Genomic DNA, 127,399 nt, shown 5'->3' with positions numbered 1-127,399 from the left:
CTCAACCACCTGCTCCCACCCTCCCTCTCGCACCACTCATCCGCCTGCTCGCACCCTCGCTCTCCGTCCACTCATCCGCCTGCTCCCACCCTCCCTCTCCCTGCACTCATCCGCCTCCTCCCACCCTCCCTCCCCTCATCTGCCTGCCCCTTGCCTCTCCCCTCCCGCATCTGCCTGCTCCCACACTCTCTCCTCCCTCATCTGCCTCCTCCTGCCCTCTGCTTTCCCTCATCTGCCTGCTCCCTCCCTCTCCCCTCCCGCATCTGCCTGCGCCTGCCCTCTCCCTCCCCTCATCTGCCTGCTCCTGCCCTCTCCCTCCCCTCATCTGCTTGCTCCCTCCCCTCATTTGCCTGCTCCCTCCCCTCATCTGTCTGCTCCAGCCCTCTCCCTCCCCTCATCTGCTTACTCCCTCCCCTCATTTGCCTGCTTCCTCCCCTCATCTGCCTGCTCCCACCCTCTCCCTCCCCTCTTCTGCCTGCTCCCTGTCTTCTTCTGCCTGCTCCAGCTCTCTCCCTCCCCTCATCTGCCTGCTCCCACTCTCCCCTCCCTCATCTGCCTGCTCCTGCCTTCTCCCTCCCCTCATCTGCTTGCTCCCTCCCTTCATCTGCCTTCTTCCTCCCCTCATCTGCCTGCTCTCGCTCTCTCCCTCCCCTCATCTGCCTGCTCCCTCGCTCTCTCCCTCCCCTCATCTGCCTGCTCCCTCCCCTCATCTGCCTTCTTCCTCCCCTCATCTGCCCGCTTCCTCCCCTCATCTGCCTGCTCCCGCTCACTCCCTCCTCTCATCTGCCCGCTCCCTCCCCTCATCTGCCTGCTTCCTCCCCTCATCTGTCTGCTCCCAGCCTCCCTCTCCCTCCCCTCATCCGCCTGCTCCCACCCTCCCTCTCCCTCCACTCATCCACCTGCTCCCACACTCCCTATCCCTCCACTCATCCGCCTGCTCCCACCCTCCACCTCCTTCCACTCATCCGCCTGCCACCACCCTCCCTCTCCCTCCACTCATCCACCTGCTCCCACCCTCCCTCTCCCTCCACTCATCCGCCTGCTCCCACCCTCCCTCTCCCTCCCCTCATCCGCCTGCTCCCACCCACCCTCTCCCACCCCTCATCCGCCTGCTCCCACACTTCCTCTCCCTCCAGTCAACTGCCTCCTCCCACCCTCCCTCTCCCTCCACTCATCCGCCTGCCCCCACCCTCTCTCTCCCTCCACTCATCCACCTGCTCCCACACTCCCTCTGCCTCCACTCATCTGCTTGCTCCCTCCCATCATTTGCCTGCTCCCTCCCCTCATCTGTCTGCTCCAGCCCTCTCCCTCCCCTCATCTGCTTACTCCCTCCCCTCATTTGCCTGCTTCCTCCCCTCATCTGCCTGCTCCCACCCTCTCCCTCCCCTCTTCTGCCTGCTCCCTCCTTCTTCTGCCTGCTCCAGCTCTCTCCCTCCCCTCATCTGCCTGCTCCCACCCTCCCCTCCCTCATCTGCCTGCTCCCGCCCTCTCCCTCCCCTCATCTGCCTGCTCCCGCTCTCTCCCTCCTCTCATCTGCCTGCTCCCTCCCCTCATCTGCCTGCTCCCTCCCCTCATCTGCCTGCTCCCGCTCTCTCCCTCCTCTCATCTGCCCACTCCCTCCCCTCATCTGCCTGCTCCCACCCCTCATCTGCCTGCTCCCGCTCTCTCCCTCCTCTCATCTGCCCGCTCCCTCCCCTCATCTGCCTGCTCCCGCTCTCTCCCTCCTCTCATCTGCCGGCTCCCTCCCCTCATCTGCCCGCTCCCTCCCCTCATCTGTCTTCTCCCACCCTCTCCCTCCCCTCATGTGCCTGCTCCCGCCCTCCCCTCTCTCATCTGCCTGCTCCCTCCCCTCATCTGTCTGCTCCCACCCCTCATCTGTCTGCTCCCACCCTCTCCCTCCCTTCATGTGCCTGCTCCTGCCCTCCCCTTTCTCATCTGCCTGCTCCCTCCCCTCATCCGCCTGCTCCCACCCTCTCCCTCCCCTCATCCGCCTGCTCCCACCCTCCCTCTCCCTCCCCTCATCTGCCTGCTCCTACCCTCCCCCTCTCCCTCCCCTGATCCGCCTGCTCCCACCCTCCCCCTCTCCCTCCCCTCATCTGCCTGCTCCCACCCTTGTCCCTGTCACATTTTGTCTCCCCATGTGTTACTCCCCCCTCCCACCCCGCAGCCTCTCCATTGTGCCTGGGTGGTATGGTTATTGGACTCTCCATTTTGGGGTCCGTGAGTCCTGGTGCTGTTGCCTGTGTTCCGTAGTTGCCATATAATAGACCAGCAGCTGCCAAGGGTAACCAGGGTCAGGGATGACAAGACATTCAGAAGAAATTGCCTTCTCGTAATAAAAGATTGTCTATTTTACCAGCTTTCTGTCAGCTATGACTGAGTATTGAATGCTTCCTGGAAATTAGAGCATATTCTCTCCTGGAAGTTGATTGGCATGCCCTGTCCTTTGCATTGTCTGATGTCAACTGGCCCATTATCAGGGATTTGGGTGCACAGTTGTCATGTAGGGCTTGAAGATTACATGTAGGTTGGTAACATACGTTAATGAGGGATCTGTATGCCAGCCCTTTAAATGGGATAGTGAGCTGGATATATAAAAATGTAAAAGGGAGGCTTCAACTGAAAACACTCAAAACATTCTTTCACCATGTCAAATATTGAAAATCAATGGAACTAACTGTCAATTAAAGGCTGAGGAGAAATTATTTTCTCTGCAAATCATTGAAGATTGTAAAAACAGGACAAAGAGGAAATATGTTGCCCATTCCCTTGTTAATTTGAGATCTAATCCCTGGTGCTCCCTTCCCAACAGCCCTGTGAAAGCATCTTCACCAGAAAGACTGTGGTGGTTCAAGGGGTTGACTCACCCCTACCTCCAGGGACATTATGGATGGGAAATAAATGCTGGCCTTGCTGGTATTGCCCAAGTTCCTAAATGAATAATTTTTTAAAAAAAAATGTCTTGATCTTTGCTCCACATTCCTTCCTGTTCCCCAGAATATTTGCTATTAGCTGTGCCAGGTTATCGACGGGCTTGTTTCATGGATATCCATAAATTGATTTTGTTGAAGCTGACTTCTTTACTTGAGAAAGGATGTCTGTATGACAGAGGGAGCAAAGCAAAAGTTTGCCAGGCTGTTTCCTGGGGTCTCGGTCTGAAACGTCGACTGCACCTCTTCCTACAGATGCTGCCTGGCCTGCTGCGTTCACCAGCAACTTTGATGTGTGTTGTTTCCTGGAAGGCAAGTTTGTCCCATGAGGAGGGGTTAAGCAGACTGAGGCTGTATTCTCTTGAGATGACATTGAAATGTGCAAAATTTTTCCAGAGTTTGACAGAATTTAGGATTTATTTATTTAAATCTTACATCCGTCTCACAACATGAGGGAGTAAAAATGTTTGTGTTATGACTCCGCTGCAATGTACAGACATGTGAATTTATAAGTCTAATAGCTTGTAGAAAGAAGCTGTCCCTTAACCTGTCAGTCTTGGCTTTAATACTACAGTAGTGTTTGCCAGATGAAAACAGCTGAAACAGTTTATGGTTGGGGTGACTGGTGTCCCTGATGATCTTCCAGGCCTTCTTCCTGCACCTGGCTTGGGAGTCTGGATCTAGGCTCAGTAACTCAAAATAAGGATTTCGCTATCAGGACCAAAATGAGGCATTTCTCCCTCCGCACCCCGGAGACAGTGATGCATCTTTGAAATTCTGCACAAAGACTCGGTGGCTGAGTGTACTCAGAATGAGAATGGATAGATTTCTGTAATCAAGGGGTTTGGGTTGTGGTCAAAGGAAGTGGGGCTGGGGTAAGTGATGCAGCCCTGATGTTAGTGAATGATGGAGCAGGTTCGAACTTTGTCATGGTCTTTTACTACCACTTTAATTTGTTTGGAAGTCCAATACCATACATCCGCGGCTTCCATTACATGCCAATAAATTAGTCAAACATGATATCTCATGTCAACTCTGCTTCATTAGTTCACCATTGATGGTGCCTTATGGAACTTTGTTTCCTCACTGGAAACTACCTTTGTTGGACCAGCATCTGTGTGGTAAAGGAAATGTTGATCTCTCAGGTCGAAACCCTACATCAGCACTCACCTATTGCACCAGATTCCAGTATCTGTGGTCTCTTGGATTTCTTCTAACTTTGCTGGGGTTTATATTTCTTTAATTGTCTGTCAGTTGGCCTTCTATTTTACTCTCAAGTACATTTTGCCAGGGCACTTCACCCACTCCTGCCCTCATATCAAGTTATGGTGCTGATTTGTATGACTAGTGTTTCTCTCTAGCATGATTACTCTAATCCTGTCTGTTTACATGAGACTGGAACTCCTGCATCCCATTCCATCTTTATGTAAAAAGCCATCCAGTTAAATTCCAAGAACATGTCCTCAAGGCTACTTCTGCCAATTTAATTTGCTCCATTGTTCAATGGCCACTCCTGGGGGAAGGTTCTTTGGGCTTCTCTCCCTTGCTATTTCATACCTCCTACAACCCCACCCCCCACCACACCCAAATTGACCCTACATCTTGGTCCTCTAAGCCCAGACCATTTCTCCCCTCTGTACAGTCAGTTAGCCCAGCACCTTTCACCTCTGCCTTATACTTGTGATTGTCAGGTATCCCACAATGTGTACTTCCCTGCCACAGCTCAGTAATGACTGTTAGACTGTACCCATCCTTTCCTGTAACAGGCTCTTCCGACCCCATGAGCCCACCTGCCCAATTACACCCATGTGCTCACATAATCTACAACACCCAAGTCTTTGAGATATGGGAGGAAACTGGAGCCCCTAGAGGAAATCCATGTGGTCACTGGGAGAATGTACAAAGCCATTACAGTGGCAGAATTTAACCCAGGTCACTAGCACTGTTAATAGTGTTGTGCTAATCACTGCACCACTGTGCTGCCCAAATACACCTCAAATTCACCAGCCTTGTTAGAAATCCTGGATACTTGATGATAAAAGGTTTTCATTATCATCTTCCCAATCGACCCACACAAGATGCTGGAGGAACTCAGCAGGTCAGACAGCATCTATGGAAGTGAACAAACAGACGATGTTTTGGGCCAAGAACCACCTTTGGGACTCATTATCTTCCCAATACTTCCTCTGCTCTGTCCCTAACTGGAAGAATCCTCTTAAAGTTATACGCACCACCCCTTTCTGATCTAATACACACTAGTTATTAGGCACTTGGCTCATATGCATCAACATTTTGTCCTTTAACTTACTAAGGTACATCCTGCCGGAACCCTTGGCCTATCTATTCAACTTGAAACCTATCTGCAGCTCTACTAATTGGACTTACAAGCCCCAGAGTGATTTCAGTGAAGTTCATTCCCAGTTCTGGTGTATTGCCCTCTTGCTTTAGACCCACCTCCCCTGGGAAAATAAGATAGATAACATTTTTGAAAGGTCAGGGGGAGTGAGGAATGTGGGGAAGTGACGGGAGGAGGAGTTGAGTGCAGGACAGAGCAGACACAGAATGGCCTTCTTCTGCACCTGCTTTTTTGTATTTATCAGCCAAGGTAAAGAATGTAAAGTTAGAAAGATTTCACTGCAACTGTATACAGCACTAGTTCAGCCACAGCCTGAGTACTAAATGCTTCACTGGTCACCATGTTCTAGGGAAGAGTATTCCACTGGAGGAGGTGTGGAGATTAACGAGGATGTTGCCAGAACTGAATAAATAAAGCTACAGTCCTTAGGAAGGGTGTAGAGGGATATGGGCAAATGGGACTAGCTCAAATAACAGCATGGACAAGTTGGGCCAAAGGGCCTGTTTCCAAGCTGTGTAATTCCATCATCTCCATTGAATTATTGGGAATGAGCAAACTAACAAAGATTTGAGAAGGGAGAATGACACCCTGCCATCCCTGTGTAAAGAACATTTCCCACACAGATGCAGTGTTTTCAGAACATTCTTAGGAGGGAAAAAAACTGAGCAATAGAGAAGTAATGACGGTATCAAACTGAAACAAAAGATCTTCAATGTAACCACATGGAAAGGAGGTGGTAGAAACGTTTATTTCTTGTGTTGTGATGCACAGACTCCTAACTGGAGCACACAACAATGAAAGAGGAAGATCACCTGTTATGATACAATGTTCATTCTGAAGCCAATCCACATTTCAGTCAGTACAGTACTACAGCAAGAACACCTTCCCTCTCCCCACACACACCCCAGGATAAAACATGATCTCAGTGATCAGAAGAGGCAATGCTCGCCAAGTGCAACCTTTCCATTGAAGCAAATATTAAGGTGGTTTATGCAAAACATGTTCTGAGCCGTGCGGCTGGACTAAACTACAAGTGAGATGAACCAATTCAAAGGTGTGGAGGCGAGCTGGACTCTGGGCCAAGGCTCGATCTGCTCTCGATTATTCTTCAGCCTTTGCTAGTGGTCAGGGTCAGTACTACCACCTCGCTCCACCCTACAACCAAGAACACACACAGCATCAGTGGTCAGACTTCATGGACAGAATTACCGCTGGGTTTATTTTCCCTCCCATTCTCTACCACCTTGACCATCTAGCCTCCTTGAATTGTTACTTATAATCTAACTGGCTGCTTCATCTGTTTATTTTATTTTAGAGATAGTTGTAGACTACTACAGCACAGAAACAGGCCTATCAGCCAAACCGGCCCATGCTGACCAAGATTTCCATCTAAGCTCATTCCATTTCCCCATCTTTGGCCCTATCCTTTTCAACCTTTTCTAGGCACGTACTTAAACAGAGGTGGTGCAAATGCCTATCTGTTCATCCCTCCTTCCCCCCCACCCCCAATCCATCCACTGAATCTTACCTCTGACAACACACCACTGGGACTCCTATGGCACTGTGGGAAAGAGAACAGGGCTCTGGTTAATGGTTGGGGTTCAGATTGTTAAGACAAGAGGAAGAAGAGGATAGGGATCCTAGTGAAGGCTCCATCTACTAGTTTGGTTCTATTGCTGTTTCTTCCTCAGTGAAGACATAGTCCTTGTTTAATCGATGTCCTTTTACCTTATTCCCTTTTGTAATTTTTTTTGTACAGCACCCACATCTGATCTTTTCCATTTGACATACTCACAATGCCAGTTTGCTCTCATTCTCTCTTCCCTTCCTTTCCTGACATATGACCAAGCCTACTACAACTGCCGATTTTATAAGCCTCTTCCTTAGGGATAAATATTGCCTTTTAGCTTCTCCTGTTAGGTATGGATAGACCATATCTAGGATTTTGTACTTTATTTTTGCAATGAATTTAATTTATATACAATTCCTTTAAATCTCGCCATTGCCTGTGGTTTCCCAATCAACAAACACCCCTACCGAGATGCAGCACAGAGCGTCATAGGAAGTCATTCCCGCCTGTGGCCATCAAACTTTACAACTCGTCCCTTGGAGGGTCAGACACCCTGAGCCAATAGACTAGTCCTGGACTTATTTCCTAGCATAATTTACATATTACTATTGAACTATTTATGGTTTTATTACTATTTATTATTTATGGTGCAACTGTAACGAAAACCAATTTCCCCCGGGATCAATAAAGTATGACTATGATTACCAACATTAGAGTCAAAGGGTTACAGCATTGACTCACTTTGACCAACTTTCTGTCAACCACAATCCACACATTTATTCAAACATATTATTGTCTCCACGTTCCCACCAACTTCCCCCTTTATTCTGACTGTTTGCCTCCAGCTGGTCAGTCAATCTTCTACCTCTGCTGGTATCTTTCCTGTGATACCATGGGCTCTTGGTAAGCAGCCTTATGTGTGATTCCTTGTCAAAGGCCTTCTGAAAATCCAAGTAAGCAACTAATTCTCCTGTGATGGCACTGATTGTTATAGAAAAATAGGGGGCTATGGCTAACCAGAGGTAATTTCTAAACTAAGTACATGTTCGGCACAGCATCGTGGGCCATAGGGCCTGTATTGTGCTGTAGGTTTTCTATGTTTCTATGTTATTTTCTCAAAGAACTCCAACAGATTTGTCACACAAGATTTCCCCTTAAGGAAACCAAGCTGACTTTGACCCACTTTATTATGTGCCTCCAAGTACCCCAAAACTTTATTCTTCGTAATTGACTCCAACATCTTCCGAACCACTGAAGTCAGGTTAACTGACCTATAATTTCTTTCCTTCTGCCTCCCGTCCTTCAACAGTGGAGTGACATTTGCAATTTTCCAGAGCTTTGCTTCCTCACTGAAATCTAATCATTGTCCACATCGGAACAAATAACTTGGGTATGGACAGGGTGTCAGTTATGCAAGACAAATTTAAAGAGCTGGGTGGGAAGCTTAGGGACAGAACTGACAAGGTGGTTTTCTTGGTAGTTTTGTCCATGCCACACACCAGTCCAGATGAGATGGGGAGATTAGAAGATTTAACGTGTGGCTCAAATCATGCTGTAGTTTAGGGGGGCATAGGCTTATGGGACATTGTGTTACTTTTGGGGCAGACGGAACATGTATTGCCGGGACATCTTGCACTTGAAACGGAGGGGCACTAATGTACTGGGCAGGCGTATGCTTCAGTTAGTTGAGATCTGTTTAAACTAGGGAATGAGGGGACAGGGAACTTAGAATAGGGCAGCTCAACTGTTTAAACACCATAGTGGAGAATAACATATGAGGATATAAACCTATAATTGGCTTCAAAAATATAAAAATTGGTTGGAGTAGGATGCAAAACATCAGTAATAGATGAAGGATGGTCTGTAAAAATGCAAGAAGTACTAACAATAAAATAAACAAGCTGGAATTATATGCAGGTGCTTATAGTATTATATAATAGCAATAACTGAAACTTGGCTGATCTCAAAGGATGATGCTGAATATAATGTTAAAGGATATACTTTACTTGGGAAAGATGGCCAAGATCGTAAAGCTGGAGGTGTACCCATATACATAGGAAAAAACTTAAACACAAGGCTGCTTATGATAGGAGACGAGTGGAGACTTGGTAAAGATATCTGGGTAAGAATTGAAAGGAATAACATTGGGTGTATGATTGTTTTGTTTTGACCCAGTATGTAAATACACCAAGAGGGGAGGCCTTTCTAGGTTTGATATTCTGTAACAATCGGGATAGAATTTTGAGTACAGAAATTGTCGAGCCTTTAGGAACAAATGATCATTGCATTATTAGACTCAAAGTTTTTTTGGGAGAATATATCAGTAAAAAGCACAGCAAAGTGAATTTCAAAAAGGCAAACTTTGAGCAGATATGGCAAAGACTTCAGAAGGTAAACTGGAAAGAACTGCTTGATATTGAGTCAGTTGAGGAACAATGGGGTTGATTTAAAGAGGTAATACATGCAGTGCAGGAAATGTTTATACCCAAGGTCAGGAGAAGCAATAAAAACAATAGCTCAACTACATGGATGAATAAAAATATATATATTTTTAAAAAACTAAAGACAGCAATGTAAGGCATATAGGAAAAATACTAATGATGTTAACCATGGGGGATGTGAAAATATGAGAGCTACAGTCAAGAGAGAAATTCAGATTGCCAAAAGGTAGGTAGAGAAGGATATTGCTGATAATGCTAAGAATGACACCGAGATTTTTTTTCGATACTTTAGAAGTAAAAGCAAAGTCAAGTAGGAAGTTAAGAGTATTAAGAATAATAATGGGGCGTTAAGTTATGCAGAGAAGGATGTAGCGTTGTCGAGCATCACTAGATGTTCAAAATGGTTGGACACCTCTTATCCCACACTTCCTTTCCATGGTACCCACCTGTCTCTTTCTTTCTTACCCTTGGGTTCTTTTTCATCTCCTTCAACATTGTTCATTGTGCACTCGGTGTGATCTTTGCAGGACACCCATTCCTAGGGAGAGTAGTAATAGTACTGAATTTCCTCCATTTGAAGACAATTTCTCTTACTGTGGACTGATGAGCACTCAGCTCTTTAGAAATGCTTTGTAGCACTTTCCAGCTTCATACATCTCCACAGTTCTTCTTCCAAGGTCCTCTGAAAGTTCTTTCAATTGAGGCAGGGTGCACATAAACAGGTCTTTCTTAAGAAGAGCAAGCTCTGTCAGTAACCTGATTTTGGGTCTTTTTTATAGGGCAAGGCACCTCGACAACCCATACCTCTAAACTTATCTTATTAATTGGAACACCTTACTCCAAATAGCTTTTGTAGAAGGCAAAATCCCAGAGGTTCACATTCCTTTTTGAACCTAGACTGTGTTTAAATTGTGTACTCAGTAATACGAGAAGTATAATTGCTGTGTATTATTAGTTTAGACAGATTCTGTCTGTCTATTATTGTGTCAAACCAGATTTTATGAGTATTTAATGCAGAAAACTAGGTTATTGCAAAGGGTTCACAAACTTTTTCTTGAAACTGTATCTATCCTGTGCCTTCCAAATTACTCCAGGAAACTCCAGCTATTGCTGCTCTGCCATCATCCTTGATAGTATCCCCTTCCAGGCAACTTTGACCAGCTCCTCTCTTATGTCTCTGTAGTTCCCTTTACTGCACTGTAATACTGATACATCTGGTTTTCCCTTCCCACTCTCAAATTGCAGGGTGAATTATATAATGATCATTGGCTCCTAAAAGTTCCTCTACCTTAAGCTCCCTAATCAAATCTGGTTCATTACACAATACCCAATCCAGAATTGCTTTTCCCCTAGTGGGCTCAACCACAAGCTGCTCTAAAAAGCCATGTCTTAGGCACTCTACTAGTTCCCTCTCTTGGGATCTAGCACCTTCCTGATTTTCCCAAACTACCTCCATATTGAAATCCCTATGACTATCGTGTCATTGCCCTTTTTACATTTCCCATTGTAATTTATATCCCACATCCTGGCTACTGTTCAAAGACCTATATGTCAAGTCAAGTAACTCCCATCAGTTTCTGAACTCTACCCATGAGGATTCTACATCTTCTGATCCTATGTCACCTCTTTCTAAGGATATGTTTTAATTGTTTTTACCAACAGAGCCACTCCACTCCACCCCTTCTGCCCACCTGCCTGTCCTTTTGATACAAGGGGTATCCTTGGATGTTAAGTTCCCAACCATGATAATTTTTCATCCATGATTCAGTAATGCCTGCAGTATCATACCTGCCATTCTCTGTGCTACAAGCTATCCTGTATATGCGTGCATTCAAATGTAGCACCTTCCATCCTGCGTGTATCACCCTTTTTGATTTTTCACCCATGTTACACTTCAACTCATCCCACTGACTGCAATTTTACCCTACCATCTACTTGTCCTTCCTCATGGTCTCACTACACACTGCACTGACTTGTATACTAACTGCCCTATCCTCAAACCTATCACTTTGGTTCCCACGCCCCTGTCAAATTAGTTTAATCTCCTCCAAACAGCTCTGGCAAACCTCTCCTCAAGGATATTGGCTCCCTTCAGTTTTGTACAGGTTGTACCTTCCCCAGAAGAGATCCAGAAATCTGAAAACTGCCCCCTGCCACAGTTCCTCAGCTACATTGTATGTAATAGAATCTAAATGATCTTTTCCCTACTTGGTTCCTCAGCATTTTGGTGTGGGAAGCCATTTTGTACACATTTGTCACCTTCATTTTTACTGCTAAGATGGTATGTCCAGCCTACGTGTAGATGGAAGCTCTGAATGATTCCTGTTTAACACCCGTATCTTAAATTTCCTGATTTATGCTGTGTGCAATATTATGCTGGTCATTTGGAATAACATTAAGTATCCTTGTTGTCTGCCCTTTCTAACTGTTGAATATTTTTCCATATTTAGGTCTCAGTTCCAGTCACCCTTCAGCCATACATTTCTGTAATTACACTTAGTAGCCACTTTATTAGTGTATGTTCCTGGTCTTCTGCTGCTGTGTCCCATCCACTTCAAGGTCCAACATGTATGTCCAGAGATGCCGTACTGCACACCACTGTTGTATTGCTTGGTTATTTGAGGTACTGCTGCTTTCCTGTCTGCTCACAGAACTGCCACTCACTGGATGGTTTTTGTTTTTGTTTTTGTTTTTACACCATTCTCTTTAAACTCCAGATATTTGTGCATGAGAGTCCCAGGAGTCCAGTAGTTTCTTAGATACTCAAACCACCCCATCTGATGCCAACAATCATCCCATAGTCAAAGTCACTTGCACCACATTTCTTCCCCATTCTGATGTTTGGTCAGAACAACAACCAAACCTTTTGACCATGTATGCATGCTTTTATGCATAGAGATGCCGATTGGCTGATTAGATATTTGCATTAAGAAGCAATAAAGTGGCCACTGATTGTAGATCATGTTTCCATACTTTGACGTCGCTTAGATCTTTGCCTTTATTTCTGCAGTACATATATCTCACCTACTAATTTTCCAACTTCCTGCCATTTTGTTTTTCTCATTGAATCTTCCAAGGTTCAGAGAGAAAGCCCCACCTACCAAATTAGATTATACTCCCCAAAAACCATAAGACCATAAGATATAGGAGCAGAAGTAGGCCATTCAGCCCATCGAGTCTGCTCCGCCTTTCAATCATGGGCTGATTCAATTCTTCCAGTTATCCCCACTCCCCTGCTTTCATCCCATACCCTAAAAGACCATAAGATATCGGAGCAAAAAACAAAACAAAAGAATCCCACAGCTGTGTGAAATGTGATTGAAAAAAATAGGTGTGGCTTTCTTAGAAGCATAGAAAACCTACAACAAAATACAGGCCCTTCAACCCACAATGCTATGCCGAACATGTATTTACTTTAGAAATTACCTCCGGTTACCCATAGCCCCCTATTTTTCTAAGTCCCATGTACCTATCCAGGAATCTCTTACAAGACCCTATTGTATCCGCTTCCACCACTGTTGCCAGCAGCCCATTCCACACATTCACCACTCTCTGCGTAAAAAAAAAACTGACCCGACATCTCCTCTGTACCTACTTCCAAGCAGCTTAAAACTCCGGCTTCTCATGTTAGCCATTTCAGCCCTGGGAAAAAGCCTCTGACTATCCACACAATCAATGCCTCTCATCATCTCATCATCTTCAACTGAGAAGGTGGAAGGCTCAAATAAAGGAAAGAAAATAGAGGATAAAGCTTTTGTGATACAGCAGAGACAAATGTCAGTATGAAGTGGTTGAATTTAGTTAGTAAATGTTAATATTATTTATAGAATGTAAGTGTTGCACACCTACTGGGGTTCCATGGCAGTCCTATGGGCAGTCAACTGAGTGAGAGGGGGATAATGATCCTAAGATAAATATCTTTGGGTCAAGAGGAGGGAGATGTTGGCCAGCAGAAATTACAGTATGCAATGAGTGGATTTGATAAATCTGACAAATCAAGGACTGAAGGATCAGACAAACCACCCCCCCCACCCCCCACCACCATTTTGTGGACTCTGAACTGATACTTGCTCCGAGACAATCTAATCAGAGCAATTGAATGTGGACACAAAGAGCTTCAGGTAATCCTGAGAACATTCCCAAATGAGTAGCTAGTTATTATGTCAAATGCTGGACCTACCAAAGAAACAATCTGTAATCTCGTTGGACTCTGTCTGGGTCACGTCATAAATGGTTTGGACCAGTCAGAGTTGAAAGACACAGATACACAAGGCTGGGGTGGGCAGAACCATAATGCAATGTTGGTTGTACCCTGGACAAGAACTAGTAAGGTGGTGACCCAGGTAGGTCAGGTGACCTTGAGCCAATGGGATGGAGATCCACCAGTTTAATTGATAAGGAACATGGAAAGAGTAGGGCCAATAAGTCTCCAGAAACTGGAGACCAACTATCGTGGATAAGGAGGACCCCACGGACGTGTGGAGATCAGGATCACAAGGAACGCCTGGCTAGCACAGGCTCCTTTCCCGGGTAATAGCTTGTCTCTTTATAGACAGTTCATAGAGAGTCAGGGATTCTAGTAGGGTGCACACAGGGAGATAGCTTGTGAAGTCACGTGAGTGGTAGAATGGGTACAAGTAGAACACACAAGGAATATCCTGGAAATTTTGGGAACCAAGGGTCCAAATGAGAATGAGAAACATTGTTATTGCTATTATAAAGGATTGGAGAAAATAATGGTGTTACAAGTGCCAGATCTGTTAGACCAAATACCCTGTATTTCAGGGAACTTAAGAACCACTGAAATTGTGGATGCATTAGGGGTGATCTTCCAGAATTCCCAAATTTCTAGAAACATCCCACTGGACTTGACACTGACGAATATAATCCAGCTGTTCAGTAGGAGAGAAAGAACTTGAACATCTGTGAATCAGCCGTGGGAGATGCTCTGAACTGTTATTAAAGATATGGTAAGTGAACATTGAAAATGTGCTGAGATTCAGCAAATCACTATAGTTGAGTGAGGGGTAATCGTGTTTTAGAAGGTTGGTGTGATGGATGCAATGTAACAGTATTTTCAGAAACATTTGATAAAGTGCTTTGAAAGAGATAGTTACACAAACAAAGTTTCTGAAGCTGGGGTAAGGCAGCAGCCTTGAAGGCATTCAGTGAAGTTTCATTCAATTGAGCCTTAGCAGCAGGAGTTATTCAAAGGGGGCGGGGTGCAATGGAAGGGGCCTGTTTTCAGAGGGTTTCAGAAAATGAGAAATGATTTGGCCAAGTCTGACTTTCTGAAAATGATAGAGGGGAGATCTGAGCGTTGTATTTATCCAGTTGGAGCTTGGTCAATCTATGTCAAGTTGAGAATGCTCAACTTGAATGTGAAGAAGATGCTGACTGGGGAAGTACAGGGTCACATATCATTATCATCGTCATGAAAGGCCATGCAGGTTCCAGAGAACACATGCAGACATGCATGGGACTTTACATAAAGAGGGTAATGGTGGGGGGGGTGGTACTGAGGGAGGGTCACACGATGGGGGGGGTGGCACACTTTGAAGGGGTAGTACTGAGGGAGAGTCACACTGTGGGAGGGGTGGCACACTGGAGGGAGTTTAGTATCATGCTGTAGGAAGGGTGGTACTGAGGGAGCGTCGCACTGTGGAAGGGGTGGTATAAAGGAGAGTCACACTGGGAGGGAGCAGTACTGAGTATGTACTGTCAGTGGGGTTCGTGCAGAGAAAGTAATGCTCATTAAATGTACATTTGACAGATGAGTACTACACCAGCAAAGTGATCAACCCGTTCTTATTTCTGAGTTCTACTAGTGGCCTCATTTGAAGAATCTTCCAGGGCACCCTCCCTGCGTATTGCAGTGATGTTCCTCCCTGATCAATCCTGCAATGTCCCATGCTCTTCCCTTTTATCACCCTTGAAACTTCAACACAATGGCACGTTGGGCTGCCACCCCTTCCTCTCAACAACAACTGTAACTGCAATATTGTATTTCCCACGTGCTGATCAACGCTCTGAGCACCAGTCCTGGTTGCCAGCTGCTTTGCGGTAAAATGGATTTTGTTCAGCCAACAGACTCCCTCCCACTGTCTCCCCTGGGTTCAGGGGGTCTCCCAGCCCATCTATACCCTGACCTCTCAGTCGCCAGCCGGGGGGAGGCGGTGGGCAGCCAATCGTCCTGCAGAGCTTGCTTTGCACAGATTAACTGCATTACCATGAACTGCGCTGGCTGCTGGAGAGCTGGGACGTCTGGAGTCCGTGAGAGGCCCGCATATACACGAGTGCTTTTCTGCCATGAGTCCACTGACAGACCTGTGCCTGGCTCTGCTGGTGAGTGTATTCCTACCTCGGACCTCCAGTCTGCATTCACTCTCTGCCTCCCCAAGGTTGTTGACGGCTTTGCAGCAGTAGGTCCCGGCATCGAAGGGACACGGCTTCCGGATCTCCAGAGTCAGCACCCCGTGGTTACAGAACGTCCTGTAGCGGGCATCAGTCGACAGGTCCAGATGGTTCTTGTACCATGTCACCTTGGGCTTGAAGTTATAGGAGGGAGAAGAAGAATACGAAAATGTGAAGGAACTGAGGAAGAGGGAGAAAGATGAAAAAACAGCGAGAGAGTGATTGAGGGGGAGAGTTGGAGTGAGAGAGGGGTAAGACATAGGGAGGGGAGAGAGGGAGTGAGGGGCAGGGACGGGGAGTGAAAGGGGGGAGAGAAACGGAATGAGAGGGGAGAGGATTGAGAGGGGTAGGAGAGAAATGGTGAGGGAATGAGGGGGAGAAGGACATGGAGAGGGGAGAGACGGAGTGGGAGAGAAATGGAGAGAGGGGCAGAGAGAGATGGAGAAGGAGTGAGGGGCAGGGACAGGGAGTGAAAGAGGGGTAGGAGAGAAATGGTGAGGGAATGAGGGGGAAAAAGACATGGAGAGGGGAGAGATGAAATGAGAGACGGAGTGGGAGAGAAATGGAGTGATGGGCAGAGAGGGATGGAGAGGGAGAGAGACATAGTGAGGGAGGGGCAGAAGGAAGTAAGAGGGGGAGTGAGAGAGGGTTTAAATCATTGGCCACAGTGAGACTCCAGGCACTCTGTGTCCGGGTAGTCCAATACCTTGGGGGTGCCACGAAGGGCACAGCTGAGGGTGGCATTGTATCCACAGATGACAGAGCGATCAACAAGTGGGCGAGTGAACTTGGGCGGCTCTGTGAAGTCGTGCTGCTTGTAGCTGGGTGGCTTGTAGTCTGTCCCTGCCAGAGTAGCGGGAAGAAACCTGGTTAGAGTCCGGCAGAGCTGGTGTCTCCCTCAGCTGGGTAACCTCCACAATCCAAATCCTGACCTGGGGTGGAGGGGAGCAGGATCATCCTCTGAGGCAAGCCTCACCCCTCCAACCTGTGGGACACTTTATAAGGCAATTCCCATTATACTTGTGTAAGAGGAACATCTTCACAGAGGGAGGTGTGAGGCTGGAATGAACAGTGATAAATGCTGATTCAACTGTAATATGGAGGAAAGATTTGGAAAGGTATGTGGATGAGAGGTATGGAGGGATATGATCCAGGTGAAGTAGATGGGACTAGGCAGAAGACTGGACCAGTATTGACTAAATGGGCTGAAGAACCTGTTTCTATAATTATGACATGGGAATTTACATTCATGGTAAAGACTGGGGTGGAATGCATCATGTCTGATTGTTGGGTTCAGTCCAGTCCCTTGCCCAGTCCCACCTCTAACCTTGTTTAACACAGACCTCTGGGCCCCAGCCCTTACAATGTTTGCACAATCTGATGAAAGGCGATTAAATCGGCTTTTCTCTCCACAGATGCTGCCTGACTAACTGATTGTTCCCAGCACATTCTGTACATGTTTCAGATTTCCAGCATGGTGCGATACCTTTGGTTGGGATGGAAGGAGGACTGTCACAAAACAGAAACGATTGAAATGCAGGGCAGCCAACAGCTAAGACTGATGACCTTTGAGTATTGATCAGCATGGGGAACACAGTATTATTGTGATCACAGTCATCAGTGAAAGAAGGGCAAGGCCGGCAGCTCGGCGTCCCAGGATGTAAAGTTTTAGATGTGATAAAGGGAAGGTAAAAGAGCAGATGGCATCGCAAAATTGACTGGGGAGAACATCAATTCAGTACTCGGGGACTGCTCTTGAAATAAGTCAAATTTAGGAAGAAAGTGATTTTACTACAGGTACCAAATAACCAGTGGGAGATAAAGGAGCAGCTACGCAGACTAAACTAGAGGTTCTGAGGTTGGCCTTGCTGGATTGTTATTGTTGGAATACAGGAGAATGAGGGGTAACCCCATAGAAGATTAAAAAATCATGAGCAGTATGAATATGATGGACAGTTATAGTTTTTTCCCTAGGGTCAGAGAGTGCAAAATGAGTGGGCACAGATACAAGATAAAAAGGGATTTAAAAGAGACCCAGGAGATAACTTTGTTACAAAGAAGGATAGTGCACACCTTAAATGAGAGGCCGGGGAAGGGTCGATATGATTACAACACTTAACCTGTAAAGATCTGCAGGGGAAGTGGTCATTACGATTACAACATTAAACCTGCAATGAGGGGCCGGGGAAGGGTTGAGGTGGGTTCCATTACAACGTTAAATCTGCAAAGAGGGGCCGGGGAAGGGTCAAGGTGGGATCTGTTACAACGTTTAAATTTCAATGAGGGTCTGCGGAAGGGTCGAGGTGGGTTCCGTTACAACGTTTAAACTCAAATGAGGGGCCGGAGAAGAGTCGAGGTGGGTTCGGTTACATAGAACATAGAATAGTACAGCACAGTACAGGCCCTTCGGCCCACAATGTTGTGCCGCCCCTCAAACCCTGCCTCCCATATAAGCCCCCACCTTAAATTCCTCCATATACCTGTCTAGTAGTCTCTTAAACTTCACGAGTGTATCTGCCTCCACCACTGACTCAGGCAGTGCATTCCACGCACCAACCACTCTCTGAGTGAAAAACCTTCCTCTAATATCCCCCTTGAACTTCCCACCCCTTACCTTAAAGCCATGTCCTCTTGTATTGAGCAGTGGTGCCCTGGGGAAGAGGCGCTAGCTATCCACTCTATCTATTCCTCTTATTATCTTGTACACCTCTATCATGTCTCCTCTCATCCTCCTCCTCTCCAAAGAGTAAAGCCCTAGCTCCCTTAATCTCTGATCATAATGCATACTTTCTAAACCAGGCAGCATCCTGGTAAATCTCCTTTGTACCCTTTCCAATGCTTCCACACCCTTCCTATAGTGAGGCGACGAGAACTGGACACAGTACTCCAAGTGTTGCCTAACCAGAGTTTTATAGAGCTGCATCATTACATTGCGACTCTTAAACTCTATCCCTCGACTTATGAAAGCTAACACCCTATAAGCTTTCTTAACTACCCTATCTACCTGTGAGGCAACTTTCAGGGATCTGTGGACATGTGCCCTGAGATCCCTCTGCTCCTCCACACTACCAATTATCCTACCATTTACGTTGTACTCTGCCTTGGAGTTTGTCCTTCCAAAGTGTACCACCTCACACTTCTCTGGGTTGAACTCCATCTGCCACTTTTCAGCCCACTTCTGCATCCTATCAATGTCTCTCTGCAATCCTTGACAATCCTCTACACTATCTACAACACCACCAACCTTTGTGTTGTCTGCAAACTTGCCAACCCACCCTTCTACCCCCACATCCAGGTTGTTAATAAAAATCACAAAAAGTAGAGGTCCCAGAACAGATCCTTGTGGGACACCACTAGTCACAATCCTCCAATCTGAATGTACTCCCTCCACCACCACCCTCTGCCTTCTGCAGGCAAGCCAATTCTGAATCCACCTGGCCAAAGTTCCCTGGATCCTATGCCTTCTAACTTTCTGAATAACCCTACCGTGTGGAACCTTGTCAATTGCCTTACTAAAATCCATATAGATCACATCCACTGCACTACCCTCATCTATATGCCTGGTCACCTCCTCAAAGAACTCTATCAGGCTTGTTAGACACGATCTGCCCTTCACAAAGCCATGCTGACTGTCCCTGATCAGACCATGATTCTCTAAATGCCTATAGATCCTATCTCTAAGAATCTTTTCCAACTGCTTTCCCACCACAGACGTAAGGCTCACTGGTCTATAATTACCCCGACTATCCTTACTACCTTTTATGAACAAGGGGACAACATTCACCTCCCTCCAATCCTTCGGTACCATTCCTGTGGACAACGAGGACATAAAGATCCTAGCCAGAGGCTCAGCAATCTCTTCTCTCGCCTCGTGGAGCAGCCTGGGGAATACTCCGTCAGGCCCCAGGGACTTATCTGTCCTAATGTATTTTAACAACTCCAACACCTCCTCTCCCTTAATATCAACATGCTCCAGAACATCAACCTCACTCATATTGTCCTCACCATCATCAAGTTCCCTCTCATTGGTGAATACCAAAGAGAAGTATTCATTGAGGACCTCGCTCACTTCCACAGCCTCCAGGCACATCTTCCCACCTTTATCTCTAATCGGTCCTACCTTCGCTCCTGTCATCCTTTTTTTCTTCACATAACTGAAGAATGCCTTGGGGTTTTCCTTTACCCTACTCGCCAAGGCCTTCTCATGCCCCCTTCTTGCTCTTCTCAGCCCCTTCTTACGCTCCTTTCTTGCTTCCCTATATTCCTCAATAGACCCATCTGATCCTTGCTTCCTAAACCTCATGTATGTTGCCTTCTTCCACCTGACTAGATTTTCCACCTCACTTGACACCCATGGTTCCTTCACCCTTCCATTCTTTATCTTCCTCACCGGGACAAATTTATCCCTAACATCCCACAAGAGATCTCTAAACATCGACCACATGTCCATAGTACATTTCCCTGCAAAAACATCATCCCAATTCACACCCACAAGTTCTAGCCTTATAGCCTCATAATTTGCCTTTCCCCAATTTAAAATTTTCCTGTCCTCTCTGATTCTATCCTTTTCCATGATAATGCTAAAGGCCAGGGAGCGGTGGTCACTGTCCCCCAGATGCTCACCCTCTGAGAGATCTGTGACCTGTCCCGGTTCATCACCTAGTACTGGATCTAGTATGGCAATCCCCCAGTCGGCCTGTCCACATACTGTGACAGGAATCCGTCCTGGACACACTTAACAAACTCTGCCCCATCTAAACCCTTGGAACTAATCAGATGCCAATCAATATTAGGGAAGTTAAAGTCACCCATGATAACAACCCTGTTATTTTTGCACCTTTCCAAAATCTGCCTCCCAATCTGCTCCTCTGTATCTCTGCTGCTACCAGGGGGCCTATAGAATACCCCCAATAGAGTAACTGCTCCCTTCCTGTTCCTGACTTCCACCCATATTGACTCAAATGAGGATCCTGCTACATTACCCACCCTTTCTGTAGCTGTAATAGTATCCCTGGCCAGTAATGCCACCCCTCCTCCCCTTTTTCGGCCCTCTCTATCCCTTTTAAAACACTGAAATCCAGGAATATTGAGAATCCATTCCTGCCCTGGTGCCAGGCAAGTCTCTGTAATGGCCACTACATCATAATAGAATGTATGTATCCAAGCTCTCAGTTCATCACCTTTGTTCCTGATGCTTCTTGCATTGAGGTACACACATTTCAGCCCTTCTACCTTACTGTCTTTACGCCGTTTATTCTGCTTCTCTTTCCTCAAAGCCTCTCTGTATGTTAGATCTGACTTTACTCCATGCACTTCTTTCACTGCTCTATCGCTCTGGGTCCCATCCCCCTTGCAAATTAGTTTAAACCCTCCCGAACCATGCTAGCAAACCTACCTGCAAGGATATTGCTCCCCCTCGAGTTCAGGTGCAACCCATCCAATCTGTACATGTCCCACCTTCCCCAGGAAGAGATCCCAATGATCTAAAAATCGAAAACCCTGCTCCCTACACTAACTCCTCAGCCACACATTCAACTGCCATCTCCTCCAATTCTTACCATCACTGTCACGTAGCACTGGCAGCAATCCTGAGAACGCCACCCTTGAGGTCCTGTCCTTCAGCCTTCTGCCTCGTTCCCGAAACTCACATTTCAGGACCTCATCCATCTTCCTGCCTATGTCGTTGGTCCCAACATGTATCACGACTTCTGGTTGCTTTCCCTCTCATACCAGGATGTCGTGCACCCAGTCATGGACATCCCGGACCCTGGCACCCGGGAGGCAACAAACCATGTGGGTGTCCTTCTCACGTCCACAAAATCTCCTGTCTGCTCCCCTGACTATAGAGTCTCCAATGACGACAGCTCTCCTCTTCTCCGTCCCACCCTTCTGCACCACAGGGTCAGACTCGGTGCCTGCCACCGTGGCTCGCACCTGGTCGGTCATCCCTGCCAACAGTATCCAGGACGGTAAACTTATTATTCAGGGGAATGGCTACAGGGGTGCTCTCCACTACCTGTCTGCTCACCTTTGCTTTCCCCCCTCTGACTGTCACCCAACGACCTGCTTCCGACAGCCTAGGTGTGACTACCTCCCTGTAGCTCTCATCTATGACTGCCTCATTCTCCCTTATGAGTCGAAGGTCACCCAGCTGCTGCTCCAGATTCCTTACACAGTCTTCCAGATCCTCCAGCCGTATGCACTTCTGGCATATGTGACTCTGTGGGAGAGGGGAGTTCCCCCAAGACTGCCACATCTCACATGAGAGGCACATCACCGTCTCAGGAGGCATTGTAAAAACTAACTGTGAGCTAGCTTGTCCTCCGCCTCTTCTCGTCGAAATCTCTCGAGTCAAATCCTCAAAGCTCCACTCCTTCACTGGCCCACTCAAGCACTGGCCGCTTCGCTTGAGCTATCCCTCTATTTACAATGTTTAAACTGAAATGAGGGGCCGGGGAAGGGTCGAGGTGGGTTCAGATACAACATTAAACCTGCAATGAGGGGCCGAGGAAGGGTCGAGGTGGGTTTCGTTATATTCAGCTGCAATGAGGGGCTGGGGAAGGGTCAAGGTGGGTTCCATTACAACATTAAACTGCAATGAGGGGCCGGGGAAGGGTCGAAGTGGGTTCCATTACAATATTAAACCTGCAATGAGGGGCCGGGGAAGGATCGAGGTGGGTTCCATTACAACATTTAAACTTCAATGAGGGGCCAGGGAAGGATCGAGGTGGGTTCAGATACAACATTAACCTTCAATGAGGGACCGGAGAAGGGTCGAGGTGGGTTCGGTTACAACGTTTAACCTGCAATGAGGGGCCGGGGAAGGGTTGAGGTGGGTTCGGTTACAATGTTTAAACTGCAATGAGGGGCCGGGGAAGGGTCGAGGTGGGTTCAGTTACAACATTAAACTGCAATGAGGGGCCGGGGAAGGGTCGAGGCGGGTTCAGTTACAACATTAAATTGCAATGAGGGGCCGGGAAAGGGTCAATATGGGTTCCATTACACCATTTAAACTGCAATGAAGGGCTGGGGAAGGGTCGACAATAGACAATAGGTGCAGGAGTAGGCCATTCAGCCCTTCGAGCCAGCACCACCATTCACTGTGATCATGGCTGATCATCCACAATCAGTACCCCGTTCCTGCCTTCTCTCCATATCCCTTGACTCTGCTATCATTAAGAGCTCTACCTACCTCTTTCTTGAAAGCATCCAGAGAATTGGCCTCCACTGCCTTCTGAGGCAGAGCAGTCCACAGATCCACAACTCTCTGGGTGAAAAAGTTTTTCGTCAACTCCGTTCTAAATGGCTTACCCCTTATTCTCAAATTATGGCCTCTGGTTCTGGACTCCCCCAACATCGGGAACATGTTTCCTGCCTCTAGCATGGTCCAATCCCTTAATAATCTTATATGTTTCAATGAGATCCCCTCTCTTCCTTCTAAATTCCAGTGTATACAAGCTCAGTCACTCCAATCTTTCAACGTATGACAGTCCCGCCATCCCGGGAATTAACTGTGTGAACCTCTGCTGCAATACCTCAATAGCAAGAATGTCCTTCCTCAAATTTGGAGACCAAAAGTGTACACAATACTCCAGGTGTGGTCTCACCAGGACCCTATATAACTGCAGAAGGACCTCTTTGCTCCTATGCTCAACTCCCCTTGTTATGAAGGCCAACATGCCATTAGCTTTCTTTACTGCCTGCTGTACCTGCATGCTTTCCTTCAGTGACTGATGAACAAGGACACCAAGATCTCATTGTACTTCCCCTTTTCCTAAATTGACACCATTCAAATAGTAATCTGCCTTCCTGTTCTTGCCACCAAAGTGGATAATCTCACATTTATTCACATTAAACTGCATTTGCCATGCATCTGCCCACTCACCCAACCTGTCCAAGTCATCCTGCATTCTCATAACATCCTCCTCACATTTCACACTGCCACCAAGCTTTGTGTCATCTGCAAATTTGCTAATGTTACTTTTAACCCCTTCATCTAAATCATTAATGTACATTGTAATTAGCTGCGGTCCCTGCACCAAGCTTTGCGGTACCCCACTAGTCACCGCCTGCCATTCTGAAAGGGACCCGTTAATCCCTACTCTTTGTTTCGAGGTGGGTTCCATTACAACATTAAACTGCAATGAGGGGCCGGGGAAGGGTCGAGGTGGGTTCCATTACACCGTTTAAACTTCAATGAGGGGCCGGGGAAGGGTCGAGCTGGGTTCCATTACAACATTAAACCTGCAATGAGGGGCCGGGGAAGGGTCGAGGTGGGTTCCATTACAACATTAAACTGCAATGAGGGGCCGGGGAAGGGTCAAGGTGGGTTCCATTACACCGTTTAAACTTCAATGAGGGGCCGGGGAAGGGTCGAGCTGGGTTCCATTACAACATTAAACCTGCAATGAGGGGCCGGGGAAGGGTCAAGGTGGGTTCCATTACACCGTTTAAACTACAATGAGGGGCCGGGGAAGGGTCGAGGTGGGTTCCATTACAACATTAAACCTGCAATGAGGGGCCGGGGAAGGGTTGAGGTGGGTTCCATTACACCGTTTAAACTGCAATGAGGGGCCGGGGAAGGGTCGAGCTGGGTTCCATTACAACATTAAACCTGCAATGAGGGGCCGGGGAAGGGTCAAGGTGGGTTCCATTACACTGTTTAAACTACAATGAGGGGCCGGGGAAGGGTCGAGGTGGGTTCCATTACAACATTAAACCTGCAATGAGGGGCCGGGGAAGAGTTGAGGTGGGTTCCATTACACCGTTTAAACTGCAATGAGGGGCTGGGGAAGGGTCAAGGTGGGTTCCATTACACCGTTTAAACTACAATGAGGGGCCGGGGAAGGGTTGAGGTGGGTTCCATTACAACATTAAACTACAATGAGGGGCCAGGGAAGGGTCGAGGTGGGTTCCATTACAACATTAAACTGCAATGAGGGGCCGGGGAAGGGTCAAGGTGGGTTCCATTACACCGTTTAAACTACAATGAGGGGCCGGGGAAGGGTTGAGGTGGGTTCCATTACAACATTAAACTGCAATGAGGGGCCGGGGAAGGGTCAAGGTGGGTTCCATTACACCGTTTAAACTACAATGAGGGGCCGGGGAAGGGTCAAGGTGGGTTCCATTACACCGTTTAAACTACAATGAGGGGCCGGGGAAGGGTCAAGGTGGGTTCCATTACACCGTTTAAACTACAATGAGGGGCCGGGGAAGGGTCAAGGTGGGTTCCATTACACTGTTTAAACTACAATGAGGGGCCAGGGAAGGGTCGAGGTGGGTTCCATTACAACATTAAACTGCAATGAGGGGCCGGGGAAGGGTCAAGGTGGGTTCCATTACACCGTTTAAACTACAATGAGGGGCCGGGGAAGGGTCAAGGTGGGTTCCATTACACCGTTTAAACTACAATGAGGGGCCGGGGAAGGGTCGAGGTGGGTTCCATTACAACATTAAACTGCAATGAGGGGCCGGGGAAGGGTCAAGGTGGTTTCCATTATAACATTAAACTGCAATGAGGGGCGGGGGAAGGGTCAAGGTGGGTTCCATTACACCGTTTAAACTGCAATGAGGGGCCAGGGAAGGGTCGAGGTGGGTTCCATTTACACCGTTTAAACTGCAATGAGGGGCCAGGGAAGGGTCAAGGTGGGTTCCATTACACCGTTTAAACTACAATGAGGGGCCGGGGAAGGGTCAAGGTGGGTTCCATTACACCGTTTAAACTACAATGAGGGGCCAGGGAAGGGTCGAGGTGGGTTCCATTACAACATTAAACTGCAATGAGGGGCCGGGGAAGGGTCAAGGTGGGTTCCATTACACCGTTTAAACTACAATGAGGGGCCGGGGAAGGGTCAAGGTGGGTTCCATTACACCGTTTAAACTACAATGAGGGGCCGGGGAAGGGTCGAGGTGGGTTCCATTACAACATTAAACTGCAATGAGGGGCCGGGGAAGGGTCAAGGTGGTTTCCATTATAACATTAAACTGCAATGAGGGGCGGGGGAAGGGTCAAGGTGGGTTCCATTACACCGTTTAAACTGCAATGAGGGGCCAGGGAAGGGTCGAGGTGGGTTCCATTTACACCGTTTAAACTGCAATGAGGGGCCAGGGAAGGGTCAAGGTGGGTTCCATTACACCGTTTAAACTACAATGAGGGGCCGGGGAAGGGTCAAGGTGGGTTCCATTACACCGTTTAAACTACAATGAGGGGCCAGGGAAGGGTCGAGGTGGGTTCCATTACAAGGTTTAAGAGGTATTTGCTTAGATACATTCCGGGAGTGCTTGAGGAGTTATGGGCCAAATACAGGCAATTGGGACTAGTAGGGAGAAAACTGTGGCTGGTGCAGAGCAATTGGGCCGAAATGCCTATTTCTCCATCAATGACACAGTTGTAGAATAACAGGGTTAGAGAAGTGGGAGCTTTTACCTTCCCCAGTACTGACCATCTAGTCGTTGTGAAACTATTGGAAAGAGAAAACTAAGGGGCAGGTTGGGGATTGATTTGGGATGTTAAGCATGGCTTTGTTTGTGAAACACCCTGTCACCGATATGACGTAATTTTCAAAGATTAACAAAGTACGTGCATCGGTTCATCTCAAAGAAGACACTGCATTCTAAAGGGAGGTTCAACTGTGGCTGCCAAGGGATATCAAACACCGCATAAAAGCACGAGGGGATGTGAAATATAGCATAAATTCGTGAGAGGTTAGAGGATTAGGAAAATTTTAAAAACCAACAGAAGGCCACTAAAAATAATAACCAGTGGAAAAAATTAAATATGAAAGAAAGCTAGCCAATAATATAAAATAAGATGCCAAAAGTTATTTTCAGATATATAAAGAGTAAAAGAGAGCTGGAAGTGGACATTGGACCACTTGTACTTCACCCTAATGCTGGAGAGGTAGTAATGAGAACAAGAAATAGTGGACAAACAGAACAAGTATTTTGTGTCGGTCTTCACTGTGGAAGACACCATCAACCTTCCAGAACTTTGAGAGTGTCGAGGGGCAGAAGTGAGTGTACTCACTTTTACCAAGGAAAGAGAGCTTGGGAAGCTGAACGACCAAAGGAAGCCATCTGGACCAGATTGACTACTCCCCAAGACTCTGCAAGAGATAGCTGAAGAGTTTGTGGAGGCATTAGTGATGATCTTTCAATAATCACTAGAACTGGAATGGTTCCGGAGGACTGGAAAATCCTAAATGTTACTTCACTCTTAAAGAAGGGAGGGAGGCAAAATACAGGAAATTATTGGTCTGACTGCAGTGATTGGTAAAATTGTAGAATCTACTATTAACAATAAGGTTCCATGTGGTAGGCTGATCCAAAAGGTTGCAGGCCTTGAGATCTAAGGTAAGCTGGCAAATTGGATCCAAAATTGACTTGGTGATGGGAGGCAGAGTTTGCCAGAACTCTTTTCTGCTGGAAATCTGTGATCAGTGTTGTACCCTAGAGATCGGTGCTGGGACCCTTGTTTCTAGTATGTTAATGACTTGGATGTGAATGTGGGAAGTCTACAGGTGACCCAGAATTGGTGGTGGTGTGGATTGTGAAAAAAGCTGTCTAAGGTTACATCAAGATATAGATTGGATGGGAAGTTGGGCATAAGAAATTTAACCCTAAAATACAAGAGATTGTGCAGATTCTGACTGTTTATCCCTTGCCACAGATAAAGCCTGGCTTCTTGTTTTCCTCCAGCATTTTGTGTGCGTTGCTCAGGAATTTAATCCTGTCAAGTTCAAAGTTATGTATTTTGTAAGGTAAAATAAAGGTAGATGTGTGGAGAGGAATAAACAGTTATCTCCTCCCTCACCTCATTCAGGGCCGCAGGCAGTCCACCGCCTGTGAATCTGCTGGGGTCATCTAATGTGTCTGATGCTCCTAATGCAGCCTTCTCCACGTAGGTGAGACCTCTTGTAAATTTTGGGACCACTTCATCAATCACCTCCACTCCACCCAGCAAAAGCAGGATTTCACAGTGGCCAAACATTTTAATTCCGATTCCCAATCCCATTCCAACATGTCAGTCCATGGCCGCCTCGTGTGAGAAGATGAGGCCATCCTCAGGGTGAAGGAGCAACACCTTGTATTCTGTTTGGATACACTCCAATCTGATGGCATGAATGTTGATTTCTTACGGTGAACAAATCTCTCCACTTCCCCACCCACCCCCTTCCTCTATTCCCCACTCTGACCTTTTACTTCCTCTCATCTGCCTTTTATCCTTCCCACTGGGTCCCTCCTCCTTCCCTTTCTCCTATGGTGCCCCTCTCCTCTCTTACCAGATTCCTTTTTCTCCAGCCCTTGACCTTTCCTACCAACCTGCCTTCATCTATCACTTTCACTCAAATACAGAAAAGCCCAATAGCTTGCTCAACCTTCCCTCACAATACATGTTCTCTTATCCAGGCTGCATCCTAGTAAACCTCCTCTACACCCTCTTTATATCCACATCTTTCCTGTAATGAGACGACCAGAACTGAACACAATATTCAAGTGTGGTGTGAAAGGCCCATTTCTTTACTCTCTAACTCTGAAGTCCAGATAAGGGAGGACTAGGTCTGTGGGTTACCTGGTTTCTGGATGTAGACACTGTCCTTGCTCTCACCAGCTTCCTCACTCAGACCACACAGATTCTCAGTGAAGACCCTGAAGAAATACTCGTTCCCCACAACCAGGTCTGACACTGAGCACTGGGAGCGCCGATAGTGCTCACAGACAGTGAACCACTCCTGGAGAGTCCAAATACGAGTAGGGAGGTGTAGGGGAGTGGGATGAGGGGTGAGGAAGTAGGGAGATGGGAGTTAAAGGGACAGGCATTGTGAGCAGAGGGAGAGGGGGACACAGACAGGTAGAGGGATGAGAAAGGGAGAGAAAGAGAACAAGACAATTTATCTCCCAGCCCCTACACTAGCTCTATACCTGGTCACCACAGGTTATTATCAAACAACAGTATCGCACGGTGATGAACGGAACCCAGAGCCCCTCCCCCCACCGCTGAGCTGAGTCCTGCAACCTTGACATACAGAATTATAGTGGCTGCTAAACTGCTCTCTCTCACTCTCTCTCCTCCCTTTATCCCTGGCTCTCCTTCCTTCCCTCTATGCCTTCTTCTCTTTAAATCCCCTCACTCTCCCTGTCCTTTTTCTCTTGCCTTTCCACTCTTCCCCACCTTTCCTTATCCCCTCCCCTCCCTTTCACCACAACTCTCCATATCCCCATTCTCCCCTTCCCTTCCCCCACCCCACAACCTCTCTCCCCTATCATTTTCATTATCCCCTTCTCTCCCATCACTTTTTGCTCCTCTCCACCCCCTCTCTCACCCTCCCTTCTGTCCCCAACCCCCTCCCCCTTCCCCTTCCTCTCTTTCACCTTCTATCTATTTCTCTCTTTCTTCTGGTCCCTCTATCCATCACCTGCCCCCAAGTGAAGAGTATGGGACAGCGGGATTGTTCTGACTATGATCAGGACCTAACCTGTGCCCAGCTTCCCAGAATGGTGGGTGGACCCTGCTCTGAGAGCTCCTGCACCCAGCTGAAACTGTTCCACACGCCCAGGTTGCCTCCCTTCCTCACCATGGTCCTTCTGTCCGCCTTCTGAATGGTGTAGCCAGAGATTTCACAGTTGCCACTGTCCGTGGGTGGTTGCCAGGTTAGTGCCACGTTCATCCCCCACACCTCCACCACCTTCACGTTCACCGGAGGTCCTGGCTTGTCTGCGGAGATGACGTAGGTCAATATAAGTTGTAGAGTGAGGAATGCTGGCAAGACTTCAGGAACTGAGTCAAAGTGGCAGAAACTCAAACTCTGTCCGTCTTGGGAGTGTGCGAAGTGGAGGGAGATTCACTCTGTATCTGTCCTATTTAAAAAAGCAACACACATCAAAGTTGCTGGTGAACGCAGCAGGCCAGGCAGCATCCCTAGGAAGAGGTGCAGTCGACGTTTCAAGCCGTGACCCTTCGTCAGGACTAACTGAAGGAAGAATGAGTAAGGGATTTGAAAGTTGGAGGGGGAGGGGGAGATGCAAAATGATAGGAGAAGACAGGAGGGGGAGGGATAGAGCCGAGAGCTGGACAGGTGATAGGCAGAAGGGGATACGAGAGGATCATGGGACAGGAGGTCCGGGAAGAAAGACGGGGGGGGGGGACCCAGAGGATGGGCAAGAGGTATATTCAGAGGGACAAAGGGAGAAAAAGGAGAGTGAGAGAAAGAATGTGTGCATAAAAATAAGTAACAGATGGGGTACGAGGGGGAGGTGGGGCCTAGCGGAAGTTAGAGAAGTCGATGTTCATGCCATCAGGTTGGAGGCTACCCAGAAGGAATATAAGGTGTTGTTCCTCCAACCTGAGTGTGGCTTTATCTTTACAGTAGAGGAGGCCGTGGATAGACATGTCAGAATGGGAATGGGATGTGGTATTAAAATGTGTGGCCACTGGGAGATCCTGCTTTCTCTGGCGGACAGAGCGTAGATGTTCAGCAAAGCGGTCTCCCAGTCTGCGTCGGGTCTCACCAATATATAAAAGGCCACATCGGGAGCACCGGACGCAGTATATCACCCCAGTCGACTCACAAGTGAAGTGTTGCCTCACCTGGAAGGACTGTTTGGGGCCCTGAATGGTGGTAAGGGAGGAAGTGTAAGGGCATGTGTAGCACTTGTTCCGCTTACACGGATAAGTGCCAGGAGGGAGATCAGTGGGGAGGGATGGGGGGGACGAATGGACAAGGGAGTTGTGTAGGGAGCGATCCCTGCGGAATGCAGAGGGGGGGGAGGGAAAGATGTGCTAAGTGGTGGGATCCCGTTGGAGGTGGCGGAAGTTACGGAGAATAATATGTTGGACCCAGAGGCTGGTGGGGTGGTAGGTGAGGACCAGGGGAACCCTATTCCTAGTGGGGTGGCGGGAGGATGGAGTGAGAGCAGATGTACGTGAAATGGGGGAGATGCGTTTAAGAGCAGAGTTGATAGTGGAGGAAGGGAAGCCCCTTTCTTTAAAAAATGAAGACATCTCCCTCATCCTCGAAGGAAAAGCCTCATCCTGACAGCAGATGCGGCGGAGACGGAGGAATTGCGAGAAGGAGATGGCGTTTTTGCAAGAGACAGGGTGAGAAGAAGAATAGTCCAGATAGCTGTGAGAGTCAGTAGGCTTATAGTAGACATCAGTAGATAAGCTGTCTCCAGAGACAGAGACAGAAAGATCTAAAAAGGGGAGGGAGGTGTCAGAAATGGACCAGGTAAACTTGAGGGCAGGGTGAAAGTTGGAGGCAAAGTTAATAAAGTCAACGAGTTCTGCATGCGTGCAGGAAGCAGCGCCAATGCAGTCGTCGATGTAGCGAAGGAAAAGTGGGGGACAGGTACCAGAATAGGCACGGAACATAGATTGTTCCACAAACCCAACAAAAAGGCAGGCATAGCTAGGACCCATACGGGTGCCCATAGCTACACCTTTAGTTTGGAGGAAGTGGGAGGAGCCAAAGGAGAAATTATTAAGAGTAAGGACTAATTCCGCTAGACGGAGCAGAGTGGTGGTAGAGGGGAACTGATTAGGTCTGGAATCCAAAAAGAAGCGTAGAGCTTTGAGACCTTCCTGATGGGGGATGGAAGTATATAAGGACTGGACATCCATGGTGAAAATAAAGCGGTGAGGGCCAGGGAACTTAAAATCATCGAAAAGTTTAAAAGCGTGAGAAGTGTCACGAACATAGGTCGGAAGGGATTGAACAAGGGGTGATAAAACAGTGTCGAGGTATGCAGAAATGAGTTCGGTGGGCAGGAGCAAGCTGAGACAATAGGTCGGCCAGGACAGGCAGGTTTGTGGATCTTGGGTAGGAGGTAGAAACGGGAAGTGCGGGGTGTGGGAACTATAAGGTTGGTAGCAGTGGATGGGAGATCCCCTGAGCGGATAAAGTTGGTGATGGTGTGGGAGACAATGGCCTGGTGCTCCTTAGTGGGGTCACGATCGAGGGGTAAATAAGAGGAGGTATCCGCGAGTTGTCGCTGTGCCTCGGCAAGGTAGAGGTCAGTACACCAGACTACAACAGCACCCCCCTTATCGGCGGGTTTAATAATAAGGTTAGGATTAGTGCGGAGGGAGTGGAGAGCAGAGCGTTCGGAAGGAGTGAGGTTGGAATGGGGACAAGGTGCGGTGAAGTCGAGACGGTTGATGTCCCGTCGGCAATTAGCGATAAAGAGATCCAGAGCAGGCAGAAGACCAGAGCGGGGTGTCCATGAAGAAGAGGAGGGTTGAAGACGGGAGAAGGGGTCATCGGTGGGGGTGGAAGAGTCCTTGCCGAAGAAGTAGGCTCGGAGACGGAGACGGCGGAAGAAGAGTTCCGCATCGTGGCGAACACGGAACTCGCTGAGGTGTGGGCGAAGGGAGACAAAGGTGAGGCCCTTACTGAGGACAGAGCGTTCTGCCTCTGACAGTTGAAGGTCGGAGGGGATGGTAAAGACCCGGCACGGATGAGAGCTGGGATCAGAGGGGGGAGGGGGGAGGCTGGGGGTGTCAATGAAGAGGGGAGGGTTGGAGTGAGAGGAAGATGGAGCCTCCGAGGGCCCAGGAATTGACGGTGGGATCTGAGGAAGACGGGGCTGCGGAGTGGTGGTGGGGGAAGGGGAACGGGAGGGGGGAGGGAGGAACAACACCTTATATTCCTTCTGGGTAGCCTCCAACCTGATGGCATGAACATTGACTTCTCTAACTTCCGCTAGGCCCCACCTCCCCCTCGTACCCCATCTGTTACTTATTTTTATGCACACATTCTTTCTCTCACTCTCCTTTTTCTCCCTCTGTCCCTCTGAATATACCCCTTGCCCATCCTCTGGGTCCCTCCCCCCTTGTCTTTCTTCCCGGACCTCCTGTCCCATGATCCTCTCATATCCCTTTTGCCAATCAATTGTCCAGCTCTTGGCTCCATCCCTCCCCCTCTTGTCTTCTCCTATCATTTCGGATCTCCCCCTCCCCCTCTCACTTTCAAATCCCTTACTCACTCTTCCTTCAGTTAGTCCTGACGAAGGGTCTCGGCCTGAAATGTCGACTGTACCTCTTCCTAGAGATGCTGCCTGGCCTGCTGCGTTCACTAGCAACTTTGATGTATGTTGCTTGAATTTCCAGCATCTGCAGAATTCCTGTTGTTTTTTTTTCTATTTAAAAAAGATTTACTTACATATTTACAATATTTACTTCATATTATTTAAAATGGTTACAAAATTCACATTTTCAGATTAAACAGTTCTGTCCTTGTGCAGCATATACTCTGACCCCTGCAGTGCCCACTAATCCCAGAGATCCTCACTCAGCACTGATATATCCTCAGAAGGTGGTCAGGCAATCAGCTCGGACGGAGCACTCAACTGCACGCCTACCTGTATCTGTGACCTCCACCTTGGCCAGGGCCCTGAGCTAACCAATAATCGCCTGATTGGCTTCACCACCACCCCAACTCCGCACCAGTTGCCCAAAGATCAGGAGTGCGGGATCTGTTCAGGCCAGGCAGGTGGGGGTTTAACCTGGTCAGAATCAACCCCGTCCCCCCCCCCACAACACCCACAAGCAGCTCAATCCCTGTTGTACCAGGGCGGCCTGGAGCTTTGCCATGGGATCCAGCAGCACAGGCAGGTCACTAGCCAGCTAGTCCGTCCTCCATCTGAGATCAGAGGTCCCTGGGTTGGAAACAGGGACTGTACTCTCACATCCAGTGCAGTAGGAGAAAACGATGGAAAACAGTAGCCCTGCTTGGACCATGGCAGAGGCACTCATCCTGGCCCCCAGGATGGAGAGGTGGGCCTCAACGGATCAGATTACAAAAAGAGGTGATGAGAAGCCAGGAATGGTTTGGGGTGTGGGCTAATGGGTGGGGAATGATAGAGTTGGGAAGCCTAGGGTTAGGGACATACACACATACGGGCGCAGTTGATGTTGAAGCCGGATGTCCAGCCTTCAAAATATAAAAGTGATGAGGGACATGGATAGAGCGGAGAGTCGCAGTCTGTTTCCCAGAGCAGGGGGCTCTAAAAGTTAAGGCTTAGGAGGGGAAAAGGACAGCTCTTTCCACACAGAGAGTGATGCGTAGATGGATTGAGCTACTAGTAGAAGTGCCAAATGTGGGTACAATTACTACGTTTAAAAGACACCTGGGTAAAAAAGATTGAGGGATTCTGGCCAATAGAAGGCAAGCTCAGGTAGGTTTGGCAAGGATGAAATGGGGTGAAAAGCCTTTCCCTCCACTGTCTGACTCTACAAACCTTGTGTTGAATGATAACTTTGTGATGGTGACATGGCTGGCAAGTGTTGAAATGAGGACAGGGAGAATGTAGAACGTGGTAGAGCTTTTAAAAGGCATATGTGGCAAACCTGGGTACAATTACAATGTTTAAAAGGTGTTTGTACAGGTTCATGGATATGAAAGGTTCAAAGGGATGTGAGCCACAGGAAAGCAAATGGGACCATCTCAGGTGAGCAGATTGGCCAGCATGTACCAGTTGGACCAAAATCCTAAAGAAAATGGACTTTTACCTTTACATAGAACATAGAAATCTACAATACATTACAGGCCTTTCAGCCCACGTGACCTACTCCAGAAACTGCCTAGAATTTCCCTACCACATGTATTCTAAGCTCCATGTATCTATTTAGAGTCTCCTGAAAGACCCTATTGTATCCACTTCCACCACCATCACTGGCCGTGCATTCCATGCACCCATAACTCTGTGTGTGAAAAACTTACCCCTGACATCCCCTCAATACCTATTTCCAAGCACCTTAAAACTATGCCCCCTCGTGTTAGCCATTTCAGCCCTAGGAAAAAGTCTCTGGCTATCTATCAGATCAGTGCCTCTCATCATCTTATACACCTCTATCAGATCACCTCTCATTGTACGTCACTCCAAGGAGAAACGCCAAGTTCACTCAACCTATTCTCATAAGGGACGATCTCCAATCCAGGCAACATCCAAGCAAATCTCCTCTGCACTCTCTCTATAGTATCCACATCCTTCTTGTACTGAAGTGACCAGAACTGAACACAGTACTCTAAGTAGGGTCTGACCAAGGTCTTATATAGCTGTAACATTACCTCACGGCTCTTGAATTCAGTCCCACAGTTGATGCATGCCATCACACCAGACCCCTTCTTAACCACAGAGTCAACCTGCGCAGCAGCTTTGGATGTCCTATGGACACGGACCCCAATATCTCTTTGATCCTCCACACTGCCAAGAGTCTTACCATTAATACCATATTCTGTCTTCAAAGCTGACCTACCAGAATGAACCACTTCACACTTAACTGGGTTGAACTCCATCTGCCACTTCTCAGCCCAGTTCTGCATCCTATCAATGTCCCTCTGTAGCTTCTGATAACCTTTCAGACTACCCACAATTCCCCCAACTTTTGTGTCATTAGCAAACTTACTAACCCACCCTTCTACTTTCTCATGCGGGTCATTTATGAAAATCACAAAGAGGAGGGGTCCCAGAACAGATCCCTGCGGAACACCACTGGTCACTGTCCTCTTTGCAGAATACAAACCATCTACAAACACCCTTTGCCTTCTGTGTGCAAGCCAGTTCTGGATCTACAAAGCAAGGTCTCCTTGGATCCCATGCCTCCTTACTTTCCAAATGAGCCTTGCGTGGGGAACCTTATCAAATACCTTACTGAAATCCATATACACTCTTCAGCTTCATGAATGTGTTTTGTTAACTTATGCTTCTGTGATGCTGTTTTATATTGCACCTGGGAACACATTTACTCATGCTTATGACAATAAACTCAGCTTGATTGGTTTTGACTCTATAACTGTGTGACTTGATGAGCCAGACCTACATGTTAAGGGAGGTGGAAAATGCTGATACTCTGGGTGAGGAGAACGATGGCCAGTGCTGTCTTGGGCCTTGGTTCTGTGAGGCCCCACTAGTGACTGAGGGACAGGATGCAGCAGAGATGGCAGTTGGTCCCCATACCTATAACCTGAATGTGGATGCTGGCTGTGTCCTGGATGTTTTCAATCTGCACCTCCAGCTGGTAGATCCCTGAATGCTGACGCTCGGCCCTGCGGATGAACAGGATTGTGTCGGTGTCACTGTTGCGGACGGTGATGGTCTGGACATCCAGGGGCTTTTCATCCTTCACCCACCTGACCTTTGGCCTGGGTTTGCCCTGCAAGAGGAGGAGGTACTTTTAGACACAAAATACTCTGCAGATACTGGAGTCAAAGCAACACTCACAACACGCTGGAGGAACTCAGCAGGTCGGGCAGCATCCGTGGAAACGATCAGTTAACATTTCAGGCCAGAACCGTTCAGTCCTGACGAAGAGTTCTGGCCCAAAACATTGACAGATCATTTCCATGGATGCTGCCCTACCTGCTGAGTTCCTCCAGCATGTTGTGAGAGGTACCTGCAACCTCCAGGGGACCCACATGCAGACCTAGAGACACAGCAGCTCGCGTGCATAAAGTCCTGATCCAAAACCTTTGCATAAATTCTTCCTGCATCCTCAGAAAATAAACAGGTTTGGGGGTGAACCATCTAACCTGAGCCTGCCCCAGCATTCTTCACGGTCTTGGCTGATATTCTATCTTCCAGCACTATCCCACGATTTCCTCACATTCAGAAACCTATCTAACTCTGTTCTCAGTAAGTTCAACAACAGGGCTCAGCTCAGAGACTTCCCAATGTTCATCACCTTCTTTGTGAAAAAAATAATGAAACAGCTTGCTGCGTTTTCTCCTGTGTACCTCTCTATTCCTCTTTTCTCGTTTATTCATTGAAATTTTTATGTCTTGCACTGTATTGCTGCCACTTAACAACAAATTTAATTCGCACAACATTCTGCAGAACATTCCAGAACACCAACAAAATACTGGAAGAACTCAGTGGTACGAGGGGCATTAGCGGAAGTTAGAGAATGCAATGTTCATGCCATCAGGTTGGAGGCTACCCAGACGGAATATAAGGTGTTGTTCCTCCAACCTGAGTGTGGCTTCATCTTTACAGTAGAGGAGGCCATGGATAGACAAATCAGAATGGGAATGGGATGTGGAATTAAAATGTGTGGCCACTGGGAGATCCTGCTTTCTCTGGTGGACAGAGCATAGGTGTTCAGCAAAACGATCTCCCAGTCTGCGTCGGGTCTCACCAATATATAGAAGGCCACATCGGGAGCACCGGACACAGTATATCACCCCAGCCGACTCACAGGTGAAGTGTCGCCTCACCTGGAAGGACTGTCTGGGGCCCTGAATGGCGGTAAGGGAGGAAGTGTAAGGGCATGTGTAGCACTTGTTCCGCTTACAAGCATAAGTGCCAGGAGGGAGATCAGTGGGGAGGGATGGGGGGGGGGGGAATGAATGGACAAGGGAGTCGCGTAGGGAGAGATCCCTGTGGAAAGCAGAGAGAGGGATGAAGGGAAAGATGTGCTTAGTGGTGGGATCCCGTTGGAGGTGGCGGAAGTTACGGAGAATAATACATTGGACCCAGAGGCTGGTGGGGTGGTAGGTGAGGACCAGGGGAACCCTATTCCTACTGGGGTGACGGGAGGATGGAGTGAGAGTAGATGTGCGTGAAATGGGGGAGATGCATTTGAGAGCAGAGTTGATGGTGGAGGAAAGGAAGCCCCTTTCTTTAAAAAAAGGAAGACATCCTCGTCCTGGAATGAAAAGCCTCATCCTGAGAGCAGATGCGGTGGAGACGGAGGAATTGCGAGAAGGGGATGGCATTTTTGCAAGAGACAGGGTGAGAAGAGGAATAGTCCAGATAGTTGTAAGAGTCAGTAGGCTTATAGTAGACACAGTAGATAAGCTGTCTCCAGAGATAGAGACAGAAAGATCTAGAAAGGGGAGGGAGGTGTCGGAAATGGACCAGGTAAACTTGAGGGCAGGTTGAAAGTTGGAGGCAAAGTTAATGAAGTCAACGAGCTCAGCATGCGTGCAGGATGCAGCGCCAATGCAGTCGTCAATGTAGCGAAGGAAAGGTGGGGGACAGATACCAGAATAGGTTTGGAACATACATCGTTCCACAAAGCCAACAAAGACAGGCCAACAAAAAGACCCATACGGGTGCCCATAGCTACACCTTTAGTTTGGAGGAAGTGGGAGGAGCCAAAGGAGAAATTATTAAGAGTAAGGACTAATTCCGCTAGACAGAGCAGAGGGACTAATTAGGTCTGGAATCCAAAAAGAAGCGGAGAGCTTTGAGACCTCCCTGATGGGGGATAACTTTTTAACTTTTTCAGGTTGGCATCCATTTTTCTCTCCCTCCAAAAAGAAGATGCTAAATGCTGCTTCATAAAGTTATTTCAATTTTGTCTCTGTGTCAATCTATTCAAACTCCTAGATTTAAAGTAATTGTCACTTGATAACTTTGACCTGCATCCAATTACGTACATACCCTTTGTTTTCTTCATCACCTTAAGCAATATAAAAGGCATTAGTTTTCTCAGAATTCCAGTTCTGATGGTGGGTATTTAACCTGGAACATCACCTGTTTTCCTCCTCTCTGATGCTATTTAACCTTCCATCACTCTCTATTTCTTTATTAGAACCTCCTGGTACCTGACCAGTTTTAAAAGAGATGGCAGTGGAGGTAATGGATGCTCACATTATCTCCCAAAACTGGAGAAAATTACCACAGATTTAAGGGTGAGAGAGAAAATAGAGAACCTACTTTCCTGCCAGTAATAGTTGTGCCGATGATACAACTTCAGATGGTGACAAGGTGGCATGCAGGAGCCAGACAGATCAGCTGGTTGAGTGGTGTTGCAGCAACAATCTTGCACTCAATGATTGTAAGACCAAAAAACTGATTGTGGACTTCAGAAAGGGTAAGATGTGGGAACACACACCAGTCCTCAAAGGGTTTACAGTTTTTATTATGCATTATGTACTGCTCCCACATGACGCAAATTTCACGACATATTCCAGTGATATTGAACCTGTTTGTGATTCTATAACCGGAAAAATGGAGGAATCCATAACAAAATGGACATTTAGAAAAGTAACAAATCAGAATGAGAAGAGTCAACAAGAGATAGGAAAGTCGTGGCTAAACCCAGCAGAGAAGAAGAGGGCACCAGTGGATATGGTGTTTTGGATTTTCCGAAGTACAGTAATTTGATAATGTCTCCATGGAAATGTGGGTAATACACTACTATAGACAACGAAATGGTTATCAAAGAGGAATAAACTAGTCTTTCTCCGGCTGGGTGTCTATGACTAATGATTAGTGCTTGGGCCCCAAGTCCTCACAGTTTATATCAACAATATGGCTCAGGGGACTAAGTTCGCTGATCACACAAAATTAAGTGAGACTGTGGGAAGTGGTGAGGATTAAATAAGCTTTTAGGGGATATACTGAATGAATGGACACCAGCCCTTGAGCCACATATCTATCTTTTGATCTTATTGACCATGTGCCTAACTACACATGGCTCTGGTGATATTACCTTTGCAGTTCTGCCTTTTAGTTTGGCCAGTAGCAGCTCACATTCCTCAGCAGAATCTCTTTGGTCCTATCTATATCCAATTCCCAAGGACAAAGACAAAGGAATCTTTCTTCTTGTGTTGCTCATTCAGCAGTATCTTCAGCCCTGATACTGTTTTCAGGATTCTCGTGCTCAGCTACAGAAAACTATATTTGTCTCCCAAACTGTGCAGAACCGCATTACTACATCTTACTTCCCCAATCTGAATGGCCCCTGTACCACAACCCATACCCCTGCAGACTCTGTCCACACAGGATGCACCACCTTCAGAATTCCCCACACCTGAGTGATTGACTGTTATGTACTTACGGAAGAGAGAGAGAGAGAGAGAGAGAGAGAGAGGAGAGAGAGAGAGGAGAGAGAGAGAGACCGACCGAGAGGGAGACCGAGTGAGAGTGCGAGTAGTTCAACACAAGCACCTTGTTATTAAGAGAGACAGAGGGGCAAAGTCTGCTTTGAGATGGTGTTATGGTTTCTCTGCAGCATTTTTACACTTTTGCAAGGACACTGCCAGCTTCTGTGTTCCTGCAGAGAGAGAAGGGAGGAGCTGCTTGATGGACAGCTGGTGTTCAGCATGGTGAGATAAATAGAAGGTCAGTTGATAGACTCACAGACACATGGTTTTAGACACTGGATGAGCTTTGTGTGCCCACAGAAAGTTGGGTGTTTGGAGGATCGGTCAGGTGAATCGATCAGTGGCTCTCGCAGTGTGAAAGAGGGGTGACCAGTGGGGAGTTATTTGTGTGTCCAACCCTCGCCTGGGTAGATAATTCCAACACAGAAGAACGGCCTCCTTTTTTGTGGTCACATTCGGTGACTTTAAAGGAAGAGAAGAGGGGAGAGGAAGGTTTGAAACAGAAGAAACCTAGTGACAAAGAGGTCACTGTTAGGACTCTCTTCTCTGGTGAGGCGAGTTCCTATGCGAATACCACTTGTGTGTTACCCTTGTTTGGGTGTGGTAGTCCACTGAAGAAAGGCACCCCTGTGGCAAATCACTGTTGGAGTTATTTCATATGTCATGGAACTGGATAGGTGGCTATCACAGTTGTGTGTTTGGGGTAACCTTGTGTGGAAACTACCTGTGTGTGATAATCTTTGCCTGGGTTGGTAGTTTTACCACTTGAAGACGGTACCTCAGAGACAGATAATCCATACGTGGATTCTGTTGGAGTATCCTGTGGCTACCACTTTGGGATGACCCGTAGCTGAACTCGGGTGTGGTACCACTTGTGTTGGAAGAATATTCGTTGAAGATCACTGTCGATGATATTTCGTGTGTGGAGTGAGACAACTTTGGAGATAAAACCTACTACTATTGTTATTTTGTATTGCTGTCGTGGAATCTGTGGAATATCGACATAATTGCCTTCTCTTGACATTTACCCTGGATTACAAATATCTCTCTTTCTCTATCACTACTGAACTAAATACCACGAACTGAACTGAACTGAACTTTACTCATCACCGTAAGACTGTATCCATTTACCCCTCGGCTTGAAGAAGCTTGGTTTCTCTATTTCCACACTTATATACATATAATCTTTGCTAACCTGTTAAATATATCTGACTTTATATTACTGTATTGCATAGTTACTAATAAATAGTATTAGTTAATAGCAATACCAGATTCCAAAGTGTTTTCTATCTCTGCTGGTTCTTTAACCCGGCACCGGGGTACGTGACATTGACAAACATAATTGAATTTTTTGGTAAGGTAACAAAGACAAATGAAGTTGGCACAGCAAGGCAGGGGCGAGGGGAATGTGTGGGGCTGGTAAAGGGAAGCAAGGTAAGTAAAGGAAAGGAGTGGAGACATTGAGATTAAGTACCTAAGAGGATGCATAATGTCGACTATGTCTGCAACTAGCCAAGTTCACTCAAACCCCAGCCAGATCACCTCTTTGTGAAAAAAATAATAAAACAGCTTGCTGCGTTTTCTCCTGTGTACCTCTCTATTCCTCTTTTCTTGTTTATTCATTGAAATTTTTAATTCTTGCACTGTATTGCTGCCACTTAACAACAAATTTAATTCGCACAACATTCTGCAGAACATTCCAGAACACCAACAAAATACTGGAAGAACTCAGCTGGTCAGGCAGCATCTTTAGAAATGAATAAACAGTCAATGTTTCAGGCTGAGACCCTTCATGAGGACTGGAAAGGAAGAGGGAAGATGCCAGAATAAGAAGGAGGGGGAGGGGAAGGAGGACCATGTGGAAGGTTGAAAAGATAAAAGGTTGGAGAAAAAGGAATCTGATATGAGAGGAGAGTTGACCGTGGGAGAAAGGGAGATGAGGAGATGAAGAGGTCAGAGTGGGGAATGGGAGAAGAAGGTAAGGAGGAGCGGAAATTACCAGAAGTTGGAGAAATCAACGTTTATGCCATCGGTTTGGAGGCTACCTTGACGGAATATGAGGCGTTGGTCCTCCAGTCTGAGAGTGACCTCACTGTGGCAGAAGGAAACACCATGGGCTGGCATGTCGGAATGGGAATGGGGATAAGAATTAAAATAGTTGGCCATCAGGAAATTCTGCCTTTTGGGGATGGGATGGTGGTGCTTGACAAGGTAGTTCCGCAATCTACGTTGGGTCTCACCAGTGTAGAGGGGGCCACACTGGGAGCATTGGATACAATAGATTCACAGCAGAAGTGTTGCCTCACCTGGAAGGATGTTTAGGGCTTTGAGTGGAGGCGAGGGAGGAGGTGAATGGGCAGCTGTAGCACTCCTGCCATGTTTAGAGATAGGTGCCAGGAGAGAGATTAATGTGGAGAGACAAATAAACAAAGGAATCACAGAGGGAGCAATCCCTGCAGCAAGTGGAGAGTGGAAGAAGGTAAAGATGTGTTTGGTGGTAGGGTCCTGTTGAAGATGGTGGAAGTTGCAGAGAATGGTGTGTTGGATGTGTGTTGGATGAGGACAAGAGGAACTCTATCACTGTTAGGGTGAGGGAAAATGGGATCAGCTCAGGCACCTGGGAAATGAAGGAGATGCAGATGAGGGCAGTATCAATGTTAGAGGAAGGGAAATCACGTTCTTTGAAGAAGGAGAACATCTTTGATATCCTAGAAAGCCCCATCCTGGGAACAGATGTGATGGATGTAAAGGAATTGGGAAAAAAAGGAATGTCATTCTTACAGGAGACAGGGTTAGAAGAGACATGGTCAAGACACCCATGGGAATCAGTAGGGTTATAAATGATATCCATAGACAGTTTTGTTTCCGGAGATGGAGACAGAAGGTCGTTAAAAATGGACCAAGTGAATTTAAGGGCAGGGTGGCAGATGGAGGCAAAGTTGATGAAATTAACGAGCACAGCATGGGTGCATGAAGCAGCACCAATGCAGTTATCAATGTAGTGCAGAAAGTTGTGCAGCATTACCGGGGAAGGCTTGAAGCATGAAGTGTTCCATGTAGCCAACAATAAAATGGGCAAGCTGGGGCCCATAGGGATGCTTATGAGTTCAGAGAAAATGTGAGGAGCCAAAAGAGAAACAGTTGAGGATAAAGACCAGTTCTGCTAGACGGAGGAAGGGAACTGGTCAGGTTGGTTGTCGAGAAAGAAAGGGAGAGCTTTAAGACCTTCTTGATGGAGAATGAAAGAGTATAGGTTCTGAACTGGCTGCCCAGTCCCTATACACTTAATTTTTTAAAATATTCATTTATGTGGTTAGTTAGAGATACAGCGAGGAAGAGGCCCTCCTGGCTTAATGAGCCTCACTGCCCAGCCACCCACCTATTTAACCCTAGCCTAATCACACGACAATTACAAAGACTTACTATAACCAGGTTGTCTCTGGAATGTGGGAGGAAATCGCAACACCCGGAGGAAACACGTGCTCCTGTGAAGGATGCACAAACTTCCTGCAGACGGCATTGGAATTGAACTTCAAGCTCTGAAGCCCCAAGCTGTAATGACACTGTGCTAACTGTTACACTAATGTGGCACCCCACGTGGCAATGTATGTCAATGATAATAAAAAAACCTGATTCTGATTCTAAATACTCCACACTCTCAGTGGCCACTTTATTAGGTACACCCATACACCTGCTTGTTGATGCAAATATCTAAACAGCCAATCATGTGACAGCAACTTAATGCACAAAAGCTTGCAGACACGGTCAAAAGGTTCAGTCATTGTTCAGACCAAATATCAGAATGGGGAAAAAAATGTGATCTAAGTGACATCGACCATGGAATGATTGTTGGTGCCAGATGGGGTGATTTAAGTATCTCAGAAACTGCTGATCTGGGATTTTCACACACAATGTCCAGAATTTACCAAGAATGGTACAATAAACAAAAAACATCCAGTGAGCAGTAGTTCTGTGGCTAAAAATACCTTGTTGACGAGAGAGGTCAGATAATGCAAACACGAGGAAATCTGCAGATGCTGGAATTTCAAGCAACACACATAAAAATTGCTGGTGAACGCAGCAGGCCAGGCAGCATCTATAAGAAGAGGTACAGTCGACGTTTCGGGCCAAGACCCTTCGTCAGGACTAACTGAAGGAAGAGTTAGTAAGAGATTTGAAAGTCGGGGGGAGGGGTAGATCCAAAATGATAGGAGAAGACAGGAGGGGGAGGGATGGAGCCAAGAGCTGGACAGGTGATTGGCAAAAGGGATATGAGAGGATCATGGGACAGGAGGTCCAGGGAGAAGGAAAAAGGGGAGGGGGAAGCCCAGAGGATGGGGAAGGGGTATAGTCAGAGGGACAGAGGGAGAAAAAGGAGAGAGAGAGAGAGAGAGAGAGAGAGAGAGAGAAAGAAAGAATAAATAAATAAATAAATAAATAAAGGATGGGGTTCGAAGGGGAGGTGGGGCATTAACGGAAGTTAGATAAGTCAATATTCATGCCATCAGGTTGGAGGCTACCCATACAGAATATAAGGTGTTGTTCCTCCAACCTGAGTGTGGCTTCATCTTGACAGTAGAGGAAGCCATGGATAGACATATCAGAATGGGAATGGGACGTGGAATTAAAATGTATAGCCACTGGGAGATCCTGCTTTCTCTGGCGGACAGAGCGTAGGTGTTCAGCGAAATGGTCTCCCAGCCTGCGTCGGGTCTCGCCAATATATAGAAGGCCACATCGGGAGCACCGGACACACTGCTCCCTCACCAGCAGTCAGGGCTACACATGCCCTTACACTTCCTCCCTCACCACCACTCAGGACCCCAGACAGTCCTTCCAGGTGAGGCGACACTTCACCTGGGGTGATATACTGCGTCCGGTGCTCTCTATTGGCTATTGGCAATGAGTGATAACAAATGTGATTCTGTTGGGGCCTCCTGGCTTGAGATTCATTAGCCAGAGGGAAGGTCCTGCCAAGCCTTTTAATAGTTTTATAGTTCTGAAAGAGACTTCCCTTTGTGCTTCTATACTCTGGAGAATACAATTCCAGTCTATTCAGTTTTTCACACAGTAGATCATCAGTTGAACCAGTTTGGTGAACTCTTGTGTCCTTCTATGAACCAAATGTATCTTTACTTAGCTGAGAAACTATAAATTGTGAACAATACTCCAGGTGTTGGACTCAGTACAACTGTTCCCTATTACCTTTCACCAGTCATCAACCCTCTTGTTGTAAATATTAACATTTGCCTTCCTAATCACATTACATCTTCATGTTGGCCCTCAGTACCTCGTGCACGAACACACCAAGAACCGTATGAACATCAACACTACCAAATCACCTATTTAACAAATACTCTGCTGTTCTGTTTTACTCACACCCCACCCCTCCCCACAGTGTGACACTCCCTCAGTACCACCCCTCCCACAGTGTGACCCTCCCTCAGTACCACCCCCTCCCACAGTGTGACCCTCCCTCAGTACCACCCTCCCACAGTGTGACGCTCTCTCAGTACCACCCTCCCAGTGTGACCCTCCCTCAGTACCACCCCTCCCACAGTGTGACCCTCCTTAAGTACCACCCTCCCACAGTGTGACACTCCCTCAGTACCACCCGTCCCACAGTGTGACCCTCCTTAAGTACCACCCTCCCACAGTGTGACACTCCCTCAGTACCACCCTCCCACAGTGTGACCCTCCCTCAGTACCACCCTCCCACATTGTGACCCTCCCTCAGTACCATCCTCAGGACACCAGCTCTGTTCATTGTTCTCCCAGTGGGAGTTCTCTCCAGACCTGCCCTGGGACTGTTCCACTGCAGGTTCCTGCCAATCTCATTATGATCTCCCTACATTGCTCTTTTCCTGTTCCCTGGTATTGTTTTGCCTTGTTCTACTTCAATGCACTGTACAATGATTTGACCTGTACGAAAGGTGTAAAAAACAGATGTTTCATTGTATCTTGGAATATAGAAACATAGAAAATAGGTGCAGGAGTAGGCCATTCGGCCCTTCGAGCCTGAACCGCCATTTATTATGATCATGGCTGATCATCCAACTCAGAACCCTGTACCTGCCTTCCCTTCATACCCTCTGATCCCTTTAGCCACAAGGGCCATATCTAACTCCCTCTTAAATATAGCCAATGAACTGGCCTCAACCGTTTCCTGTGGAAGAGAATTCCACAGATTCACCACTCTCTGTGTGAAGAAGTTTTTCCTCATCTCGGTCCTAAAAGGCTTCCCCTTTATCCTTAAACTGTGACCTCTCGTTCTGGACTTCACCAATATCAGGAAGAATCTTCCTGCATCTAGCCTGTCCAATCCCTTTAGAATTTTATACGTTTCAATAAGATCCCCCCTCAATCTTCTAAATTCCAGCGAATATAAGCCTAGTCGATCCAGTCTTTCATCATATGAAAGTCCTGCCATCCCAGGAATCAATCTGGTGAACCTTCTTTGTACTCCCTCTATGGCAAGGATGTCTTTCCTCAGATTAGGGGACCTAAACTGCACACAATACTCCAGGTGTAGACTCACCAAGGCCTTGTACAACTGCATTAGTACCTCCCTGCTCCTGTACTCGAATCCTCTTACTATAAATGCCAGCATACCATTTGCCTTTTTCACCGCCTGCTGTACCTGCATGCCCACGTTCAATGACTGGTGTACAACGACACCCAGATCTCGCTGCACCTCCCCTTTTCCTAATTGGCCACCATTCAGATAATAATCTGTTTTCCTGTTTTTGCCACCAAAGTGGATAACCTCACATTTATCCATATTAACTTGCATCTGCCATGAATTTGCCCACTCACCTAACCTATCCAAGTCACCCTGCATCCTCCTCACAGCTAACGCTGCCGCCCAGCTTCGTGTCATCCGCAAACTTGGAGATGCTGCATTTATTTCCCTTGTCTAAATCATTAATATATATTGTAAACAACTGGGGTCCCAGCACTGAGCCTTGCGGTACCCCACTAGTCACCGCCTGCCATTCTGAAAAGGTCCCGTTTATTCCCACTCTTTGCTTCCTGTCTACCAACCAATTCTCTATCCACATCAATACCTTACCCCCAATATCGTGTGCTTTAAGTTTGCACTCTAATCTCCTGTGTGGGACCTTGTCAAAAGCCTTTTGAAAATCCAAATATACCACATCCACTGGTTCTCCCCATCCACTCTACTAGTTACATCCTCAAAAAGTTCTATGAGATTCATCGGACATGATTTTCCTTTCATAAATCCTCGCTGACTTTGTCCGATGATTTCACCGCTTTCCAAATGTGCTGTTATCACATCTTTATATGTGACAATAATAAACCAGGAACCAATTCCATTTCCAACACTAACACCAACACTGATGTCCGGGTTTGGTGAAGAAGATGCCAAGGCTGTGCGTCTCATGTGCTGCCACATGTAGATCAAAAGGGCCATGGACACATCACAAACCTGGAGCATGAAACACAGATGGGGACCCCCACAGGTAAACCCCCTCCCGGAGGTATCCCTGCAGCAAAGGAGAAAGACTGAGAGCTTCTTGAACATTTTGGATGGGGTTCCTGGCGGGTGAATTTCTACCCCTACCCTGCTATCACCCCTGACACCAATCGTAGGACAGAAGAGCCTGCCTGTTGTTCCCACCCCATATTAGCCCCTCCATCTCTGCCCCAAGCCACAATGCCCCCTGACCTGACACCCTTCTCCTGACCCAACCTCTTCTGCACTTTCCTCTCCACTCCACCCCCCCACCTCACCTGGAAAGGGATCATGAGGTTGACGGTCTCCCCCACCACCTTGACCAGCTTCTGCCGCAGGGCCCGCGGGAGGCAGATCCATGGCCGTTCTGGAAGGGAAAGCTGGTTTAAACCCGAGCCCACACATTGGTAGCTGATGCAGATATCAAATCAGAGAGCATGAGGAACAGCTGGATGTGAAGGGCTGAATGGTCTGCCTCCACATACTGTATGTAACTCTGTAACCTTATGAAACACTCGGAAGGTTGAGCAGCATCTGTGGGAAGGAACAACATTTCAGGTCTGCCTACAACTCTGCTCCTCTGTGCCAGTGCTGGGAGTTGCTGACACTGCCTTGGGGAGCTGGGTTAGGGTTTGTATTCAGATCCAGAGTCTCTCACACCAGAGGGACAGTCCCAGTGTGTTATGGTCTTACGGAGTCTCTGTGGCCTCAGCCTGAGATCCAGCAATCCTCTTTGAGCCTCCATGTGGGTTTGGGATGGGGCGGGGGGAGGGAATCCCTGTGTGAGATGTTGCTGGCTGGCGAATGGATCGCAGCCTTTCAGACAGGTAGTGGCAACACCGAGACTTGCAGCAAGAGCTTTCCAGTGACCCTCCCTTGTTGCTGAAAGGGTGTGGTGTTCCAAGACAGAGCTGCTTTTCAACCCTCAGGTACTTCCAAGCCTCTTTGAGAAGCATTCTGGAGAGGGGCTGAGAGGTTTTCATGCTGAAAGGCAGGCGCTAACCCCTGGCTCTGATTCAGCATGTCAGTTCCCAGACCCTGCTCCCTCCTCACTAACATATTACAGCAGCTGAGAGGAAACAGGACTCTCAGCAGGTCAGGCAGCAGAGGGACATATCATTAGCATTTTATTCTCGGTCTGAGCTCTTACACCTGAGAAAGGTGATATTTTTAATTCTCAGAACTGAATCCTGAACACTATTCCCCTCTCCACAGACTCTGCCTGACCTACTCAGTGTTCCCAGGATTCTCGGTTTTTATTTTGGGTTTCCAGCACATGCAGCTTTTCAATATTTTTGATCCAAGAGATCTGAGGAGTGAGTGACAGGTGTTCCCCAGTAACAATGTTCCCCAGTCACAGGTGTTCCCCAGAAATAACGTTCCCCAGTAACAATGTTCCCCAGTGACAGGTGTTCCCCAGATATGGGTGTTCCCCAGTAACAACGTTCCCCACTGACAGGTGTTCCCCAGTAACAATGTTCCCCAGTCACAGGTGTTCCCCAGTAACAATGTTCCCCAGTCACAGGTGTTCCCCAGAAATAACGTTCCCCAGTAACAATGTTCCCCAGTCACAGGTGTTCCCCAGTAACAACATTCCCCAGTGACAGGTGTTCCCCAGTAACAATGTTCCCCAGTCACAGGTGTTCCCCAGTAACAATGTTCCCCAGTCACAGGTGTTCCCCAGAAATAACGTTCCCCAGTAACAACGTTCCCCAGTCACAGGTGTTCCCCAGTAACAACATTCCCCAGTGACAGGTGTTCCCCAGTAACAATGTTCCCCAGTCACAGGTGTTCCCCAGTAACAATGTTCCCCAGTCACAGGTGTTCCCCAGAAATAACGTTCCCCAGTAACAATGTTCCCCAGTCACAGGTGTTCCCCAGAAATAACGTTCCCCAGTAACAATGTTCCCCAGTCACAGGTGTTCCCCAGTAACAACATTCCCCAGTGACAGGTGTTCCCCAGATATGGGTGTTCCCCAGTAACAATGTTCCCCAGTCACAGGTGTTCCCCAGTAACAGGTGTTCCCCAGTAACAATGTTCCCTAGAGACAGGTGTTCCCCAGTACCAATCTTCCCCAGGTATGGGTGTTCCCCAGTAACAATGTTCCCCAGTGACAGGTGTTCCCCAGTAACAGGTGTTCCCCAGTAACAATGTTCCCTAGAGACAGGTGTTCCCCAGTACCAATCTTCCCCAGGTATGGGTGTTCCCCAGTAACAATGTTCCCCAGTGACAGGTGTTCCCCAGTAACAATGTTCCCCCATGACAGGTGTTCCCCAGATATGGGTGTTCCCCAGTACCAATCTTCCCTAGGTATGGGTGTTCCTCAGTAACAATGATCCCCAGTGACGGGTGTTCTCCAGTAACAATGTTTCCCAGTGATGGGTGTTCCCCAGTAACAATGTTTTCTAGTGATAGGCGTTCCCCAGTGACAGGCATTCCCCAGTGACAATGTTCCCCACTGACTATGTTCCACAGAGATGGGTGTTCCCCAGTGACAGTGTTCCCCAGTGACGGGCGATCCCCAGTAACAATGTTTCCTAGTAACAGGCATTCCCTAGTGACAGCCGTTCCCCAGTGACAATGCTTCCTAGTGACAGGCATTGCCCAGTGATGGTGCTCCCCAGTGACAGGTGTTCCCCCCAGTGGCGGGCATTCCCCACCCCAGTGATGGTGCTCCCCAGTGACAGTGTTTCCTAGTGGCAGGCATTCCCCCAGTGATGGTGTTCCCCAGTGACGGGTATTCCCCAGTGATGGTGTTCCCCAGTGACGTGATGGCATTCCCCAGTAACAATCTTTCCTAGTGACAGGCATTCTCCAGTGGCGGTGTTCCCCATGATGGGCATTCCCCAGTAACAATGTGTCCAAGTGACAGGCATTGCCCAGTGATGGTGCTCCCCAGTGACAGGTGTTCCCCAGTGGCGGGCATTCCCCAGTGATGGTGTACCCCAGTGACAGTGTTTCCTAGTGGCAGGCATTCCCCAGTGATGGTGTTCCCCAGTGACGGGTATTCCCCAGTGATGGTGTTCCCCAGTGACGTGATGGCATTCCCCAGTAACAATCTTTCCTAGTGACAGGCATTCTCCAGTGACGGTGTTCCCCAGTAACAATGTTTCCTTGTGACAGACATTCCCCAGTAACAATGTTTCCTAGTGACAGGCATTCTCCAGTGACGGTGTTCCCCAGTAACAATGTTCCCCAGTCACAGGTGTTCCCCAGAAATAACGTTCCCCAGTAACAATGTTCCCCAGTCACAGGTGTTCCCCAGAAATAACGTTCCCCAGTAACAATGTTCCCCAGTCACAGGTGTTCCCCAGTAACAACATTCCCCAGTGACAGGTGTTCCCCAGATATGGGTGTTCCCCAGTAACAATGTTCCCCAGTCACAGGTGTTCCCCAGTAACAGGTGTTCCCCAGTAACAATGTTCCCTAGAGACAGGTGTTCCCCAGTACCAATCTTCCCCAGGTATGGGTGTTCCCCAGTAACAATGTTCCCCAGTGACAGGTGTTCCCCAGTAACAGGTGTTCCCCAGTAACAATGTTCCCTAGAGACAGGTGTTCCCCAGTACCAATCTTCCCCAGGTATGGGTGTTCCCCAGTAACAATGTTCCCCAGTGACAGGTGTTCCCCAGTAACAATGTTCCCCCATGACAGGTGTTCCCCAGATATGGGTGTTCCCCAGTACCAATCTTCCCTAGGTATGGGTGTTCCTCAGTAACAATGATCCCCAGTGACGGGTGTTCTCCAGTAACAATGTTTCCCAGTGATGGGTGTTCCCCAGTAACAATGTTTTCTAGTGATAGGCGTTCCCCAGTGACAGGCATTCCCCAGTGACAATGTTCCCCACTGACTATGTTCCACAGAGATGGGTGTTCCCCAGTGACAGTGTTCCCCAGTGACGGGCGATCCCCAGTAACAATGTTTCCTAGTAACAGGCATTCCCTAGTGACAGCCGTTCCCCAGTGACAATGCTTCCTAGTGACAGGCATTGCCCAGTGATGGTGCTCCCCAGTGACAGGTGTTCCCCAGTGGCGGGCATTCCCCAGTGATGGTGCTCCCCAGTGACAGTGTTTCCTAGTGGCAGGCATTCCCCAGTGATGGTGTTCCCCAGTGACGGGTATTCCCCAGTGATGGTGTTCCCCAGTGACGTGATGGCATTCCCCAGTAACAATCTTTCCTAGTGACAGGCATTCTCCAGTGGCGGTGTTCCCCATGATGGGCATTCCCCAGTAACAATGTGTCCAAGTGACAGGCATTGCCCAGTGATGGTGCTCCCCAGTGACAGGTGTTCCCCAGTGGCGGGCATTCCCCAGTGATGGTGTACCCCAGTGACAGTGTTTCCTAGTGGCAGGCATTCCCCAGTGATGGTGTTCCCCAGTGACGGGTATTCCCCAGTGATGGTGTTCCCCAGTGACGTGATGGCATTCCCCAGTAACAATCTTTCCTAGTGACAGGCATTCTCCAGTGACGGTGTTCCCCAGTAACAATGTTTCCTTGTGACAGACATTCCCCAGTAACAATGTTTCCTAGTGACAGGCATTCTCCAGTGACGGTGTTCCCCAGTAACAATGTTTCCTTGTGACAGACATTCCCCAGTAACAATGTTTCCTAGTGACAGGCATTCCCCAGTGAATAGGTGTTCCCCAGTGACAGGAGTTCCCCTGGAGATGGGTGTTTCTGGGTGAGGTGCTCCCCATTGACAGGCAGTACCAAGGTGAGGGGTGTTTCTGGAGCTGATACTTACCAATAATCTCCCTGATGGTGACAGGCTGGGCAAGGGTTGCTGCCTCACTCATTCCCGCCATGTTGGCTGCTCTCACCCGGAAGTGTAGCTTCTCCCCCGTCGGCAGATTGTGACAGACGATGGAAGTGCGATCAGTTAAACCCTGCTGAGCTGGTACCCAGTCATCAGCTGGGGTGGGGAAGGGACAGAGGGATGGAATTAGACTGACGGAAGGTCAGAGAATCTCAGGCAGACCGGTGAAGGGGAGAAACAGGCAGGGAGAATAATAGAACATTATTCTCATACATACTCTACATTATGTAGATAGAAATCTACAGCACATTACAGGCCCTTCGGCCCATAATGTTGTGCCGACCATGTAACCTACTCTAGAAACTGCCTAGAATTTCCCTACCACATAGCCCTCTATTTTTCTAAGCTCCATGTATCTATCGAGGAGTGTCTTAAAAGACCCTATTGTATCAGCTTCCACCACCGCTGCCGGCAGCCCATTCCATGCACTCACCACTCTCTGCATGGAAAACTTACCCCGGACATCTCCTCTGTACCTACTTTCAAGCACCTTAAAACTATGCCCTCTTGTGCTAGCCATTTCAGCTCTGAGAAAAAGCCTCTGACTATCCACACAATCAATGCCTCTCATCATCTTATACGCCTCTATCAGGTCACCTCTCATCCTCCATCGCTCCAAGGAGAAAAGGCCGAGTTCACGCAACCTATTCTCATAAGGCAGCGGTCCCCAACCACCGGGCCGCTACCGGGCCAAGAGAAAAGGCCGAGTTCACGCAACCTATTCTCATAAAGCAGCGGTCCCCAACCACCGGGCCGCTACCGGGCCAAGAGGAAACGATATGTTTCGGCGATAGGAGTCAGCTGCACCTTTTCCCATTCCCTGTCACCCCCAAATGTTGAGCTTGAACGCATGCGCGGTCATTACGCACACGTCATCCATGCCAGCGCGGGAAAGAGATCAACTCCCAGCTTGCAAATGACGGCGGGCAGAAAAGTATGTTTGACATAACATCTCTGCCGGCATTCTGGATCAAAGTCAAGGCTGAATATCCTGAGATAGCCACGAAAGCACTGAAAACGTTGCTATCTCTGCAATGAAAGGAACCAAAACTAAATTGCGGAATAGACTGACATAAGGAACCCCGTTCGAGTATCGCTGTCTCCCGTCACCCCGCGATAGGATTATCTTGTTGCAGGAAAACAAGCCCAGGGCTCCCACTGATTCAGCAATATTGGTGTGTTGCAATGATTTTATATGTTCATATGGGGAAAATATATGCTGTGTGTTTAATATCCAAACGTTACTTAAAATGTTATGATGCTATTGACTTATATAACCATATAACAATTACAGCACGGAAACAGGCGATCTCTGCCCTTCTAGTTCGTGCCGAACGCTACTATCACCTAGTCCCACCGACCTGCACTCAGCCCATAACCCTCCATTCCTTTCCTGTCCATATACCTATCCATTTTTTCTTTATATGATCATATCGAACCTGCCTCTACCACTTCTATTGGAACTTCGTCCCACACTTATTTCAAGCTCCCCTGATAATTGACTTATCTCTATATTCATGCGAGGAAATATGCGCAGTGTTTAATATTAAATTCGTTAGATAAACCCTTTTAGAAATGAAATTGAGTATATTAGCCACTTATCACCTGTATTCTGGTCGTGATTAACACCCCTCCCCCGAACAGAATCGCTAAAATCAATTTGTAAGGGGGGGGGAGGGGAATCGGCACGTACATGCATGCGCACTCAGGTGCCCGCGCAAGGCTTCATGGTCATTGTAGTCTTACTCTGGGTAAACAACGAATTTGACTGCTACTCTCGTCCGATGGCAACCCTACCCCCCCACCCCCCTGGTCGACCGGCCCGCAAGAATATTGTCAATATTGAACCGGTCCGTAATTCAAAGAAGGTTGGGGACCCCTGTCATAAGGCATACTCTCCAATCCAGGCAACATCCTTGTAAACAACAGGAATTCTGCAGATGCTGGAAATTCAAGCAACATACATCAAAGTTGCTGGTGAACGCAGCAGGCCAAGCAGCATCTATAGGAAGAGGCGCAGTCGACGTTTCAGGCCGAGACCCTTCGTCAGGACTGACAAAGGGTCTCGGCCTGAAACGTCGACTGCGCCTCTTCCTATAGATGCTGCTTGGCCTGCTGCGTTCACCAGCAACTTTGATGTATGTTGCTTGAACATCCTTGTAAATCTCCTCTGCACTGTTGCTATAGTTTCCACATCCTTCCTGTAGTGAGGCAACCAGAACTGAGCACAGTATTCCAAGTGGGGTCTAACTAAGGTCTTATATAGCTGTAACATTACCTCACGGCTCTTGAACTCAATCCCACCGTTGATGAAGGCCGACACACCATACGTCTTCTTAACAACACTGTCAACCTGTACAGCAGCTTTGAGTTTCCTATGGACACGGACCCCAAGATCTCTCTGATTCTCCACACTGCCAAGAGTCTTGCCAATAATACGATATTCTGTCTTCAAATTTGACCTACCATAAATGAACCACTTCACACTTATCTGGGTTGAAATCCATCTGCCACTTCTTATGCCAGTTTTGCATCCTATCAGTGCTCTGCTGTAACCTCTGACAGCCCTCCACACTATCCACAACACCCCCAACCTTTGTGTCATCAGCAAATTTACTAACCCATCCCTCCACTTCCTCATCCAAGTCATTTATAAAGATCACGAAGAGTGGGGGTCCCAGAACAGATCCCTGAGGCACACCACTGGTCACTGACCTCCATGCAGAATATGACACGTCTACAACCACTCATTGCTTTCTGTGGGCAAGGCAATTCTGGATCCACAAAGCAAGGTCCCCGTGGATCCCATGCCTCCTTACTTTCTCAATCAGCCTTGCATGGGGTACCTTATCAAATGCCTTGCTGAAATCCATTTACACTACACCTACTGCTCTACCTTCATCAATGTGTTCAGTCACATCCTCAAAAAATTCAATCAGGCACGTAAGGCACGACCTGCCTTTGACAAAGCCATGCTGACTATTCCTAATCATATTATGCCTCTCCAAACGTTCATAAATCCTGCCTCTCAGGATCTTCTCCAGCAATTTATCAGCCACTGAAGTCACTGGTCTATAATTTCCTGGGCTATCTCTACTCCCTTTCTTGAATAAGGGAACAACATCTGCAACCCTCCAATCCTCTGGAACCTCTCCCATCCACACTGATGATGCAAAGATCATTGCCAGACGCTCAGCAGTCTCCTTCCCCGCCTCCCACAGTAGTCTGGGGTACATCTCATCCAGTCCTGGCGACTTATCCAACTTGATGATTTCCATCCCTAAAATCGCCAAGTTCCTTTTCCATAGTGAATATTGAAGCAAAGTATTCATTAAGTCTCTCTGCTATCTCCTCCAGTTCCATAGACACTTTTCCACTGTCACACTTGATTGGTCCTATTCTCTCATGTCTTCTCCTCTTGCTCTTTACATACTTGTAGAATGCCTTGGGGTTTTCCTTAATCCAACTTGCCAAAGTCTTCTCATGGCCCCGTTTGGCTCTCCTAATTTCAATCTTAAGCTCGTTCCTGCTAGCCTCATAATCTTCTAGATCTCTATCATTACCTCGTTTTTTGAACCTTTCATAAGCTTCTTTTTTCTTCTTGACTAGATTTTCAACAGCCTTTGTACACCATGGTTCCTGTACCCTACCATCCTTTCCCTGTCTCATTGGAACCGTACCTATGCAAAACGCCATGCAAATATGCCCTGAACATTTGCCACATTTCTGCCATACATTTCCCAATTAGTGCCTCCAAGTTCCTGCCTGATAGCTTCATATTTCCCCTTACTCTAATTAAACACTTTCCTAACTTGTCTGTTCCTATCCCTCTCCAATGCTATGGTAAAGGAGATAGAATTGTGATCACTATCTGCAAGATGCTCTCCCACTGAGAGACTTGACTCCTGACCAGGTTCATTTCCCAATACCAGATCAAGTACAAGCCAGCTGGTGGTGTAGTAGCATCAGCGCCGGACTTCAGAGCGAAGGCGCCCAATTTCAAATCCAGCCGACTCCCTTGCACACTTTCCATCCGTGCTGGGTTGAGCATCGAGCTAGTAACTCGGCCTCGTAAAAATAAGAAAGCCTGCTTAAAAAAATGCTGTCATGATGGTGTCCCAATGACTCTGCTCGGAGTTAAGGGCTTAAAAAAAAAGATCAAGTACAGTCCTTCCTCTTGTAGGCTTATCTACATATTGCATCAGGAAACCTTCCTGAACACACCTAACAAACGCCACCCCATCTAAACCCCTTGCTTTAGGGAGATGCCAATCAATATTTGAGAAATTAAAATCTCTCACCACGACAACCCTGTTATTATTACACCTTTCCAGAATCTGCTCCTTGATGTCCCTGTTACTATTGAGTGGTCTATGAAAAACACCCAGTAGAGTTATTGACCCCTTTCTGTTCCTAACTTCCACCCACAGAAACTCCATAGACAATCCCTGCATGACTTCCTCCTTTTCTGCAGCCATGACATTATCTCTGATCAACAGGGCTATGCCCCCACCTCTTTTGCCTCCCTCCCTGTCCTTTCTGAAACATCTAAAATCTGGCATTTGAAGTAACCATTCCTGCCCCCGAGCCATCCAGGTCTCTGTAATGGTAACATCACAACTCCAAGTACTGATCCATGCTCTAAGCTCATCCATTTTGCTCATGATACTCCTTGCATTAAAATAGACACATCTCAAACCATCGGTCTGAGTGCATCCCTTCTCTATCTCCCTCTATTCTCCCTCTCACAATGTCTCCAAGCTTTCTCTATTTGTGAGCTAATAGCCCCTTCCTCAGTTTGGTTCCCACCCCCAGCAATCCTAGTTTAAACTCTCCAATAGCCTTAGCAAACCTCCCTGCCAGGATATTGGTCCCCCTGGGATTCAAGTGCAACCCATCCTTTTTGTACAGGTCACGCCTGTCCCAAAAGAGGTCCCAGTGATCGAGAAATCTGAATCCCTGCCCCCTGCTCTAATCGCTCAGCCCCACGCATTTATCCTCCACCTCACTCTTTTCCTATACTCACTGTTGCGTGGCACAGGCAGTAATCCCAAGATTACTACCTTTGAGGTCCTGCTTCTCAACTTCCTTCCTAACTCCCTGTAGTCTGCTTTCAGGACCTCCTCCCTTTTCCCACCTATGTCATTGGTACCAATATGTACCATGACCTCTGGCTGTTCTCCTTCCCACTTCAGGATATCGTGGACGCGATCTGAAACATCCTGGACCCTGCCACCTGGGAGGCAAACTACCTTCTGTGCTTCTTTCCTGCATCCACAGAATCACCTGTCTGACCCCCTAACTATGGAGTCCCCTATTACTGCTGCTTTCTTCCTTTCCCTACCCTTCTGAGCCACAGGCCAGACTGTGCCAGAGGCGCGGCCACTGTTGCTTACCCCAGGTGGGTCGTCTCCCCCAACAGCACTCAAGCAGGAGTACTGTACTTATTGTTAAGGGGGACAGCCACTGGGATATTCTCTAGCATCTGACTCCTGCCCTTCCCTCTCCCGACTGTTACCCGTCTATCTGTCTATCTCTCCTGTTTGTCTCCCAAGGCCCTGGTGTGGCCACTTGCCTGTAGATCCTCTCTATAACCTCTTCACTTTCCCTGACCAGACGAAGGTCATCGAGCTGCATCTCCAGTTCCCTAACGCGGTCCCTAAGGAGCTGCAGCTCGACGCATTTGGTGCAGATGTGGCCTTCCAGGAGGCTGAGAGTCTCCCAGACTTCCCACTTCTGACAACCAGTACAGAACACCAGCCTCACAGACATACTTCCTGTTTCTATTCTTCACTGGTAACCTACCTCACCTCGACCCATTATTGCCAAAGCCCCGTTGAACTGAAGCCCTCCTACTCTGGCTCCCTCTACTCTGTTACACGCTCTGTAAAACTGTCTCCTTTTAAACTCTTCGTGCTGGTCTAACTCACTGACATCCACATGCCTGCGCAGTCGCCCCTCGATCAAACCATTGCTCTACCTTCATTAATGTGCTTTGATACATCCTCAAAGAATTCAATCAGGCTGGTAAGGCAGGACCTGCCCTTGATAAAGCCACGCTGACTATCCCAAATCAGGATAGGCTGACTTGCCCTGAATGGGGAAAAGATGGGGAGGAAGGGATAATATAACAAAAGTAAGTGGGAATTTGGATGATTGGGAAGCTTTTATAACCCCAAAAAAGGCAATGAAAAAACCTATATGAGGGGAAGAGATGAAATATGAGGGCAGACCAGCCAATAATATAAAGCAGGATACCAAATGTTTTTTCAGTTATATAAAGAGTAAAAGGGAGGTGAGAGTTGATATTGGACCACTGGAAAATGATGCTGGTGAGGTAGTAATGGGGGTAGGGGGGGCAAAGAAATAGCAGATGAACTTAATAAGTACTTTGCATCTGACTTCATGTGGAAGACACTAGCAGGGTGCCAGTGGTCTGTGAGTGACAGGGAGCAGGAGTGAGAGTCATTTTATTATAAAGGAAAAAGTGCTTGGCAAGCTCAAAGGTTGTAAGATGGAGAAGTCACCTGGACTAGATGGACTACATCCCAGAGTCTTGAGAGAGGTTGCTGAAGAGATAACGAATGTATTGATCATGATCTTTCAAGAATCACTTGATTCTGGCATGGTCCCGGAGGAATGGACAATTGCAAATGTCACTCCACCCTTTAAGAAGGCAGGAAGGCAAAAGAAAGGAAATTATAGGCCAGTTAGCCTAAACTCAGTTTAGTTTAGTACAGTTGACGTTACTGTTTTCCTAGAGTCCTGCCGAAGTGTTTTGGCCTGAAATGTCAACTGTGTTCTTTTCCATAGATGCTGCCTGGCCTGCAGAGTTCCTCCAGCATTTTTTTAGATTATGAGGACACTCAGTCCTCGTTTATTGTCATTTAGAAATACATGCATTAAAAAATGATAAATTTTGTGTGTGTTGCCTCTGTCAGTCACCATTGAGCCTCCCTCACTCCAGGGAAAACATGGCCAGACTGCCCAATATCTCCCCACAACTAAAGCCCTCCAATCAGTCAACATCCTGGTGACTCTCCCTCTGCATTCTCTCCAGCTCGACCATATCCTTCCCATAGATTGGCAACAAGAACTCCACTCCGTGTGGCCTAACCAGTATTTTGTAACATGCAACAGGATGAGAGAAGCAGAGAGAACTGCACACATCAGGGAAGATCAGTTAGAACCAAGTAAAGAAACAAGCTACGCTGGCTGGGAACTATAACAGACTCCTAGAATATGCAGCCACTTTTGTTTACACAGTACCATTGCAAAAGTGAGTTTATAATTGTGATCTTCAACTGCGTGAGGACAGTACCCCTGTGCACACCACGACACTGCTGAGCAATAAGACAATCCTGAAATAATGCTGCCAGTATGTTCAGAGTAAAGACTGTCGTACACAGTATCACTCACCTTATGCAGAGATATGTGTATACATTCTGTGGTTAAGAAGGCATACGGTGTATTGGCCTTCACCAATCATGGGATTGAGTTCAGGAGCCAAGAGGTAATGTTAATATACAGAGATAATATATAGGACCCTGGTCAGACCCCACTTGGAGTACTGTGCTTAGTTCTGGTCACCTCACTACAGGAAGGATGTAGAAACTATAGAAAGGGTGCAGAGGAGATCCACAAGGATGTTGCCTGGATTGGGGAGCATGCCTTATGAGAATAGATTGAGTGAACTCGGCTTTTTTCCTTGGAGCGACAGAGAATGAGAGGTGACCTGATAGAGGTGTATAAGATGATGAGAGGCATTGATTATGTGGATAGTCAGAGGCTTTTTCCCAGGGCTGAAATGGCTAGCATGAGAGGGCACAGTTTTAAGGTGCTTGGAAGTAGGTACAGAGGAAATACAAGGGTAAGTTTTTTTACACAGAGACTGGTGTGTGGAATGGGCTGCCAGCGACGGTGGTGGAGGTGGATATGGTAGGGTCTTTTAAGAGACTCCTGGACACGTACATGGAGCTCAGAAAAATAGAGGGTTATGGGTAACCCTAGGTAATTTCTAAGGTAAGGACATGCTTGGCACAGCTTTGTGGGCTGAAGGGCCTGTATTGTGCTGTAGGTTTTCTATGTTTCTATGTTTCTATTCTGTGTGATGCCAGCCCATCTGACAGTGACTGGTTTTCATTATAATGCTGCATAGTATTTTCCTGCCTTACTATTGGACTAGTAATTAGGTACCAAGTTAAACATTCAAGCACTATTAATGCCCAGTTATGTCCACACAGCTCTTTGACTAGCGTTGGCAGTTTAAGTCTGTGTCCACTGACTTGGACAGGACCATCCCATTAGATACTCATCCTGGGTGAGCTTCCAAACATTTCACAATATCACAGTGAGCAGGAGTATCCATATAGTCTGAGAGTGATTCTGCAATACCACAGGTATGTAAATTTACTAACTGGGAACATGAGATGAGCTTAGGCTGTCATGATACAGGTTGCAATTTACGAACATGTGCACAACTCTTCGAGTGACAACTTGTAATGATCTAGAAGTTAACAGCATGAGTTGGTGCTCTCTGATGTCAGATGTAACAGTGTTCACTCTGAAACCTCAGCTTTGTATATGATGAGCATCATCTGGTTTGCACATCAGACTCTGTCCGACCGTGAGCAGTATATGTAGGAGGGTAAACTGAAATCCAAAAGGCAATCTAATAATGAGCAGATTGAAAATCAGTGTACTATTGATTAGTGTGAAATGCACTGTGTGTGTACACTGGTACGTCAATCCTGCTCAAAGAGTGTAACCTCCTGGACACTGACTCCAGATACTGTATGCACGCACATATTTGTGTGTGCTTGCCTACATACAGACTGTAAAAGCTTTTATAGATATGTAAAAAGGAAAAGACTGGTAAAGACAAATGTAGGTCCCCTGCAGACAGAAACAGGTGAATTGATTATGGGGAGCAAGGACATGGCAGACCGATTGAATAATTACTTTGGTTCTGTCTTCACTAAGGAGGACATAAATAATCTTCCAGAAATAGTAGGGGACAGAGGGTCCAGTGAGATGGAGGAACTGAGCGAAATGCATGTTAGTAGGGAAGTGGTGTTAGGTAAATTGAAGGGATTGAAGGCAGATAAATCCCCAGGACCAGATGGTCTGCATCCCAGAGTGCTTAAGGAAGTAGCCCAAGAAATAGTGGATGCATTAGTGATAATTTTTCAAAACTCGTTAGATTCTGGACTAGTTCCTGAGGATTGGAGGGTGGCTAATGTAACTCCACTTTTTAAAAAAGGAGGGAGAGAGAAACCGGGGAATTATAGACCGGTTAGCCTAACGTCGGTGGTGGGGAAACTGCTGGAGTCAGTTATCAAGGATGTGATAACAGCACATTTGGAAAGCGGTGAAATGATCGGACAAAGTCAGCATGGATTTGTGAAAGGAAAATCATGTCTGACGAATCTCATAGAATTTTCTGAGGATGTAACTAGTAGAGTGGATAGGGGAGAACCAGTGGATGTGGTATATTTGGATTTTCAAAAGGCTTTTGACAAGGTCCCACACAGGAGATTAGTGTGCAAACTTAAAGCACACGGTATCGGGGGTAAGGTATTGGTGTGGGTGGAGAATTGGTTAGCAGACAGGAAGCAAAGAGTGGGAATAAACGGGACCTTTTCAGAATGGCAGGCGGTGACTAGTGGGGTACCGCAAGGCTCAGTGCTGGGACCCCAGTTGTTTACAATATATATTAATGACCTGGATGAGGGAATTAAATGCAGCATCTCCAAGTTTGCGGATGACACGAAGCTGGGTGGCAGTGTTAGCTGTGAGGAGGATGCTAAGAGGATGCAGGGTGACTTGGATAGGTTGGGTGAGTGGGCAAATTCATGGCAGATGCAATTTAATGTGGATAAATGTGAAGTTATCCACTTTGGTGGCAAAAATAGGAAAACAGATTATTATCTGAATGGTGGCCGATTAGGAAAAGGGGAGGTGCAACGAGACCTGGGTGTCATTATACACCAGTCATTGAAAGTGGGCATGCAGGTACAGCAGGCAGTGAAAAAGGCGAATGGTATGCTGGCATTTATAGCGAGAGGATTCGAGTACAGGAGCAGGGAGGTACTACTGCAGTTGTACAAGGCCTTGGTGAGACCACACCTGGAGTATTGTGTGCAGTTTTGGTCCCCTAATCTGAGGAAAGACATCTTTGCCATAGAGGGAGTACAAAGAAGGTTCACCAGATTGATTCCTGGGATGGCAGGACTTTCATATGAAGGACTGGATGAACTGGGCTTGTACTCGTTGGAATTTAGAAGATTGAGAGGGGATCTGATTGAAACGTATAAAATCCTAAAGGGATTGGACAGGCTAGATGCAGGAAGATTGTTCCCGATGTTGGGGAAGTCCAGAACGAGGGGCCACAGTTTGAGGATAGAGGGGAAGCCTTTTAGGACCGAGATTAGGAAAAACTTCTTCACACAGAGAGTGGTGAATCTGTGGAATTCTCTGCCACAGGAAACAGTTGAGGCCAGTTCATTGGCTATATTTAAGAGGGAGTTAGATATGGCCCTTGTGGCTACAGGGATCAGGGGGTATGGAGGGAAGGCTGGGGCAGGGTTCTGAGTTGGATGATCAGCCATGATCATAATAAATGGCGGTGCAGGCTCAAAGGGCCGAATGGCTTACTCCTGCACCTATTTTCTATGTTTCTATGTAATAATGTGTGTATCTAAATGTGTACATGTATGTGTCTGTGTCTATGTACCTCTCTGTGTGCTTTGTCTGTGTATCTCCTAAAGTGCGTGGCACTGTGTGTGCATAATGGATGTGTGCCTGTGATCATGTACATGTGTCTGTGTATGTCTCTGACCCTCAACTCAAGAGCCCCTCAGGGCTGTGTCCTAAGCCCCCTCCTTTACTCTCTGTACACCCATGACTGTGTTGCCACCCACAGCTCCAATCTGCTAATTAAATTTGCTGACGACACTACACTGATTGGCCTAATCTCAAATAATAATGAGGCAGCCTACAGAGAAGAAATCATCACCCTGACACAGTGGTGTCAAGAAAACAACCTCTCCCCCAATGTCGCAAAAACAAAGGAGCTGGTTGTGGACTACAGGAGGAATGGAGACAGGCTCATCCCTATTGAAATCAATGGATCTGGAGTTGAGAGGGTGAACAGCTTTAAGTTCCTTGGCATACACATCACTGAGGATCTCATGTGGTCTGTACATACCGGTTGTGTGGTAAAAAAGGCAAAACAGTGTCTCTTTCACCTCAAACGGTTGAAGATGTCATGGTCCGGTCTGTGAAGTCCGCATTCCGGTTCACGGTCCGGTCCATCGATCCTTATTCCAGGTTTTCCTGTTTTCCTTTGTCCTGTGTGTGCCTTAATTAAGGCACATGATTCTCATCTTGGGCTGGCTACATAAACAGCTCCTGGATTCAGCTTCAGTTGCTGGACTGTTCCCTTCCCTCCCCTTCCCCTTCCTTCTGAAGACCTTCCTGCAGCCTTCGCCTGAAGCCCTGTCTGCAGCCTTCGCCTGAAGCCCTGTCTGCAGCCTTCGCCTGAAGCCCTGTCTGCAGCCTTCGCCTGAAGCCCTTCCTGCAGCCTTCGCCTGAAGCCCTTCCTGCAGCCTTCGCCTGAAGCCCTTCCTGCAACCTTCACCTGAAACCCTGTCTGCAACCTTCGCCTGAAGCCCTGCCTGAAGCCCTTCCTGCAGCCTTCGCCTGAAGCCCTTCCTGAAGCCCTTCCTGCAGCCTTCGCCTGAAGCCCTTCCTGCAGCCTTCGCCTGAAGCCCTTCCTGCAGCCTTCGCCTGAAGCCCTTCCTGCAGCCTTCGCCTGAAGCCCTGTCTGCAGCCTTCGCCTGAAGCCCTGTCTGCAGCCTTCGCCTGAAGCCCTGTCTGCAGCCTTCGCCTGAAGCCCTTCCTGCAGCCTTCGCCTGAAGCCCTTCCTGCAGCCTTCGCCTGAAGCCCTTCCTGCAGCCTTCGCCTGAAGCCCTGTCTGCAGCCTTCGCCTGAAGCCCTGTCTGCAGCCTTCGCCTGAAGCCCTTCCTGCAGCCTTCGCCTGAAGCCCTTCCTGCAGCCTTCGCCTGAAGCCCTTCCTGCAGCCTTAGCCTGAAGCCCTTCCTGCAGCCTTCGCCTGAAGCCCTGTCTGCAGCCTTCGCCTGAAGCCCTGTCTGCAGCCTTCGCCTGAAGCCCTTCCTGCAGCCTTCGCCTGAAGCCCTTCCTGCAGCCTTCGCCTGAAGCCCTTCCTGCAGCCTTAGCCTGAAGCCCTTCCTGCAGCCTTAGCCTGAAGCCCTGTCTGCAGCCTTCGCCTGAAGCCCTGCCTGCAGCCTTCGCCTGAAGCCCTGCCTGCAGCCTTCGCCTGAAGCCCTTCCTGCAGCCTTCGCCTGAAGCCCTTCCTGCAGCCTTCGCCTGAAGCCCTTCCTGCAGCCTTAGCCTGAAGCCCTTCCTGCAGCCTTAGCCTGAAGCCCTTCCTGCAGCCTTAGCCTGAAGCCCTGCCTGCAGCCTTAGCCTGAAGCCCTGCCTGCAGCCTTCGCCTGAAGCCCTGCCTGCAGCCTTCGCCTGAAGCCCTTCCTGCAGCCTTCGCCTGAAGCCCTTCCTGCAGCCTTCGCCTGAAGCCCTTCCTGCAGCCTTCGCCTGAAGCCCTTCCTGCAGCCTTCGCCTGAAGCCCTTCCTGCAGCCTTGCCTGCAATGCTGTCAAGTTCAACCCCCAGAGCAAGACCAGGGCCTTACTGTGTCAAGATAAGGAACTGTCTTTCATTGTTTAGAACTGTCTTTTTGTGTCCTCGCCTTCACTAGGTAGGTCCGGCAGTTTGCCGCTACCTTGTGTTGGGAAACATCTCTTTGTGCCCTCGCCTCCGCTGGGTAGGTCCGGCCGTTTGCCGCTACCTTGAGTGGAGATCTGTCTCTCAGTGTTCTGTGTATGAGTCCTGGCCCTACGTCCTACTCCATAGGAGGGGTCCTAACTCTGTGTTGAGCCCCGATCCCAAGTCCTGTTCCCAAGGAGGGGTCCCGCTCTGTGTTCCATGTTCCTGTTCTCTCACAGCCAAGGCTCTGCATTCCTGTTCTCTCACGACCAAGGCTCTGCGATCCTGTCTCCCCCGACCAAGTCAAGGCTTCGTGTTCATGTCCTGTCCATGTGCTTCACCCAGCCCAGTAGTACCTCCCCCAGCCCGGTGTTGGGGTTCCCTCGTTCTGTCCAAGAGTCTCTCGTCCTGTCCAAGTCTAGGCTTTGTGTTCTCGTCCTGTCCATGTGCCTCGTCCTGTGGGAGTTCCACGTCCTGTTCTGTAGCCACTTCCTGTCCTTGCCAAGATCCTAGTCCCGAGTCCTAGCCTAGACCCGGGTTCCGGTTCCAAGTCAAGACCCAAGTTCTGGGTCTTTGTCCAGGCTCTTGTTCCGGAGTTCCATGTCACTAGTCCAGGATCCTTGTTCCTAGTTCCTTGTCCAGGTTCTGTGTTTCTTGTCCATGTCCTAGCCCAGGCCCTGCATCCTAGTCTTGTCCAGGGCCTGTGTCAATGTCTAACGTCCTTTCTTCCCACTTCCCTTGCTTTCTTGACACTCCGAGTCCTGTTCCTAGTGCTTCAGTGTCTGTGTCTTGCATTTGGGTCTGCTCCCAGCGCCCTGCTTATGACAGAATAAGTTTGGTATGGGCCCCCAAATCCTAAGAATTTTCTACTGGGGCACAATTGAGAGCATGCTGCCCGGCTGCATCACTGCCTGGTATGGGAACTGTACTTCCCTCAATCACAGGTCTCTGCAGAGAGTGGTGCGGACAGCCCAGGTCATCTGTAGATGTGAACCTCCCACTATTCAGGACATTTACAGAGACAGGTGTGTAAAAAGGGCCCGAAGGATCATTGGTGACCCGAGTCACCCCAACCGCAAACTGTTATAGCTGCTATCATCTGGGAAACGGTACCGCAGCATAAAAGCCAGGACCAACAGGCTCCAGGACAGCTTCTTCCACCAGGTCATCAGGCTGATTAATTCATGCTGATACAATTGTATTTCTATGTTATATTGACTATCCCGTTGTACATACTATTATTACAAATTACTATAAATTGCACATTGCACACTTAGATGGAGATGTAACGTAAAGAGTTTTACTCCTCATGTATATGAAGGATGTAAGTAATAAAGTCAATTCAAATTCAAAGCATTTGTATGTGTCCACGCATTATATGTTAGTGTGTATCTCTGTGTGCGTGTGTATGTGTGTACAGCTGGCAGGCTGAGTGTGCCATTACTCACTTCCATCCTGGCAGTACTCCACCAGGTAACCGTCCAGCCCAGCTGCCCCCACCTTCTCTGGGGTTCTCCACTTCAGGGCAACAGATGTGTCAGTCACATCTTCCACGGTCAGGTTGGTGGGTTCACTGGTGGGAACTGCATCAAGAGCAGACAGTATGAGACACCATCCCCTCCCTCTCTCACCCCTCATCTCATCCAGGGAATTCCAACTACCTGCCCGGGAACAGGGTTAGAGAGACATCAGTTACCCCAGCCCCACTGGGAAGGGCAGACAGATATAACGTCAGCTGGTAGAGCTGTGATCTCACCATGTCAGAGACCCAGCTTCACTGTCAGCCTTTGTGTGCAGCTTGCACCTTCTCCTTATGACAGTGTCGCTTCCCCGAGGACTCCAGTTACCTCCCCTGCCTCAGAGGCATGCAGTTCATTAGCTGCTGTGTGCAGAGTGGCAGAATCTGAGAGGGAGTTAATGGGATTGTGGACAGGGTAAAATGGAAATGGTGTAATGTCCAATGGTCAAGGATAACTTGCCTCATGAAGATGGCACCCATCACTACGGACCCTCACCAGCCGGACATGCCCACTTCTCATCACTGCCATCAGGAAGGAGGTATGGGAGCATCAAGATCCACATTCAATATTTTGAGAATAATTTCTTTCCCTCCACCGTCAGGTTTCTAAGTGTCCATGAATAGTACCTCACTATTCCATTTCCACACTATATATGTATATATGTATCTATTGGAACTATGTATGTATGGAACTGTATATGTATGTATTGGAACTATGTATTCATTGGAGCATTTTTTACTTTTATGTCTTACTGGACTGCTGCCCCAAAACAAATGTGATGACACATCACTGATTCAGGTTCTGGGATTGGTGTAGATGATTAGTAGGGACTCAGTGGGCTGAAAGGCCTGCCATTACATAGATCTCACTCATGGGTCTTCTCGCCCAGTCCTCTCTCTGGAAACAGAGCCTCACCCCGCACCCCTTTGCCAGCTTCCGCGCTCACCAATGGGCATGAAGGGTTGAGAGGCAGGGCTGTGCCGAGACATGCCGATGGCATTCACAGCGTAGACTCTCATCTCATACAGGACGCCTTCAATCATCTGCTTGGCCTCGTACTTTGTCTCCTTCCAAAGGTCAAAGTTCAGCCTCATCCAGCGATAGCTCTTCTTCTTCTTCCGCTCCAGGACGTACCCTGTCAGGCAGAATTAGGAGAGGGTGTGTGTATGTCTGTGAGAGAGACAGGGAGGGAGGGGTTTGGAAAATGGAGGCATAGAGAGAGAGAGAGAGAGATGGAAGGCCAATGGGAAAGTAAGAGAGAGGCAGAAGAAGGATAAGGAAGGAGAGGTATCACCTCCAATTACAGTAATTGGACTCATTCCTCAATCACACTTCATTTACACCGTCTGGCCCCTATCACCATTTTCCATCTTGCCCTGCTGCAGCTTTCACAAGGGAGTGCCAGAAGCAGAACGATAGAGGGAAAGTTGGACATCAGGGGGACGGAAGGGAGAAGAGAGGGAGGGGATGGAAGAGAGAGGGAAGGGGAGACAGGATGGAGAATGTGGAGGAGAGGAAGAAAAAGTGGGTAGTGGTGAGAGAGGGAGGGAGGGGAAGAGGAGGGAAGGGAAGAGAGAGAAATAGGGAGGAAGAGAGAGGTTAGGGAGACGGGGCAGAGTGAGTGTTACAAGGAGAGGGACGTAGGGAGATAGGTGAGGTGAGGGGCTGCAGGGACAGGTGAAGGGAGAGAGGTGTAGAGAGGGGAGTGTAGGAAGGGACAAACACGAGATGAGTAAGGAAGTGACGGAGAGTAATCCGGAGAATCAGTCGGTCTCTTACCCAGCACCGGCTCACCCCCATCAAACACTGGTGGCTTCCACTGGATCGTGCAGCAGTCTTCTCCAACGCTCAGCACCTTAGGGGCCTCTGGCGGGTCGGGGACATCTGCAGAGGCATGGAGAATATCAGTGCAGATTGCAGTGGGGGAGTTAGCAGGGCAGAGAGTGACACTGGGGGAGGGAGAGTTGGGCGGGTTATTGGTCGAAGTCCAGCTAAAGGGAGCAGCCTATGTCTGGGGAAAGCAGTGCAGGGGTGTAGGGGTGAAGGTTACTCAGCTCCCACCAACACCAAGGGCCCTTCCTGTGATGCACTGGTCAGCTTTCCCTTTGAGCAACGCTCTGGCTGGGGGGAGGTGTGTTTGGGTGTAATTTGGGGGTGGGCCCTGGAGGGGGCATTTGGGGGTAATTTGGGGGTGGGCCCTGGAGGGCGTGTTTGGGTGTAATTTGGGGATGGGCCCTTGAGGGGGTGTTTGGGGTTAATTTGGGGGTGGGCCCTGGAGGGGGTGTTTGGGGGTAATTTGGGGGTGGGCCCTGGAGGGGGTGTTTGGGGGTAATTTGGGGGTGGGCCCTCCTGTTGTTACTCAATACGAGGGCTCAAGGTTCCCAGGGCCACCCAGAAGCAGCTTCTCCACCCGAGTCATTCGGGCCGAAGAGGCGGTAGCTGTTACCGATACTCACCCACCACCTTGACGGTGATGTCAGCCCGATCCTGCCCCGCGGGGTTTTGCACCAGCACAGTATAGACACCCTGATCGGACTGTTCTGCTCCCTCTAGGATGAAGACACAGTGATCGGGGTGGTACTCCACGTGCACCCGCCCTTCCAACTCGGTGATCACCTGGACACAGGGACAGCGTCAGGGTAATAGACTCACACCACAGTGCTACAGCCCCCCAACCATTCACCTCAGGGGGACATGGACATGAACCCTTCATCCCGGACATGGATCCCTGACTCTTCATCCCAGGAGATAAGGACCCCCAACCTTTCACAATGGAGGGATACCCTCCAACCTGTTACTCCAGTGTGTGTTTACACAACCTCATCCATGTCACAGAGCACTTGGCCAAATGTCTGGGCCAAACAAATTGTCTCCCTAAGCTCATCCCATTTGCCTATCTTTGGCCCAGATCCCTCTAATCCTTTCCTATTCCCAAGTATCTGTGCAAATGTCTTTTAGATGTTTAATTATACTCCCCTCTACCAGCTCTACCCTCTGGCAGCTCATTCCACAGGCCCTCCAGGTGGAAAGATTTCCTCTAATATCCTTTAAAATTGCATCCCCTCTCAAATAAAACCTGTGCCTTCGAGTTTTAGATGGCCTGTCCTGGGTTAAAGTCTCTGATCATCTTCCTCGTCTTCATCACTTATGGCCTTATAATCTTCTATAAGGTCCCGGTTGATCCAGTCTCAGTAATGAGTGTCTTGCAGACAGGTTTGCTAGACCTGTTGGGAGAGGTTTAAGCTAATATGGCAGGGGCGTGGGAACCAGGACGATAGAGCTGAGGATGAGCCAGCAGGTTTACAAGTAGGTGATGGGTGGAACATGAACATAAGGAAGGACAAGCCAATGATTGGGTACAAATGCAGGCAGACCAAAGACTTAAATTGTACCACAGAGGCAAAATATGCAGGACTGAAAGTGCTGTATTTAAATGTGCGTAGCATAAGGTGGACGAACTTGCGGCACAATTAGAGATTGGTTGGTATGATGTTGTGGGCATCATTGAGTTGTGGCTGAAAGAAGACCATAGTTCGGAGTTTAACAGCAAAGGATATACTTTGTATCAAAAGGACAGGCAGGAAGGCATAGGGGTGGTGTGGCTCTGTTGGTAAGAGATAGAATTACATCTTTAGGTGACATAGGGTCAGAGAATGTTGAATCTCTGTGGGTGGAGTTAGGAAACTGCAAGGGTAGAAAAAAACATTATGGGAATCATATATAGGCCTTCAAATAGTAGTCAAGATGTGGAGTTGAGATTGCAAAAGGAGCTGGAAAAGGCATGTAATAAGGGTAATGTCACAATTGTAATGGGGGAGTTCAATATGCAAGAGGTTTGGAAAATTAGGTTGGTGTCAGATTGCAAGAGAGGGAATTTGTTGAATGTCTACAAGATGGCTTTTTGGAACAACTTATGCTTGAGCCTACTCAGGGAAATGCTATCTTAGATTGAGTGTTGTGCAATGACCCAAATCTTAATAGGGAGCTTAACTTAAAGGAACCCTTAGGAGGCAATGATCGTAATATGACTGAATTCATCTGCAATTTGAGAGGGAAAAGCATAAGTCACTTCTGTCGCAATTGAATAAAGGGAATTACGTAGAAACGTAGAAAATAGGTGCAGTAGTAGGCTATTCGGCCCTTCGAGCTTGCACTGCCATTCAGTATGATCATGGCTGATCATCCAACTCAGAACCCTGTACCAGCCTTCCCTCCATACCCCCTGATCCCTTTAGCCACAAGGGCCATATATATCGTAAATATAGCCAATGAACTGGCCTCAACTGTTTCCTGTGGCAGAGAATTCCACAGATTCACCACTCTCTGTGTAAAGAAGTTTTTCCTAATCTCGGTCCGAAAAGGCTTCCCCTCTATCCTCAAACTGTGACCCCTCGTTCTGGACTTCCCCAACATCGGGAACAATCTTCCTGCATCTAGCCTGTCCAATCCCTTTAGGATTTTATACGTTTCAATCAGATCCCCCTTCAATCTTCTAAATTCAAACGAGTATAAGCCTAGTTCATCCAGTCTTTCATCATATGAAAGTCCTGCCATCCCAGGAATCAATCTGGTGAACCTTCTTTGTACTCCCTCTATGGCAAGGATGTCTTCCCTCAGATTAGGGGACCAAAACTGCACACAATACTCCAGGTGTGGTCTCACCAAGGCCTTGTACAACTGCAATAGTACCTCCCCGCTCCTGTACTCGAATCCTCTTGCTATAAATGCCAGCATGCCATTCGCCTTTTTCACCGCTTGCTGTACCTGCATGCCCACTTTCAATGACTGGTGTATAATGACACCCAGGTCTCGTTGCACCTCCCCTTTTCCTAATCGGCCACCATTCAGATAATAATGTAGTCCTGACGAAGGGTCTCGGCCTGAAACGTCGACTGCACCTCTTCCTAGAGATGCTGCCTGGCCTGCAGCGTTCACCAGCAACTTTTATGTGTGTTCAGATAATAATCTGTTTTCCTGTTTTTGCAACCAAAGTGGATAACTTCACATTTATCCACATTAAATTGCATCTGCCATGAATTTGCCCACTCACGTAACCTATCCAAGTCACCCTGCATCCTCTTATCATCCTCCTCACAGCTAATACTGCCGCCCAGCTTCATGTCATCCGCAAACTTGGAGATGCTGCATTTAATTCCCTCATCCAAGTCAGTAATATATATTGTAAACAACTGGGGTCCCAGCACTGAGCCTTGCTGTACCCCACTAGTCACTGCCTGCCATTCTGAAAAGGTCCCGTTTATTCCCACTCTTTGCTTCCTGTCTGCCAACCAATTCTCTATCCACATCAATACCTTACCCCCAATACCATGTGCTTTAAGTTTGCACACTAATCTCCTGTGTGGGACCTTGTCAAAAGCCTTTTGAAAATCCAAATATACCACATCCACTGGTTCTCCCCTATCCACTCTACTAGTTACATCCTCAAAAAATTCTATGAGATTCGTCAGACATGATTTTCCTTTCACAAATCCATGCTGACTTTGTCCGATGATTTCACCGCTTTCCAAATGTGCTGTTATCACATCCTTGATAACTGACTCCAGCAGTTTCCCCACCACCGACGTTAGGCTAACCAGTCTATAATTCCCTGGTTTCTCTCTCCCTCCTTTTTTAAAAAGTGGGGTTACATTAGCCACCCTCTAATCCTCAGGAACTAGTCCAGAAGCTAAAGAGTTTTGAAAAATTATCACTAATGCATCCACTATTTCTTGGGCTACTTCCTTAAGCACTCTGGGATGCAGACCATCTGGCGCTGGGGATTTACCCGCCTTTAATCCCTTCAATTTACCTAACACCACTTCCCTACTAACATGTATTTCCCTCAGTTCCTCCATCTCACTGGACCTTCTGTCCCCTACTATTTCTGGAAGATTATTTATGTCCTCCTTAGTGAAGACAGAACCAAAATAATTATTCAATTGGTCTGCCATGTCCTTGCTCCCCATAATCAATTCACCTGTTTATGTCTGTAGGGGACCTACATTTGTCTTAACCAATTACAGAGGCATCTACAGAGAATTACAGAGGCATGAGAGAGGAACTTGCCCAGGTGGATTGGAGGAGGATACTGGTGGGGAATGATGGCAAAGCAGAGATGGCTGAAGTTTCTGTTAATAACTCACAAGGCGCAGGATAGCTATGTCCCACAGAGGAAGTTCTCAAATGGCAGGGGTAGGCAACCGTGGCTGACAAGGGAAGTTAAGGACTACATAAAAGGGTATATAAGGTAGCAAAAGTGAGTGGGAAGGTGGATGATTGGGAAGCTTTTAAAATCCAAGAAAAGGCAACCAAAAAAGCTAAAGAAGGGAAAAGATGAAATATGAGGGCAAACTAGTCAATAATATAAAGCAGGATACTAAAAGATTTTTCAGTTATATAAAGAGTAAAAGGGAGGTGAGAGTTGATATTGGACCACTGGAAAATGTTGCTGGTGAGGTAGTAATGGGGGGGGGGCGGGCAATGAAATGGAAAATGAACTTAGTAAGTTCTTTGCATCTGACTTCATGTAGAAGACACAAACAGTGTGACAGAAGTCTATAAGTGTCAGGGTGCAAGAGTGAGTACCATTGCCATTACAAAGGAAAAGGTGCTTGGCAAGTTCAAAGGTTTTAAGGTGGATAAGTCAGTTGGACCAAATGGACGACATCCCAGAGTTCTGAGAGAGGTTGCTAAAGAGATAACGGATGCATTGGTCATGATCTTTCAAGAATCACTTGATTCTGGCATGGTCCCGGAGAACTGGAAAATTGTAAATGTCATTCCACTATTTAAGAAGGAAAGTAGGCAAAAGAAAGAAAATTATAGTTAGCTTAACTTTAGCGGTGGGGAAAGTGTTGGAGTCTATTATTAAGGATGAGGTTTCAGGGTACTTGGAAACTAATGATAAAATTAGTCAAAGACAGCATAGTTTCTGCAAAGGGAAATCCTGTCTGACATTCTTCGAGGAGTAACACGCAGGGTGGACAAAGGAGAGGCAGTGGATGTCATTTACTTGGATTTTCAAAAGGCGATTGATAAGGTACCACATATAAGATTGTTTAATAAGATATAATCCTATGGCTATACAGGAAAGATACTGACACGGATAGAGGAATGCCTGACAGGCAAGAGGCAGTGAGTGGGAATAAAAGGGGGCCTTTTCTGGTTGGCTGCCAGTGACTAGTGGTGTTCTTCAGGGGTCAGTATTGGGACTGCTACTTTTCATATTGTTTGTCAAAGGTTTGGATAATGGAATTGATGGCTTTGTGGCAAAGTTTGCAGATGATTTGAAGGTAAGTGGAGGGGTAGGTAGTGCTGAGGAAGCAATGCGATTGCAGCAGGACTTGGAAAAATTTGAAGAATGGGCAAAAACGTGGCAGATGGAATACAGTGTTGGAAAATGTATGATCATGTAAAAGGTACAATAGTGCAGACTATTATCTAATTCAGGAGAAGGTTCAAACATCAGAGGTGCAGAGGGAATTGGGAGTCCTTGTACAAGATTCCCAGAGGTTAATTTACAGGTTGAGTCTGTGGTAAAGAAGGCAAATGCAATGTTGGTAGTTATTTCAAGGGGAATAGAATATAAAAGCAAGGAGATAATGCTGAGCCTTTATGAAGCACTAGTCAAGCCGTATGGAGTGTTGTCAACAGTTTTGGGCCCATATCTCAGAAAAGATGTGTTGTCATTGGAGAGAGTCCAGAGGAGGTTCACGTGGATCATTCCGGGAATGAAGGGGTTAACATATGCGGAAAATTTGACAGCTTTGGGCCTGTACTCACTGGAATTTAGAAGAATGCTGGGGGATCTCATTGAAAACTACGGAATGTTGAAAGGACGAGATAGGGTGGATGTGGAGAGGATGTTTCCTCTGGTGGGGTATCAGCCTCAAGAGGGCACAGCCTCAGAATTGAGGAGTGACCTTTTAGAACAGAGATAAGGAGGAATTTTTTAGCCTGAAAGTAGTGAATTCTGTGTAATGTCCTTTCACAGAACACGGTGAAGGCCAAATCTGTGGGTATATTTAAGGCGGAAGTTGATCCTGATCGGTCAGGGTATCAAAGGATATGGCAAGAAGGCAAGTGTATGGGGTTGAGTGGCAACTGGGATCAGTCATGATGGAATGGTGGAGCAGACCCGATGGGCTGAATGGCCTAATTCTGCTCCTATGTCTTATGGTCTTATGTTCTTTTTGACACCTCCTCTAGCTTTACAGCATCTGAGTTGTGTTTGTGTCGATGCAAGAGGAGAGCAAGCAGACTGAATCAGGATGGACGGTGAACCCTGAGACTGCACCCATTAGTTTCCAGCTGAGCTCTCCTCAGAGCCCCGCACTCAGCCCAGAAATGAGTTCAAGCAGATCATGGTCCTCTGCTTCCTTTGGATCTACTCTCCACAGTGTGCAGATCTCTACTCTGTGTGCAGTTCATTGTGTATATTAGCACCATCCCTCCTCGTACGCCCTTCTCTCCCACCGGGTGAGTCGTGATCTAGTGTAAACCTGGGGTATCCCTACTTGTACACCCTTCTGTCCCACCGGGTGGGTCGTGATCTAGCGTAAACCTGGGGTATCCCTCCTCGTACGCCCTTCTGTCCCACCGGGTGAGTTGTGATCTAGTGTAAACCTGGGGTATCCCTCCTCGTACGCCCTTCTGTCCCACCGGGTGGGTCGTGATCTAGTGTAAACCTGGGGTATCCCTCCTCGTACACCCTTCTGTCCCACCGGGTGGGTCGTGATCTAGTGTAAACCTGGGGTATCCCTCCTCGTACACCCTTCTGTCCCACCGGGTGGGTCGTGATCTAGTGTAAACCTGGGGTATCCCTCCTCGTCACCCTTCTGTCCCACCGGGTGAGTTGTGATCTAGTGTAAACCTGGGGTATCCCTCCTCGTCACCCTTCTGTCCCACCGGGTGAGTCGTGATCTAGTGTAAACCTGGGGTATCCCTCCTCGTCACCCTTCTGTCCCACCGGGTGAGTCGTGATCTAGTGTAAACCTGGGGTATCCCTCCTCGTACGCCCTTCTGTCCCACCGGGTGAGTCGTGATCTAGTGTAAACCTGGGGTATCCCTCCTTGTACGCCCTTCTCTCCCACTGGGTGGGTCGTGATCTAGTGTAAATAGGAGGTATCCCTCCTCGTACACCCTTCTGTCCCACCGGGTGGGTCGTGATCTAGTGTAAACCTGGGGTATCCCTCCTTGTACACCCTTCTGTCCCACCGGGTGAGTCGTGATCTAGTGTAAACCTGGGGTATCCCTCCTCGTACGCCCTTCTGTCCCACCGGGTGGGTCGTGATCTAGTGTAAACCTGGGGTATCCCTCCTTGTACGCCCTTCTCTCCCACCGGGTGGGTCGTGATCTAGTGTAAACCTGGGGTATCCCTCCTCGTACGCCCTTCTGTCCCACCGGGTGAGTCGTGATCTAGTGTAAACCTGGGGTATCCCTCCTCGTACACCCTTCTGTCCCACCGGGTGAGTTGTGATCTAGTGTAAACCTGGGGTATCCCTCCTCGTCACCCTTCTCTCCCACCGGGTGAGTCGTGATCTAGCGTAAACCTGGGGTATCCCTCCTCGTCACCCTTCTCTCCCACCGGGTGAGTCGTGATCTAGTGTAAACCTGGGGTATCCCCCCTCGTCACCCTTCTGTCCCACTGGGTGGGTCGTGATCTAGTGTAAACCTGGGGTATCCATCCTCGTACGCCCTTCTGTCCCACCGGGTGAGTCGTGATCTAGTGTAAACCTGGGGTATCCCTCCTCGTCACCCTTCTCTCCCACCGGGTGAGTCGTGATCTAGTGTAAACCTGGGGTATCCCTCCTCGTACGCCCTTCTGTCCCACCGGGTGAGTCGTGATCTAGCGTAAACCTGGGGTATCCCTCCTCGTCACCCTTCTGTCCCACCGGGTGAGTCGTGATCTAGTGTAAACCTGGGGTATCCCTCCTCGTACGCCCTTCTGTCCCACCGGGTGAGTCGTGATCTAGCGTAAACCTGGGGTATCCCTCCTCGTACGCCCTTCTGTCCCACCGGGTGAGTCGTGATCTAGTGTAAACCTGGGGTATCCCTCCTCGTCACCCTTCTGTCCCACCGGGTGAGTCGTGATCTAGTGTAAACCTGGGGTATCCCTCCTCGTACGCCCTTCTGTCCCACCGGGTGAGTCGTGATCTAGCGTAAACCTGGGGTATCCCTCCTCGTACGCCCTTCTGTCCCACCGGGTGAGTCGTGATCTAGTGTAAACCTGGGGTATCCCTCCTCGTACGCCCTTCTGTCCCACCGGGTGAGTCGTGATCTAGCGTAAACCTGGGGTATCCCTCCTCGTCACCCTTCTGTCCCACCGTGTGAGTCGTGATCTAGTGTAAACCTGGGGTATCCCTCCTCGTACGCCCTTCTGTCCCACCGGGTGAGTCGTGATCTAGCGTAAACCTGGGGTATCCCTCCTCGTCACCCTTCTGTCCCACCGGGTGAGTCGTGATCTAGTGTAAACCTGGGGTATCCCTCCTCGTACGCCCTTCTGTCCCACCGGGTGAGTCGTGATCTAGTGTAAACCTGGGGTATCCCTCCTCGTACACCCTTCTGTCCCACCGGGTGAGTCGTGATCTAGTGTAAACCTGGGGTATCCCTCCTCGTCACCCTTCTGTCCCACTGGGTGGGTCGTGATCTAGTGTCAACCTGGGGTATCCCTCCTCGTACGCCCTTCTCTCCCACCGGGTGAGTCGTGATCTAGTGTAAACCTGGGGTATCCCTCCTCGTACGCCCTTCTCTCCCACCGGGTGAGTCGTGATCTAGTGTAAACCTGGGGTATCCCTCCTCGTACGCCCTTCTCTCCCACCGGGTGGGTCGTGATCTAGTGTAAACCTGGGGTATCCCTCCTCGTACGCCCTTCTCTCCCACTGGGTGGGTCGTGATCTAGTGTAAATAGGAGGTATCCCTCCTCGTACACCCTTCTGTCCCACCGGGTGGGTCGTGATCTAGTGTAAACCTGGGGTATCCCTCCTTGTACGCCCTTCTGTCCCACCGGGTGAGTCGTGATCTAGTGTAAACCTGGGGTATCCCTCCTCGTACGCCCTTCTGTCCCACCGGGTGGGTCGTGATCTAGCGTAAACCTGGGGTATCCCTCCTCGTACGCCCTTCTGTCCCACCGGGTGGGTCGTGATCTAGCGTAAACCTGGGGTATCCCTCCTCGTACGCCCTTCTGTCCCACCGGGTGGGTCGTGATCTAGCGTAAACCTGGGGTATCCCTCCTCGTACGCCCTTCTGTCCCACCGGGTGAGTCGTGATCTAGCGTAAACCTGGGGTATCCCTCCTCGTACGCCCTTCTCTCCCACCGGGTGAGTCGTGATCTAGCGTAAACCTGGGGTATCCCTCCTCGTACGCCCTTCTCTCCCACCGGGTGAGTCGTGATCTAGCGTAAACCTGGGGTATCCCTCCTCGTACGCCCTTCTGTCCCACCGGGTGAGTCGTGATCTAGCGTAAACCTGGGGTATCCCTCCTCGTACGCCCTTCTGTCCCACCGGGTGAGTCGTGATCTAGCGTAAACCTGGGGTATCCCTCCTCGTACGCCCTTCTCTCCCACCGGGTGAGTCGTGATCTAGCGTAAACCTGGGGTATCCCTCCTCGTACGCCCTTCTCTCCCACCGGGTGAGTCGTGATCTAGCGTAAACCTGGGGTATCCCTCCTCGTACGCCCTTCTCTCCCACCGGGTGAGTCGTGATCTAGCGTAAACCTGGGGTACGCCCTTCTCTCCCTCCGTAAACCTGGGGTATCCCTCCTCGTACGCCCTTCTCTCCCACCGGGTGAGTCGTGATCTAGCGTAAACCTGGGGTATCCCTCCTCGTACGCCCTTCTCTCCCACCGGGTGAGTCGTGATCTAGCGTAAACCTGGGGTATCCCTCCTCGTACGCCCTTCTCTCCCACCGGGTGAGTCGTGATCCACCTGAGTCGTGTAGGTAAACCTGGGGTATCCCTCCTCGTACGCCCTTCTCTCCCACCGGGTGAGTCGTGATCTAGCGTAAACCTGGGGTATCCCTCCTCGTACGCCCTTCTCTCCCACCGGGTGAGTCGTGATCTAGCGTAAACCTGGGGTATCCCTCCTCGTACGCCCTTCTCTCCCACCGGGTGAGTCGTGATCACGGGTGAGTGTGCTAGTGTAAACCTGGGGTATCCCTCCTCGTACGCCCTTCTCTGTCCCACCGGGTGAGTCGTGTCGTAAACCTGGGGATCTAGTCCCCTTCTGTAAGTCGTGATCTAGTGTAAACCTGGGGTATCCCTCCTCGTACGCCCTTCTCTCCCACCGGGTGAGTCGTGATCTAGTGTAAACCTGGGGTATCCCTCCTCGTACGCCCTTCTGTCCCACCGGGTGAGTCGTGATCTAGTGTAAACCTGGGGTATCCCTCCTCGTACGCCCTTCTGTCCCACCGGGTGAGTCGTGATCTAGTGTAAACCTGGGGTATCCCTCCTCGTACGCCCTTCTGTCCCACCGGGTGGGTCGTGATCTAGTGTAAACCTGGGGTATCCCTCCTCGTACGCCCTTCTGTCCCACCGGGTGAGTCGTGATCTAGTGTAAACCTGGGGTATCCCTCCTCGTACGCCCTTCTGTCCCACCGGGTGAGTCGTGATCTAGTGTAAACCTGGGGTATCCCTCCTCGTACGCCCTTCTGTCCCACCGGGTGAGTCGTGATCTAGTGTAAACCTGGGGTATCCCTCCTCTGTCCCACCGGGTGGTCGTGATCTAGGTAAACCTGGGGTATCCCTTCGTGTCCCACCGGGTGAGTCGTGATCTAGTGTAAACCTGGGGTATCCCTCCTCGTACGCCCTTCTGTCCCACCGGGTGAGTCGTGATCTAGTGTAAACCTGGGGTATCCTTCCTCGTACGCCCTTCTGTCCCACCGGGTGGGTCGTGATCTAGTGTAAACCTGGGGTATCCCTCCTCGTACGCCCTTCTGTCCCACCGGGTGGGTCGTGATCTAGTGTAAACCTGGGGTATCCCTCCTCGTACCCCTTCTGTCCCACCGGGTGGGTCGTGATCTAGTGTAAACCTGGGGTATCCCTCCTCGTACGCGTCCCTCTCTGTCTCCTGTACACCTTCTTCACTGTCCCACCGGGTGGAGTCGTGATCTAGTGTAAACCTGGGGTATCCCTCCTCGTACGCCCTTCTGTCCCACCGGGTGAGTCGTGATCTAGTGTAAACCTGGGGTATCCCTCCTCGTACGCCCTTCTGTCCCACCGGGTGAGTCGTGATCTAGTGTAAACCTGGGGTATCCCTCCTCGTACGCCCTTCTCTCCCACCGGGTGAGTCGTGATCTAGTGTAAACCTGGGGTATCCCTCCTCGTACGCCCTTCTGTCCCACCGGGTGAGTCGTGATCTAGTGTAAACCTGGGGTATCCCTCCTCGTACGCCCTTCTGTCCCACCGGGTGAGTCGTGATCTAGTGTAAACCTGGGGTATCCCTCCTCATACGCCCTTCTCTCCCACCGGGTGAGTCGTGATCTAGTGTAAACCTGGGGTATCCCTCCTCGTACGCCCTTCTGTCCCACCGGGTGGGTCGTGATCTAGTGTAAACCTGGGGTATCCCTCCTCGTACGCCCTTCTGTCCCACCGGGTGAGTCGTGATCTAGTGTAAACCTGGGGTATCCCTCCTCGTACGCCCTTCTCTCCCACTGGGTGGGTCGTGATCTAGTGTAAATCTGAGGTATCCCTCCTCGTACGCCCTTCTGTCCCACCGGGTGAGTCGTGATCTAGTGTAAACCTGGGGTATCCCTCCTCGTACGCCCTTCTCTCCCACCGGGTGAGTCGTGATCTAGTGTAAACCTGGCGTATCCCTCCTTGTGCGCCCTCCTCTCTCACCAGGTGAGCTGTGAGCATAAACCTGGGGAAGTGGGTCCCTCTGTCCCGAGCGTACCTTATCACCCTTGGTCCAGACCACGGTGGGAGTTGGCTCTCCACTGATGGGCACATCCAAACGCAGCTTGTTCCCAGCCACGACCACTATGGTGGCATCAGGAATGCTGCCTAAACAGTCCAGGTGAATCTTGGGGGGATCTGTGGGGGTCAGGAACACCTCCATTAGCACTGGAGCTGGGCAGGACTGAGCATGCTACAGTCAGGAAAGCTGCAGGAAGTATAAAGACTGTACCTTGTCGGGGGACATAGTCGATTTTCACCTCTGCGGAAGACAAAGAGAGGGAGAAAGTGAATGCAAGGTGAAAGTAGGGCAAGTCTGCATGTCTCTGTGCAGACCCACACTACGTGTCTGGGTGAGCCACCACCAATCTATTAACATCCCACCCACTCCCACCTCAAGGGAGGCTCCAAACCTGATTGATACATGTACAGAAACATAGAAAGAAGGAGGGGTGGGAGGCCACTTGCCCCTTACAGTTTGCCCAACCGTTCAATCTGATTATGCGCAATCGTCCACATTTGGTTCCATACCCCTTGATCGCCAAAGTCCCACACCACCTGGTTCGAGACAGGAACTTCCCTTCAACCATCCGGTTCTTCAACCAACCTGCACAACTCAGTATAGCAGCTGTCTCAGTATAGCAACTCCATGACCACTTTGTACTGCCAGGGAGTTCGTTTGTTCCAGTTGTATTCTTGCATCATGTATAACTGATGTTTTCCTTGTGAACACTGTTTATCTGACGCTCTGTGTCGCAATGTTGCTGCAAGGAAGTTTTTCATTGCACCAGTGCATCCGTGTACTTGTGCAGAAGACAATAGACTCGATTTTGACTTTGACTGTAGCCCCGAGAAAAATATCCAACTCCCTTGTGTAATTTAATGACTGAGCTTCAATTACTGACTATGGTAGAGAATACCATTACTTCACCACCCTTGGTAGAAGAAGCTTCTCTTCATCTCAATGGCCTAGCTATTATCCAATGAGCTGATTATTGACTTCAAGAGAAAGAAACCTGAGGTCTAGGAGCCAGTCATTATCGGGGGATTAATTCATTATTATTTCAGAGAACCTGTCCTGAGCCCAACACACGACACACAACTGTAATTACAAAGAAAGCACGGCAGCACCTCTACTTCCTTAGGAGTTTGTGAAGATTTGGCACATCCTCAAAAACTTTAACAGACTTCTATAGATGTGTGGTGGACAGTATATTGACTGGTTACTTTACAGCCTGGTATGGAAACGCTAGTGCCCTTGAACTGAAAATTCTACAAAAAGGACACGGTCCCAGTCCACCGCAGACAAAGCCCTCCCCACCATCGAGCACATCTACATGGAGCGCTGTCGTAGGAAAGCAGCATCCATCATCAGGGACCCTGCCAGCCAGGTTATGCTCTCTTCTCACTGCAGCTATTGGGAAGAAGGTGCAGGAGCCTCTGTACCCACACTACCAGGTTCAGGAACAGTTACTACCCCTCAAACACCAGGCTCTTGAACCAGAAGGGATAACTTCAATCAACTTCACTGAACTATTTTCACAACCTATGGATTCAATTTTAAGGACTCTTCATCTCATGTTTTTGATATTTATTGCTTATTTATTATTATTATTATTATTATTTCATTTTTTTGTATTTGCACAGTTTGTTGACCACTCTGTCGATACAGTCTTTTATCAACTCTATTATGGTTATTGGATTTATTGAGTATGCCCGCAAGAAAATGAATCTCAGGTCTATATATGGTGACATGTATGTACTTTGATAATAAATTTACTTTGAATTTTATGAACTTTGAATTGTGACCCTGGTACTGCACCACCCCATCATCAGAAATATCTTCGTAAGTAGCATGTCCCATCCATCAGAATGTTGCAAATTCAAACAGAACATCTCTCAGTCTTCTAAACCATGGTGAATATAAGCCTAACTGATGACAGAAGCTTGGTGACTGGTTATCAGATCAATCCGTACTATCCTTTGGCCTTAACAGGCACACACTCACAGATATGGATTGCAACATTTCAACCATAAACCCCACTGTCTTCCTCAGGCACAAGTTAGTCAAGTGACAAGACCCCTAGAGACACCACCTCAGGTATAAGGAGCTGTCTCCATAACCCAATTCTCACGTCATACATCAGTCCTGCCAGTGAACATTCATTGCACTCCTGCCATATCCAGAGCATCCCTCCTTAGATACAGCATCCCAAACTGCACACAATACTCAACACGATCACAAGAGATTCTGCAGCTGCTGGAAATTTTGAGCAACATGAATTCAGCAGGTCTGGCAGCATCTGTGGAGGGAAATGAACAGTCTCTCTATCTCGAGTCTCACTAATGTCGATAAGGCCACAGTGAAACAACTGGATACAGTAGATGACTTTAACAAACTCAGAGGTAAAAACGTCACCTCACCTGGAAGGACTATTTGGGGCTGGAATGATGGTGAGGGGGGAGGGGGGAGGTGTAGGGACAGGTGAAGCACTTGTCTTGTTTGCAGAGATAAGTTCCAGGAGGGAGGAGAAAACAGACAGTGGGGAGGGGTGGGTGGAGGTAGAGGGGGAAAGATGTACTTACCTCCGAGCCCCTTCTGTTTCTCTGCCACAATTCGAGGCTCATTTTCCATTGCCTGACATGGAAGCCATCTATAATGGGATCCTTCCACTAAACACATCTTTCTCTCCATTCCCCTCCTAACCATTCTGCACTTTCCATAGGGAAAGCTCTCTACATGACTGCCTTGTCCACTTGTCCCTCCCCACTGATCCTAACTCTGCACCTGCCCTGACACATCCACCCTCACCACCATTCAGGGCCTCAAACAGTTCTTCAAGGTGGAGTGGCACTTCACTTGAAAAGGGTCATCTACTGCAGGGGTCCCCAATCTTTTTTGCGCTGCGGACCGGTTTAATATTGACAATATTCTTGCGGACCGGCCGACCCGAGGGGGTGGGGGTAGGGTTGCCAACGGACAAGAGTAGCAGTCAAAGAAAGACTACAATGACCATGAAGCCCCTGCTGATATTATTCTCTGCAAAGCGTTTTTGGCGATTCTGTTCGGGGGGGGGGCGCGCGGTGTTCATCACGACCGGAATATTGGTAATAAGGGGCTCAATTTCATTTCTAAAAGGGTTTATCTAATGAATTTAATATTAAACACACAGCGCATATTTTCCTTGCATGAATATAGTGATAAGTCAATCATCAGGGGAGGACGGGGAGCTTAAAAGTGTTGAAAGAACTTCTAGTAGAAGTGGTAGAGGGAGGTTCGATATTATTTAAAGAAAAATTGGATAGGTAAATGGACAGGAAAGGAATGGAGGAGTATGGGCTGAGTGCAGGTCGGTGGGACTAGGTGAAAGTAGCTTTCGGCATGGACTAGAAGGGCCGAGATCGCCTACTTCCGTGCTGTAATTGTTATATGGTTATATAAGTCACTTATCAGTCAATAGCATCATAATATTTTAAGTAATATTTGGATATTAAACGCACAGCAAATATTTTCCCCGTATGAATATATAAATCATTGCAAAGGTCACAGTTTGAGGATAGAGGGGAAGCCTTTTAGGACCGAGATTAGGAAAAACTTCTTCACACAGAGAGTGGTGAATCTGTGGAATTCTCTGCCACAGCAAACTGTTGAGGCCAGTTCATTGGCTATGTTTAAGAGGGAGTTAGATATGGCCCTTGTGGCTACAGGGGTCAGGGGGTATAGAGGGAAGGCTGGGTTCTGAGTTGGATGATCAGCCATGATCATAATAAATGGCGGTGCAGGCTCGAAGGGCCGAATTGCCTACTCCTGAACCTATTTTCTATGTTTCTATGTAACACACCAGTATCGCTGAATCAGTGGGAGCCCTGGGCTTGTTTCCCTGCAACAAGATGGTCCTAAGGGGTGATGGGAGACAGCGATACTCGAAGGAGGTTCCTTATGTCCAGTCTACTTAGTTTTTGTCGTATTCATTGCAGAGATATGTTGGAAATGGAAGCAACGTTTTCAGTGCTTTCCTGGCTACCTCAAGATATTCAGCCTTGACTTTGATCCAGAATGCCGGCAGAGATGTTATGTCAAACATACTTTTCAGCCCGCCATCATTTGCAAGCTCGAGGAGTTGATCTTCTTCCCGCGCTGACATGGATGACGTGCTGTTAATGACCTCGCGTGTGTTCAAGCTGAACAGTGGGCGTGACAGGGAATGAGGAAAGGTGCAGCTGACTCCTATCGCCAAATCATATCGTTTCCTCGCGGTCCGGTACCGGTCCACGGCCCGGTGGTTGGGGACCGCTGATCTACTGTATCCAGTGCTCTGAGTGTAGAGTTCTCTATATCAGTGAGGTCAGATTTAGATTGGGGGACAACTTCATCAACTAGCTTTGCTCCGTCTGCTCAAAACACAACACACAGTCTCACCCTGTACAATGGCATTAAGACACCACATCTCCAGAACTCTGACCCTCTCCTTACGTTGACCAGCACACCAATTGGCTTCTTACCCACCTACAGCACCTAATGTGACCGGTGCCCAAGGACCAGGATGTCTCTTCTCAACCTACTGCCTTTCACATAATAATCCCACTCTCTGTTACTACCACCACAGTGTGGTCTCACATTAATCCCCACTACAGTGCTCTGTTGTGTACCTACCCAATCCCTCAACCTGCACAAATCATTGGGCTTCCCTGCATCTGTCTCAAGGCAACCCTGCCCACCCAGTGTGATCTGCAGACTGGAGATATTTTATCCCTCATTTGAATCTTAATTCAACACTGCTGTTAAAATATTATCAGATGGTTCTCTAGTACCACAGATGGGTGGTTGACCTCACAATCTACCTCATTATGATCTTGCACCTTATTGTTTACCTGATCTGCACTTTCTCTGTAGCTCTTACACTCTATTGTGTACTCTGTTATTGTTTTACCGTGTACTTCAATGTACTGTCAAATGATTCGAGCAAGACGTGCTCTTCACTGTGCCTCGATACATGTCACAATCATGAACCAATTCCAGTAATCCTGTGAGTAGCTGGGATCCCAGCTCTGATCCCTATTTTATCACACTCGTCATCACCTGCCACTCAGAAAAAGAACCCTGTATTCCTCCTCTAGGTTTCCTGTCAACCAGCCAGTAGTCTGTCTGTGTCAACAGCTCATTGTCAGTCACACATGCATTCCATTTGCATGGTTATCTCGAAGCTTAGTGAAGGCCCAGTTGCTCCCTCATCTCACTCCTGGCTACATCCTGGAAATTTTCACACAACCATCTCTCTGGACAAGAGATCCCCAAGTAGTGCAACGTGAACTTGGAGGGCTGAGCATCCCCATTGCCTCACGCAGCCAGCTGCGCTGCTGTGTGCTCGTTCTGCACAAGAGAGAGTGCAGAGATTCTGCTACCCCTTCAGTTCTGGCACCTCACCCAGGAAGTTCAGCTTGGCTGAGAGGTTGAAGGCAAACCCATCTGGCACGAAGGTGTAATTCCCCTCGTCCTCTGGCCTCACGTTCTCAATGAGAAGCTTGTGGATTCTGCACAGCACAAAGAGAAACAAGGGCATTAGATACTGACACAACATGCTTAACAGTTTTGTGTCTGACTGGCATACAACACTGGAACAGTGCATACATGTCAGTAATGCAGCAGATTGCAACCGTTTGTATCTCACTGTAATACAGAGGGCTGCAACTGTTCATATCTTATCCCTGTAGTAATATGTCAGCCTGTAACTGTGGGATGTTACAGGCTTTGTTTGGCTGTAATGCAGTATCTATAAAGTGCACAAAGTGGGTTGTAGCAATCTGTGATTGACTGTGTGTAGCTGAGGAGGCTGTAACAATGTGCATCTGATAGTAAAACACAGGACTGCAACAGCAGCCTGAATCATTCTGCAAAGTGAGTGTAATGATGTCTGACAGTAACAGTCTCCTATAGCAGCCTGAATCATGCTGTAGGGTGTGTGTAATGATATCTGACAGTAACAGTGTCTCCTATAGCAGCCTGAATCATTCTGTAGGGTGTGTGTAATGATATCTGACAGTAACAGTGTCACCTACAGCAGCCTGAATCATTCTGTAAAGTGAGTGTAATGATGTCTGACAGTAACAGTCTCCTATAGCAGCCTGAATCATGCTGTAGGGTGTGTGTAATGATATCTGACAGTAACAGTGTCTCCTATAGCAGCCTGAATCATTCTGTAGGGTGTGTGTAATGATATCTGACAGTAACAGTGTCACCTACAGCAGCCTGAATCATTCTGTAAAGTGAGTGTAATGATGTCTGACAGTAACAGTCTCCTATAGCAGCCTGAATCATGCTGTAGGGTGTGTGTAATGATATCTGACAGTAACAGTGTCTCCTATAGCAGCCTGAATCATTCTGTAGGGTGTGTGTAATGATATCTGACAGTAACAGTGTCACCTACAGCAGCCTGAATCATTCTGTAGAGTGTGTGTAATGATATCTGACAGTAACAGTGTCACCTACAGCAGCCTGAATCATTCTGTAGAGTGAGTGTACTGGTGAGTATCTGACAGTAACATTTTAGGCTGTAACAATGTGCTCCTGACAGTAAAGGAACAGGTTGTAACAATGTGATTGTGACTGTAGTTGAACATGCTGTAACGGTGCATTCCTTTAACAGTGGGTGTCTGAATGATGTCTTTGAACCAGGCTCTGCATTTGACTACCCTGTTGGTGACAGCAACACAGGGTGCTGTAGCAGCCTGTATCTCACAGCAGTACAACAGTGTTAATATGGCAGAAATGAACTGTTGTCATGGTGTGTCAGACTATAACCTCACATGCTCTAATGGGCCTATCCTGAAATCCCCAGCCAGTGATGAGCCTGTTTTCCGGGATTCACTGTCTGAAGTGATGGTCGAGGTTCCTGGGGGATGGGGGTGGGGGTGGGCAAGCAGTGATCTCTGGCCGTTCTCCCACTGATCCGAGTGAGACTCCAGCTTCTCCATCGTCTCTCCTGGACCATGACATTTGCAGTTCCTCCACAGGCAGCCAACTGCCCAACCCAAGCCCTGACCCAGATTTGAATTCCCTCTCTAGCCTACAGCTGGCCTCTCAGGCACAGTGGCCAGTCAGCTCACAGACACACTGGTACCTGCCCCAGTGTTCCTCCCCGCCCCACACATCCCCACCCCCACCTTCCCCGGCCCATCACATTTACCTCCCGATGTGCGTGATCTGCAGCCGGTCACTGGACTTCACCTCCAAGCCGTCCTTAAACCATTTCCCATTCACCTTCTCGTCAGACACCTCGCACTTGAAGACTGCCTGCTCCTTGGCCTTGACAGTCAGATCAGCAATGCTCTGGTAGACCTCCAGCTGCTTCTCTGCAGGTGCGTCCATGAGGGTAGAGTGGGGGGAATGTTGGGAGAGGAGGGGAAGCAGAGAGAGAGGATGAATGGAATCTGAGACCAAGTGGTCATGATCATCTGTAGGCCTGTTTTAACATACGGTAGAATTGGCCACGGAGAGTTCAAGGTCAACTTACAACCAGGACATGTACCATCCCCTTCACCTACAAGGCAGCACATGTGCTCTCCTTGTGAAATTACGTGTGTGCATGTGAACAACATGCTCTCCTCATGCAACCACGGGTGTCTGTGTGCTCTCCACATGGAATCACGGGTGTCCGCGTGCCCTCCACATGGAATCACGGGTGTCCGATTCCTCCCCACATGGAATCACGGGTGTCCGTGTGCTCTCCTCATGCAACCACAGGTGTCTGTGTGCTCTCCACATGGAATCACGAGTGTGCGTGTGCTCTCCACATGGAATCACGGGTGTCCGCGTGCCCTCCACATGGAATCACGGGTGTCCGATTGCTCTCCACATGGAATCACGGGTGTCCGCGTGCCCTCCACATGGAATCACGGGTGTCCGTGTGGTCTCCACATGGAATCACGGGTGTCCGTGTGCACAGTGAGGCAGAGCAAAGCAAACCACTGCAGATGCTGGACATATGAAATAACTTGCTTGGAGGAACTCAGTGTTTCAGGCAGTATCTATGGGGAGAGGAAAAACTGGGTTTGGCATTTCTGGTCAATGAGCTGCCTCTGGACTGGATGTGAACCGCCACCCTGACCTTCAAATGCGGGATGGGGAGGTAGCCACCGTTTTCTGGGCAGGGCTAGTGCTGTTGGATCAGAGTCTCAATCCAAGTGGACACTGGCATCTCCACGGCTGTCCAGCCCAGCTACTGGGGACGAGCTTGGGGTGGGCAATGAGAGAAGGTCCTCAGCTGGAAGCGGATTCTATCACTCCCAACAAGAAAGGCACTGCTTGGACCGAGAGAGGGGCCCCAATGGCGTGTCTGGTTACCTTGCACTAGGAGTTCAGCCACCGACTCGCCACCATTGGTCTTGGCGGTGTAGTGACCCGCATCGTCTTTGGACACTTCATTGATGAAGAGCGTGTGCTTCTTGCCATCCTTCTTGAAGCGATACTTGAAGGTCTCCTCCCTCTTCAGCTCCTGTCCATTCCGTTCCCTGTGGGTAACAGAAAAAGCAGCAGATATAGTCCGCCCCTCCTTCCCTCTTGCTCAGACTCTGGGAACACCCTCCCCTACTTCTTCCAGTGTTGCTGGAACTCTACTTGCTCAGGAGGCTAAGGAAATTTGGCATGTCCACGATGACTCTTATCAGTTTTTACAATGCACCCGGGAAAGCATGGTGGCAACTGCTCTGCCTAAAATCAGAAGTAACGCAGAAAGTTGTGGATTTTTCTCCGCACATCACAGAGAGCACACTTCCCTTCTTCAACTCTGTGAACACATCCTGCTACCTCAGAGCAGCAGCCAAAATAAACAGAGACCCCACCCACCCTGATGGAGAATCTGACTGGATGGGGGAAGGGAGATGAAGTGAGAAGATGGGAAGATATAAAAGACTGAAAGCACAAGCCAACAAGTTCAGGGAATGCTTCTACCCCTCTGCAATAAGCTGGAAAAGGTAAAGGTCTGAAGAAGAAAGAACCTGATTGGAGAGGAGAGTGGACTATGGGAGACAGGGAAGGAGGAGGGACACCAGAGGGACATGATGGGTCAATTTTTCTTCTCCCATCTGACAAAAGATGCAAAACATGACAAGTTATAGCACCAGACTCAGGGACAGCTTCTCTTTTGCTGTTACTGGTAATGGTTTATTCTCATACCATATACTGAAATACAGTGAAAATTTTGTGGTGCACATTTTTCATACAGATCAGATCATTTCACTGAGGTAGTACAAGGTAAGGACAAAGTATAACAGCTGTAGGGAAAGTGCAAGTCAGGTAAACTATAAAATGTATGATTATAATGAGATAGATTGTCAGGTCTTTCTTTTCTTTTTAAATCTTTTTATTGAGTAAGTATACAAAAAAGGTAAGCCATATAAACATTAATACAATGTTAAAGTATAATAAAATTCCAAAAGATAACAATACCAAAAAGAAAATACTACAAACAATGTAATTTAAGCATAAGAAACCAAGATAACATAATAGTATACTAGATTTTATATATATCAATGGAAAAAAAGAAAAAAAAAACCCCAAAAAAAAACCCACCGTGCAGCTAACTAAAAGCAAAGCAAAGCAATGGGCTAACTTGAAACCAAACAGAGTTAAACTTAAAATCACGTCCTCAATCCCGACCTCCATTAAAACAGTGAAAAAAAACAAGAAGGGTAAATATTACATTAAATGAAAATATCGAATAAAAGGTCCCCAAATCTGTTCAAATTTAAATGAAGAATCATAAAGGTTACTTCTAATTTTCTCCAGATTCAAACATAAAATCGTCTGAGAAAACCAAAAAAAGGTAGTTGGAGCATTAAGCTCTTTCCAATGTTGTAAAATACATCTTTTCGCCATTAAAGTAAGAAATGCAATCATTCTACGGGCTGAAGGGGAAAGATTACTAGAAATTTTAGGTAGTCCAAAGATAGCAGTAATAGGGTGAGGAGAGATATCTATATTTAATACCTTAGAAATAATATTGAAAATATCTCTCCAAAAAGTTTCCAAAGTAGGGCAAGACCAAAACATATGAGTTAAAGAGGCTATCTGCCCCGAACATCTATCACAGAAAGGATTAATATGCGAGTAAAAACGCGCTAACTTATCTTTGGACATATGTGCTCTATGCACCACTTTAAATTGAATTAGGGAATGTTTAGCACAAATAGAGGAAGTATTAACTAATTGTAAAATCTGCCCCCAATCATCCACAGAAATGGTAAGCCCCAATTCCTGTTCCCAATCTACCCTAATCTTATCAAATGGAGCTTTCCTGAGTTTCATAATAATATTATAAATCATAGCCGATGCACCTTTCTGACATGGATTAAGGTTAATTATCGAATCTAAAATATATATAGGAGGAAGCATTGGAAAGGAAGGAAGTATAGTACTTAGAAAATTTCTAACTTGTAAATATCTAAAAAAATGTATTCTTGATAGGTTATATTTATTAGATAATTGTTCAAAAGACATAAGGGAACCATCTAAAAATAAATCCAAAAACCGTAAAATACCCTTAGTCTTCCAAGTTTGAAAAGCGCGATCCGTAAAAGAGGGAGGAAAAAATATGTTACCTAAAATAGGAATCGCTAACCCGAATTGATTAAGATCAAAAAATTTTCTGAATTGAAACCAAATACGCAAAGCATATTTAACGATCGGGTTAGAGACCTGCTTAAGGCGTTTCGAATCAAAAGGAAGAGATGAACCTAAAATAGAACCAAGTGTATAACCCTGAACAGATTGTAATTCCAATGCTACCCATTTAGGAATAGATAGTATATCCCGGTCAAGTAACCAAAATTTCATATGTCGAATATTAATAGCCCAATAATAAAATCTAAAGTTAGGTAATGCTAAACCTCCATCTCTCTTAGCTTTCTGTAAATGTATTTTACCCAGTCTCGGATTCTTATTCTGCCAAATAAATGAAGAAATTTTAGAGTCGACTTTATCAAAAAAAGATTTAGGAACGAAAATTGGTAATGCCTGAAACACATATAAAAATTTTGGCAAAAAAAACATCTTAACTGCATTAATACGACCAATCAAAGTTAAATATAAAGGAAACCATTTAGATGAAAGTTGAGTAATATGGTCTATTAATGGTAAAAAGTTAGTCTTAAATAAATCTTTATGTTTACAAGTAATTTTAATCCCAAGATATGAAAGGTAATTATTAATCAATTTAAATGGAAATTTATAATATAAGGGAAGATGTTTATTAATCGGAAAAAGTTCACTCTTACTAAGATTTAATTTATAACCTGAGAAAAGACCAAATTGTGCTAATAACTCTAAAACAGCAGGAATAGATCTCTCAGGATTAGAAATATATAAAAGTAAATCATCAGCATAGAATGATAATTTATGGGACTTTAATCCCCGAGTTATCCCAGTAATATTTGAAGATTCTCGAATAGCAATTGCAAGAGGTTCTAATGCAATATCAAATAATAGGGGACTAAGAGGACAGCCTTGTCGAGTACCACGAAAGAGAGGAAAAAAAGGTGAGTTTAAAGAGTTAGTACGAACCGAGGCTACAGGGGAGTGATATAACAGTTTAATCCAGGATATAAATTTCAGGCTAAAATTAAACATTTCAAGCACCTTAAATAAATAAGGCCATTCTACTCTATCAAAAGCTTTCTCGGCATCTAAAGAAATAACACACTCAGGAACATTTTGTGAGGGAGTATAAACGATATTTAACAATGTACGAATATTATAAAAAGAGTAACGACCTTTAATAAAACCCGTTTGGTCTTCCGAAATAATAGAAGGAAGTACTTTTTCTAGTCTATTTGCTAATAACTTAGAAAAAACTTTAGAATCAACATTTAATAAAGATATTGGTCTATAAGATGCACATTGAGCAGGGTCTTTATCCTTCTTTAGTATTAAAGAAATTGATGCTCTATTAAAAGATTCCGGAAGTTTACCAAGTTTCAAAGAAGCCTCAAAAACTTTATAGAGCCAAGGAATCAATAAAGAAGCAAAACATTTATAAAATTCAACGGTAAACCCATCAGGGCCAGGAGCTTTCCCCAGATTCATAGAAAAAATAACATTCTTAATCTCATCCATTGTAATGGAAGTATCTAATAAAGAAGACATATCCTGTGAAATCTGAGGAAAGTCTAACTTATCTAAAAAATCATTCATATATTTAGAATCTCGAGGAGACTCTGATTGATATAAAGAAGAATAAAAATCACAAAAGGTTTGATTAATCCCCACATGATCCAATATCAATCGATCATTTTGGTTATAAATCTGATTGATTTGAGATTTAACATAATTAGATTTCAATTGATTAGCCAGCAGCTTGCCAATTTTATCACTGTGAACATAAAAATCACTTCTTGTTTTCTTTAATTGGTTTACAATCGAGGACGAGAGTAGTAAACTGTGTTCCATTTGAAGTTCAGTTCTTTGTTTGTATAGCTCCTCAGAAGGAGCCATAACATATTTCTTATCAATTTCTTTAATCTTGTCCACAATTGCCATCTCCTCCTGCTTCTGTTTCTTCCTCAAAGCAACGGAATACGAAATAATCTGACCCCGAATATAGGCTTTAAAAGTGTCCCAAAGAGTGTTAACCGAAATATCTTCTGTATGGTTAATTATAAAAAAAAGCTCAATCTGTTCATTCATAAAATTAACAAAGTCCGAGTCCTGAAGCAACAGCGAATTAAAACGCCATTGTCTATTGTTTGGTATATTGGCCATAATTTTAATAGAAAGCTTAAGTGGAGCATGGATTGTCAGGTCAACAGTCCCATCTTAACATACCATATGTCCGTACCAATAACAGTAAAGAGAAGCTGTCCCTGAGTCTGGTGCTATATGTTGTCATGTTTTGTGTCTTCTGCCAGATGGGAGAAGCAAAATTGACCCGTCACATCTCTCTGGTGTCTCTCCTCCTTCCCTTTCAACCACGGTCCACTCTCCTCTCCAATCAGATTCCTTCTTCTCCAGCCCTTTACCTTTTCCAGCTTATTGCAGAGGGGTAGAAGCATTCCCTGAACTTGTTGGCTTGTGCTTTCAGTCTTTTATATCTTCTGCCTGATAGGGACAGGGAATAAGTCAGAATGTTTGGCTGGGCCTTTCATTATGCTGATTGGATCTATGTCAACAACTCTGCCGATTCCGTCATGTGTAGAGCAGTTGCCATACGAAGAAACACTCAAAAAGCTAGAGGAAATCAGCAGGCATCCGTAAGACCATAAGACATAGGAGCAGAATTAGGCCATTTAGCCCATCGAGTCTGGTCCGCCATTCTAACATGGCTGATCCCGGATCTCATTCAATCCCATACACCTCTCTTCTTGCCATATCCTTTGATGCCCTGACCAATCAGGAAACTATCAACTTCCACTTTATACATACCCACAGACTTGGCCTCCACCGCACTCTGTGGCAGAGCATTCCACAGATTCACTACTCTCTGGCTAAAAAAATTCCTCCTTATTTCTGTCTGAAAAAGTTGCCCCTTATTTTTGAGGCTGTGCCCTCTAGTTCTGGATACCCTCACTAGAGGAAACAACCTCTCCAGATCCATCCTATCTACTCCTTTCAACATTCGGTAGGTTTCAATGAGATCTCCCCGCATTCTTCTAAATTCCAGTGAGTACAGGCCCAAAGCTGCCGCATGCTCCTCATATCTTAACCCCTTCATTCCTGGAATCATCTTCATGAACCTCCTCTGGACTCTGTCCAATGACAATATATCCTTTCTGAGATAAGGGGCCCAAAACTGTTGATAATACTCCAAGTGCGGCCTGACTAGTGTCTTATAAAGGCTCAGCATTATCTCTGCTTGTATATTCTATTCCCCTTGAAATAAATGCCAGCATTGCATTTGCCTTCTTTACCACAGACTCCACCTGTAAATTAACCTTCTGGGAGTCTTGCTCAAGGACTCAGAAGTCGCTCTGCACCTCTGATGTTTGCACCTTCTCCCCATTCTCCACCATAGTTACATGCTGACTACAGTTCTTTGCGGGAATGGGATCCGCTCTCAGGGCTTCATAACTGGCCGTTGTTCGGCACGCCAAAGGCTCAGCCTAAGAGTTTGGCTCAGCTTTGGAGGCCTAGGATCTCGGGGCTCTGGAAAGGAGTGGATCGAAGGTCGGTGTCACGGCAGGAGGCCCAAGGGAGTCGGAATATCTACAACTGTGTGCCCAGAGACTAGAGATCTTTGGGCACAGAACTAAAAAAAGAACGACGTAACGGACTTTTAACATTGTAAACCAGTGAGTTGTTTGTTATGTCTCCCCGCTTGCTGTGAAACGGAGACACCTCTTTCTCCCTTATTAGGGAGAGAGAGAGCCTGTGGTATGTCAAATGCCGGGTGAACAAGTAGTCTTTGGAGTACTGTGTCTTTGCTGTTGCTTTACTCACGCTTGAGTGCTTGGTGGCAGATGCTGATTTTTTTTTTGCTGGTGGGGGACGGGGATTTGTTGCTTGGGGTTCTAACATTTAATTATCATTCATTCCTTAGGGGCACTCTGTTTTTGTGGATGGTTGTGAAGAAAAAGCATTTCAGGATGTGTATTACCAACATTTCTCTGACATTAAATGTACCTTTGAAACCATTTGGATAATAGTCTGGTCTATTGATCCTTTTACCAAAATGCATTATCATACATTTTCCAACACTGTATTCCATCTGCCACTCTTTCGCCCATTCTTCCAATTTGTCTAAATCCTGGTGCAATCGCATTGCTTCCTCAGCACTACTTACCATTCCACTTATCTTTGTATCATCTGCAAACTTTGCCACAAAGTCATCAATTCCACTATTTAAATCATTGAACAAACAATGTAAAAGGTAGCAGTCCCAATACTAACCCCTGAGGAATACCACTAGTCACTGGCAACCAACCAGAAAAGACGCCTTTATTCCCACTTGCTGCATCATCTATAGAGGAGAATGAACAGTCTACGTTTTGGGCTAAGACATTTAATCAGAGTTCGAAAAGAAGGGGAGGCAGGAAGAAGAATACAAGCTAGAAGATGATAGGTGAAGCCAGATGAGGGGGAGGGTGGTTTGGTGGGAGAAGGGGAGTTAAGTGAGAAGCTGGGAGGTGATAGAAGGAAAAGGTGAAGGTTTGAAGAAGAAGGAATCTGATAGGAGAGGAGAATGCATCATTGGAGAAAGGACAGAGAGATGTGATGGGAAGCTGAGAAGAGAGAACCAGAATGGGGAATAGAAAAAGAAAGAAAGGGGATGCCGTTAGAAATTACCAGAATCTAGAATCAATGTTCATGCCAACAAACGCTATCCAGACAGAATATGAGATGTTGCTCCTCCAACCTGAGAGTGGCCTCATTGAGACAATAGAGGAGGCTATGGAGCAACATGTTGGGAAATAAAGCTAAAATATGTGGCCACTGGGAAACCTGACTTGCTGTAGTGGATGGTGAAAAGGTGCTCAGTGAAGTGGTGCGCCGGTCTGCACGGGCTCTCTTTGATGCAGGCGAAGCTGCACCAGCAGCAATGATGCAGTTGAGGACCTCAAGTGAAGTGTTGCCTCCCTTGAAAGGACTGTTTGGTTGAGAAAGAAGGTGAAGGGGCAGATGCAGCACTTGTCCTGCTTGCAGTTGTAAGTGTCAGGAGGGAAATCAGTGGGGAGGGATGAGTGGACAAGGGAGTCATGGAGAGAGTGATCCCTGCAGAAAGCAGAGTGGAGGAGGTGGGAGAGAGACAAAGATATGTCTAGTGGTAGGATCCCATTGAAGATGGCAGATATTGTGGAGAGTGAAAGTTCACAGGGTGGTAGGTAGGTGAGCTAGTATGCATTCATACATAATGTTTTCTATGTTGTTTAAATTTAGTTTTACAGTATTTTATTTAGAGACACCATGTGGAACAGGCCCTTCCAACTGAGCAACCCCACCCAGCAACCCGAGCCTAATCACAGAAGAATTTACAATGACCAAACAACTTACTGGCCTACATCTTCAGTCTGTGGGAGGAAACCGGAGCACCCAGAGGAAACTCACACCCATATGAGAAGAATGTGCAGTTTCTTACAGAGCACGCCGGAATTGAATTGAAATGCATTGATAAAAACCGGTAAGGGTTAATGGGAACATGCTAAATTTGATGAGCTTTCTGAGAAAGTAGAGGCGATAGTAAGCCTTCTTGGCTGTGACATCAACATGGACCAGGGCAGGCTGTTGGTGGCAGTCACTCCCAGTAACTTGACACAATGGATGTAGACAGGAGCAAATGCCAATCAAACTTGAGCAAACCTCTTATACAGAGGAGATGAACTCTTCATCTCCCATTCTACCTCGTCATGACCCTTGTCTACCTGCACTGTACTAGCTCTCTAACTGTATGTTGTGTTTTTAATATTTCAGTAATATTTGAGTAATTGTATATATATATATAGGTTAATTATGCATTCTTGCTCATTTAAATAATTTATGATGGGCTATATGAATAAATACATAAATTGTGTATGTCAATACACTACCATATCATATAGGCACACAGAGTGCACACGAAATTAGACACATTTCGGACTCCCATGTCTGCCTTTGAAGTTTACTGCTTTTAAGTAACAAAACTTAACACTATAAAACTGGATTTTGTATTTTCTTTTCACTGCCCCATCGTGCTGTACTTATATATGACCTGATCTGTATAGATGGCTTCTCATTGTCTTTTGGGACAAATGACAAGAAGAATACTACACAAACACATGGCTCCCTTTCTCCACCAATGGCACCAGAGGAAAGTCAAATCTAAAGGGAAGGGCCAATTAAAGGGCTGTTTCAAATGCAAAAGTAGACCAAACTATGGAAAAATTCAGGCACATGGGAACACCACCACTTGCAAATTCCCCTCTAGATCAGCCTATCTTGTCTGGAATAAAAAGGAAGATCTAACATGTGAGTGTGAGGTGAGTGTGGAATCAGGGTAGTGATCAGATGTATGTCTGGGCAGGAGTGTGACTGTGGAACCAAGGTAGTGATTGGATGTATGTCTGGGCAGGAGTGTGAGTGTGAGTGTGGAACCAGTTTGATGTATGTCTGGCAGGAGTGTGACAAAGGCAGAGTGGTTTTAGCTTCAGGTCTGTAGCATCAGACTGGAAGTAAAAGGCTACAGAATGATGTGTTTTTATTGTGAATCTGCATGTACGTGTTTCACTGCATATGGGACAGGTCTTACCATTTGACTAGTGCTCCTTCCTCGGATACCTCCAGCTCAAACTCTACCCTCTCACCGACCATCACTGCCTGATCCTCCAGGGGCTGAGTGATCAGCACAGGGGGCTCTGTCGGGGAAAGGACAGGAGTCAACGCTCAGATTCTGCTCCTCTCCCATGTTCAAAGTTCATAATTCAAGGTAAATGCATTATCAACTCTGAGATTACCGCAGACCCCAGCCTTCCCTCAGACTCCCTCCTGTGCAGGCCCCACTCTCCTGCTTTGGAGTGTGGTTCAGGTAATTTGGGGCGGGGGGGGTGTGGGTTGGATGGAGTGTGTGTGGGGAAGATGGGATCGGGCTGGGGTGAGGATGGGGGAGGGGGAGTCTCTCCACACCTCGTACAAAGAGCTCAGTGATGCTCTTCTCCTCCCCCACCACACACTGGTAGGCTGCGTCGTCTGCCAGCGAGCAGTGGTTGACGGTGAGAATCCGCTTGTTACCGATGTTCTCAAAGATGAACCTGTCAGAGTTAAATGGATGGGTGAGTGAGACAAGTCCAACTCCAACCAACTCCCACCTCAATCATGGCACTCCCATGAACACAGTGCCCAGGCACACCGACTGTAGCCCAACTCACAGACACCATCACCACAACCTGACAGGTATCCAGTAAACAATGCATACACACAAACAACACAAATGTGTGCACACACACCCATCCACACACATGTGCACACATGCACGCACACGTGCATATACACACACATTGCACATACGTACACAGACACACACTGCACACATACATGCATACTCCACACACTCTGCACACACCACATGTGTGACACATACACACATACTGTGCACACACATACACACCCACATACTCCACACACACACACACACACACACTCACACTCACAGACACATACATTGCGTGCGCGTGCACACATATGCATACACACAACCATATGCACATATACAAATGTGTACACACTGCACACACACACATGCGTGCACACACACACACACACACACACACACATATGCATACACACAACTATATGCACATATACAAATGTGTACACACTGCACACACACACACGCGCACACATACACACACACACACACACACACACACACACACACACACACACACACACACATGCATATACACAACAATATGCACATATTCAAATGTGTACACTGCACACACAGGTGAAACCCCTCTGCACCATCTCTTCCTTGAACAAGACAAGTACTGTTGACATCACTACACGTGGGTTTCAGCAGGGAAGGGTAAATTCAGGCAGTGCGGTAGTGATAGGGGACTCAATAGGGGGACAGAAAGGAGATTCTGTGGCAGCAAAAGAATCACCAGGATGGGGTGTTGCCTCCCAGGTTCTAGGGTCCAGAATGTATCAGAGCAGGATATTCTCAAGGGAGAGGGTGAACAGCCAGAGATCGTGGTGCATATCGGCACCAATGACACAAGCAGAACAGGGGAAGAGGTCCTATGCAGTGAGTGTAGAGAGTTAGGAAAAAGGCTGAAGACAAGGACCTCTAATCCTCTCCTGATTGCTCCTGGTGCCATGGGCTAGTGCATGTAGGAATAGGGCAATAGCCTGGATGAATAAGTGGTTATGGAGATGGTGCAGAGGCAGGGTTTCAAGTTCTTGGATCATTGGAACCTTTTCTGGGAAGGGGTGACCTGTAGAAGAGAAACGGGGGGCACCTGAATTGGGTGGGGGCGGGGTTGCCAGGAGGTTTGCTAATGCTACTTAGGAGAGTTTAAACTAGTTTTGCAGGGGCTGGGAACCAGAGCACCGGGTCAGAAAGTAAAGGGTCAGACAGGAAGGTAGATGTCAGGGAAAGTATTGAAAGGCAAAATAGATATTGTATATCAGGTACAATGGGCTGATTAGATTGAAGTGTGTATAATTTAATGCTGGGAGTATTATGTGTAATGGTGATGAACAGAGCATGGATCAGTACATGGAACAGCAATGTTGTGGCCATTACAGAAAGAGAGAGAGAGAGAGAGGAGTGGATGATTATTGTACGAGGTTTTCGAAGTTTTAGAAAAACTCAAGAAGGAGGTAAAGGGGGAGAGAGGGAAGTTGCATTACTAATCACAGCTGGACTCAGGAGACACATAATGGAGGGGACAGACTCTGAGACCAATGGGTAGAACTCAGGAACAAGAAGGGTGCAATCACACTGATGGGATCCTACTACAGACCCCCTAATAGCCACCGGGACATTGAGGAGCAGGTATGTAATCAGATTATGGAGACATGTAAAAATAATAGGGTTGTTGTCCTGGGGAATTTTAACTTCCATAATATAAACTGGGAACTTCTTAGTGCCAGAGGGTTAGATGGGGCAGAATCTGTTAAGTGTATCCAGTAAGGTTTCTTAAATCAACATGTGGACAATCCAGTGAGAGGAGGTGCCATACTGGACCTGGTGACTGACCTTTCAGTGGGTGACAGTGACCACAGCTCCTTAACTTTCAGGATAGCTACAGATAGGAATGGATATGGTCCTTGTGGCAGAGTCTTAAATTGGAATAGGGCAAATTACAAGAGCACTGGGCAGGAGATAAGAAAAATTAATTGGGAACACCTTTTCTCTGGCAAATCCACGTCAGACATATGGAGGGTGCTTAAGGATCAATTGCACGGAGTACAGGAAAGGTATGTTCCTGAAAGAGGGAAGGGCAAGGATGGAAAGGTGAGAGAACTTTGGATGTCTAGAGAGGTGATGAACTTAGGCAAGAAGAAAAAGGAAAAGGATGTAAAAGTTCAAAAGTTAGGATCTAACGAAACACATGAGGAACATAAAGAAGTCAGATAAGAACTAAAGAAGGGAATTAGGAAAGCCAGGAGGGCCCATGAAATGTCTTTGGCAAGTAGGATTAAGGTGAATCCCAAGCCATTCTATACATACGTCAAGAGCAAGCGAATAACTAGGGAGAGGGTAGGACCTAAGACCATAAGGCATAGGAGCAGAATTAGGCCATTCAGCCCAAAAAGTCCACTCCACCATTCCATCATGGCTGATCCTGGATCCCATTCAACTCCATACACCTGCTGCTTCACCATATCCTTTGATGCCCCAACCAATCAGGAATCTATCAACTTTTGCTTTGAATATACCCACGGATTTGGCCTCCACTGCAGTCTGTGGCAGAGCATTCCACAGACTCACCATTCTTTGGCTAAAAATATTCCTCCTTACTTCTGTTCTAAAAGGTTGCCCCTCAATTTTGAGGCTGTACCCTCTAGCTCTGGATACCCCACTAGAGGGAACATCCTCTCCACATCCACCCTTTCTAGTCCTTTCAGCATTTGGTAGGTTTTAATGAGATCCCCCCCCCCACCCGCATTCTTCTAAATTCCAGTAAGTACAGGCCCAAAGCTGCCAAAGGCACTTCATATGTTAACCCCTTCATTCCTGGAATTATCCTCGAGAACTTCCTCTGGACTCTCTCCAATGACAACACATCCTTTCTGAGATAAGGGGTCCAAAACTGTTGACAATACTCCAAGTGCAGCCTGACTAGTGTCTTATAAAGCCTCAGCATTATCTTCTTGTTTTTATATTCTATACCCCTTGAAATAAATGCCAACATTGCATTTGCCTTCTTACCACAGACTAAACCTGTAAATTAACCTTCTGGGAGTCTTACACGAGGAATGCTAAGTCCCTTTGCACCTCTGATGTTTGAATTTTCTCCACACTTAGATAATAGTCTGCACTATTATTTCTTTTACCAAAATGCATTATCATACATTTCCCAATACTCTATTCCATCTGCCACTTTTTTGCCCATTCTTCCAATGTGTCCAAGTCCTGCAGCAATCGCATTGCTTCCTAAACCTAACCCACGACTGTGTTGCCACACACAGCTCCAATATGCTGATCAAATTAGCAGATGACACGACATTGATAAGCCTTATTTCCAACGATGAGACAGCCTACAGAGAAGTCAAAGCCCTGACACAGTGGTGCCAAGAAAACAACCTCTCCCTCAATGTTGAAAAAATGAAGGAGTTGACCATGGATTACAGGAGGAACGGAGACAGGCTCGCCCTTATTGACATCAATGGGACTGTAGTTGAGAGAGTGAGTAGTTTCAAGTTCCTTGGTGTACACGTCACGGAGGATCTCATCTAGACTGTACACACTGGAGGTGTGGTGAAAAGAACACAACAGCATCTCTTTTACCTCAGATGGCTGAAGAAGTTCAGCATGAGTCCCCAGATCCTCAGGACATTCTACTGGGAAACCATTGAGAGCATCCTGACTGGCTGTGTCACTGCCTGGTATGGGAACTGTACTTCCCTCAATCACAGGTCTCTGCAGAGAATGGTGCGGACAGCCCAGCGCATCAGTATATGTGAACTTTCCTTCATTCAGGACATTTAACAGCAGCAGGTGAGTCAGAAAGGCCTGGAGGATCATCAGGGACTCCAGCCACCCCGACCACAAACTGCTTCAGCTGCTTCCGTCTGGTAAACGGTACCGCAGCATTAAGGTCAGGAGCAACAGGCTCTGGGACAGCTTCTTTCACCAGGCCATCAGATTTATCAATACACATTGATCTGATCACATATCTGACTGTACATACATGTATACAAAACAATTATGTATACAATCTCAGTGTTTGGGCAATATCCTCCCACATTTCCCTTCCTTATTGCTTGTACATTGCGACAGAGACGCAACATAAAGATTTTACTCCCCCATGTTTTGAGATAGATGTAAGAAATAAAATCCTAATTCTAATTCTACACTAACCCTCCATCAAGGTAGCTTCATATCATCCACAAACTTTGCCACAAAACCATCAATTCTATTATCTAAATCACTGACAATCAATGTGAAAAGTGGTGGTCCCAATACAGACCCCTGAGGAACACCACTAGTCACTGGCAGCCATGCAGAAAAGGCCCCTTTTATTCCCACTCGCTGTCTCCTGTCTGTCAGACGTTCCTCTATTCATGCCAGTATCTTTCCTGTAATGCTATAGGATTTTAAACTTGTTAAGCAGCCTCTTGTGAGGCTCCTTCTGAAAATCTAAGTAAATGGCATCCACTGCCTCCCCTTTGTCCACCTGCTTGTTACTTCCTCAAAGAACTCTAACAGATTTGTCAGACAAGATTACCCTTTACAGAAACCATGCTGACTTTGGCTTATTTTATCATTAGTTTCCAAGTACCTTGAAACCTCATTCTTAATAATGGACTCCAACACTTTCTCAACAACTGAGGTTAAGCTAACTGGCCTATAATTTCCTTTTTTTTTTGCCTTCCTCCCTTCTTAAAGAGTGGAGTGACACTTACAATTTCCAGTCCTCCAGGACCATGCCAGAATCAAGTGATTATTGAAAGATCATGACCAATGCATCCGTTATCTCTTCAGCAACCTCTCCCAGGACTCTGGGATGTAGTCCATCTGGTTCAGATGACTTAAGACCTTTGAGTTTGCCTGACACTTTTTCCTTTATAATAGCAATGGCACTCACTCTTGTTCCCTGACACTCACAGACCTCTGGCACACTGCTAGTGTCTTACACAGTGAAATCTGATGCAAAGTACTCATTAAGTTCATCTGCCATTTCTTTGTCTGCCGTTACTACCTCACCAGCATCATTTTTCGAAGGTCCAATATCAACTCTCACCTCCTTTTTATTCTTTAAATAATTGAAGAAAATGTTTAGTCCTGCTTTATATTTTTGGCTAGTCAGCGTTCATATTTCATCTTTTCCTTTCTTATAACTTTTTTTAGTTGCCTTTTGTTGGATTTTAAAAGCTTTCCAATCATCCAACTTCCCACTCTCTTTTGCTATCTTTCCTTGGCTTTTATGCAGTCCTCAACTTCCCTTGTCAGCCACAGTTGCCTACCCCTGTCATTTGAGAACTTCTTCTGTGGGACATATCTATCCTGCGCCTTGTGAACTATTCCCAGAAACTTCAGCCACCTCTGCTCTGCTGTCATCCCCACCAGTATCTCCCTCCAATACACCTGGGCAAGCTCCTCTCTCATGCCTCTGTAATTCCCTTTATTCCATTGTGATACTGATACATCTGACTTATGCTTCTCCCTCTCAAATTGCAGTGTGAATTCAATCATATTATGATCACTCCCTCTTCAGGGTTCCTTTATCTTAAGCTGACTAATAAAATCAGGGTTATTACACATCACCTAATCTAAGGAAGCCCTTCCCCTAGTGGGCTCAAGCACAAGCTGTTCTAAAAAACCATCTTGTAAACATTCAACAAATTCCCTCTCTTGCAATCTGACACCAACCTGGTTTTCCAATCCCCTTGCATATTGGTCCCTCATTACAATTGTGACATTACCCTTATTTTCCAGGTCCCTTTGCAATCTCAACCCCACATCTTGGCTACTTTTTGGAGGCTAATATATGATTTCCATAATGGATTTTTGACCCCTTGGGTTCAAGTGCAACCTATCCCTTTTGTACAGGTTATACCTGCCCCAGAAGAGATCCCAATAATCCAGAAATCTGAATCCCTGTCCCCTCTCCAATTCTTCAGCCAGGCATTTATCCACCACCTCATTCTGTACCAATCCTTACTGTCGTGTGGCTCAGGCAGTAATCCCAAGATTACTACCACTGAGGTCCTACATCTCAGCTTCCTTCCTCACTCCTTGTATTCTGTGTTCAGGAGCACTTCCCTTTTTTTTTACCTGTATCATTGGTAACAATATGTGCCACGAATTCTGGCTGCCCACCCTCCCTTTTCAAGATATTATGGACACGCAAAGATGCCGGAGAGAACTTTTACTTGTATGCGGAAAGTGTGACTGAAGGACTTAATGACCACTTTGCATCAGTATTTACCAAGGAAAAGGACATGGAGGACCAGATCAGTGTTGAGTGCATAAATACGTTAGGGCATTTAGAGGTCGAAGAGGAGGAAGTGTTGGGTTTCCTAATGTGTATGAAAGTGGATGTCCCCAGGGCCTGATGGGATTTACCCCAGGTTATTGAGGGAGGCAAGAGATGAGATTGTTGGGCCCTTGACTGGTATCTTCATGTCCTCTCTATGCACAGGCAAGGTCCTGGAGGACCTGTGAGAGGCTAATGATGTACCTCTATTTAAGAAGGGAACAAGGGAAAATCCTGGAAACCAAAGACTGGTGAGTCTCACATCAGTTGTATAGAAATTGGTGGAGAAAATTCTTAGGGATAGGATATATGAGCATTTGGAAATCCGTGGCCTAATTAGGGAGAAGCAGCATAGCTTTGTGCGTGGCAAGTCGTGCCTTACCAAGCAGATTGAATTTTTTGACAAGGTGATGAGAAGGATTGATGTGGTAGGGCAGTGGATGTTGTCTACATGGATTTTAGTAAGGTGTTTGTAAAGTCCCTCATGGGAGGCTAATCCAGAAGATTATGATGCACGGGGTCTGCGGCGGATTGGCCATCTGGATTCAGAACTGGCTTGCACACAGAAGACAGAGGGTAATGGTTGAAGGGATTTATTCCAGATGAAGGTCTGTATTTAGTTGTGTTCCACAGGGATCTGTGCTGGGACCTCTGCTGTTTGTGATGTATATAAATCACCTGCATGAAAATGTAGATGGGTGGGTTAGAAAGTTTGCAGGTGATACCAAGATTAGTGGAGTTGTGGATACTGTAGAAGATTGGCAAAGCACACAGTGCAATATAGATCAGTTGCAGATATGGGCAGAAAGAAGGCAGATGGAGTTTTAACCCAGATAAATGAGAGGTGTTGTACCTTGCAAAAAGACTGTTAAGGGCAAGATCCTCAATACTGTTGCTGAGCAGAGAGATCTTGGGGTCCAAGTTCAAAGCTCTTTGAAAGTGGCTACACAGGTTGATAATGTGGTTTAGAAGGCTGATAGAATGTTTGCTTTTAGTAGTTGAGGTACTGAGTTCAAAAGTCAAGAGGTTTTATGTTGCAATGTTACAGAACTCTGGTTGGGCTACATCTGGAGTATTGCACACAGTTCTGGTCGGCCCACAATAAGAAGGATTTGGAGAGGGTGCAGAAGAGATTTACCAGGATGCTACCTGGTTTAAAGGGCATGTGCTAACATGAGAGGCTGGACAAACTTGGATTGTTTTCTCTGGAGCACTGGAGGTTGAGGGGAGATCTGATTGAGGGTTAAAAGATTATGAGAGACATTGGTGGAGAAGACAGTGAATATCTTTTTCCCAGGGAAGAAATGCCTAATACCAGAGGGCACGCATTGAAGGTGAGAGGAGGGTAGGTTCAAGGGGGATGTGAGGAGTAAGTTTTTTACTCAGAGAGTGTGGATGGCTGGAATGGTGGAAGAGACAAATGCATTAGAGGCTTTTAAGAGATGTTTAGAAGGCCACATGAATATGAGAAGTTGGAGGGATATGGACATTGTGTACGTAGGAGGGATTATTTTTTGGGGATTTGTTGATTCACTCATTAGCTCTTTTGGCACAATACTGAGGACTGAGGGGTCTATTTCTGTGCTGTCCTCTTCTATGTTCCACAGTCTATGACCTATGACCTGCGGCCTGAGAAGCTGCACCAGAACTGCCCAGTATTTATAGCTTCGTACATTAAGATAAAGCCTAAGCAAGTGCTAATGATGCTCAGTACAGCAGTATGCCCCTGACCTCTCCAGTCCCAGCACTTACACTGTCCCTATCAACGAGGAAATCAGAGTGGGGACAGGAGAAGTTATGGAGGATTGGAGAGTTGAGGACGTTGCTCCCTTATTCAAGAAAGGGAGCAGAGATAGCCCAGGAAATTATAGACCAATGAGTCTTACTTCAGTGGTTGGTAAGTTGATGGAACGGATCATGAGAGGCAGGATCTACGAACATTTGGAGAGGCATAATATGATTAGGAATAGTCAGTATGGCTTTGTGAAAGGCAGGTCGTGCCTTAGGAGCCTGATTGCATTTTTTGAGGATGTGACTAAACACATTGATGAAGGTAGAGCTATAGATGTAGTGTACAGGTATGGATTTTAGCAAGGCCTTTGATAAGGTACCCCATGCAAGGCTTATTGAGAAAGTAAGGAGGCATGGGATCCAAGGGGACATTGCTTTGCGGACCCAGAACTGGCTTGCCCACAGAAGGCAAAGAATGGTTGTAGACGGGTCATATTCTGCATGGGGGTTGCTGACCAGTGGTGTGCCTCAGGGATCTGTTCTGCGACCCTTACTCTTCACGATTTTTATGAATGACCTGGATGAGGAAGTGGAGGGATGGGTTAGTAAGTTTGCTGATGACGCAAAGGTTGGGAGCCTTGTGGATAGTGTGGAGGGCTGTCAGATCAGGGCATTGATAGGATGCAAAACTGGGCTGAGAAGTGACAGATGGAGTTCAACCCAGATAAGTATGAGGTAGTTCATTTTGGTAGGTCAAATATGATAGCAGAATATGGTATTACTGGTAAGACTCTTTGCAGTGTGGAAGATCAGAGGGATCTCGGGGTCCGAGTCCATAGGACGCTCAAAGCAGCTGCGCAGGTTGACACTGTAGTTAAGAAGGTGTACGGTGTATTGGCTTTCATCAATCATAGAATTGAATTCAGGAGCTGAGAGGTAATGTTGCAGCTATATAGGACCCTGGTCAGACCTCACTTGGAATACTGTGCTCAGTTCTGGCCGCCTCACTACAGGAAGAATGTGGAAACCATAGAAATGGTGCAGAGGAGATTTACAAGGATGTTGCCTGGATTGGGGAGCATGCCTTATTAAAACAGGTTGAGTGAACTCGGTCTTTTCTCCTTGGAGTGACAGAGGATGATAGGTGACCTGATAGAGGTGTATGAGATAATGAGAGCCATTGATCGTGTGGATAGTCGGAGGCTTTTTCCCAGGGCTGAAATGGTTGCCACAAGAGGACACAGGTTTAAGGTGCTGGGAAGTAGGTACAGAGGAGATGTCAGGGGTAAGTTTTTTTATGCAGAGAGTGGTGAGTGCGTGGAATGGGCTGTTGGCAACGATGGTGGAGGCGGATACCATGGGGTCTTTTAAGAGGCTTTTGGATAGGTAGATGGAGCTTAGAAAAAAAAAGGGCTATGGGTAAGCCTAGTAATTTCTAAGGTAGGGATGTATTCGGCACAACTTTGTGGGCCAAAGGGCCTGTATTGAGCTGTAGGTTTTCTATGTTTCTATGCAGGAAATGGAGACAGGCTTAGGCAGCAGTGGCACTGTGTGTTGGATACCAGATTCACCAGCTGGCAGGAAAGGATGGGGTGTGGTGAGGGTGGAGTAAGGAAAAGAGAGCAGGGTGGGGGAGACAGAGGGGGGGTCGGAGAAAGGGGCTAGCTGAGACAATGTACACTACACTAACACAGAAGAGTCTGACATACTTGCTGCATCGATGTTGGTGCCCAATGCAAATTGGCAGAGAGAGGGCACGAGAAGGAGGTAGAGAGGGGATGTGGAGCACAGAGGGAGAGAGAGAGATAGAGAGGAGAGAGCAGAGAGGGAAAGACAATGAGAGGGGAGGGGAGAAGGTAGAATGACAGGTGGGGAGGAGAGAAGAGAGAGAGATAGGGAAGGGAGAGGGACAAATGAGGGTGGAGCGGAGAGTAAAAGGTGGGTAGGGGAGAAGGGAGAGAGACAGATGAGGAGGGGAGAGGGGAGAGGTGGGTACGAGAGAAGGGAGAGAGAGATGGGGAGTAGAGAAGGGAGGGAGAGAGAGGAATGAAAAGAGAGAGAGAGATTAGTAGATGAGACTATGCTGTACAAACCCATAGAATAACTTGTCCCCTTCAAACTTGTAACATTTAGCCCATCACAACACAACATTCTCAACCAAACATTACCCCTCCCCCTCCTACCCTCCCCAAAACAACCTATTCTACCCAGTGCTACAAGTTCCACACACCACATACTCCCTTCCAATCACCCTCACTCTGTCTCCAGTAACACTGCCCACCCCAGCCTGGGCTCCCTGAGGCCTCTACCCCAGGACGCCACCCCACCACTCACCTGCCACTGACTTGGATCTCTTGCCCGTTCTTCATCCATTTTACCTCTGCGGATGGGTCGGCCAGTTCCACCACCAGCTTCAGCCTCTGGCCCTTGTCAACCTGGTAGGCAGCGTCTAGCTTCTTCAGGAAGGCTGCAGAGGGAACATACAGTGGATCAGCCAATACAGCCGTCGTCAGAAAGCTGCCCACACCAATCCTCGCAAGTGAAACCCTCATGTACATCCTACACACACACTGACAGTCCACACTGACCCCCCACACTGACCCATCCAACACTGACCCCCCACACTGACAATCCCCACGCTGACACTCCCCCACACCGAACCTCCCACACTGATACCCCCACACTGACTCCGCACTGACCCGCCCACACTGACCCCCCACAATGACCCCCTGCACTGACCCCCCACACTGACAATCCACACTGACACACCCCCCACTGACCCACCCACACTGACCCCTTCGCACTGACACACCCCCACACTGACAGTCCACACTGACCCCCCACACTGACAATCCACACTGACCCCCCCCACACTGACCCCCACACTGACCACCCCACACTGACTCCCCACACTGACCCCCCCCACACTGACACTCCCCACACTGACCCTCCAACACTGACCCCCCCACACTGTGCCGAACCTCCCTCTCAGACTCAGCCTTCAACACTGACCCCCCACACTGACACTCCCCATACTGACCCACCAAACTGACCCCCACACTAACCCCTTCACACAGAACCCCCCATACTGACCCCCCTCACTGTGCTGTCCCTCTCTCTCACACTGCCCCCACACTGAACCTCCCCACACTGACCCCCACACTGACATTCCCCACACTGACACCCCCACACTGACCACCCCACACTGACTCCCCACACTGACCCCCCCCACACTGACACTCCCCACACAGACCCTCCAACACTGACCCCCACCACACTGTGCCGTCCCTCCCTCTCAGACTCAGCCTTCAACACTGACCCCCCACACTGACCCTCCCACACTGACCCCCCTCACTGTGCTGTCCCTCCCTCTCACACTCCCCCCACAATGACCCCCCCACACTGACCCCCCAAAACTGACCCCACAAACTGACCCCCCACACTGACCCCCCACACTGACGCCCCCACACTGACTCCTCCCTACACTGACACTCCCCACACTGACCCCCCACACTGAACACCCACACTGACCCACCCCACACTGACCCCCCAACACTGACTCCCCCTACACTGACACTCCCCACACTAACCCCCCCACACTGAACACCCACACTGACCCCCCCAAAATGACCCTTCCACACTGACCCCACCCACACTGACCCCCCCCATACTGACACTCTCCCACAGACGCCCCCACACTGACTCCCCCCCACACTGACACTCTCCACACTGACCCCCCACACTGAACACCCACACTGATACCCCCGCACAGACCCTCGCACATTGACCCTCCCACACTGAACCCCCACACTGACCCATTCCACACTGACCCCCCACACTGACCCCCCACAATGACACACCCCACACTGACCCCCCCACACTGACCCATCCCACACTTACCCCCCACACTGACAATTCCCACACTGACAATCCCCACGCTGACACCCCCACACTGACTCCGCACTGACCTGCCCACACTAACTCCCCACAATGACCCCCTGCACTGACCCCCCCACACTGACCTTCCCTCACTGTGCTGTCCCTCTCTCTCAAACTCCCCCAACACTGACCCCTTACACTGACCCCTCAACATTGACACTCCCACACTGACACTCCCCACACTGACCCCCCCTCACTGTGCTGTCCCTCCCTCTCAAACTCCCCCAACACTGACCTCTTACACTGACCCCTCAACATTGACACCCCCACACTGACACTCCCAACACTGACCACCCCCACATTGACTCCGCACTGACCCGCCCACACTGACCCCCCACAATGACACACCCCACTCTGAACCCCCCCACACTAACCCCTCCATACTGACTCCCCACACTGACTGTCCGCACACTGACCCCCCCATGCTGCCACCACACACTGATGTTCGTCACATTGACCACCCCACACTGATTCCCCCACAATGACCCCCCCACACTGACCCCCCCACACTGACCCTCCCACACTGACAATTCCCACGCTGACACTCCCCCACACTGACAATCCCCAAGCTGACACCCTCACACTGACTCCGTACAGACCCCCCACACTGACCCCCCACAATGACACACCCCACACTGACTCCCCCACACTGACCCATCCCACACTGACCCCCCACAATGACACACCCCACACTGACCCCCCCCACACTAACCCCTCCATACTGACTCCCCACACTGACCGTCCCCACACTGACCTCCCATGCTGCCCACCCCACACTGACTTTCGTCACATTGACCACCCCACACTGATTCCCCCACACTGACCCCCCCACACTGATCCTCCCACACTGACCCTCCCACACTGACAACCACACTGACCCTCCCACACTGACAATCCCCAAGCTGACACCCTCACACTGACTCCGTACAGACCTGCCCACACTGACCCCCCACAATGACACACCCCACACTGACTCCCCCACACTGACCCATCCCACACTGACCCCCCACACTGACAATTCCCAAGCTGACACTCCCCCACACTGACAATCCCCATGCTGACACCCCCACACTGACTCCGTACAGACCCGCCCACACTGACCCCCCACACTGACTATGCACTGACCCGCCCACACTGACCCCCCACAATGACACACCCCACACTGACCCCCCCACACTAACCCCTCCATACTGACTCCCCACACTGACCGTCCCCACACTGACCTCCCATGCTGCCACCCCACACTGACTTTCGTCACACTGACCACCCCACACTGATTCCCCCACACTGACCCCCCCACACTGATCCTCCCAGCCTGACACTCTCCACACTGACGCCCCACTGACCCTCCCACACTGACCCCCCACACTGACTCCTCACACTGACCCCCCTCACTGTGCTGTCCCTGCCTCTCACACTACCCCCACAATGACCCCCCACACTGACAATCCCCACACTGACACTCCCCCACACTGAACTTCCCACACTGATACCCCCACACTGACCCGCAATGACCCGCCCACACTGACCCCCCCACACTGACAATACCCACACTGACACTCCCCCACACTGAACCTCCCACACTGACACCCCCACACTGACACCCCACACTGACAATACCCACACTGACACTCCCCCACACTGAACCTCCCACACTGATACCCCCACACTGACCCCGCACACTGAGCCCCCACACTGACCCCCCACACTAACAATACCCACACTGACACTCCTCCACACTGAACCTCCCACACTGACACCCCCACACTGACAATACCCACACTGACACTCCCCCACACTGAACCTCCCACACTGACACCCCAACACTGACCCCCCACACTGAGCCCCCACACTGACCCCCCACACTAACAATACCCACACTGACACTCCTCCACACTGAACCTCCCACACTGACACCCCCACACTGACTCCCCACACTGACCTTCCCTCACTGTGCTGTCCCTCTCACTCACACTCCCCCCACACTGGCACTCCCTACACTGACTCCCCACACTGACCCTCCCTCACTGTGCTGTCCCTCCCTCTCAAACACCCCCAACACTGACCCCTTACACTGACCCCCCAACATTGACACCCCCACACTGACACTCCCAACACTGACCACCCCCACACTGACTCCGCACTGACCCGCCCACACTGACCCTCCACAATGACACACCCTACACTGAACCACCCAACACTAACCCCTCCATACTGACTCCTCACACTGACTGTCCCCACACTGAACCTCCCCACACTGACCCCTCACATTGACCCCCCACACTGATCCATCCCACACTGACCCCCCCACACTGACCCTCCCCACACTGACACTCCCCCACACTGACCCTCCCACACTGACACTCCCCACACTGACACCCCCACACTGACCCCCCTATACTGACCCCCCACACTGACCCTCCAACACTCACACCCCGTACTGACCCTCCCTCACTGTGCTGTCCCTCCCTCTCACACACCCCCCACACTGGCACTCCCCACACTGACTCCCCACACTGACCCCCCCACACTGACACTCCCCCACACTGACCCCCCACACAGTCCCGTCCTTCCCTCTCACGCTCCCCCACACTGACCCCCCACACTGACACCCCCACACTGACCCCCCACACTGACCCCCCACACTGACCTCTCCACACTGACACTCCCCACACTGACCCCCCACACAGTCCCGTCCTTCCCTCTCACACTCCCCCACACTGACACTCTCCACACTGACTCCCCACACTGACACCCCCACACTGACCCCCTCACACTGACACTCCCCACACTGACCCCCCACACAGTCCCGTCCTTCCCTCTCACACTCCCCCCATGCTGACACTCCCCACACTGACTCCACACACTGACACCCCCACACTGCCCCCCACAATGACCCCCCACACTGACACTCCCCACACTGACCCCCCACACAGTCCCGTCCTTCCCTCTCACACTCCCCCACACTGACACTCCCCACACTGACACTCCCCACACTGACCCTCCACACATGTCCTGTCCTTCCCTCTCACACTCCCCCACAGTGACACTCCCCACACTGACACTCCCCACACTGACCCCCCACACAGTCCCGTCCTTCCTTCTCACACTCCCCCACACTGACACTCCCCACACTGACTCCCCACACTGACACCCCCACACTGACCCCCCACACAGTCCCGTCCTTCCCTCTCACACTCCCCCACACTGACACTCCCCACACTGACACTCCCCACACTGACCCCCCACACAGTCCCGTCCTTCCCTCCTCTCACACTCCCCCACACTGACACTCCCCCGCACTGACACTCCCCACACTGACTCCCCCACACTGACACCCCCACACTGACCCCCCACACAGTCCCGTCCTTCCCTCTCACACTCCCCCACACTGACACTCCCCACACTGACACCCCCACACTGACCCCCCACACAGTCCCGTCCTTCCCTCTCACACTCCCCCTCACTGACACTCCCCACACTGACCCCCCACACAGTCCCGTCCTTCCCTCTCACACTCCCCCACACTGACACTCCCCACACTGACACTCCCCACACTGACCCTCCACACATGTCCTGTCCTTCCCTCTCACACTCCCCCACAGTGACACTCCCCACACTGACACTCCCCACACTGACCCCCCACACAGTCCCGTCCTTCCCTCTCACACTCCCCCACACTGACACTCCCCACACTGACTCCCCACACTGACACCCCCACACTGACCCCCCACACAGTCCCGTCCTTCCCTCTCACACTCCCCCACACTGACACTCCCCACACTGACACTCCCCACACTGACCCCCCACACAGTCCCGTCCTTCCCTCCTCTCACACTCCCCCACACTGACACTCCCCACACTGACTCCCCCACACTGACACCCCCACACTGACCCCCCACACAGTCCCGTCCTTCCCTCTCACACTCCCCCACACTGACACTCCCCACACTGACACTCCCCACACTGACCCCCCACACAGTCCCGTCCTTCCCTCCTCTCACACTCCCCCACACTGACATTCCCCCGCACTGACACTCCCCACACTGACTCCCCCACACTGACACCCCCACACTGACCCCCCACACAGTCCCGTCCTTGCCTCTCACACTCCCCCACACTGACACTCCCCACACTGACACTCCCCACACTGACCCCCCACACAGTCCCGTCCTTCCCTCCTCTCACACTCCCCCACACTGACACTCCCCCGCACTGACACTCCCCACACTGACTCCCCCACACTGACACCCCCACACTGACCCCCCACACAGTCCCGTCCTTCCCTCTCACACTCCCCCACACTGACACTCCCCACACTGACACCCCCACACTGACCCCCCACACAGTCCCGTCCTTCCCTCTCACACTCCCCCTCACTGACACTCCCCACACTGACTCCCCACACTGACACCCCCACACTGCCCCCCACAAGGACCCCCCACACTGACACTCCCCACACTGACCCCCCACACAGTCCCGTCCTTCCCTCTCACACTCCCCCACACTGACACTCCCCACACTGACTCCCCACACTGACACCCCCACACTGCCCCCCACAATGACCCCCCACACTGACACTCCCCACACTGACCCCCCACACAGTCCCATCCTTCCCTCTCACACTCCCCCACACTGACACTCCCCACACTGACACTCCCCACACTGACCCTCCACACATGTCCTGTCCTTCCCTCTCACACTCCCCCACACTGACACTCCCCACACTGACTCCCCCACACTGACACCCCCACACTGACCCCCCCCACAGTCCCGTCCTTCCCTCTCACACTCCCCCACACTGACACTCCCCACACTGACACCCCCACACTGACCCCCCACACAGTCCCGTCCTTCCCTCTCACACTCCCTCTCACTGACACTCCCCACACTGACTCCCCACACTGACACCCCCACACTGCCCCCCACAAGGACCCCCCACACTGACACTCCCCACACTGACCCCCCACACAGTCCCGTCCTTCCCTCTCACACTCCCCCACACTGACACTCCCCACACTGACACTCCCCACACTGACCCCCCCACACAGTCCCGTCCTTCCCTCTCACACTCCCCCACACTGACACTCCCCCGCACTGACACTCCCCACACTGACTCCCCCACACTGACACCCCCACACTGACCCCCCACACAGTCCCGTCCTTCCCTCTCACACTCCCCCTCACTGACACACCCCACACTGACTCCCCACACTGACACCCCCACACTGCCCCCCACAAGGACCCCCCACACTGACACTCCCCACACTGACCCCCCACACAGTCCCGTCCTTCCCTCTCACACTCCCCCACACTGACACTCCCCACACTGACTCTCCACACTGACACCCCCACACTGACCCCCCACACTGACCCCCACACTGACCCCCCACACTGTCACTCCCCACACTGACCCCCCACACTGACCCCCACACTGACCCCCCCACACTGACACTCCCCACACTGACCCCCCACACAGTCCCGTCCTTCCCTCTCACACTCCCCCACACTGACACTCCCCACACTGACTCCCCACACTGACACCCCCACACTGCCCCCCACAATGACCCCCCACACTGACACTCCCCACACTGACCCCCCACACAGTCCTGTCCTTCCCTCTCACACTCCCCACACTGACACTCCCCACACTGACTCCCCCACACTGACCCCCCACACAGTCCCGTCCTTCCCTCTCACACTCCCCCACACTGACACTCCCCACACTGACACCCCCACACTGACTCCCCACACTGACACCCCCACACTGCCCCCCACAATGACCCCCCACACAGTCCCGTCCTTCCCTCTCACACTCCCCCACACTGACACTCCCCACACTGACTCCCCACACTGACACCCCCACACTGCCCCCCACAATGACCCCCCACACTGACACTCCCCACACTGACCCCCCACACAGTCCCGTCCTTCCCTCTCACACTCCCGCACACTGACACTCCCCACACTGACTCCCCACACTGACACCCCCACACTGACCCCCCACACAGTCCCGTCCTTCCCTCTCACACTCCCCCACACTGACACTCCCCACACTGACACTCCCCACACTGACCCCCCACACAGTCCCGTTCTTCCCTCCTCTCACACTCCCCCACACTGACACTCCCCCGCACTGACACTCCCCACACTGACTCCCCCACACTGACACCCCCACACTGACCCCCCACACAGTCCCGTCCTTCCCTCTCACACTCCCCCACACTGACACTCCCCACACTGACACCCCCACACTGACCCCCCACACAGTCCCGTCCTTCCCTCTCACACTCCCCCTCACTGACACTCCCCACACTGACTCCCCACACTGACACCCCCACACTGCCCCCCACAAGGACCCCCCACACTGACACTCCCCACACTGACCCCCCACACAGTCCCGTCCTTCCCTCTCACACTCCCCCACACTGACACTCCCCACACTGACTCCCCACACTGACACCCCCACACTGCCCCCCACAATGACCCCCCACACTGACACTCCCCACACTGACCCCCCACACAGTCCCGTCCTTCCCTCTCACACTCCGCCACACTGACACTCCCCACACTGACACTCCCCACACTGACTCCCCCACACTGACCCCCCACACAGTCCTGTCCTTCCCTCTCACACTCCCCCACACTGACACTCCCCACACTGACACTCCCCACACTGACACCCCCACACTGACTCCCCACACTGACACCCCCACACTGCCCCCACAATGACCCCCCACACAGTCCCGTCCTTCCCTCTCACACTCCCCCACACTGACACTCCCCACACTGACACTCCCCACAATGACCCCCCACACTGACACTCCCCACACTGACCCCCGACACAGTCCCGTCCTTCCCTCTCACACTCCCCCGCTCACCACCCAACACCAACCTGTACTTTTCTTCTGCTCCTTCTTCATCCGCTTGAGACGCTTCAGCATCCCCCGCAGGTCGGTGATACCGTACTGGAAAGCGATCTTTTCGTACTGGGACGGCGGTGCCTTCTGCAGGATGTCCCACACGTCTACCTCTGGCTGTACCTCCAGCTTCACATCCCTGTGAGACAGACACCAGAAAGAGGAACGGGGGTGTGGGGGGGAGTAAGAGAGTGATGGAGGAGGGAGGAGACAGTGAGCATCGGTAAACATTGGTGAGAGAGGGATGAAACAGAGAAAGGGGTCAGAGGGGCAGAGGGTTTCATTCCAGTGGGCTCAGAGTCCCTCACTCCTACATATGAAACTCCATCTCCCTTTCACTGAGGCTCCCTGACAACCAGTGGGCCAAGATCTGAGGCTCCCCTCACCTTCCCTGTTCCCACCTCCCACTGGTGCTGACTGTGACCCCACTGCGGAAACCAAAGTGACTGCAGCAGCCAAGTCCTAGAGCAAAGCCAGGACATGACCCCACAATAACAAGCAGTCCATCATCCATCTCACCAGGACACTACCCCACAATAACCAGCAGTCTGTCATCCAACTCACCAGGACACTACCCCACAAAAACCAACAGCCTCAGTCTTCCATCTCACCAGGACACTACCCCACAATAACCAGCAGTCAGGCATCCATCTCACCACGACACTACCCCACAATAACCAGCAGTCTCAGTCATCCATCTCACCAGGACACTACCCCACAATAACCAGCAGTCTCAGTCATCCAACTCACCAGGACACCATCGCACAATATCCAGCAGTCTGTCATCCATCTCACCACGACACTACCCCACAGCAAACAACAGTCTGTCATCCATCTCACCAGGACACTACCCCACAATAACCAGCAGTCTGTCATCCATCTCACCAGGACACTACCCCACAATAACCAGCAGTCTGGCATCCAACTCACCAGGACACAACCCCACAATAACCAGCCTCAGTCATCCATCTCACCAGGACACTACCCCACAATAACCAACAGTCTGTCATCCATCTCACCAGGACACTACCCCACAATAACCAGCAGTCTGTCATCCATCTCACCAGGACACTACCCCACAATAACCAGCAGTCTGTCATCCATCTCACCAGGACACTACCCCACAATAACCAGCAATCTCAGTCATCCATCTCACCAGGACACTACCACACAATAACCAGCAGTCTCAGTCATCCATCTCACCAAGACACTACCCCACAATAACCAGCAGTCTCAGTCATCCATCTCACCAAGACACTACCCCACAATAACCAGCAATCTCAGTCATCCATCTCACCAGGACACTACCCCACAATAACCAGCAATCTGTCATCCATCTCACCAGGACACTACCCCACAATAACCAGCAGTCTGTCATCCATCTCACCAGGACACTACCCCACAATAACCAGCAGTCTGGCATCCATCTCACCAGGACACTACCCCACAATAAACAGCAGTCTGTCATCCATCTCACCAGGACACTACCCCACAATAACCTAAAGCCTCAGTCATCCATCTCACCAGGACACTACCCCACAATAACCAGCAGTCTGTCATCCATCTCACCAGGACACTACCCCACAATAACCAACAGTCTGTCATCCATCTCACCAGGACACTACCCCACAATAACCAGCAGTCTGTCATCCATCTCACCAGGACACTACCCCACAATAACCAGCAGTCCGTCATCCAGCTCACCAGGACACTACTCCACAATAACCAGCAGTCTGTCATCCATCCCACCTGGACACTTACCCACAATAACCAGCAGTCTGTCATCCATCTCACCAGGACACTACCCCACAATAACCAGCAGTCTGTCATCCATCTCACCAGGACACTACCCCACAATAACCAGCAGTCTGTCATCCATCTCACCACGACACTACCCCACAATAACCAACAGTCTGGCATCCATCTCACCACGACACTACCCCACAATAACCAACAGTCTGGCATCCATCTCACCAGGACACTACCACACAATAACCAGCAGTCTTGCATCCATCTCACCACGACACTATCCCACAATAACCAGCAGTCTGTCATCCATCTCTCCAGGACACTACCCGACAATAACCAGCAGTCTGTCATCCATCTCACCAGGACACTACCCCACAATAACCAGCAGTCTCAGTCATCCATCTCACCAGGACACTACCCCACAATAACCAGCAGTCTGGCATCCAACTCAACAGGACTGTACCCCACAATAACCAGCAGTCTCAGTCATCCATCTCACCAGGACACTACCCCACAATAACCAGCAGTCTGTCATCCATCTCACCAGGACACTACCCCACAATAACCAGCAGTCTGTCATCCATCTCACCAGGACACTACCCCACAATAACCAGCAGTCTCAGTCATCCATCTCACCAGGACATTACCCCACAATAACCAGCAATCTGTCATGCATCTCAACAGGACACTACCCTACAATAACCAGCAGTCTCAGTCATCCATCTCACCAGGACACTACGCCGAAATAACCAGCAGTCTGGCATCCAACTCAACAGGACTGTACCCCACAATAACCAGCAGTCTCAGTCACCCATCTCACCAGGACACTACCCCACAATAACCAGCAGTCTGTCATCCATCTCACCAGGACACTACCCCACAATAACCAGCAGTCTGTCATCCATCTCACCAGGACACTACCCCACAATAACCAGCAGTCTCAGTCATCCATCTCACCAGGACACTACCCCACAATAACCAGCAGTCTGTCATCCATCTCACCAGGACACTACCCCACAATAACCAGCAGTCTGTCATCCATCTCACCAGGACACTACCCCACAATAACCAGCAGTCTGTCATCCATCTCACCAGGACACTACCCCACAATAACCAACAGTCTGTCATCCATCTCACCAGGACACTACCCCACAATAACCTAAAGCCTCAGTCATCCATCTCACCAGGACACTACCCCACAATAACCAGCAGTCTGTCATCCATCTCACCAGGACACTACCCCACAATAACCAACAGTCTGTCATCCATCTCACCAGGACACTACCCCACAATAACCAGCAGTCTGTCATCCATCTCACCAGGACACTACCCCACAATAACCAGCAGTCCGTCATCCAGCTCACCAGGACACTACTCCACAATAACCAGCAGTCTGTCATCCATCCCACCTGGACACTTACCCACAATAACCAGCAGTCTGTCATCCATCCCACGTGGGCACAACCCCACAATAATCAGCAGTCTGTCATCCATCTCACCAGGACACTACCCCACAATAACCAGCAGTCTGTCATCCATCTCACCAGGACACTACCCCACAATAACCAGCAGCCTCAGTCATCCATCTCACCAGGACACTACCCCACAATAACCAGCAGTCTGGCATCCATCTCACCACGACACTACCCCACAATAACCAACAGTCTGGCATCCATCTCACCACGACACTATCCCACAATAACCAGCAGTCTGTAAATCCATCTCACCACGACACTACCCCACAATAAGTAGCAGTCTGCCATCCAACTCACCAGGACACTACCCCACAATAACCAGCAGTCTGTCATCCATCTCACCAGGACACTACCCCACAATAACCAGCAGTCTGTCATCCATCTCACCAGGACACTACCCCACAATAACCAGCAGTCTCAGTCATCCATCTCACCAGGACACTACCCCACAATAACCAGCAGTCTGGCATCCATCTCACCAGGACACTACCCCACAATAACCAGCAGTCTCAGTCATCCATCTCACCAGGACACTACCCCACAATAACCAGCAGTCTGTCATCCATCTCACCAGGACACTACCCCACAATAACCAGCAGTCTGTCATCCATCTCACCAGGACACTACCCCACAATAACCAGCAGTCTCAGTCATCCATCTCACCAGGACACTACCCCACAATAACCAGCAGTCTGTCATCCATCTCACCAGGACACTACCCCACAATAACCAGCAGTCTCAGTCATCCATCTCACCAGGACACTACCCCACAATAACCAGCAGTCTGGCATCCATCTCACCAGGACACTACCCGACAATAACCAGCAGTCTCAGTCATCCATCTCACGAGGACACTACCCCACAATAACCAGCAGTCTGTCATCCATCTCACCAGGACACTACCCCACAATAACCAGCAGTCTGTCATCCATCTCACCAGGACACTACCCCACAATAACCAGCAGTCTCAGTCATCCATCTCACCAGGACACTACCCCACAATAACCAGCAGTCTCAGTCATCCATCTCACCAGGACACTACCCCACAATAACCAGCAGTCTGTCATCCATCTCACCAGGACACTACCCCACAATAACCAGCAGTCTCTGTCATCCATCTCACCAGGACACTACCCCACAATAACCAGCAGTCTGTCATCCATCTCACCAGGACACTACCCCACAATAACCAGCAGTCTTTCTTCCATCTCAACAGCACACTACCCCACAATAACCAGCAGTCTGGCATCCAACTCACCAGGACACTACCCCACAATAATCTAAAGCCTCAGTCATCCATCTCACCAGAACACTAACCCACAATAACCAGTAGTCTGTCATCCAACTCACCAGGACACTACCCCACAATAACCAACAGCCTCAGTCATCCATCTCACCAGGACACTACCCCACAATAACCAGCAGTCTGTCATCCATCTCACCAGGACACTACCCCACAATAACCAGCAGTCTCAGTCATCCATCTCACCAGGACACTACCCCACAATAACCAGCAGTCTGGCATCCATCTCACCACAACACTACCCCACAATAACCAACAGTCTGTCATACATCTCACCAGGACACTACCCCACAATAACCAGCAGTCTGTCATCCATCTCACCAGGACACTACCCCACAATAACCAGCAGTCTCTGTCACCCATCTCACTACGACACTACCCCACAATAACCAGCAGTCTGTCATCCATCTCACCAGGACACTACCCCACAATAACCAGCAGTCTGGCATCCATCTCACCACGACACTACCCCACAAAGACCAACAGTCTGGCATCCATCTCACCACGACACTACCCCACAATAACCAGCAGTCTGTCATCCATCTCACCAGGACACTACCCCACAATAACCAGCAGTCTGTCATCCATCTCACCAGGACACTATCCCACAATAACCAGCAGTCTGTCATCCTTCTCACCAGGACACTACCACACAATAACCAGCAGTCCGTCATCCAGCTCACCAGGACACTACTCCACAATAACCAGCAGTCTGTCATCCATCCCACCTGGACACTTACCCACAATAACCAGCAGTCTGTCATCCATCCCACGTGGGCACTACCCCACAATAACCAGCAGTCTGTCATCCATCTCACCAGGACACTACCCCACAATAACCAGCAGTCTGTCATCCATCTCACCAGGACACTACCCCACAATAACCAACAGCCTCAGTCATCCATCTCACCAGGACACTACCCCACAATAACCAGCAGTCTGGCATCCATCTCACCAGGACACTACCCCACAATAACCAACAGTCTGGCATCCATCTCACCACGACACTACCCCACAATAACCAGCAGTCTGGCATCCATCTCACCACGACACTACCCAACAATAAACAGCAGTCTGGCATCCATCTCACCACGACACTATCCCACAATAACCAGCAGTCTGTCATCCATCTCACCAGGACACTACCCCACAATAACCAGCAGTCTGTCATCCATCTCACCAGGACACTACCCCACAATAACCAGCAGTCTCAGTCATCCATCTCACCAGGACACTACCCCACAATAACCAGCAGTCTGTCATCCATCTCAACAGGACTGTACCCCACAATAACCAGCAGTCTCAGTCACCCATCTCACCAGGACACTACCCCACAATAAGCAGCAGTCTGTCATCCAACTCACCAGGACATTGCCCCACAATAACCAGCAGTCTGTCATCCATCTCATCAGGACACTACCCCACAATAACCAGCAATCTCAGTCATCCATCTCACCAGGACACTACCCCACAATAACCAGCAGTCTGTCATCCATCTCACCAGGACACTACCCCACAATAACCAGCAGTCTCAGTCATCCATCTCACCAGGACACTACCCCACAATAACCAGCAGTCTGGCATCCAACTCAACAGGACTGTACCCCACAATAACCAGCAGTCTCAGTCACCCATCTCACCAGGACACTACCCCACAATAACCAGCAGTCTGTCATCCATCTCACCAGGACACTACCCCACAATAACCAGCAGTCTGTCATCCATCTCACCAGGACACTACCCCACAATAACCAGCAGTCTCAGTCATCCATCTCACCAGGACACTACCGCACAATAACCAACAGCCTCAGTCATCCATCTCACCAGGACACTACCCCACAATAACCAGCAGTCTGTCATCCATCTCACCAGGACACTACCCCACAATAACCAGCAGTCTCTGTCATCCATCTCACCAGGACACTACCGCACAATAACCAGCAGTCTGTCATCCATCTCACCATGAAACTACCCCACAATAACAAGCAATCTGGCATCCATATCACGAGGACACTACCCCACAATAACCAGCAGTCTGGCATCCAACTCACCAGGACACTACCCCACAATAATCTAAAGCCTCAGTCATCCATCTCACCAGAACACTACCCCACAATAACCAGCAGTCTGTCATCCATCTCCACAGGACACTACCACACAATAACCAGCAGTCAGGCATCCATCTCACCACGACACCAACCCACAAGGACCAGCAGTCTGTCATCCACCTCTCCTGGATACTACCCCACAATAACCAGCAGTCTCAGTCATCCATCTCACCAGGACACTACCCCACAATAACCAGCAGTCTGGCATCCATCTCACCAGGACACTACCCCACAATAACCAACAGTCTGTCATCCATCTCACCAGGACACTACCCCACAATAACCAGCAGTCTGTCATCCATCTCACCAGGACACTACCCCACAATAACCAGCAGTCTCTGTCATCCATCTCACCAGGACACTACCCCACAATAACCAGCAGTCTGTCATCCATCTCACCAGGACACTACCCCACAATAACCAGCAGTCTGGCATCCATCTCACCACGACACTACCCCACAATAACCAACAGTCTGGCATCCATCTCACCACGACACTACCCCACAATAACCAGCAGTCTGTCATCCATCTCACCAGGACACTACCCCACAATAACCAGCAGTCTGTCATCCATCTCACCAGGACACTACCCCACAATTACCAGCAGTCTGTTATCCATCTCACCACGACACTATCCCACAATAACCAGCAGTCTCAGTCATCCATCTCACCAGGACACTACCCCACAATAACCAGCAGTCTCAGTCATCCATCTCACCAGGACACTACCCCACAATAACCAACAGTCTGGCATCCATCTCACCAGGACACTACCCCACAATAACCAGCAGTCTGGCATCCATCTCACCACGACACTACCCCACAATAACCAGCAGTCTGTCATCCATCTCACCAGGACACTACCCCACAATAACCAGCAGTCTGTCATCCATCTCACCAGGACACTACCCAACAATAACCAGCAGTCTCAGTCATCCAACTCACCAGGACACCATCCCACAATAACCAGCTGTCTGTCATCCATCTCACCAGGACACTACCCCACAATAACCAGCAGTCTCAGTCATCCATCTCACCACGACACTACCCCACAATAACCAGCAGTCTGTCACCCATCTCACCAGGACACTACCAGACAATAACCAGCAGTCTCAGTCATCCATCTCACCAGGACACTAACCCACAATAACCAGCAGTCTGTCATCCATCTCACCAGGACACTACCCCACAATAACCAGCAGTCTGTCATCCATCTCACCAGGACACTACCCCACAATAACCAGCAGTCTGTCATCCATCTCACCAGGACACTACCCCACAATAACCAGCAGTCTGTCATCCATCTCACCAGGACACTACCCCACAATAACCAGCAGTCTGTCATCCATCTCACCAGGACACTACCCCACAATAACCAGCAGTCTCAGTCATCCATCTCACCAGGACACTACCCCACAATAACCAGCAGTCTGTCATCCATCTCACCAGGACACTACCCCACAATAACCAGCAGTCTCAGTCATCCATCTCACCACGACACTACCCCACAATAACCAACAGTCTGTCATCCATCTCACCAGGACACTACCCCACAATAACCAGCAGTCTCAGTCATCCATCTCACCACGACACTACCCCACAATAACCAACAGTCTGTCATCCATCTCACCAGGACACTACCCCACAATAACCAGCAGTCTCAGTCATCCATCTCACCAGGACACTACCCCACAATAACCAGCAGTCTGGCATCCATCTCACCAGGACACTACCCCACAATAACCAGCAGTCTGTCATCCATCTCACCACGACACTACCCCACAATAACCAACAGTCTGTCATCCATCTCACCAGGACACTACCCCACAATAAGCAGCAGTCTCTGTCACCCATCTCACTACGACACTATCCCACAATAAACAGCAATCTCAGTCATCCATCTCACCAGGACATTTACCAACAATAACCAGCAATCTGTCATCCATCTCAACAGGACACTACCCCACAATAACCAGGAGTGTGGCATCCATCTCACCACAACACTACCCCACAAAGACCAACAGTCTGGCATCCATCTCACCACGACACTACCCCACAATAACCAGCAGTCTCAGTCATCCATCTCACCAGGACACTACCCCACAATAACCAGCAGTCTGTCATCCATCTCACCAGGACACTACCCCACAATAACCAGCAGTCTGTCATCCATCTCACCAGGACACTACCCCACAATAACCAGCAGTCTGTCATCCATCTCACCAGGACACTACCCCACAATAATCAGCAGTATGTCATCCAAATCACCAGGAAACTACCTCACAATAACCAACAGCCTCAGTCATCCATCTAACCAGGACACCCTCCAACAATAACCAATAGTCTGGCATCCATCTGACCAGGACACTGCCCCAAAATTGCCAGCAGTCTTTCTTCCATCTCACCACGACACTACCCCACAATAACCAACAGTCTGGCATCCATCTCACCAGGACACTACCCCACAATAACCAGCAGTCTGGCATCCATCTCACCAGGACACTACCCCACAATAACCAGCAGTCTGGCATCCATCTCACCACGACACTACCCCACAATAACCAGCAGTCTGTCATCCATCTCACCAGGACACTACCCCACAATAACCAACAGTCTGTCATCCATCTCACCAGGACACTACCCCACAATAACCAGCAGTCTCAGTCATCCATCTCACCAGGACACTACCCCACAATAACCAGCAGTCTGGCATCCATCTCACCAGGACACTACCCCACAATAACCAGCAGTCTCAGTCATCCATCTCACCAGGACACTACCCCACAATAACCAGCAGTCTGTCATCCATCTCACCAGGACACTACCCCACAATAACCAGCAGTCTCAGTCATCCATCTCACCAGGACACTACCCCACAATAACCAGCAGTCTCAGTCATCCATCTCACCAGGACACTACCCCACAATAACCAGCAGTCTGTCATCCATCTCACCAGGACACTACCCCACAATAACCAGCAGTCTCAGTCATCCATCTCACCAGGACACTACCCCACAATAACCAGCAGTTCAGTCATTCATCTCACCAGGACACTACCCCACAATTACCAGCAGTCTGTCATCCATCTCACCACGACACTACCCCACAATAACCAGCAGTCTCAGTCATCCATCTCACCAGGACACTACCCCACAATAACCAGCAGTCTGTCATCCATCTCACCAGGACACTACCCCACAATAACCAACAGCCTCAGTCATCCATCTGACCAGGATACTACCCCACAATAACCAGCAGTCTGTCATCCATCTGACCAGGACACTACCCCACAATAACCAGCAGTCTGTCATCCATCTCACCAGGACACTACCCCACAATAACCAGCAGTCTCAGTCATCCATCTCACCACGACACTACCCCACAATAACCAACAGTCTGTCATCCATCTCACCAGGACACTACCCCACAATAACCAGCAGTCTCAGTCATCCATCTCACCAGGACACTACCCCACAATAAGCAGCAGTCTGGCATCCATCTCACCAGGACATTACCTCACAATAATCAGCAGTATGTCATCCATCTCACCAGGACACTACCCCACAATAACCAACAGTCTGTCATCCATCTCACCAGGACACTACCCCACAATAACCAGCAGTCTCTGTCACCCATCTCACTACGACACTATCCCACATAAACAGCAATCTCAGTCATCCATCTCACCAGGACATTTCCCCACAATAACCAGCAATCTGTCATCCATCTCAACAGGACACTACCCCACAATGACCAACAGTCTGGCATCCATTTCACCACGACACTACCCCACAATGACCAACAGTCTGGCATCCATTTCACCACGACAGTACCCCACAATAACCAACAGCCTCAGTCATCCATCTCACCAGGACACTACCCCACAATAACCAGCTCTCTGTCATCCATCTCACCAGGACACTACCCCACAATAACCAGCAGTCTGTCATCCATCTCACCAGGACACTACCCACAATAACCAACAGTCTGTCATCCATCTCACCAGGACACTACCCCACAATAACTAGCAGTCTC

General features: G+C 48.6%; 1 protein-coding gene across 1 annotated transcript; it reads right to left on the bottom strand.

Annotated features, from left to right (window-relative positions):
• Positions 1–5,992: 5,992 nt before the first annotated feature.
• LOC134353478 (myosin-binding protein C, cardiac-type-like) lies at positions 5,993–117,490 on the bottom strand. Its single transcript, XM_063061481.1, has 22 exons — positions 117,480–117,490; positions 116,705–116,868; positions 108,205–108,337; positions 97,613–97,737; positions 97,239–97,344; positions 88,370–88,536; positions 87,213–87,378; positions 85,454–85,560; positions 80,261–80,290; positions 80,027–80,166; positions 68,595–68,754; positions 67,918–68,022; positions 67,085–67,273; positions 66,067–66,201; positions 51,762–51,929; positions 47,298–47,386; positions 35,668–35,863; positions 29,286–29,425; positions 28,283–28,442; positions 16,418–16,554; positions 15,659–15,845; positions 5,993–6,441 (listed from the first exon to the last, which is right to left on the bottom strand). The coding sequence occupies exons 1-22, from the start codon at positions 117,488–117,490 to the stop codon at positions 6,395–6,397; spliced, it is 2,862 nt and encodes a 953-aa protein (XP_062917551.1). The 3' UTR covers positions 5,993–6,394.
• Positions 117,491–127,399: the final 9,909 nt, after the last annotated feature.

Source organism: Mobula hypostoma, chromosome 11 (assembly GCF_963921235.1).
Source record: "Mobula hypostoma chromosome 11, sMobHyp1.1, whole genome shotgun sequence".
Lineage (NCBI taxonomy): Eukaryota > Metazoa > Chordata > Chondrichthyes > Myliobatiformes > Myliobatidae > Mobula > Mobula hypostoma.
Note: the sequence above shows the minus strand (reverse complement) of the source record. Positions and strands in the feature narration are given on the sequence as shown.

Bases quoted from the DNA above. Each gene is read 5' to 3' on its own strand.
- LOC134353478 (XM_063061481.1), bottom strand. The intron at 97,738-108,204 runs GTGAGTGGTGGG...TAACTCTGACAG, and splicing joins GAGATCCAAGTCAGTGGCAG to GTTCATCTTTGAGAACATCG. The intron at 88,537-97,238 runs GTAAGACCTGTC...TGTTACCCACAG, and splicing joins GAAGGAGCACTAGTCAAATG to GGAACGGAATGGACAGGAGC.